This window comes from Acanthopagrus latus, chromosome 15 (genome assembly GCF_904848185.1).
Source record: "Acanthopagrus latus isolate v.2019 chromosome 15, fAcaLat1.1, whole genome shotgun sequence".
Taxonomy (NCBI): domain Eukaryota; kingdom Metazoa; phylum Chordata; class Actinopteri; order Spariformes; family Sparidae; genus Acanthopagrus; species Acanthopagrus latus.
Window position 1 is genome coordinate 13,732,645 of NC_051053.1, and position 141,230 is coordinate 13,873,874.

A 141,230-nucleotide genomic window follows, 5' to 3' on the forward strand; every position below is an offset into this window, starting at 1 on the left:
ATTCCACGGGGTTGACGCAAAACCTGCTGGCTTTATGATAACCCAACAATCCACAATACTATCTCCAGTCTGACAGCAAGTTATGCAGATGTGCGCCGCTCAGCAGTGTTCTGCTGCATTGAGCGCTCCCTTCAAAAGTGTTCAGCAAGCCGGTCACACTGGCAGCTTGTTGTGGATGAAATGCTGAGATGCCTTCCTCCAAGACGCTCTAAGCCTTATCACTCACCTGGCTGGCCTATAACAGCCTGTGATGGATAGCGCCAGATTGAACCTGCAGTCACCTATACAACCCGTGTCATTTAGAGAAAATAAGGGGGGATCTGCTTTCCCCCCAGCCTTAGATTACTTCTTAATACCAAGGCAAGTTGGGTGTTTGCTTCTCATATCCTTTCATAGTTAATCGAAGCATATCTGTCACTGTGCTCAACAGATGTATGAATGGGAAGACAATTCAACAGTCCACCAGCGAGTGTAACCCTCATCTGGAGGCAAGGCAAGACAGAAAGGTGAGATTGAAAATGTGAATGTCTGGCTAATGGCAGCGGAGGATTGTAGGAGATATAATACCAAATCTATAAAGGACAATTTCAGGCCCAAGACTCTGGAGAGTCGGGCGCTCAATCATGAAGTGATTCACTCAGATTGATCAAGGAGCGTCGTAATCACATGGGAATGTTACATGTGGCTTGGAGGGTGACTCGCCGAACTGTCAAGATATTCAAAGCTGGATTTAATGGATTTGAGGTGATGTGCTTGGAAATCATTTCAGAAGGTGCAAATAGAATCCTCAAAGCATTTCTTACCAGCATTTAGCAGCTGTCCAGTGAAATTAATGTTCAGAAGAGCGGAATTTGGAGGAATAAAGTTGCCATCAGGCGAACAGAGGGCCGGATTTTATTCTGTATTCTCAGAGCATAAATTCAAAGGGCCGGGCTCTCTGAAAGAGGAATCGCAAATCTACTAATGAACCGCGCCGTTGATAACAGTCATATTAAGCAGAAAGCCTAAATGCACTTACAGATAACAAGGCTTCTTTTATTGAAAGCGATTCCGGTTAAAAACTCACTGCTTCCTCGGAAATTGAAATAAATGCTGCAAATGTGACATGAAATATTCATAACGCTCCACTGTCGTCTAGCTCTTCCTGTTTGAAGATAAATGTGCAACAAAAAAAAACAAAACAAAAAAAACAAAATCCCACATAATTATTCACTTCTAATAGGTCCACAAAGATGGATCATTACAGCATCACCGGAAAGCAGATTCTTTTCATGTCGAGGTGTTGCATGAGCTGCTTTCTGGAGATTGTATTTATCAGAGTTCCCTATAACATCGCCTGGCGCAGCTGCAGACAGGTACAATGCACTTTGACTGTTTGCTTATTTTTCTTTCTTGTAAGCTCATAGAACATTTTCACCTCTGTCAAATTATTGTCTCACAAAGCTTTTAAAGCATTTCATAAGATTGCAGACAGATAGGGCCAGTGAGTTGGGCTCTCCGTGTATGGGAAATCATGAAAGTAAATCTGTGCCTTCAAAACTTTAGATTGAAGCTGGCACGGACGTGGTTTGATCTAAAGCTTCAATCAAATGGCATCTTTGTTCTGAACTTTGAAGAGCCACCAAGCTGCGAAAACATTCATATTAGGTCCCGGCATGTCCATGAAAGCAAAATGTTTTATATTTTGAATTGCAGTATGACATAATAATTTAATAAAACAGTAAGAGAGGACTTATTATCATTTCAGAAGACTCAGCGAGGCTTTACAAATTTCGCTCAGTGCATTAAAGGACATTGTCAACCAGCTTTTGGAGATCTTGGAAATGTTTATCCAGCTCCCTCAAGTGTGTGCGGTTAACTAATGAGGTTGCTTTCAATAAATGGCTTAAAAACAAATCAAAGATGTCAAAAAGAGAGGAATGTTTCAGCAATCCAAAATACTATATACTGATAAGATTACATCAGCCAGGGGAAGAAATTCTGTTAATACTCCTCCCCTTTCTGAATACCTACATTCAAATCTAAGACAGTAAGTATTCCAGCCTGAGGCCTCTTATGCCAAGTCTCAACAGTTGGCAACACTTCATAATAACCATCATTAATACATCATGAATGTATTTCTGTTGAAAGTATTACTGTAATATTACAGTAAATCATTGGCCAATAGTTGCTTTAAATTCACAGTAGTATTCAGTAATTATTTTTCAGTAATGCAGAGGAAAATCACAGTAATAGTGTTTCTTCAGTAACCTGACATCATTGTACGTTTATTTATTAGCATATTAGTCTGTTAGCATGTGAAACTACATGTAGGCTTGTTATGTATTAATCACTTTTATTGGCCATACATGAGCGGATTGTAAGATTTAGGCCTTAAATGTCTGTTTCTGTTGCCTATACAAGCCTGTGGACGATTTGTTGGAGTTGTTTAGTTGCTGGACTGTGGATTTTCCACAACAGCCCAAAGGATTCAACTTTAAGCACGTTCTCGAGTACCTCGTCTCAGTGCCTCTCTCTCTCTGCTCCTCTAACAGAGAGCGACAGTAGCTAACGTTAGTACCGGAGTCCGCCAGCTTCCAGAAGTTTTTGCAAAGCATTAGAATCCCATTAAACCCATTAAACCCAAGTAACACGGAGCTACAGATTAAGAAAAACTTGCTTGTAAAGTTGTCAGAACTTACATACCCAGATAGCATAATTTGATGGACCCAAAACTGAAAGCACCCATGTTAGATATTGAATAAAATATCAGATTTTCAACCATGACTGACACTGAATCAATACTGATTCACATATTATTCCAAGGGGGCCTGAGATGAACATTAGTTGATTTAATTTGAAATAATGCAACTGGATGCTACAATAAATTAGACATTTAAATGACATTTCTTTATGCAACACTGGAATATATTATCTTCAACATGTAAGTAAACTCATTAATACTTACATATGACAGTAGAATCAATGTTTACTAACACAATAACTTAAATGTACCAGGTACCATGTTTCTGCAACTATTCTTACGGTTCAAATATTTAAAGAGAAATATAATATCACAGTTTGTCTCGCAAATCAAATAGCGATTGAAATGCTTCTACAAATTAGAACACTAATCCAGTCACCTTGTGTTGCGGATATTATTTTCGTCCTCTCACAGTCTCTCTGCAGCTCTTCTTCCTCTCTCAATCACTGAAGGTCAGCTGCGATCCTCCGAGAGCAACAATTAAAAAGACAGACAACACACTTTGAAAATGCATTTGAAGAAATATATCAGTAAACATAGCAGACCTGAGGGAGGAAACGTAACGTTGACAGATATTCATATTTTTCTCACTGAATACACAGTTAACTTAGGTGATCTTTTATATATGTTCTTAATTTCCGAGTGCTTTTGGTAGATTATTACATCTCAAAGCAGGGACAGTTTACTCTGTATTTAAAAACTAGAAACCAGAAAGCAAATTCACATTAATGAATACAGTCACTATCAAGGTGTTCAGTTCTTCTTGCAACAAATCTGAGCACCAGTTTAACAAAAAAAATATAATTCTCCTATCCTTGATCTTTGTAGAGCTTAAAGGGGGCATTAAAAACATGTCATGCAAGCTCAGACAGAATGGCCTTTTTCATTGTCTGCCTTGTATTCGCACCTGAAGCAGACATTGGTGCTTGTGACTGCTTGAAGACGATTTTCTTTACATCATGTTGGAAGTCCAACCTTGACAGACAGGAGAGGCGCAAAGCAATTTCTGTGAAATCATCAATGTGCGAAGTGCTTGTGGACCAAAAAAAAAAAAAGAAAAAAGTATAATGTTGTTTCTCCTGAGTGCAGAGTGGCTGAAGAGAGGTCATCATGCCCATGACAATTTTAAAAAGTTTTTGAAGAATTCGCTTTTTTTAAAGGACTTGAAGTCAAACAACCCTGTTAACTTGTGTATGCTCTTTTGATAGACAATCTATTTATATCTCATTATTGAACATGTACATGTGGGTTTGAGCATTTTTATGATCTCTGTCTGTTTTCACGCAATTGCTCTGCAAAGCACTTTCAGTAGAAGCGCGGTAGTGAAACGAGATGAGGTTTTGTTTTTACAACCTAATATACAACCGCATTGCAACAGCTGATTTAACAACCATTTACAACCAGTAAATGATACGTAAGATAATGGCACTTAGTTCAAATGTTTTTGTGTTTGTGTTTTTCTTTGTTATTTTTTCTAACTATTAGAAGTAAATGGGTAAATGGACCAATTTAGCAAGACAATAACACAGGTATGAAATGTTAGAATCACATTTTTCTTTTCCATAGGATGGTGAGAGGCAATGAGAGCGTCGGGCGGTTGCAGAAGCTGAATATAGAATAGGCTTTTCTCCAAAAGCAACTTTTAGATGTTTTCCCCTTACATATAAAATATTTAGTGTTCTTTGTCATCTAAAACCAGAGAAGCTGCACACTTCAGAGTGAAAAAGTGCTTTATTTAAATTAAATGTGTCCCAGAGACCCTTAAATGGCTGTTCTCAGTCCTTGTTTCATCTGAAACATTTTGGCGGGAGAGCTGGGAGCAGACAAGTTGAGACAATGTTGATTAAATGTCACTATTTCAATACTGAAAACATGACCTTTATACTGTGTTGACTCGAGGCATTTTTCAACACACAACAACAACTGTGACGGCTGTAGAAATGATGATTTAACCTCAACAACAGAGCAACCTTTCAAAAACATTTCTTACATTCAATGGCTGGAACTTACTGAAGACAAATTAGTCAGCACAGTGACAGAAAATCACTGTCTTTTGGTCATTGCATCATGTCTGTGTGCACCGAGCACCTCTCAGTATCAACTTCTCATCCTCTGAGCTCGTATTCAATACTCATTCATCAAATCTGCTTCTAAAATACCTGATCGATCACCAGAAACAAAAACCTATTCCTCACAATCACGTACTTCAGTCTCATTTTACGTTTCTCAAAATCAAAAACACATTGCTTCATCCACAAACAGGGAAAGACATCACTGCTAAGATGCCATGGAAAACCGGGTGAAACACTTTTAAAAATAAACTTTGATTTTTGTGTTTTACATGAGACTAAAGCTCCATTTGGACTTGATTCATTTCTCAGGGGAGGTGGTGGTTAATTTTTTAAATCCTGTCCACAGCACATAATCATAACTGGGGAGATTCATTTTTCACTTCCCCTGCAATCATTGCAATCACGTCTACCTGTTGGCTTAATCTAATTCCATTCAGGGTAACTTCCTTCTATTTAAAAAAAGGATTTCTGAGTGTTTTTTTTTTTCCTCTGGGAAGAGCTGCCTCGTCCTTCTTCTTTTTATATTTGTTTAATCAGCTCACTGTGACATTTGACTTTTGTGTGAATATGGTGGAGGAGGAAAATGTTTTGACTAATCTGATAGAAGTATGTTACCACCAACATACAGGCCTATGTGGAAATGACACTGGAGAGTTTTGGTTAATCCTGCAACATGTCAATGTCAATTTCAAACCACAAGCCTGTCATTTCATGATGTGTGAAAAACTGAAATTGTCGGGGTGATAATAACATGGTAGTAGCATTGCTGCATGTAAACAAGTGTGGTTGGTGTGAGGTTGAGGAGGGAATACAAGAAAACATTAGAAAAAACACAGATCATTCAATTAGTCTATAATGGTGACATAGGGTTGCGTTGTAAAGCTGGCCTTCATTTTCTTAGGAGATTTCGTACCGAGTGGCAGACAGAATTGCATAATGATATTGACGTTTACAGGGAAACAATCAATGGTGCCATTATTCCACAGCCATTACACTGTGCAATCAGCACGATAAGAAAAAGCAGAAAAGTTTCCCGTTGCCAGTTTAACACTTAAAGTTTTAAAGTATGTCGTTTTGGGGAAGGACATTTAATCAGAAGAGAAAGATCTTCATTTTCTGTTTTTTTTTTTTTTCTGCCTCAACAAACTAATTAAACAAACTGTCGTTGTTTTCATGACTGAACAAACAAACTGACCTTAAAGGACCCTGCCACCTTTCCAGCGTCAAACAGTGTTCTGGGGACCTTATTTTCCCCTGAGAACAGCTTGTTTATTCAGTTATGGAAAAGATAAATATTTCTGAGTTTGTATTATCACCTCATTAAAATGGTAAATATTGAAATTCTTAGTTTGAATTTCTTCTCCAAAACAACAAACGGCCCCTTTAACTCTCGACCTAGCGGAGAATGTAATGCAGTGCTACAGTTAAGGCCAGTGAGGAGTAGAATAAGCTGGAACTTACTCATGTCACTCGCCAATTAGGTTTCAACATTTAACACTCCTTCACCAGGAGCCAGTCACTCCAGAGGTCACACTAAAAGTCTCGTTGTGAAACCGCAACCCGATGAAGCTTTCAACCTCCCTTTGTTGACCAGAGTTCCCCCTCCAAACTTCTCATTCTTTAATGTCAAATTACGGGGCTGGCCGATTGCTATAAATGAATAATGAATTTCATCACCTGCTGTAATATGAACGCATTTCATCTCAGTGCAGCCGTGTGCATTGTCCAGAGCAGGGCAGCAGCCTAATTACTTAGTTACAGCAGTGGGGAGACCGGGCTAATCTCTTATGGCTTTCTCCAGCAGATGTGTCGAATTAATGGCCTGTCTTTGAAGGAGTTTAGATGCATACTACTCTGGGAATTGTATTTCAAAGTAAAAGACCCAGCCTAGTTTCTGATGAGTAGACTGTAGGCAGTCTTAATCACGACTTTCTTCCATCCAATCACGCACAGAACTGGTCTTGTATAACTGCTGGAATATGAGCAGATCTAAAGCCAATTGTGAATGTTAATGACCTGGACAGAGTAGATAGGGGCGACAGATAACATCCCTGGTCAGAGTCATTACCTCAGTGGCCAACACACAGCAAGAAAAGCTGCTTGGGAAATTAGAAATATGTGAGAATTATCTCGTAAAATGGAAGAATAGTGAGGGTAAAGCGGTAACTCCTCTGAATGGAAGAACAGAAGGCACGTTAAAATGAGCTCTTCGTATTACAAGCGAGTACTATTGGTTAGGAGAGAAAAATCCCTTAATCATTAACCACTTGGATGCGCAAGCACAAGCCCTGATTTCCTTGAATGAATGAGTTTGGTTTGAGAGGAACTGTACAGTCGTAGAAATGGAGGAGTAAAGGCCGGCCGGAGAACCTTAATAGATCTGTGCCACCAGCTCCCCTACTGCTCTGAGAGAAGCCTGTCACGTAGCATGTACATGCATTTAGGCTTATTTACCTCGATCCTTCCGGCTGGCTGACAGTCACGTCTCACTGCTGGAGATGCGACGTCGTTGTCTGGCAACCCCTCGATCAAAGAGTTTCGCTGTGTGTCCAGCACCCTCGCAAAAGGGTGACAAAGAGACAAAGAGAAGCCACGCTGCAAAAGATAACAGGGAAAAAACAGAAACACAAACATCTGCATCCATTTGTCACGGCCTGCTCTTCTGTGCTCATACAATAACCTGGCCTTAAATTATTCATCATCATTTTGATCTGCCGGTCGATCGGCCCCGTGGCTCCACCGGATACATGCAGTCATTACTCCTCATCCTCAAACTGAAGATGAAGAAAAAATATGCTACGCCTCACATGACCTTTCAGTTTCTAAATTTTGGGAGGAAAATGGGATCAATGACATTAGAGGGTCCAGTCTGGCCTTTATTAATGGAGTTGAAAGTCTAGAAGCCACTATGGAGATTCTGTAGTCTCACGTACAATCTTGCTTGTTTATATTGTGATGCTTTTAGCCATTGAAAATATGGGCATATATAGGTATTACTTAAAAATGCTTACATCTAAAAGGTGCATTTATTTTAGTCTGTCACATTCAAAGTTTACCTGTGATATCATCTGACTTACAAAATCTGAAAAAATGGCGTTGATCATTCTGTGTCAGTGTCACTCGTTGACTCAAGTGAACATTTAATCAACTGTCTGTCTGTAAGTGTAAAACAACATCTCTTCAGCGGCCGAAAAGTAACATTTGAGCGTTTATAGAGCGCAGATTGGCTTTTATTTGAAACATTAATACACAGTACCAATAGAAATACAAAAAAGCACTTTTAAATCAAAACACATTTGAACATCCAAAAAAAGATAGAAGAAAAATCAGGAAACAGTCAAGTCCTCTTTAATTGCCTTCTGTGTTGTCGTCGTCATTTTTTTAAACTCTGCTCTTGATCGTCCCGCACAGCAAATCTTGACCCATTACTCTGGAATGGATCGCGCGTAGTCTAGTCTGCACTTTGGTGGTAGAGGGGGTGGTGTCAGGATTCGTCCAGTGACACCACATGTCGAGACATTGAGGTTTTCGCCTCCAAAGACAGCTGTGTGTGTGTGTTCTATACATTCTGTTGTTTAATTGACCTCTGGTCCAATACATTGCTTATTAAAATACAGAGGCTATAAAAAATACTTTTTCACTAGTTCAGCATTAATGACTCCTATACTTGTGTATATTCATAAATAATTTAATACATAGATAAATAGATATTCTGTGTGTGGATTATAAACTTTCATAAAAGCTTTTTTTTTTTTTTCAGTAGTACAGGAGTGACTATAAATGCCGAAAATGCTCGAGGGCTGCTGTCCGACCCTGATGTCCGGTAGACTGGGTGAAAGGCCAAGAGTTTACATGCGGATTGGCGCTGGTGTTCTCTTGTTCTCAGTCTTTAGCTCCGCTGGCACTCGTTCTTACTGCAGGTGGCCTGACGCTCAATCTGCCATGTGCCTTCCTCGTATGTGCAGTAGCAGATCGTGCACTCGTCAATCTTCACCTCTCGGCCAGCCGGGATAACGGCTGTGTCCGCGTAGCAGTTCGGCCCTGTACGGGAGAAAAAACAGTGAAGGTAGAGCAACAAAGAAAGCAGCCCTTATAATATGTTTGGAAATGGAATTTCACATTGGCTTTAAGTATTTTTAATGCGTTTCTTTTGTGTTGTCAGCACCGTGTCACGTTATCGAGGTCAGACTCTGAACGCTGAAAGTGCATGATTTGCTCTGTGCGTGTGATTTAATGTGCCGCTGGAACTGTGCTCCGGTCAAACTAAATTAAAAACTTGGTGATACCATAAGTCAGGTGATAAATTCTAAATTGTGTATAGATCAAGAGACCTGAAAAAATGTCCTTCTTGTTGGTGTTGGAGTAACTTCAAAGAAAAGAAAAAGAAATCTTATTGAGGTCGCCCTAGTTTGTATAATTTTTCTGCTACTAGACTCACCAAGGACACCATTCAATGTGTAAAAACACAATCAGAGGACTCAACACCCAATTCAAAGTCACATTCCTTTGTGTTGCTCAGGATCTATGAATTCACAGACATCCTTGGTCAGTCTGGAAACAGGTTCTGTTATTCTGCAAAGAGAAATTCATGCTTTAAATCAGGCAGCTGACAGTTAATATCAGCCCCATCAAGCAGGGACATTTTTAAGCAGACCTGCAGGCATTTCCAGCCGTTTTTGTGGAGTACAACTTTCTTTTTTAAAATCTTGGTCTCCATCTGTGATCATGGTGACTAAAATGTTTTAAGCCAAGTGATGATCTTCTTCAACCTTGACCAAGTGTTTTCTTGTGTGTAAACCTAACCAGAGACGAAGCACAGCATTTTGAAGAAACAAATTTGTACCTATAATTCGATCCCCTGCATTTATACGCTGCTGGAACACAGCAGTATAACATCATCCCAGCAGCTCTAAGTTCAAGGAGAATGGCCACTGTGTGGTCTATTTTACGGAGCACAAAGCTGCACCCAGGCTTAAGTTTTTGTTTTCTTGGATCCAATGTGCATTATGTTATTTTCTTGTATTGGGGTTTTCATAAAAGCTAAGTATGTTATAGTACTCTTGTGCTTTCAACTAAAATTATTTCATATATTTCACATTGTTATTTTGTCATTATTGTATGGCAGGATTTTCACAATGTTTCTATGCTAATTTAAGACTCAAGCTGAAGTAGGTCAATGCTCTCACAAGTGCTTAGATATTAATTTAGATTTACATGAGTATATATATATATATATTTTTATATATATATATGTATATATATATATATATATATATATATATATATATATATATATATATATATATATATATATATATATATGGGAATATGAGTGGAATTACCCAGCCACATATTTCAGCTTTCCACACAGACTGATGAAGGAAAACTCCTGTGTGCAAAAAAAAATACATTGTGGAACATTGTGGAGGCCAATGGGAAGCAAGCTAGTTTGAAAGTAGGACAGTACTTCAGTTATTGTTTTGCTACCACTTTAGTTTCCATATCTGTTGCAATGACCACATTTCCTTATGGAGTTTAGTGCAGCTAGTCATCCTGTTTCTGTAAAATAGTTTCATGACATCCCAGCGAACTTGAATGGAGTCAGTCAAAGAAGAGGAATGAACACAAGAGACCAAATGCGCTGCCCTTCATTTCATTTCTCTCAGTGGAAAATGGGCTCTCACATCTGGGCTTTCATTGACTGTTTCCCAAAATAGTGCTTTAAGCGGCACAGAAAAATAATGGATACACAGGCATAAAACTCTGTGAACACGGCTCTGCCGGTATCAGTGGCCATTTCTGACTGAATTTAATTCTGACTGAAACCAACGCTGCTCACGTTTAACATAATGACTTCTCACTGCGGTCCTTGTAAAGGTGGAATTTTCCATTTCTGATATTTCCCCCCAATCCAGCATGAATCATCAGTTGGCTTCGTGTCAGCTCAAAATAGCTTTTCCATTGGTCATCATTATCATGCTCTACAGACCACTAAGTGACCACTCATGGTTGATGTCGAGCAGTATTTCACTGTGGAAGACTGCGAAGAGATGCATCCTGGGATTAAAGTGATTTCAAAGAATTCTTCAGAATCCAGCTCACACAATTATCCCTTCCACTGTCTACTCCTGGGATTCCAACATTTAGGTTTCTTATTTAAAACTCGCAAATTGAATTCAATCTTGGATGTGCACATGAGAGGTCTTCGATGCTCATTTGTTTCACACTCCTTTGACTGGCTACGCCACAAGTAAAGCATCAGTCTTGCTGTAGGCTGCCTCCCCCCATAACTCCAAGGTTTGAATGCACAGAGTGGGAATTGTGCATAAAAAGCAAATTAAGCACTGTTACACACTGCTTTAATATAGTTCTGGAGTGCACCCCAAGGGACTGTTCTATTTTTTTTTTATCATTTTGCAGGAAATTGGATCTCGCTAATGGAAATTTTGATGTTAAAGGTATTTGTTAAGAACCGAGCCCTGTAAATGGCCCCGAGAAATGAAGTACCACTGGGGCCCGGCTTATTTCGATGCTCCCTTCAATCCGTCAAAATTGTGCGGACGAAAAAACTTGCCGAGCCCACAACACCAGGCATAAATGTCCTCCTTGTATCACCTAGAGCATTACCTTCTTTGGCACTAGGTGTGATGGGAATGCTTTTGTCGAGTGAAAGTACCTCTGTCCTCAACCAGTGGCTCGCAAAAAAGCACTCATAAATCATCCATTATCTCTAAAGCTGCACGGAAAAATATAAACACTGCAGGAATAGCTTCCACAACATCAGGTATAGCATAACAATGGCTATTTCCTTTAGACTAACAAGGTCTCGAGCCACTCTGTTGTATAATTAAGATGCTGATAAATGGGGAGTCTTTCAGCTGCAGCCCCGCCATTTCATTGGGCGCCGGCACCCGGGAGGAGCGTGCTGGCACATCAATCAATGTGAACAGTTTGCCGAGGCCTGTCAAAATGTCAACCCTAACACATTTATAAGTCTTCAGATGAACACGCACACACCCTATCTGAATAACAACTCATCCTGTGGCCCAGGCTGCTGTCGCTACTGATTCATCATCATTAGCGGCATTTAGAACACAGCGTCTCAAATAAAAGGCACATATGTCAAGGATATCCTTGGAGAGAGGAATGCGGAAAATAATTGTGTGTTTTACAAAATAAATCAAAAACGCTTCCTCCGGGAGCTGGGATTAAATCACAACCTGTCATACAGTCATTCACTGTTGCATGACACTCATTTGTGTTAATTAATGCATGGATTCTGCGCCGCTGTGCTCACTCATCCCTCTCACCCTATTATTCTGCCATTCACATAACACCCACCTTTTTGTAATCGCTTCATTAATATAGCATATCCCCGTCTCTCCATCACTCGTCGTCTATCTCTGCTCTCGCTCTGTGGCAGAGAGAGATTTTTTTTTTTTTTTTTATAGGCGCATCAGGCTTCACAAGAGCTTTTGAGCGACGCCCGTCGCAGCAGAGACAAATGGACTGTGCATGTGCGTGAACAGTTGGACCCAAACTGTCACTACAGCGCATCAGAAGTTGGCATGGGCGGCGCGGGAAAGAGTCTGCCATTAGCACCTGTGGCTTTTGGCTCCGTAGCAGCGGCAGATAATGGGCAGGGAAACGAGGACACATCCCAATCATCACACCCCTTAATTCTGAAATGTTAAAAACTTTCAGGGCTCCATTATATGGTAATGGAAGTCGAAGAATAGCAGGAATCACTCATCCTAATGCATTTCCTGAGTACATCTGCATTATAAATGCAGAATAAAACTGACCTTGATTTGTAAAGATAGGAACTGGGAGAAGTTCGCAGGGAGAGGCGAGGTTTTAACAACAATATTCGTCGTGTTTTTTCTTCAGGTGCTGTGTGGAGTGAACTCATGCTTTTAAATATGGACCCCTTCAGGCTGAAGCCACAGACAGAGAGTTTAATAAAAGTGCCACCTCATATTGAATATTTGTTTGCATACGTTGTCTCCAGCTACTGTGCCCACTGATGATCTGTGTGGCTGAGCAACCCAGCTGCACCACTGTCACGACCGATGTCCTTCACAGGGACAAGCCACAAAACCTTGCCAGCCTTCACAGCGGTGTGCAGTTGACTGACTTTACTAGGAGACCTTCATTTACTTCAGCCTCATAAACAGCATATTAAAGGTTTGACGCCAACGAAGAGGATATTTTTGTTTAGTTTTGGTGCCCTTCATTACTCTGTGGAAAAAACTGCTGATAAGAACACACATCGAAGTCGCATTAACATGGATTTTTAGTCAAGATATTATAGAAAATTAACACGTAACAGGCAGACCACTCAGTAACTCAGCAGTGGCCCACTCTCATTGTTAAGTCACAATGTGACAAACAATTACCTTCATTATAGTGACCTTTCACTAGTGTAATCATAACTCTGTGGGGCAATAATGGAAAATGGCCTCAAGATAATGAAATATTGCTGCATGATGAAATAATTAAACCAAGGGTTGAGAAAAAGATTTGCCATTTATCAAAAAAAAAACAAAAAAAAAAATGAAATCAATGCACACAAGTTGATTACATCATGGCCAACACACAAGTCATACTGATTTCATTATTGGTATTCATTATGTTTGTTGTGTATATTGATGTGACTTGCTATTTAAAAAACAGCATTAATTAAAATGCTAATGAATTGTTCTGTAATTCCTCCCTCCAAAACAGCGTTTGTTCCATCATACCTTAGTAACACAACAGGACGGTCAAGCTTTGGATTCCCTCACATGTAGAAGTGAAATGCACAGGACTGCAATTAGAGCTGTGTGTGTTTATCTGCTCTGACATCAGATCCCAAGTTCTGATGGATAGTGTAATAATGTAAAAATAGAAGTATCCCTTTTTGTAAAGTGTAAAAAAAGTCAAAACAAACAAAGAAATACTAAAATAACTATAAAAATACTTCTGAAAACACATCTGACAGCGGTTTCATGTTTAGAAATGTAAACTCTGGGCTTTATGGAGAATTTGAAATGTACAGACAGATGGCAAATGGTACATTAAGCCAAAGATGCATTGATATAAATAAAATACCAGTGGGGAACAATGAGCTAATACCCATGCTGATTGGTCGTTGTGCAAGGCTCATCCATCAACCAGAGTGGATCTTAGATGAGGCACCATCAGAGGATGACAGAAGACGAATATTACACAAGTGAGAGATGAACAGCCGAGCCGATCTCCATGAAATGTTCTTTTTCATCCGACTCCACACTGAGTCTTATTGAATCAAGTGTCTCCGTTGCCACTCCTGATCATCTTTGTGACCAGGTGGAACGAACACTTGTGACTGCTTATGTTTGTTATTACCAGGTGTCGTGTGGCGCACACAGCATGTAGGTGTTCTGAATTCAATGCATGCCGCCTTCAAATTGAGTGCCACCGAGTGGGTTTTATGACATTTTCGATCAAGTCTAAATTTTAATACATTTTCAAGCGTCATTACTTCTTCAGCACATTATTATATTGGGTGCTACATATCTTCATCGGATAAATTTAGCTAGTGACAGTCGTCTTTTCAGCCAACGAAATCCGAAGGCACCCGCTAGAAATGAGGAACCTGCTCTTGTTAACCTCTGCGTCAAATCAAAGAGCTACTGTTTCCAAGTTTTGTTGTGAATTTTTTGGTTGATTTGCCTCCGTTTTCACTGTAAAACTGGAAAGCTTGACAGGCGTAGCAACGCTAACTAAGGCTGGCAGGGCTTAGTGAACAGTAGTCAATTATAAAGCAGCATTCATTTTTGCGTGTATTGCCTGAGACTAGCTCTGCCTGCTACACTCCTCTAGTCTGAGCTGTCAGGATGAGATGGAGGCTGCTTCAAATGGCCAAGCCACACCATTTCACATGCAAATAAACAACTTCCCTTTCACTCGGCTATTTTTTTACGTGTTCCTTTAAAAAAAAAAAAAAACCTGCCACATCTTAAAAGGCCCTCTATGAATCATGCCTCTCTTAATTTAAATGAGTCTCTATCCCTCTTGGCAACCAGGCTACCATGTCTCGTGTTGCTCTATTTGAAGTGATTTTGGCTCAGGTTCAGACTGTTTATCACATCCCTCCCAGATTAGTGTTGACCCTAATGTCTGAGTCTTGAAGAGCACCACTTGTTTCCTCATGCGTTGCCAAGGCGATACCCTGCAAGAGCAAAGGACAAGGGGGAGGGAGCGTCGGCCGAGGTGCCGCGGAGAGAGGCTTCTCCTGCATTGATGTTTTTTTTTTTTTTTCCTTCAAAAGCAGATGCTGCGAGAGAGAAAACACTTGGCATTGAATTTACAGCAAACACTTCCATGTCTTTTCCACCTATATCAATTCTATTTCGAGCAGAAAAAAAAAAGAAAGAAAGAAACAGTTCTTTGAGAGAATCAATATTGTTTAACTGAACTTTGTGGCGGCGGGTGAATGATAGTCACAAACTTTACTGGGTATGAAACCATTTAATTGCAATGTGTTCCAGCGCTTTGAGATAATGAGTAAAAAATGATGAGAACCTGCCTCCATTCACAGCTGTTCTTTGATATTCATGAACAACTGTCTGGGGTGGATGTTCGCGATACCTCTCACTTTCATCTAGCTCCCCTGGCTCTTCCCCAAGTGTCTCCTCGCATACAGGCTGAATAACACATCTGAGACAGGGTGCTCTGCCATAAGCATTGATTTTGCATGCCTGAAAAGGCCAAGATAATGCCCCTGCATTTTTGATGAACTTATCAAACATTGAAATACTTCACTGTGATTTATATCAATAGTGAAAATGGTGCAGCGGAGAAGGGCTGTTAGCTGGGAAATGACAGTGAAGACAGCAGGGGTGACTTGTTGAATGAGAAACCAGATCAGAGTCCTCGATACAGATCTGATGTTTCAATCTTTCGCCTCATTTGTCCCATTTTCTCATATTATCTACTTTTTATGCGCACTCTTCAACCCTGCGTCAGTTTTCTTTCCCTTTTTAAACATCTGGATGAGTATTTAATCCTTTCCCATTAATGAGCTGAGCTTTGATGTGACACTTTGAATGCATCAGAGTTCCTGGGAGGCCTTAACATCTGTCTACACTTCAAACAACATCTGCAGGCAAGACAAACAACACCACCTGAGAGGGAACTCTCTGACGACCTCCAATAACCTTATTTTACACCGCCAGCACTTCATCTTGGAGCTACCACTGCGGCGCTGTCTCGTATTGAGCGCTGCATGATCAACAGCGGCGAGATGGGAGTTGACAATCAATGATCCTCATCTTTTAAACGGCAGCGTCTGTAATACCTGGCAAAGAAGCATCATGAATAAAAGACAAAGTGAAATCCGATGGCTAATCGTTTTGATATTGATACAAGCTGGAGGAAGATCAGTGGTGTCTTTAGAGTGATGTCTCATTTTACTTCTGTTTATGCCTGATTAATAGACCGTCCAGTTATTAACAAGGTATCCCCTATAGCTCATTTTTTAACATTGCTATGTTTATTTTACGGTGTCAAGTCTAGCGTGAAATGAACTGCAAATGCAAATGAAAGCATGCACCAATTAAGCCTTCAAAGCAACATGTTTTTTCTCTTTGCTGGCAGAGGCCTCCATTTTCTCCAGTGGGTGGAAGGTCATCAGTATTGTGCAGAGTTTGACACTCATAAAAATGTTTGGTGATTGTGGAGAGTGATTACACGATGACACTCCCACCACTTTTCATCAAATCAGAGCCAGAACCTCTCACCGTCCAAGAGGATGTTAAACATACTGATACAAAGAATCTCCTCTCTGCTCAATCAGCAGTGAGAGGGCTCCGACATTTGCAGTTATCCTGGATATCTGACAAACACCAGCAGGGGGGCTCGATATGAAGTGCGGAAGTCTTAGAACTGATTAGCAGATTTTTTTTTTCTCACCTGCTGCATCTTTAAAAACACTGTAGAATGACTGCTGCGCAAATGAGGCTTAAATGCTGCCAAAGGCTATTTCTGCCTCTTCATAAATACCACTGTGCCCCTGCAGATTACTCTAAAGGAGTGTGGGACCGATCTGACAGAGGATGCAGGATGATGTAGCGGCAGAATCCTAAATTTAGCGACGTGCCGTGCAGGTGTGTGTGTGTGTGATAGAAAATGAAACAACCAGCTTAAAGGGGCACTCCGGTGAGTGTTAGTATTTCATTTCCATACTTTTGGAGGATTCGATAAAGACAGAATGTTTTTCGAAAGAATGGCCAAACTCAAAGCAGCAGAGGACAACACATTCTGACTGTTAGTTCAATCATAGGTCAAGGTCCAACAATTACACAGCCTACAATTCCCAAAATGCAACTCGGCTGAGAGGAGAAGTAGGAGCTCTGTCTGGGGAAAAACTGTTTCGGTTGAGTAATCATTGCAAAAGAGCAACAACTGTATGAGAAATACCGGGTTGGTTGATATCAAATGTACAACCTGTGCAAAAAAAAACAAAAACAAATTAACTGCAACTCCCACAGTGCATTTCCACATGAAAAGAAAATTACAGTGATGTGAAACTGACAGTACAATCTGGTACTCAAATTAATTTACTTTTGCATTTGAGACCAATTAATTCACCAACCACTGCACCGTGTTTTGTTTACAAATTCAACAGTTAAGTGTTTTGAATTCTCCACAGTAATAGTGGGCCCACACGGTATTGTAGTATTCAGAGCAATCTTGGCAGAAAAAAGGCATTTCTCAGAAACAGAGATATAACAATTCAACCTGATGGCCACAGTATACACCTATAGCATTTTTTCCATCCATTCGTTTCCATGTCACCCTGCAGAGAAACCAACCAAAGAACGGACACGACTGGAAATATAACCTCCTTGGTGGAGGCAATTATTCATGTGAGTCCTGATTTTTCCATGTTGAGGAACAATGAGGATGCCATTCAAAGAAAACGTGTAAAAGGGAATTCACAGTGTGGTTACAGTACATCCAGAACCAGCAGGTACTCCCACTTCACAACCTTAATAAACACTCTCTGCCTGGTAAAAGCCCTCATGTTTCCAACTCGAACACGCCTCCAGATTGAAGCGCAGGTTTAGAAAAGCTTCTCCAGAGCCACAAAGACATTACACAACTGTTTGCAAAGGCTGAGTAGCACTCCACATGATGAGTAAACTGGTCTCAATGTGTCAAATCCATATAGTGTCCATTTACACACAGAATACAACCCACAGAAGGGAAAAGTAATCTGAGTATTTCTAATTCCGACAGCGTTAGTTGTGGTTTGGTGACTTGGCATCTTAGACATACTGAGCTCTGTTTATTGAATGGTAATGTGTGGTAATCTTATGGTAATAGGAACTGACACCATCTTAAAACTGAAAATCCTCATCGCCTGAACGAGCCCGTGGATTTTGGTGGGACTTTTGAATTAAAATACCCGCTTTCTTCAATCTGCTACGTCCCTGCACATGCTGTACTGTATCCACATCTGTGTCTCGTGACGCGCCTCAGAATGCAACCTTGCAAATCCACCGGGCATTTCACAGGGGAAAATATGGAGCACTGCCCAAAGTCTGCACAGAGCCCTCTCAGCATGATCAATATGTGCATATATAAAAAGTGGGTGAGCAGCAAAAAAAAAAAAAAAAAATGGTAACAAAGGGACCAACATGTATTTCCCAAGATTACAGCTGGCAAATATTAATTGAGTGTGGAGCGCTCCATGACTACCAATGTATTTTACGCATTATCTCTGGAGGTTGTGACAGGATTTTAATTTGAGTGTGACAATCTCTGATTGATAACTGATCACGTACATTCATTACATGCAAAAGCTTGGGTTTACAATGAATTCCGAGTCAGGAATGTTCCTAATGTGACATTCTGGATGTAATTATGATGAGCAATTAGTCATCTGCTGAATAAGGCAAATTCACTTCCTGATGTATGTTTTTCTCCTTTGTCTTTTTTCAGGATAAATCTCTCTGCAAGACAGTTGTTATTGTAATTTCACTTGCCCCAAATCTGTAATTAATAACTGTCTCGAGTTTACCCATCAATGTGGAAATGCTCAGTTTAACAAACAGCATTACAAACAAAGCATCTTGCTTGCAGTTTTACTCAAATGCGATATTAGCAGCACTGTCGTCTAATAAGCGGCTCATACAGACGGAAGCATTTTTATGTGCAACGTCCTGAGTACTTGTCTCTATCACAGGGATTTTTCTTCATGCAAAGTGCTTGCTCTTGTTTATAGCAGACAGCATGCGCCACTTTAAGATTCCAAGTCAGAGATACATATCGCAAGTCATCATTCTTTTTGCTGAAGGAAGCAATGTTGCTGACATTGCCACGTTGCATTAGAGTCACACCAAGAAAACAAGGGGACATAATCTAGGACATGCTGTCTGGAATCATCTGAAACAACTTCAGATAATCGACTCTGAGCCGCAGAATTCCTTCTCTTCAGACGGGCCAAAGCTCTCAAACCAACAGGATCATAAACTTAGAAACCCCTAGAAGCGTAAAAAGCAAACGGACCTCAAATCCCTGGACCAGACAGTAGAGATTTGGAAAATGCATCACAGCCTCCATCACTGAGTAATGAAATTAAGACTGAAAATAAGAAATGAGCAAAAAAAAAAAGGTTCAACCCACAAGTGATTAACCATGTTTTGTTGTTAAATCATTGACATAGATCTCATTATTTCTAGTTGCAGTCGTGTCATTTCTAGTCATTTCTCAAGCGTTAATTTAAAACATCAGCTGGTTCTTTGTCATTTATGACAGTAAATACAGAGTCTTTGGTTTTTGGACTGTTTGTTAGACAAAAAGCAATTTAAAGATGTCACGGGGGGAAACTGTGATGAGCATTTTATAGACTAAACCATCAATTATGAAAATAATTAATAAGGTGATTAACTGAAAATGAAAATAACTGTTAGCTGCAGCTCAACTTCAAACAAAAAAAAAAAATCTGATATGGCATGAGACTGCAAACACTGCAGTGCAGCATGCTGCGTGCTTTGCGTCAGCAGAATACGTGTCATGCTACCTTGCCCTCATAAATCCTGTTGAGGTGCCCTTGAGCAAAAACATTTGTCTAGTCCGCTCTAATGGAGCTAACCAGCAGCCACCACCAGTAGGAGGCTGGTTGCGCTGAGGGGAAGTGTTCACCACAGTGTTGTTGAAGGAGAACCACTCACCAGTCTTGCAGATGGGACAGCACTGATCCGGCTCGTACTCTGGGTCCACACACTCCGTCTGAGGGCAGGCTGCCACGGAGCACAACACCTCTCCGCTGGGCTCACATCGGCACTTCTCACATGGAGACACCTGGGCGGCAGAGCAGGAATAGTAATTAACACCACTATAACCAGTTCACAAACAGATATACCGACACACAGACAACAAAGAGTCTTCTCCAAATAATTAATTTCTTGCTATCTGGGTCCCTGGCTTTTTGTCTCGGTGTTTGTGTCTCTCCTTTTTCCACTGCTCTGTCTCTCTGCAGCTATCTCTCCAACACACACACACACAGACACACACACACACACATGAAAATACTCCTGGCTGTCTGGTTGGTTTAATACAATGTGCACTCATTGTCACAAAGCTGCATCTATAGGAGCGTCTCATCCTTCTCAACTTCATTGCCAATGAATGCCTCATTTTAGGGAGAGCTGAGTCGAGAATTGAACTTCACTATCCAATCAGTGGATATGGAAAAATCAATAGGAATGGGAAACAACAGAAAGATGCTTCCAATCATCTTGGCGCGTGAACACTAACGTTAGAAATGACTCGGTTATCCGAGCTTCTGTAATGTCTCGAAAAAGAACAAATATGGGACAAAGGCTGGAACCGAATACGGTTTGAATTACATCCAGCTCCTACATTTACTGTGAAAGGCTTCATTTAGCAGCTTGTATAAAGTCATACACCTTTCATCTTAACAAGGAGCAAAGGTTAATTCTGCCAGCATTGCTATAGATTGTAGAGGCTTGCGCCTCCGCATAGCACTCCACTGTGAAAAATGGAGCGAGGCAGCACTTAGTACAATGCCCCAGAACTTAGCAATCAAGCATAAAAACCTGCCTGTTGCTTAGTTTCAAAGCGCCCCCCTCCATACCGCATAGCACAAAGGCTGACGTACTGTATGCCGCTTGTGAGAGGTGAGCTTTCTGCAGATTTCCCTCAGCAGGAAATAGACATAGAGCTGTCGGCAACACCATGAGCCGGAAGAAGAAAATCTCATATTAGCCTTAACCTCCTGCTGTGACACTCCCCAACAAAGAGAGAGGCATTAGGAGCTGGAAAATGTAACTTCTTGACATAGACATTACACCGAGATTGTGGTGCAATCCTGAGTGGAGCCTTTCAAAGAAGTGTCAGAAGTTAAAAAAAATAAAAAAAATCGAAAATCCTGCTGGTTTTGTCTCTGCGTTTCTTCACAAGCACCGACATGCAGCTCTTTGTAAAAGTTGTAACATTACTATAACTGTAACAATATCATGTGTATCAGTAAACTGAATTTGGAAACACTCTGCTGAGCTGCACTGCTACATTCAGCCTGCGGTAATATTCAGGCTTTGTGTGAGAAAAGAGACAAGTGCTGACCTTTGCCATTATAAATCTGCCTGCCTGCTCGCTTGCATGCTGCGAGGCAAGGTAACTAGTTTTTTGTGTAGTACCTGTGATGAACTCCATTGAACAACAAGAGTGTTTCTGTCAGCACTTCTTTGTTTGAGCGTGTCAAAAATGAGTGAGTGCAGTTGACAGGCTCACCTTAAACTCTTCTAGAGAAGCGTAGATCTTGCCCCGAAACTCGCAGTAGTTCTTTTTCTCCTTGCACTGCGGGCAGCACTGGCTAGTGTCCACTTTAATGCAGCGAGGGTGAACCTTGGGACAGTCCGGCTTGGTGCACAGAGGGCCCTCGTCTGTGCAGAGGCAAGGGCACGTCGAAGGGCCCGGGGTGAATTGCTCGCCGATGGCGAACACAAAGCCGCTCTCGTCCATGCAGCCTTTCCCCCTGTAGTCTGGGTAGGCGTACTCGTCGATGGCGTCCAGGGACAGGGTTACGTCACTGGTGGGGCCCTCGTCTATTTGATTCAGGCTGTCCTGTTCGCTCCACAGCTCCTGGGACTTCCCGCCCTTAGATCCTCGTGTCTGGGAGTTGAGGTTCGTCCTGGCGCGGCTCACGGCAGTCCTGTTAGGACCCAAGGCATTGATTTCCTCCGGCTGCTGCTGCTGCTGAGCGCCGTATCTGAGCGGCTCCTCTGGGGCCGGCTTGTCCTGATGTTTGTCCTCCCTGGCTTGGGTCAACACCCTTTCCAGACGTTCTCGGCTCGCTGGTAAGGTCGCAATAGGATTACACTGTGCGCCGCTCATCAGGACCCCGAGAACAAAGAGAACTTCTGCTGTCATGGCAACGGAGTGCAGCATCTCTCCCCACCACCAGTGAGGTGGGAAAACACCTTGGCTCACATAACACACTTCACATCTCAGGTGTGAGCCAGTCCATCTGTAAAAAGAAAATTAAACTGGGGTTATGTGCTCCATATTTTGTCATTTTTTTTATCCCAGGTGTCTCATTCAGCCTCTGGAACAGTGTGAGAAATTCAGACGACTTCAGAGCACCACTCTGTCGTGTCAAACATCCTGCTGAGTGTGACGCAAGTCTGCAGGATCAGTGAATTGGATCATCAGTACAGGGAGTATTCATAGGGCCGTGTTAGGAAATCGATACTACTTCATACTGTAATACCACCCTGCATCAATCGGTCGCAGCGCTGACAGAGTAAGAGGAAAATAGCCAAAGAAGGGCCTGAATGTAACACTCTGAAGCTCCTGCTCCTCTTATGGAACAAAGAGTCAGGATCAATGTCTGCTTTATCTTAAATGAATCACAGTCATCTGTACAAAAGGAGAAATTGATTTGAAAATGGAACATAATTCCACTCTGGAAAGATGAAGTAGCCATATCAATTTCAAAATAAAGCCTGATCTGCTATATAGCTTTGCAAAGATCCATAGGGACATCAAAACTTTCTCTAAAAGAAGCATGCTAAATAACTCTTTGTTCTGTTTTAATCAAAAGTAAAAGCACATCACTTTCTTTAAAGTTTTCAGCAATGTGAGGAGTCAATACACGGCAGCTCCAGTCGAATGAAATCCCAGGATCAACTGCAGACGTTGCAGAGGCTGCACATTTTTCTTTTCTTTTTCTTTTTTTAAAAAAGCTATAGTCAATGTTTTTGTTTTGGTCTCTTGCTTAACTTGATTTACTGCAGCATGTTGAAATTCAAATGCCTGATAGGACGCTTTGCTGCGTTCGGTGGCCTACTTCCATTCATTTCCTCACCAAATGTTCGGTGTCACCGCTGAGCTCTGTTTAACGGGCTGCAGCCATGTTGACATTTATAGCTTATTTTGAAGGGAGGTGAGACTGAGCTCCATATTGACTCACTCAACAATTAACTGCAATGTCTTGTCTGCGCTTGTTTAGGAATACTTCACTGTATTGATTATTTTGTCAACCTCAATGAACACAGCTAATTTCCAGCAGAGTGATAAGGAGCCCTTAACACAGGAGGTGAAGAGAAACTAAGCATTAAATAAGCTGCGAGTAAATCCGTTTAGGTATGTGGTAAAACATAGCAGAGCAGAGATAATGCTGGGACAACTAGCCACATTAATTCTATCTGACTCCAACAATGAAGCCAAAGTCTCCCCATATGTTTTAAGTCTTGCGTTTTGATATTCATGAATTCTGATCTATTCAGAGGGAAAAAGGCTAAAATTGACTGCCGGCACGTCGGTGGTATTTGAGCTGTGTTTTAGCTGAATTGCTATGTTTGAGGCAGAATCCTTGGGAGCTGCTGTGGAACTGAGAGGAAGCAGAACGAGGTGCATACCGATAACGCTGCTGCAGCTGAGTGAGAGAGAGATGAGCCCAAGCCTCATTAGTAAAAGGACCTCATTTGGCTTTTCTCAGCCTCACCTCTCCACCTTAACAGCTGTTACTAGCTGTCACACAGTTACTGCTGCTGCTCTGTTCTCCATCAAGACGGAGCTCTGGGTGGCCCTCAGGCTGGTTGTCAACTGGGCACAAACTAGCCATGGCACCACAGTATTTACAGGATAAGGCTGGTGAAACATTTTTCTCACTGTCCACAAATGCCAATGGAATGACCAGCAACAACCCAATGCTACTTACAACAAGTAAATAAGTGTAGTCTATTTTAGGTTATAGCCTAAAACTGTGCCACAGTCCTCCACTGTTGCTCAACAAAGATTAAAAACACATCAGTGAGCTGTTGCGCTGCTGTTCCTTCACTTTGACGAGCATGAGCAATGTAGTTTATTCCGTCAGAGTGGTACTCCACTTGCCATATGCTAGGCCTGTATCAAGTAGTAGTGTAGCGGCTTGTGGACTCCATCTGTCTGTTGTAATGTAAAAGTTGCCGGTGTCTGTACATTTTCAGTTCACAGCAGATAGCTTTGCACAAAAGTAGTACATTTCTATCAAAATGTCACGTTAGCTTTGTGATTAATCGAAATGTTACTTTGAAGGACATAATGCGTTCAACATACGGCACAATATGTAAGAGCCGGCCACGTGTTGAACTTGTACTCCAAACATTGTGTATTCTGTTTATGCATGTAGCTACTCTTAGCTTGTTAGCTTAGTTACCCGTGCAGATAGCAGGATTTTTTTGTGTTAACAGGACCTCGGACCGCTGTGCACGAGCAATTCAGGCCCGGGGCGAGCTGGTTAGCATGCTTAATTCAGTAGGCATCTCTGCAATACAATACACAGATAATGTTGACTTTGCCTCAAAACTCTAATTTCTTCACATTCTGTTTTTTTGTTAATTAATGATTGAAACTAAAATTCTAACATATTGCACCTTTTAAGGCTATATCCCTCTACTTAGCACCAAAGGTTTATTAATTCAGCTGAATCCAGTCTTCAACAAATGCACTACTTCTTCCTGTTCGAGTAATTTTTGCTTAAAATTGCTTAAAGTGTGGTGGCTGTCTCCAGAAGACACAGAGCCTTCTTGAAAATAGAGACTAGTGTCTTTGTGACACTTTTTAAAGATTTAGGTCTTCGGCAGGAATGAATAGGCTCGGGGCAGAGTGGGACACAGCATAGAGAAATCTCAGAGTGCTGAGAGACAGACTTGTGCACACTGGTAGCTTTTGGTCTCCTCGTGACATTTGTGAAGAGTAAGACATATGTAGAATAAGTCCATCCACACACTTTAATATTTCGCCTCTACAACCTCATGCAGATTCTATGCATCAACTATCAATTAGAGTGTTATGTTCATGCCATCCTAATGCCATCCTACTGATCTCAGACATCTATCATAAATGTCTAATTAATTCTTAGGGTTACGTGGGCCAAATGTCATGAAATGTTAGCAGCTTGATTGAAACATAAAAGTCCATTATATACTACAGCGCTGACTGTTAAATAATGTTAAGATCCTACTCCTCAGGTTCAAGTGATGGTAAACTTTCTTACATTTATAGTGTTGCATATAAGCAATTTGGTGAAAGGTCATGGATTTATCTTTTGCCCCACAGCCCTGCAGAGAATTCACTTTTTTGCTTCACTGCTCTATCTTGAACGCTTGCAAAAGATATTCTGGCTGGAAAGAAAAAACAACTGCAAACTGACAAGAAGATTCAATACAGTGTCTGCACTCCTCTGCGGTGTAGGGTGGAGGCTTGTAGACTACTCTTCAGACAAATGTGAGAATTAAACTGAGTCTAATGAGCACATAATGTGTGATATACCGCATGCATGCTTCTGCAAAAGTCTCTTTAAGGATTGGGACCTGATGTAGCAACTCTCTGTTTTTACCGACATTGCTCGGGTCAAAGCGATGCAGCAGTCAGACTCATAAACTCAGCACCCGTGTGACCTGACATGGCCCGTGCTCAGTGCCTCACTAACTACTGGTTGCAGCCATCAGTCTGAGGTATACCAGGGTTAATACAGGCCAGCATCACTGAGTTCATTCACACTTCTGACAAATTTGAACACCCACTTTCAAGCAACAAATCAACTCTGTAAGTGGTAAAAACAGCTCTGCAATTTACACTTGTCAGCTCCAAATAATTATCTCTGGAAAACAAACACTTCTCAGCGCTGAAAAATGAGCTGTACATTTTGGTCTTAAAGAACTTTTCTTTTTTTTTAAACAAGAGCAAAGTAGTCATGTGGTTTTCCTGTTTCCACATCTGTTTGGCAACTGACAGGACTCTGCATGGTTCCAAACACTGGAGTCGTCCAAGTAATTATCAAGTGGCACAAAGTGCTGAAATGTCCGGCCAAAAATGGTCAGTCAAAAAAGAAACACGCATCGGAACAGTTCAAAATCTCAGTCAGACTCTTGTAGATTTTAACGCACTGTAGAGCGTTGGACGGAAACATTTTTAGGAACCTGGCAGAAAGCCTCTTGAGGTGAAACTTGCGTGATATCGGCAATAAAACAAAGACCTCCACTAAGCTTCTCTGTTGTGCTAAATTGTAATGTTATCTGGTTCCTGTAATTGATTTTTGATGAATAAATAACGATGCAATCAGAGGCTCTGAGAAATCATGCAGAGTGTGTGTGCACATGTGCGTGTGTGCACGCGTATGTAAAGTGGCAAACAAACTACACACCCCTGGAGTAAAATAAGGTCCTTAAATATACACATTATTAAAACATCTCTGCGCATATTATCAAATTTTAATGATCAAGCAGTACAAGAGTTTAAACGAGCTGAGTTTCTAATCCTCCACCATTTAGCCAGCCAGCACAGCCACGGTCGGGCAGCGCTGGGGTGCGATGTGAGAGTTGTCAGTTCAAACCTCGGGCCTGTCAGGTCGAACAGCGGGAAAACCTCAGCTGGAAACTCAACAGGAGAGGAAGTTTATTTCCATTGAATAAAATATTACATCATTGGAACTTGGTATCAGTGAGGAAAGTCATATTTAAACCTGTGATGATGTACCTGCTGCAGTGTGCATATTATACAGTCCCCTCTGTTTGAGGTCTGCAGGGCTTATACAGCCCAAAATACACATTTCACATTGTTATGGTACTTTAATATTTGCTATGAGACATTTTTATACATATAATTTTGAACTAATAATGTGTTTCAGAGATCTGCTGCTAAAGATAACAGGTTATTCAATAGATTTCTCATCTGTGTTTGTATTTCTGTCAGAGCTTTAGCTGCTGTTCCTAATAGTTCAGTAATGTCACTGTGTGGGATAACTGTATAGTTCCTTGTCTATGAATGGTCTTTTGATGCAAAGAGGAAGAATAAACTTTAAAATGCCTTAATGCTTAGCAAATAAAACCTGTCTAATCTGAGACGTTTCCTTCTTTGGTCCAACAACATCTGTCTACTGTCACTTCATTATTGTCACTTTCAAGCCCACTTTGTGGCAAATTCAAGTATTACCCCTTCAGTACCTTTCAACAAATATTCTACAAAACATACAAATGGATAAAAGCTGTTAATACTTTTACATCAATGTCAGCAGAACATATGGATCAACACTGCAGGGACCAGATCTTTGCCAGACACAATGTAGGGCACTCATTCATGTCTCGAACCAAAGCACCGGGGTTGGAAGAGTTACTTAAATATATACAGTTACTAATTTACTGTTAAAAAATGTAGTCAGTAATGAAATTATATCATTCTTCGTTTTAAAGTTGTCATCCTGTTCGCAATCCCTCTTTTGTACTGAATGAATCTGTAATCTATTTACATCTTTTTTCTGTAACTTCACCGGAATGCAGTTAGGTTTGTTTTGTCTTTGGTTATGTAATCCTGTTACATGTATTGTTATTGTTATATGTAAGCTTTCTAAGCACAAGACAGTGATTACATTTCCTGCTTATTTTCACCACTGTGTATTTTTACTGCCCTTAAAAGTAGAGCCTTGCCAATACATGATTACTGGTGTTGATGCAGATCAAAAAAAGATCTGATATCTGATGTACCGGCCAATATTGTTTTATATGTTTATACAGTGAAACACACATTTTTTCTGGTTACAAATGTGGCCATCAAACACTTGATAAAACACTTGATAAACAAAGATACGTATATGGTGGAGGCACAATGTTTTACAGTTAAATTAGAATGTTGATGTCAAAAATGACATTAGTGAACTGAAACAATACCTTTACTCAAAATTTTGTAATTAAACATTGCCGCAGGCATCTACTTCTGCTTTATGTTCTGTAAAAAATAGTAAAAAAAAAAAAAAAAACACATATCAGACAACATACACTGCAATGCCAATTAGGGATGTTAATGATTAATCGAGTCATCTCTGAGAATGTTGATGATAATGTATTGAATATGACTTTGTATTGAAAAATGTGTGTCAAATGATCAACCAATAATTAGTTGATAAGACAGACGGCTGTTGATTAAAGAACCTGCATAACATTTGCATCCCTAATACCAATATATCTATGATGAGCCAAAATCGACTAATAACATCGGCCAACCAACATATTGGTGGGGCGCTGTTAGAATAATTATCAGTCTGAATTACAACTGAGAGTCATATTTCTGGGGGAAAAGCCAAATAAACTGATTTTTGGGTATAAATTTAACCATAGTGTACGCTTTCCAGTATACAAGGCGAGGTAATCACATCATGCGTGAACACTCAATAGAATAAGACCTGACTTACATTAAAATGTCTCCCTTAAAAATATTCCACTTCTCTGGCTCCAAATCTCTACAGCTTGATTTCCTGCACACATTAAACAACAATTATCACACATTACACTAGATGCTACCTTGGAAAGGCGATGCAGTATGCAGCCGCAGAAAATTATAATTATCTGCCTTAAATGGCTTAAAATCCACAATAATACAACTGCATTTTGTTATTCTGCTCGCCTATTACCATCGCAAATTTAAATGCTGCCGTGCCTTGTGCCATTACTTTTGTTGACTAACTATGTTTCCACTTGCCACTGACATTTAAATGTTGCAGTGGCCTCCTGCAACACAGAGAATGAACTCACTATTAGCCTCGGTGCTTGCCAGCAAGACCGGGTTCGGTCATTATCGTCACTGTAGATATAAATCCCCCCGAGTCCAAAGGCCAAAGTTCTGTTTACAAGTCAGGCTATTGAACGTAGCCGGTTGACCACTGAGGTGCAGCAACAATGATTAATCAAGCAGGAACTCCACCTGGCTGTTAGTTCACGGTTCAATGATGCTCACCATCGCATTGATTTATGACTCATAAATTATTGTCGTTTTCATTACCCGGCGGAGCGAATACGTCTTGACACACGCAACCTGAGCTCGGGGTGAAATTTTTAGCCCCACCTTGACTAATAAGATACTGTTATTCATATAGATTGAATTGGCACGGCTTCAATAACACAAAGCATGGCGGTGAAGTTGCATTAAGGTTGACCTGCCTCTTGCTTTCCTTCTTTGATGCCACACAGGAAGGTTCCTTGCAGGGGGGGGTGGTGATAGCAGTTTCACACACAAAAAATGCTATAAATAGGGCCAAATGCACTGAGGCAGCTCTCTCATCTCCAGGAATTTTCCACAAGAGAGCTCAGATGTTTCTGTCTGTTTGTTTATTTCTAATTACCATGTGTCATTAATAAGTGTGAGCAGTATTTTAAAAAAAAAAATATTTGTAAAATCTGATCTGGCTGGTAAAACCTCACGTTGACAGGGGAGGGGAGAGAGAGTGACGCGCACAGATTCCTCCTTGTTTTGATTTGTGTTTACGGCCGGCGTCGTGCCCTGTTTAAGTCTGACACCGAGCCTCCAAAACAAGCAAACACATGCACATTCACATTGTCTTGGAGAATAAAGCTCCTGCGCTGTCCCTCTGTTAAATCAAACTGGATGTCATTGAGAGGAAAACCATCTCCTCGGGGCTAGAATTAACCCAGACAGACAATATGGCCTCACTGCTGTGTGCACTTCATTTATTGCACATTACAGATTCTCCTACTAACACTGCTCCGACGTCCCAACATGCCATCGATGGCACACGGGGAATGCAACAATTTACTTTGTGGTCTACTTCAATTTATGACGACGCAGATCATGGGGGATGAGATGTGAAATGTTTAGACAGGGGTGGCTAGTGGGCTTGGATCTGACAGGGCCGAGAAAGTATTGAATTAATGATGCCACATTTTAAAAACTCGTTTTCATACAGATAAACAGTGTGAAATGATGAAATCCAATTAGAGCAATAAGGGACACTAAGGCAGGAGGAGTATTAAGCCATCTGCCAGTGAGTAAAGATTGCTGCAGGGCTGCCTAATTGAATTTTATCCTCTGACTGTAAATCTTGTGAGTGACCCAAATCAGAGGAAAGTTTGCCTAAACGTGCGATGCAAAAACCAACGGCCCCTTGCACAACTGTCACATAATCTTAAGATTATGTGCAGGGGAACAAGGTGAGATTTTGCTCACACACACAGGCTGCTGGGGCGAGTGTGTGGCTGGAAATGTAATAAGAAGCAGAGTGTAAATCAGCTGGATGTTGGGATGACGATGACGGCAGGCAGCCTTTTTCATTTTTACTTTCTTCTGTGTCACACGCAGGGGTTGCAGAACTGCACAAATAAACACCAATATTTTCAGGAAATAATACACGCTCAAGACCCCACCATCTTTTCCACAACTATGCATTCAGCAAACGATAAACACAGTATTTTACATGTTTAGGCTGCCTACTCTGCTGTTCAAGGCTGTGTTGAGTAGATGTTGCATCCTGGAGTGTGTGTGCGAGCAGGCACGGTCTTTGTGCAGCCACTGAAATCCGTGTGATGCTTCTTAGAGCAGCCTCAGTCCCATTTACATCAGAATGCCCACACTCCTCACTCACACTGATACCTATGCAGCTTCTACAGGTGCATCATCCTTTTGCGCAGGCTGCATTAGAGCCCCCCTCCTCCTCCCAATCAGCCTAATTTGCATATAAAAGCTATTTGGTGATGGATGCAATTTAATTTTCATGAGGGTACGGTGGCTTTCCTTGTAACCCCGAGAGAGTAAAAAATAAAAGAAAAAAAAAAAAACCTCCCAGGAGCTGCAACCCAAGCACCAATTTTCAGCAGGACATTCTCAGCAAACTAAGTTGATGTGATTTTCGCCAAGCATCGGAGCAAATGAGAGCACCAACATGCATGAATCAAGCAAAAAGCAGCATCCTGCCACAGCAGCGTTGCTATAATTCACCTGTGATCCTCGGAGTCCGTCTGTATCCGTCAGCGCGCCGGGTTGAAACACAGCCTTTCGGACTGCTGGACAGCGGGAGAGCCACGACAGCAACAAATGATCAGCGGTGAGGAGATGGAAACTGACGCTCGTTAAGCCAGTCAAATGCACAGTTTCCCCGGAGGATGCTGCAGGTCATCAGCGCGCCGCGCTCAACTTTAATCGTCACAGTGAGTGAAAAAGCGCTCCGTCGATCCGCCGCTGCGAGTGCTGCTGCTGTCCCTGCTCCACACTGGCACTTTGTTTCTCACGGTGACAACAAAATAAATAAATAATTTAATGAACGGAGGGGGGGGGCACGCGCTCAGACGTCACGTTCGGCCGCGCGGCCACCAGGTGGAGCAGTTTAAAGTGGGAGAGGCAACAACGGGCAGTCAATTAGTGGGACCAGTGGACGCTCACAGGTCGGTTCATGAGGTCCACATGCGGCGGTGATTAACGACTTCACTTAATTATCTCCGATTAGAGAGTCGTTTCCGTGACACAGTTTGGTCAACGCGTAATTAGTTGCCTAATGAGAAAAGACTAAAGCACATTATACAAGGAGGGGAATTAAAACGTGTGGATAATTGTCAGTGTAATACCTGCACGGTGCACACCGGGAACCGTGCAGGGCCGCACACAGGAATTTAGAGACACTGCGGGTCACCAGCCCTGACACATACCCCCCCCACCGAGCATGTGACCAGATACACATACATTTACTGTTATCATTTTAAATATTCACGTCTTTTCTTCAGTTGGGCTAAGTATTCAATTACACTTTATATTTAATTGATGCTTTCATTCATGCAATTTGTGTTTACCTGTATACTGTAGTTGGTAACTGCTTACATTTAGCATAGCCCACCTATTGAGCACAAACCAGGATTTCAACATTGATAACCAATTAGAAAGAAAATAGCATTTTCAGTAATCTAAGATGTGGTTTACAACACCATCCTGTCACAAAGCACACATTTACATAAGTATTTTAGATAATTAGTTCATATGTAGGTTGAAAGAAAGACAATAGTGTGATATGTATTTCTTCAGAGTCATGTTGGCCTGGCAGATGAAATGTCGTGGTCGACACAAAGACTTCACTTCAACACATTACATTTTTCATATAAAAGTTCAGAAACATGGAACTGTAGAGTCCAGGACATTTGGAATGGGGGTACTTTTGTTCATTAATGTAAAATAAGGCATACAGCTTACTGTTGTAAAGCACATGGGCATGTAATCATAGCTTTTATTACGCAGAACCATAACTTGTGCAGCAAATTTCTCAAGTTGAAAAAAAAAGAAACACAACGTTTTAACCCTGAAAACAGCAGTGGCTGCGGTGGCTTAATACGGTAAGTGGATAACTGTGAGTCTGAAGGTTGGCAGTTTGCTTTAACTGTGAATGTTTAATTAATTTCTCTGACTAGCTGGTGAAAACAACGTCCACCTGTAAAAGTCTTTTCAATGGAAAAATGCTCACAGGTTACTAAAACTGGCATCACTTTTAATTCTGAAGAAATTTACTGATTGCACAGTGTAGCGGCTGAAAAGAAAAAATGTGACGGCATCCGTCTATAGATTGGTTCCCTTGGTGTTGCTTTTATGATATTAGGTCTGCCACCGGGCTCAGTTTTTCCCAGAAAAAATGATGGTAGAATTACAACCAGTTACAACCAGTGTTGCCAGATGAGAAATATTAAATGTACCAGAGGCTTAACGTTGTAGTATTTTGGGGTAAATGATCGTACCTGAGTCAAAGCCACAAGAACAAATAGCTGTAATTGTGTAGTTTAAAAGAACGTATAACTAAGATTAATACCTGAGTGCATTCAAAAACAACTCAACTTGGACCAACATTCCTTAGTGAGAAAGTTCAAGCTCCTCCTGTAAGTTGAGTGTTATGCTGTGGCAGAGATGACAGCCACGCTCACAAATCATGTTTATCATCAAAGCCCACGCCCAGCATGATTGGCTGAAAGGGGTCATATATTTTGCTATTCTGATCATGAATTAAAATAAGACAGCATAGACTAAAACCAGATGCCAACGTTTGTGACACAAAACGGTCAAATTATTGTACATTTCAGCATTTTTGGCTTCACTGATCGTACAGAGAGCAAACTACAAATATGGCAATTGTATGATAGAGTATAATGGTGTGACAATCGCAGCCAAAACTGGAAGAAGCATTGTTTTCCCCCAGCCACTATCTTCAGGTAGACGCAAAACAACTGGAATAACTGTAGTAAGTCTACACTGCAGAGGAAAAATAACCCCCCTGATGGAGGAGGTTAGAAAGGTGAAGAGTCAGAGCGATAGAAACGGAGACAAAACAAGAGCGAAGATACAGGCTTTTACTTGATGGAGAGCGCTGGTGTTGTGTGAAAGTCTGTTCCCTCGCAGACAGACAGACAGACAGATAGATAGACAGATAGATAGATAGATAGATAGATAGATAGATAGATAGATAGATAGATAGATAGATAGATAGATAGATAGATAGATACGGTGCAGTGTTTACAGTGAGAATAACTAAAAGCGCATTATTTGAGTGTTTTGGAGTCCATGTTGCTAACGTTGCCAACGCTATCACCACTGGGAAACACGGGGTTAAAAGGTTTGTCAAGTTTCATAGCAGATTAAAACACCCTGTATCTACTGTATATTGTATAAACAGTATCATATAGACAGTGGAAATCTACTGAAGGAATAGACCAGACAAAGTACAAAACCCAACGGGGCACCACAGACAGAATGGAACTATATTTTCAGTATTGCAGTGATTTTCCATCAGGGATTGAGTGACAAAGCTGCCTACCTAATTTGCCACCGTCTTTTAAGTTGTTATGCACCTAAAAAATATATATATATATTTATTTACTTATTTACCTCTAAATTGCTTTTTCAAAACTGCATGATGGCAGAAAGCTCCAAAAAGCCCCCTCGCTCCTGCCTGTGTCAGGTTGAAAAAGGAAATCATTAATATAGCATTAGAAGCTGGCAGTGAAACCATAACTGCCCTGGGCACACATCAGCATACATGCAGCACTGTTCTCTGCTGCTACACCTTCCCCCAGGTTCAAATGTCATTCTTCAAATGTCATTACATTTCTGCCCCCATTAACTATTGATTATCTCCACTTTTCGAGCCGTGCTGTGGAAATGGCCCACATGGCTCGCTACCCACACTCCATAGATCAGGCGGAACAGAAGTGCCCACCTCCTGGTTTTGACACGCAGGAGGGAGGGGGGGAAGTCAGACTCAGGAGCAGGGCTAAAGAGGGACAGAGCGGGACACAGAGCGGACGGACTGTACTGTACCCCACCTGCCCATTAGCCGTATGCTTGAGTGGACGACTGGAGGTTAAGTTGTTCTTTTTTTGGCACCCTTGAGAATTTTGCCACAACATGTGTTGAATATTTACTGTGAGGTCAGTCCGAGTTTGCATTTGCTTTCCAGCAGAGAGCAGGTGGAAAAGTTTGTTTGGGCAGCAGCTCTGTGCCCTCTGCCATCAACAAACTACCTCCATAATACAGCGGACTGTATTTTTGCAGACTTTTCTAAACGTCTGCTGATGGCGGCCAGTTCTACTCGCCATTGTTTTCTGTTTTTAAGTATTTCTGCTGTTTGTGCTTCACATGTACAGGCTGTGGGGTCTTTCTCTGGTGAAAAGCATCTTTTTGCAATGAGTCAGACTATGCTGGGTGTCTGCTCTTTGCTTTTCTTTATATATGAGAAAGACACAGGGGAATTATAACCTTATACCATTTTGGATTTGGATTTGCATCAATAAAATATTATAATTCCTATATTTAAAACACCAAGGACATTTGATCACATCTCATATTTTGAACAAAATAGCTTCAGTGCTCTCTGAACTGTCAGCTGTAATTTTAAGCTGAGGGGAAAGTTGTTGTTGCTTTATGTACAATTAAAGCTCATAACTCCACCCAGACTTAAAAAAGCATAAACCCTCGAAGCGGATGTATTCAGGGGTCAGAGTAATCAACAGAAACATAAAATATTTTCTACACCAGCAGAATTGTGACAAAAACAAGCAATCTGTATTCATAAAAAGTCCCATTTATTTCAAAGTCATTTCATCAACAAATATTACAAATTTGCATTGGTTGGGGGGCAGACCCATACCAGAAACACATGAATAAAACATTTATTACCATAGTTGCTCAGCGCCCATTTCAGACGCTGTAAGTTGAAGCATTCAGCTCATTTAGTTTAGAGAATAAACAAGAAACAAGCTAGCGTACAAAACAATAAATGAGTTGGTTAGGCCGCTCCCGCCTTACAGGATTACTGCGTAGAGTGAAATCCACGAGGATCCAATGTGGCTTTAGGATAATCCCATCAGAACTGCTACAGAGCAATGCTACTACAGGACACAGAAGCCTGTTAGCACTGATGAGAGCCTACAGTAGAGTGGAGCAGCCCTTGTTAAAAAAATACTTAACACACTGACTTCTATAGTACAAGACAAACATTTTAACAGCCTGCTGCCAACAAAGCACCACCTCTTATGTCACTAGTTTGAAATATCTAACCAAATCTGACTGTTAACTAGATACACAGATAGAAAACTAAGTCAATATTTGCAATATTTGAAAATACCTCTCCTGGAGTAAGACTTCATATAAAGCTCTGTAACATGAACCCATTTGAAAAATATATTTTTCTAGGGCACTAATTCAAGCCTGAGTTACCCACATTAATTGTTACATGTGCTCTTTAGATAATACTGAGTTAATATGCACCTCTGCTGCCTGTTTCAATTAATGAGGACATGTTTTGATACTGATCATCCTTTCAGCCTGTTTTCAATATTCTCCTGTTTTAAGGGAAACAAGTGCTATGCCGGCAAAAGTTGAACACTCTGGTGTAAGCTCTTTTTACGCCTGTATGCTCAATTTTAAATAATTTCTCATCATTTAATAATGTCTTACCAGTCAGCTACGCTGACTAGACTTGAAAGGCAGACATCAATAAGGAGCAAACTTCTGCCGCTCAGATTTTTTGACGCCGGAGGTTGGCATTTTTGCCGTATAAGGGGATAAACCCTGCGTTAGGCCGGAAGCGGCTGCTGGGTGGACAGCCAGGACGGGGAGACCTTTCATGCCAAGCAGGCTGGAAACGGGGATGGCGTAGTGTGGGTTTTGGATGGTTTGTAAGGTGGAGGGAGAGTGGACGTTAATGGTGGGGGCTGGGGTGGTGGCCGCCAGGACGGCCATAGAGGTAGCAGCAGTGGAGGCAGTGGGATTGGCCTGAGCGAAGCCCATGTTGAGGTCAACTGGGGTTGCTGAAGAAGCGGCCTGCATGGTGTATTTAGCCATCTCTAAGCTGCAAGTCGTGACGTTTGGAGAGGGAGTTGAGATGGTGAAGGGTTAAGAGGACAAAATGAAAAAAGGGGAGAATGGGTGAGACAAAGGAGATGGGAGGTGAGAGAAAGGAGAAAACATCAGAATCAAAGAAGGAATGTGTTAAAAAGCGGAGACAATAAGGATTTTAATGTAGTCTAGAGAATGGAGCAGTGAGATGGAACAAATCCAGCCTCACCCTGAGTACAATAACTCTGCCCTCATACAATAGCATGGTGTTTGGCTGTCTTATCACCAGGCAGCGATGTGAAGCCCTGCTGGATGTGGTTCTCCCTGTGTAATGTCTTACCTGGCGTTGATGAGGTACTGGGCCACACTGATGCTGGCCGGCGAGCCTGTGATCGTGACTTGGCGCATGGCAGAGCCATCAGTAGCGCTGGCAATTTTGATGTGAGCTCCAGAGACCTGGCGAATCTCATTGATCTTGCTGCCTTGTCTTCCAATTATGCAGCCAATAAACTAGAAGGGGGGAGAGTGGAAACATGTAAATAGCAAATCAGCTCATGTTCCCGTGCTTTCAAGAATTAGATTTCCAAATGGCACGTGCCATGGTGACAGCTGGACCACAGTCTTATCGTGGTTTTCTACAGAGGAAAACCCCCACTGAGTTATTGTAACAGCAGAAAATGTCTCCCTTAGCATTGTACTCATATACTATCGCACCGGCACTCGTAAGTGTAAGATCACATTAAATGTGAGTTGATGATACATTCAGTCTATCATTATATAGTATATCAGTGATATCAGTACATTATTCAGTAACATCATATTATTTTAATTGCACAGTATTCATTTCACTAGGGGTGAAAACATACAAAATATGTATGTAGCGTGAGATCATGGGAGTTGCTGTTTTTGTTATTAGGCAACCACCAATGCTGAGAAATGCTAACAGCATACATATAAAGCAATATACCAGGAAATGGCAGCCTTGCTGTTAGGAAAACAAGGCGGTATAAATGGGTTCTGAGAAGTTTTCAGAGCCGTTTACAGACTCAGTAGATCTGATAGAGAGTGAGGGACTGTACCAGAGGACCAGAGCCCCCAAGGTAAAAGCACAATCACCCTTGATTTTGTGGAGGGTGCTGGGGATAATTAAGAGGCCTTAGCCGGGTGATCTGAGTAGCCTCGATGTTCTATATAACATGTTTATTAGAGACAGAGCTGGACTGACTGTTTCTTTAAACCAGTCTTTATGCTAAGCTAGCTGGCTGTTGATGGTAGCTTCATATTTACTGTACAAACATGAGAATGGCACACAGATCTTTTCAGCTATCTCTACACAACTTACACCACTTTAGAAAGTTAAAACAATGTTCACATTTTATTTGAGGTGGTTTATGATTCTAATAAAAGATTAAATATGCATCCCTTATAAACTGCTTCAAATCCATAAAAACAGTATTCTATTGTTTATTTCTTGTAATATTCAGGCTGCGACAAGATAATACAACTACAATGGTGATTGCAGTTTATTTTAGCAATGGTTTATGTTAACCACAAATAGGACCAAAATAAATTACTTTCTGCAGCTAAGAAACTTGCAACACTTTTGTCCAAAAAAATCCTCATTATAGTTGTCCTCCTAGAGCGCGTTTAATGAAGTAAGAAGCAGGAGGATTAGCGGTGCGAGTTCTAGTGCTGGGAGAACACAAACAATGTGGCACTTACATCATTAGGTATTGCCAGCTCTTGTGAACTTGTGGGGGCAGATGCATCCAATCCTGCAAAGTAGGACAAGGAATGCTAACAACAGTATGGCACTAATGGCTTCCACTTTCATGGTATGACAAGTTGCCCTACTTTGTCTAGTTTATCTCTGGTACACTGCTAAATTAGGAATATGAAAATGGCAACTGGCAAAAAAAAATCTTTCTATACAGACACATATACTGAAAAACATATTCAGCACACATATTATGCACATATATTACATTGCTACTGCAAAATAAGAGATTATCATTAAAATGAGTATGTTTCTATCACACCAGTCATGTCTCTATCATCAAAATGTTGTAATATTTTGTCCTCAGTTAGTTTTGGCAGAGTGTATGAGTATGTGGGGATGGTTGAGGTCAGGGGTGGTCTGGCCAAGACGATGTTAGATTTGGAGGAGAAAATGTTGCAGAGGTGGAGGATGGGGTCAAGAGATTAGGATTTGTTTTTTGGGGGGGGGGGGGGGGAATTGGGCAAATGGAGCTGAAATGTTGGTAGGATATGAGAAATGGTGAGAAATGGTTAAATATTTACTGAGCTGCAAATATTTGTTGGCATTTTTCACATTTCCCTCTTAGAGAACTCTGCTGTTTTTCATTCTGTCTGCTTCAATCTGTCACAAACTCTTCTGCATGATTAATATTTCAGTGACTTACAATCAAGATTGTTGATAGTAAACTAGTGTGGTGGCTAAAACTTCCCTACCCTATTCACTATTCTTTTGTTTTCATCCCATGTTGTGCTACAAATAGATACGTAAACAACAATGCATGATATGTAGATCTCTGCGAAGCCAATTTCTACTAAACAAAAACCTGTGAGAGAGTCTGTAAACTCTGAGAGAATGGAGACATCCTTGATCTTCTCTGAAGTGACAGGGGTGTTTTGATGACGTGATTCGAAGAGGAGTGAAGACAGAGGGATAGATGGACTTCCCCGGGGAGCCGTGGGTACGTACCAGGGAAGGTAGGGTTGCTCTGCCCAAGGGAAGGGAGGGGGATATGCTGCATAGCCAACTGGTGAAGCTTGGTCAACTGCAGGGTAGGAAGGAAGTTAGAGCTAACCAATCAAACTGGATTATTTCAGAGGAGCTGACAACTACAAATACAGAGCCAATCTGAAGTTCACAAACATCACAGATGGTGTCAGTGTGAAGAGATTCATTTCCTTCAGAAAGCATGCTGGCTTCTCATGGCAGTCATCAGAAAATACAGTCACATCTCTGGCTACAAAGCTCCAACTCATCATTAAGATCTTAACTCTTCATTTCAATTACTGCATGCCTCTACTGTTTGTTAATGTTAGTAATGTCAACAGATCAGGGTTAGAGAAGTTTCATCTTTGCAGAGTAGGGTACACAGAGGGCGTAGTGGTGGCTTGGAAGGAGTGGGCAGGAGTAGGGCAGATGTCAGTCACTCAGATAAACATACTTACATCTTGATGTGCAAACGCATATTGCCCTGGGATTGCAAAGGCCTGAAAGGAGTAAGGGAAGAGCTGTGGTTATATATGACCGGGAGGTGCATACGTGTTCTCGCATGTCACTTGAAACTTGAATTTGTCACAGTGCATTTAGAGTAAAGTGTGCCGTGCACTGAGTGCTTTACTGAAAATCCATTCCCTTCCTCTTTTCCATAGTTCTAATGTGTATAGATTTGATGGAATTTCATCTAAATGTCATCTGCTGTTTTTCCCCCTCTTTGACCATGGCCAGAAATCCAATAACATAAACAGATGTCTGATAGGTCAGAGCAGACTGTGCCAAATCCAGGACAGCAACTCGCCAGCTCATAGAAATCATCAGCTTTAGTCACGACATCTTTCAGGTTTCACACTGGAGGGGAATTATTAATGTAAATGCCCTCTATTCATCTCTCTGACACATTAAAGCTTGGCTGAATACTTTCTAATATGATCATTACCCCATCATTCTGCTTACCGCATTTAAAATATGAAGAGCTTATTGCTGTATAATTACACAGATGTGTCCCTCTAGTGGTGAAAATACGCTTAATGATCAGTATGACTCTGTGATAAGCAGCCCATTCAATTGTTATGTTTTTTACAAAACGGCTACAGTCACAGCTGGATAATTCCCATACGGCTACTTACTTGTGCAGAGTGCTGTGGCGCTAATACTGCATGGGCTCCAGCAGGTATGGCCTTGGGACGGTAGGGAATAGTTGCTCCTTTTGGTGGAGACTGGAGACACAGTCATGCAAACCAAAAAGGGAGAGAGATTTATGTGCTGCTGCAGCTGAGAAAAGAACTCTTACCAGCACTGATGCGTTTTATATCCATTTTTATATCGCTTGCTGAATCCTTTTTTATATCCCATTCATCGGCAGAGAAAGTTACATGAAACCTCAGTCCAAAAAAAATCCATGATTCATCTGTGAATAGAACTGAAAATATAGGGAATATTTTGGAGGTTTTGACAATAGCCTGGATACTAAATAGGAATCCATTTTCCCTGTATGTTCAAGATTATATAAATAACTACAGAATAAGTAATAGAATATTAAACTTGAGTGACTCTCATCTGTCTATCCAGATATTTGCGCAACGGAGGGAAATAAACTGTAACGCGGGCCCTTTACAATAACAGTACCTGCCTGTTAACCTGACTCAGTTGTAACACATGATTAGCCAGTGGTGGTAGGATGCAATTGTACTGTGGTATGCTTGAGTAATCTCATCAAAGATGCCAAACATTTCATGGTTTAAGCTTCTCTAATGTGATGACCTGCAGTTTCGCCTTGTTTCGGTTTCGCCTTGTTTCGCCTGTATATATATATATATATATATATATATATATATATATATATATATATATATATATATATATATATATATATACAGTTAGCATCTGAAAACGATTGAAAAACTTAATGAATAACCAGCTAAAATAGCTGCTAAAAAGTATTTTTAAGTTCCTCTGTCAAGGCTTTGAGGGTATTCCAGACAACAAACAAAGCTGGGAAGACTGATATATACCATTATCAGAAAATGCAATAATATAATGAACATCATAGCGTGTCGTGCCACTGCTGTTGCACATCACATGAGGATGACCAACCACTAGAACTTGAACTCAAAGCTTTAGCCTTGCAGGGGTAAAAGACAAAAAAAAATGTCCTGAATGTGCTAAAAACCTTTTTACCACAACCTAAACAAATGTGACACTCGTGACGCCTAAATAGAGTTGCTGAATGTGAAGATCATCTGCTGTCTGACAGTGCTTACCTCCAGCATAACAGAGCAGATGTGTCTTACACACTGAGTGATGGCCTGTGGAGTGCCGGAGATTGTGACAGCCCTCTCCGTAGAGTCCGGCAGCATGTCTCCTGCCACCTGAACCTGAGCGCCTGTGGTCTTAACATCAGCAGACAACAGAAGAAACAAAGGCTATTTATTGCTGAAAAGGGTACACCATCACACAAATTGAAATGCTGTTTCAAGCACCCACAAATTACCCCGAACACATTTTGACATGCAGGGAGCAGCTGCAAGCCAAATAGCAAATGTGTGCTCCAATATTTGAAGAGGCGTACACAAATATTGTCCATTCAGAATGAGTATTCAGCCTGCACCGATCTTTACAGGCATAATCAGTGGGATTTTCATGAGCAGCAACCACAAAAAGATACACACATTTTAAGGCATAGAAAAACAAGACAAGTTTGCCTGGAGTGTTTAATACTTGAGGTGTCAGTGCACCAGGGAGGATGTTTTCCCTCCCTGTTTGGGTGCAAAAACACAACTTCCTGATAGAAAATAAAAAAAGAAAGGGACTCCTACCTCTCTGATCTCTTTGATTTTTGAGCCTCCTTTGCCAATCAGCGAGCCACACTGGCTCCCTGGGAAAACCAGGCGGAGTGTCACAGGTGGCTTGCTTGTCACGTTGCTGTTTGTCATTGCCGCGCTAATATCCTGAGGGAGAATTCAAAAATATGTTTTTTCCACACTCACTGTAAAAACATCAGCTTTACTTGACAAGTCTATTTATTTACTTATTTATTTGGCAGGACTAAGGAAAAGGTGCTTGCAAGTTCTTCAGACTTGAGACAAAATCTACAAAAAAAATCTTTCATACATTCTGGTGTGAAACAAAATGCATTTTGGTACAGTTTGTTGCATATTCATTCTGTTGTACCTCCTCAAACTTCTGTGCGATCATGGAGAAAGCTCTGAAGATGCCCTCTGTGGGCCCTGTGATGGTAACTATTCTCTCTGGGGACGATCCCTCTGATATGTTGATACGAGCGCCACTCTGGAAACAGAAATCCACAATTATTTTTCCTTCAATTTGTTGTAGCTCATCTGCCCCTGCACATAAATTGCACGCTTTCATGCTCACCTCCTCCCTCATTTTCTTAACTGTTTCTCCTTTCTGGAATCGTGATGGAAATCACAACAGAGAAGTTTGATTAGTTTCATAAAGAGAAGAAAACAAGACATTAAGAAAGAAAGCAATATGATTAAATACATGCTGATGGATTGTAAAATGCATCTACCTTTCCAATTATGCTGCCAACTTCCTGTGAATGAAAAGATAACAATGCTTGAGCAAGTGGCAAAAGCTTTTCACATTTAGAGCCGGATGTAATTATTTTAATATGCTTTAATCAGACCATTTAGGTTATTACAGCAAAAAACACCTTTTCCATATTATTACCTTTCCATGCATTAGCAGCCTCAGTGTCAGTGTAACATTCAGACTCCCATCTGAAGCCATTTCTTCCTTGTCAGACATTTTGTATTTTTCAGTCTTCAACGCAAACACTCTGCAAAAGGAAAGAAAGTGTTTAAGACAGTTTCTGCATATAACAAGAGTTCTGGTGTTTAAGTAGATTAGAAGTAGATTATCTGTTGAAATAAAACGATAATCTATAAGATCCAAATTCACTGAAACCATTGTCAAACTGGGCAGAGAGCATCATGGGTAATTTAAATTTTCAGATTCTTCTTCATCTTTTGTGATTGTCATCCCAATTAATGGAAACTATTTTTTCTTTATCTATTTATTAAAAACTGCAGCAGCTGCAGGAAATGTGTGATGCATCATTTCCTGTGTTCCTGTGAGACCGGACACATTGAAAGATTTCATGAACTGGGTGTTAGCTGCATCATCAGTGTTAAATCAGTATGAGACAGAGAAAAATCAGTCTTCTTCTCAGAAACGCCTTGGATCGTTACCTCAATTAAGAAGTAATCCGGAAAAAGCTCCAAAATTAGAACAATCATTTTTTGTGCTGCTAAAAGGAGCCACATTCCGTCTTTGAGATTTGAACTGGGGACTGACGCTCTCTGAAGAGTTGTGGACCATTGTATTTGTCTGTCTTCTGATGATGTAGTTGTGAGCGGGGGGAGATAAGCTTATCACTAGGTGCAATCTTCACATGGGACTGTGTCTTTCGTTCCGGCTAAATACAAGTTGTGTGACTCCCTTGGCTAAGATAAGACACAAAGGAAGCCAATTGTGCTGTGGAGGATCAAGTGATGTGTGTGTGACTGTCTCTTAATATCACACTGACACCACACAGTGTCGGCTCTGTGATGGCCGCGTATCCAATTCGTTGTATTTGCAGAACAAATAAAGAATGTGTTGTTGCCATGTACGATGGGCAGTTTATTGCAACCATGAAAGACAGACAGAGAGAAGGCGATGAAGGACCAAGGTCACCTTGTATGCAAGATCCCTGTGGTTCTGAGAAATGTTCCTACCATTTATTTTTAGTACCGGACTTGGCAAAGAGACATTGTGCACAGAAAACTCCTCAGTTGAAGAATCTGTAACAAGTAAACAAAATAATCTAAATTAAAAAAGGATTGTATTTTGGACTGACGAGTAAGCGGCCACATGTGAGACTTCGCCTAAAACCTTTGGCTTAATGCAAATGGTAGATTTACTTCCTGAGACCTCGGCGATAAAGCGTAGGAAACATGGCTGCACGCGATTGGTGAGCATGCATGAGGTATTCCCAGTTAATCCAGAGGTTATTTAATCCTACGCCAGGGTTTTAACAGTATGCATAATGACTGTGTCAAAGCAACGGTTCCACATTTTGGGGTTTGTCGCGTCTTTAATTTCTTGGGGAGAGTTAGATGATTAGATTAATATGAAGCACAGTAAATATGAAGTTGTAGCCAGCAGCCGGTTAGCTTTGCTTTGCGCAGACTGGAAACACATGTAGCTTGGCTCTGTTCAGAGGTAAAAGAATCTGCCTGACAACACCTTCAGAACTGAATAATTATCATGTTATGTCCTGTTTATTTAATCTGTTGAAAAACCAACATCTTTGAGGGTTATGTGCTGGACTATTTTTTTGGCTCTGACCAGCTGCCAAACCAGAAAGGCACTGCTCCCAGCAGACACAGTCTGGCACCTAAGCCCACTATTAAAACAGCATATTATGACACTTTACCAATTGAACAAATGAGATATAATGTTTAAATTAGTGACCTTCCAAAGGGCTGGTACATTGATTTTATTACCTTATGACTGAGCCAAGGTAGCTGCTTCCCCATGTTTCCAATCTCTATGCTAAGATAAGCTAACCAGTGCCAGGCTGCTTGGATACTCACACAAATCAATAAATAGAGAACTCTCTGACGCCATGCCACACCTAAACAAAGACCAGAAATGAGTGTGAGTTCAAGCACGCTAACACTGATGACAGCACAAGTGTCAATAATTATTAGCTGAAAGGCAGCCATATCCGCGAGATAACAAGCAAATAAAACATGGATTTTGAGGAGCTGAGACGAGTTTACAATACGATATTGTTCTGGTACATTCCAATGTTGATAATACCACTCTGAGCTGAACGGTTTGATCCAAACGATATCATGAATAACTGGAGGGTGTCCTACTATGCTAACAAGACACACAACTGTTCTGTCCTCTGTGTATCATTATAAAGTTACAGTGAACACATCAAATAAACAGCTACATCTCTGTCTAATCCTATAGGCTGGGATTTGTTTAGTTAATGCTAAGACCCTTTTGACCCATTTCTGTCACCTCCAGCACATCAGCGCCCACTCAAGACTTTGGAACAAAACACTGGTGCACAACAGCACCCACAGAGTATACATGATAAAACAGATAATCTACAGAAACCCAGCTCCCAGAGCACTGACAGGCAGAAGTGTGTTTCAGACAATAAAAAAACAGGGCATTAATCCTTGAGGGAAATGGAGAACAATGTCTAAGTGGATTGCTTTAAGGGTTTTATAATAAATAGTATTCCACATTTGAGGCTGAAACAAAGCAGTTTTTTAACAATGTAAAAGCTGTGATGAAAAGATGATTATATTTTGTAAGATTATCAGATACAAAACTGCGCGAGTTTAGGAACAATGCTCCTAAACAGACAATAAATCAATGATCCATACATTTTGAAACAAACACAAAAATAATGTATGTTTGTCATAGTGAAAGATTTCTACGAATCCATCTCTAATCACTTCTTAATATCTGAAGTACTATATATAACCATTACATCCCAGACTATAAGTATGCAGCCACACAGCCGGTATTCCTCCCTAATGTGATACTTTATTGTAGCTCAAACTATCTCTGAGGTGAAGTCTGCGATGAAATGCATTTACAACACAGCAGAGTACAGAAAAACAACCAGCTTCAAACTAACTGTCTAATGGGAGTCAGGAGTAGTGCATTAAAAAAAAGAACCCATTCCTGAGCTCTCTTTAAATGGACAGAGATTAAAAAAAGAAGTCCAAATTAGAAGTTCAATTTGAACTTTCTGTGTGGTTAAACCAACACTACTGTAGTATGCTGCATTGTTACCAAACTGAGCTGTGAACAATGTGACCCTTGAGTGCTCAGTGAGAGGCCTGTACTGCAACGAGAATGATTAGTATAAAGTACTGACCTTCTATTAAAAATACTTGCTCCTCTTCTTTATTTCTGGTGTCTCCTAAATGAACGGCCTTTTAGTTTGTAGTCCGTATCCAATGTTTGCCCCCTTTGTTGTCAGTTATCCACAGAGTGGACAGATGGTTCCCTATGCCCTCAGACCAGCTGGAGCGGAGGCTGGCTTTGCTATTAGTCCCTCAGCTTAGCCCAAGATAAGCCCCTACGCAGGGCAAGTGAACCCGCATCTCTTGCCTAATTCTCCCTGTCACAGCCACCAAAGAGGCGTTCCTCCGCACGGAGATCCACAAGCTGAGGAGGCCTGAGGGCAGGGCAAAGAGGCTCTTTGGCTGGACGTTGTCCAGCACAGATAGAGCAGGCTACAGTAACAGCCACCACGATGAAAAAAATCGAGAAAGTCTAGCCTTTTGCAGTCATCAGAAACACAGAGAGGCTCTGAAGAGAAGCTTTGTTAACCGATGTTGCTCTGAGGCTAACAACTCTGCATGACTGCTGTGTACTTCATTAGATTTTCAGAGAGCTTCCTGCTAGCAAAGGGCCGGATTTTCTCTAAAAATAAATCACCCTGTATGAAATCGGTGCTTTGTACAGGGAACCCGACTAATTGAGGGCTGAGGTGGACAATGTGGCGTTTGAGGTATTTAGTGATGTTAAGCACAATGTCTTCACGGGGTGCTTCTCCCCCCGACTGCCACTGCCCTCCCCCACACCAAGCCCTTTTGCCCTCGTAATGAGGCCATGGTGGATACAATACAGCCCTTCTGCACTGAAAAAAATGTATTCAGCTGAGCTTCAAAATTGTGAAGGAAATGAATCAGTGAAGCATAAGTGGCATATTTAATTACTATTCACTGCGTTGCACGGGGACAATGACGGCTGCTGTGAGCCTCATGGCCGCCTATCAGACATCTAAGCAGGCCACATTGCATTCACTTCTCAACTAGGATTTCAATGTTACGCTCACGTGGTACTTGTACAGTTAAAAAGATTGAAGGTCCTTGTGTGAGCACAAATATCAATGATCAATGCAATGATGAAGAAGTAGTATTTGCCATTCCTCACTTTTTAGGGACTTTTTCAGGGCTAAAACTAACTTGGGATAAAAAGTATGAAGGTCGATAAAAGTCCAGTGTAGTCTAGGAAAACGTGCACAACAGTATGATATTTTTGTTTGTTTGTTTGTTTCCAAACTGCTAACAAAATCAGAACCTCGACAACGCTATCAGTTCTGTCAAGGGCAAGGCGTCTAACAAAATGTATGACAGTTATTTCTCTCTGTTCCAAAACCATGAGATGATCAGGCATTTCATGCCAATCACTTGTGACTAATTTCCTCTCCTTCATGTACTGTGTGTGTCAATGAGATTAAAGAGTCTGGGATTTTATGTAATGGGATTACTGTGAAGCGATTACAGTCAGACTTGTTGGGTAAATCAGTTATAGGTGCTGAAAGGAAGTTGGATTCAAAATTAGGGAATAGCCTGAAAAATGAAAGGACAGGGGGTCATAGTTGAACTAATTTTACAAACTGGAATGGCTAGAGGATGATTACAATATACACAGTTCTTTCATCATTATTGATCTTTGGCTCTAACATACTCCGTAAGTCTAGAAGCCTGGCATAAAGTAATCATTACACTGGAACAAAGAGATTGAATCAATACTTTTTTGATAAGATTTTAAATGCCAACTGCTTTTAAATGACTTACTCATTTTTGTACAGCGTGTGTCGGTGAGGCTAAGAGTCAGATATCAAATGTAATGGGGTTGCTGTGGAGTGATAACTGAGATTTGTTGGGTGTGTGTCTGTTACAGTTACTCGAGATATCTTTGAAGGAAGAGTCACTTAGGAATAAATGGCTATAAAGGATAAATCCAATATTCATGGCTCTATTCATGTGGTTCTTTAATCAATATTTGCGCATAAAGGATAGGTCCACCCAAAAATAAAAGTTTTGTGGACAATGAAACTCAACAAGTACATAGTGACTGAATTTTCATTTTTGGGTCAATTTATCCATTTTTTGATCTATGATCACACGATATACAGTCATGGTCAAATGTTTACATCCACTGGTAAAGAACATGTATATCATGGCAGTCTTGCGTTCCTATTATATATGGTCCTATTTCTACATCGGTTATCTGTCTTTGATGAAATGGAACAGACAAACATTCATGAAGTTTGGTTCAATAATGAATTTATTAAAGGTCATCTGAAATGGGACCAAAGCTGCTGGGTCAAAAATATAAATATATTAATTCTAATATTTGGTTAATTGCTCCTTGGCCATTTTTACTTCAATTAGAAGTTTTTGATAGCTTCTGGTAGTCCTCTGGCTGAATTTTTAAACATCCCTTTTGACTTTGACATTGTAAAATCTAAATTCTAGCCTGATTTAGCTGTTCCCTTACCACTTTTGATGTGTGTTTGGGATCATTATCCCGTTGGAACACCCACTAGCACCCAAAACCCAATCTGCTGGTTGATGATTTTAGGTTTTCTTGAAGGATTTGGAAATAATCCTCCGTCTTCATTATTTCATTTACTTTATTTAGAGCACCAGATCCACTGGCAGCACAACAGCCTCACAGCATAACACTACCACCACATTGCTTGCTAGTAGCTCAGGGTTAAAGGCCTCACTTTCTCGCCTCCACACATATTGCTGGTCACTGTGGCTTAACAACTACAGTTTGGTTTTATCTAACCATGCAGTTTTCCTCCAGAAGGTTTTCTCTTTGTCCATGTGATCTGTAGCGAAAGGTGCCGTGTCTTTCTTGTGCCGCAGCCTGTCAGCCCATGGCGATGCAAAACACAATTAACTGTGGACACTGACACTTGTCTTCCAGCAGCTTCTAATTCATTGCGGATTTGCTTTTTTGTTTCATTTTTCTTTTTGGTTCCCCTCTTGATCATCATGACCAGTTTTCCCTCTGCAGTAAGTGATTTAGTTTTCTTCCTGACGGTGGCAGTGACACAGCTGTGCCATGCACTTGATACTTACAAACAGCTGTTTGCACAGTTGATCTCGGGACCTGTAACCGCATTGAAATGGCTCCTAGTGACTTTCCTGACTTTTTTCAAATCAATAATGCACTCGTTCAGATCAATATTGACCTCGTTCGACCCACTATAGTGTTTGTGGGTGTATCAAAAAAAGCCCTGTTAAAATGGGCCTAGAAAAGTCATCAGCTGTTATCAATCATAATCACTCAGAAGAATTCAAGAGGCCATGCTACACTTGAAGCAAACGTCATGATTTTTTTTTTTTTTGCATGACAATGTATTCTGTGTTCCTCTCATTCCATAATAGAAAAATGAGAGCTGTACAAATCATAGGAACTCAAGACTGCCATGATGTTCTCTAGCAGCTTTCTGTCCACACGTACTTGTCGTAGGAAATTTTAGGTGGAGGCATTTCCCATACAGGTATCTATACTGAAAACCTTACTAGCTTTAATACAGCTTTTACACAGAAACATAAACATATCGCTCAATAATATTCGAAGCTGATACATGATTCCAAAATGTCAGTGCTTTGTTGTTTGTTTGCTTGATGTATATCCAGAGCTGTTTTACAACCACCTACGCCTTCTTGTCACAAAATGACAAATATCCCGAAATACAGAATATAGATAATATGACATTTCCTGTATAAGAATCGTATATTTTGTATATCTTTTTTTTTTTTTCTCACACTTCTTGATTTGAATCCTGCAGCATCCTTTACCTGTGTGACTAACAATCATCATCAGTACAGCGAGCTCAATTAGCAAACAAGCTGAACATGTATGAACATATATCAGGATTTTTCTATTGGAAAGAATTCATAACTCCACTAGAATTATGTCTCTCCTTCAAACGTCTTACTTCTTTTTTTCTTCTTTTGTTTTTTTGCTAAGCTAGCTGTTGTTAGCACACACACACACACACACACACACACACACACACACACACACACACACAGCTGGCTCGCTATTCGGAGTAAAACGCTGTCAAGTTGCGGGAGGAGGAGACATTCAAACTTTAGCCGGTCACATGATGATTGTAAAGCAGCTATAACAACAGAGTTTCGACCACTAATCACCAATGTGCCTTTTGGTTTCTTGCTAGCAAAGACTGTGTGTGGGTTAATGACGTGTGGCGTGTCAACATGACAGCAGCAGGCTGTGGACACGTCCTGTAGGTAAACAGTCTGGAGTCGGTTCGCTCGCAGACTTCAGAGGGGGACGATCGGCTGCTGCTCACCGGACTTAGACCCCTGAGATATGACTCAATGAGTACAGGAGTAGTCGTGTGTGTCGAAACGCCTGAGACCATATGAGACAACAGCTCTGCAGCCGAGGGAGATCGATGGATTTCCAAAAACTCTGCACTTTTGAAACTTTCCAGCAGTTGTGGAGTCACTACGGTCATGGTGAAGACTTCAAGGACGTGATTGAGCGAGAGTTCACACGGATTAAAGGTAATGATCGGTGTCAAGTCAGGAGGAGCAGTGACAGGCCAGTCGTCGCTGTAAGCTGACTGTTTTTTTTTTGTTTTTTTTAAACAGGAACAACATATCTGGATCATGCAGCAACTACTCTGTACCCCGAGTCTCTGATCAGGGACTACTTCCAGGACATCTCAAGGAATGTGTATGGTGAGAGAAACCACGAGTGGTGTTTTTATGAGGTGTTTTTTTTTTTTTTTTATTTTTAAATTCAGCGAGCATTAACTTCATTATGTGTCCCAATAGGAAACCCTCACAGCCATAACCCCAGCAGCAGATTAACACATGACACCGTGGAGAGGGTCAGATGCAGGTAAAGCCTGTTCATGCTCCTCAGAAAGCCTATATAATGGGCCCATGTGACTCCTTTTGTATGGTACTTTGCTGCATCAAACGACTCAAATCGGAACATTTTCTTACAGGGTATTGCAGCATTTTAACGCCAGCCCCGAGGAGTACTCTGTGATTTTCACTTCTGGTTGTACAGCCGCTCTCAAATTAGTGGCTGAGAGCTTTCCCTGGAGGCCGCCGACCGAGAGCGAGGCAGGGAGTCACTTCTGCTACCTCACTGACAACCATACGTCTGTAGTTGGCATAAGAGGGCTGACTTCAGGCCGGGGGGTGGTTGCCCTGCCTGTCTGCCCCCAGGAGGTGGAGAAGAGGGCAAAGGATGAGGCTGGAGGAGGTGAAGATGTTATTTGCCAGACACCACACCTGTTCTGCTACCCAGCACAGAGCAACTTCTCAGGGAGGAAGTATCCCCTCAGCCATGTGAAAGGCATCCAGGCGAGACGTCTATACCCAGCATGTGACCACCACGGCCGCTGGTTCGTGCTGCTCGATGCAGCCGCTCATGTCAGCTGTTCCCCTCTAAACCTACAGGACTGCCCCGCTGATTTCATTCCCATCTCTTTCTACAAGATGTTTGGCTTCCCTACAGGTCTTGGGGCCCTTCTCGTCCGCACTGACGCAGCAGGCATACTAAAAAAGACTTATTTTGGAGGAGGCACAGCAGCAGCTTACCTTTCGGGAGAAGATTATTATGTGCATGCTGCAAACCTTTCTGACAGGTGAAGTACTTTACAAGCCTGCCAAATCCTAGATATTCTCTGAAAGCACACAGGCGCTCTATAGCTCCTGCAGCTTTATTCTAAGATGTTTTCTCTCTCTCTCTCTCCCTCTCCCTGGTCAAGATTTGAGGACGGTACTGTCTCTTTCTTGGACATCATTGCTGTGAATCACGGTTTTGAGGCTCTTAACAGGATCACAGGTGCTGTAACAGAGCGTGCTGATCCATCGCAAAGCAGAATACAAATGCGTATGCAAGTTGTTCACAGTGATAATCTGCTTAATATCAACAACACTTCCCTTTCTTCTTGCCTTCAGGGGGCATGCACAACATCCAACAGCACACGTTTGGCTTGGCACGCTACACTTATATGCTGCTGTCAAGTCTTTGCCATGGCAACGGGCGACCAGTGGCGCAGATATACACTCAAGGCCAGTTTGAGAGTCCGCGCACACAGGGAGCGATCCTAAACTTCAACCTCATGGATTCTCATGGACAGATAATCGGCTATTCTCAGGTGCATTGAATAAAGCAGATTTATATCTTTTTCACAACAGCTTAATTACTGCATGTTTATGCGTAGGCAGTGCTGCTGAATATTAAAACGATCCCTCTTTTGGCCTCAGGTGGACAGAATGGCCTGTCTGTATAATATACATGTGCGCACGGGTTGCTTCTGCAACACCGGGGCCTGTCAGTCCTTCCTCGGGATCAGCAATCAGCAGATGAGGAGAAACCTGCAGGTAAGAGATCAAGGAAGAGGAAAAACATTTCAGAGGCTGGTCAGGTAGAATAAAACACTGTCTGTTTCACTCTAAGGCCGGCCACGTCTGTGGAGACAGCGTGGATGTGGTGGACGCCCAGCCGACCGGATCTGTTCGCGTGTCCTTTGGCTACATGTCAACATTTGAAGACTGTCAAAAGTTCCTGAGCTTTGTTGCAGAGTGCTTTGTAGAGAAGCCAGTCACCGTGGACCATGTGAGACTAGAGAAGCTAAAAACAGCCACAGCAGCATCTCGGGGCATAAATGAGGACCCTCCAATCAAAATCGCTAATGGAGAAATATGTAAAGTTGATGACAAGGAGAAGCCTTCAGAAGCATCACTGACGGGATTGGGACTCAGAGAGACAAACAGCCACGGGGGGGCTTGTACTCTGACCAACATCTACATCTATCCCATCAAATCATGTGGCGCACATGAGGTTTGAGAATAACCCAAACAGTTCTTTCTTCCACTTATTTCTGTCTCTGTTTTCACCTGTCGTGTTCCCTCTCTCTGTCTTGATCTCTGCGCTGTTTCTTCATGCAGGTCCACAACTGGCCGGTGGGTCCGCTGGGTTTACTGTATGACAGAAGCTGGATGGTGGTGAATGGAAACGGAGTGTGCCTGAGTCAGAAGAGAGTGCAACGTTTATGCCTCATTCGCCCACAAGTCCACCTGGCCTCAGACAAATTGCTCCTGCAGGCACCAGGTCAGACAGTCTGTCAGCGGCTCGCTGAAAGCACACACACTGCTTAACCCAAAGAAGTTTCAATAAGTTGGAGTTATGTTTTTTTTCCATTGCCCTGCAGGGATGGATACCATTTCGGTTCCCCTGGAAAACAAAACTCAAACGCACACTAGCCATGAAGTGTGTCAGAGTAAAGTTTGCGGTGACAGGTGAGCCGACAGCGTTAAAGCATCCGAAAGTGCAAGCTGCAGGAAACACTGTGACACATATCATTTGTTCCATATTTTTCAGACGTGTCAGTGCATTCTCTCACTCACTTGTTTCTTGATGCCATCTCTCCACAGCGAGTGGCTTTATAAGGCCTCCTGCTCTCGAAATCAAATGAATTTCTCTGATACTTGCTATTTTTAATGAAAATAACAAACAAAAAAATGTGCCTGAGATGATATTAATCCCCTCAGATACCTGCATGACGAATCACAAGTTAAAAAGAGCTAGCCATCCAGTGATTCTTGAATTAGATGTCACACCAAATAGTCAGCAGCATCACACTGTGTAGATTTCCCTCGGGCCCTCCAGAACATAATCTTCCTCCCTCCTCCAGGGTGGAGACTGTCGACTGTGGGGATGAGGCTGCATCATGGCTCTCAGACTTCCTTGGACAGCCATGTCGCCTGATAAGACAAAGCCCTAATTTTACCCGAGACACGAAGAAGAGGCCTAGTGGAGGTACCTATGTGAGCATTTCACCTGTTCTGTGCTGTTTTGGAGCTATCTGTGTTACTGTAGTGCAAGGTCACATTGCCTGCTAATACTACAGTACCTGGTTGTTGCTGCTGTGACCTTGCATTTCCTCCTGGGTGTCACTGAGAAATGTAATCCTTCTCTGCCTTTGCCAGTTAATCGTATAAAAGCATTCATTTATTGCGCAAAACACAATGGTAAAGTCAGGCTAAGGTTTGGTGACGTGATAGATATCAGTCAAGTCAAACCAGAGGCTCCTTTTAAAAAAGAGTGCAAGTATCTCAACTGATTTCAAAAAGTAGAAATTACTACTTGAAATATCCCCATGTCAACACCTGTTGTAATTAACAGTGCATGACAGTTATTGGCTCTGCACCATATACATCTGTTTCAGTTTTCATGTTGGGGTTAGTTCTATTCAGCCTGGAAAAACATTTGTTTGGGAAAATAACCTTGATGTGGTCGTCAGGGAACCAGCTCGGGCTTCGACGCCACAAATTTTAAACAGAGAGCCGGTGTTACAGACTCCCAATGAGGAATTTGAAAGACGTGAGTAGAGGATCTAATGAAGAGGCACTATAGAGTTGAATTATGGGAAGTGTAGGCTCCAGTGTTTTTGGAGATTCAAACTAGAGGCTAAAATAAAAAAATATAATGCAACTTATGTGGTAAATGCTCATGTCTTCTGTAATGTGTAACACAAGCTTTCTAGTAAATATCGAGCCTAACCTGATAACACTATCAAGGCTAAACTCTCAGCCTGTAGAATACTCCCTCCAGAGGACAGAAACAGAAACAGGTAAACTGACCTCATATGCAAAGTGAGTGCAGTGCTCCGTCAAAACTACAGCTGTGTTACTATTTTGGTGGCAATGTTGTGGTGCTGTCGATAAATAACATTTATATTGTTATGAGGCTATGAATTGTCTGAGATTTTGGATATGGTTTTATCATGATATGGCATCAATGTTGTCTTTTCCTGGTTTTAAAGGCTGCAATTATATCATTTTATCAGACTTTTCTACTTGTTATAATACTCGCCTTTACCCACTTAGTTATTATATCCACATTACTGATGATAATCATAAATCTCATTGTGTAAATGTTTTGTGAAGGTACCAAAAGTCATCACTACAATATCGCTTCAGTGTCAATATTGAGGAAATGTTAAAATATGGTGATGATTGATTATGATGCTCTATACTATCATTTATTAAGTGCTTTTGTGGACAAAATATCGAGATATACATTGTGTATCGCCAAACATATATTGTGATATTATTTTAAGGCCATACTGCCTAGCAGTATTATTTTCAATGTTGATTTTGGCTTCCAACAATTATGAAATTAAGATAACAAGAGATCGCTATTTGCTCTGCATTCTGCTTTGCAATGATGCTCTTGTTTTTCCACTCCTCTCCTTTAAAGCGGTGTATTTGAAGCACAAACTCTCTCTCAGCCAGGCTGTGGCATGTTAAGTTCAGTTAAGTGTGGCCACCACTTGGATTTGATGTGTGTATAGCCGTGCTGTTTGGTACCGTTGCTTGTAGCAGCCAAAAAGGACGAGAGTTGCATTTCAGTAATCCTTTCTCATCATTGTATAAACCAAATAAAAACACCATTATAAAAGACATCACATACAAAATAACTCTTTATATTTATCAGATATTATATCACAATAGTTATAGTTATAAGACATTTTCATTGTTTGTTGAATTTTATTTAGAGTGTAAAGAGAGCCACCGTTAAGTGGCATTAAGTGTTTCTTTTTAAAGTTCAGAAGATCTTCCATTCAACTGATGAGCCTATCTGACTATTGTATCTATAAACAGTTTCTAGACAGGATCCCTACAATAATTACTGTATCACAATGTATTGCACATACGGAGATTTGACGAAAACAATCTCATAGCAACATCCATTAGGAAGCTTTTCTGCTTATCACACAGTCTTTCTCGGCAGATGGAGTATGCCCATTTGTCACTGAATTGTAGATCTGCAAATTTACATTTTCAGAGCATTTCAAGGACTTCTTGGCTAAGATTGATAGCCCTGATTGATATTGCCGTGTAACATCACATACACAGTGAAAGAAGATTTTATCCACATCCATCCCTGTTTTCATGCACTTGTAAGGGCACATTTTGATCAGATTATTCAAATAAACTTACTAAGGTCACAGTTATCCACCTCGTGCATTATAGCATGACCTCAGTTTTCATATATGCAGGTTGCTCAAACCAGTCTTTAGAATGTTTTCCTCAAATCTAACAAATCATTGGGGTAATACGGAGTCTTTTCCCTCTAGCTGCCACCGCCTCCACGTCCCTCTCCCTGGTGAATGAAGCTCAGTATCTCATGATCAACTGTGCCAGCGTGGAGCTCATTCAGAAACTAATGAGCAGCAGGTTTGAACACATGATGTGTTATTCAGAATATGTGTCGCTCTGGTGAAAAACATCAGGATGTGTAGACACCCGTGCATTTACATTACAGTGGGTGATTTACGTAGCGCGGCGAAATAACATGCAATTTCCACATTCCCTTTCTCAGGCAGGACGATTCCAACCGCGATCAGCTCCTTGACACACAGAATGTCATTAGCCGCTTCCGAGCCAATTTAGTCATCGCTGGAGTGGAACCATTTGAGGAGGATAATTGGTCACACTTGATTATTGGCAACACTCGATTCATGGTGAGCTGACACTTTGAGATAAATGACAAAATCTTCAAATGCATGGAAAGTGGATTTCTCTAAAGTGAATATGCTCCCTGTGTGATAATCGCAAAGGTCACAGGTCAGTGTGGAAGATGCCAGATGGTTGGAGTGGACCAGGAAACAGGGACCAAAACGAAAGAGCCGCTAATGTCCCTGATGGGCTACCGTACCGGGAAGGTCAGTCAAAAACAGTTACTGCTTGTTCATATACTGTAGTTACCATGTGTGAAGTGAAAAGACAAATCACTGTGCCTGTCATTGGATACATTTGTAGGTGACTTTTGGTGTGTACCTCACCCATCAGCGACCAGAGGGCTCCACCACAGGAAGCGTTCTGTCCACTGGATCAATCGTACAGCCACACAGTTCTTGAAATGTAACATCTTCTTCTTTATTTATTTTGGTGACACCTTTTTTGGCCTAACTGGTCATTGCTGCACTGTATGTGCAGCAGATCACGCTGTGGGGAGTTTCTGCAGATGCTGCTGTTTTCTTTGTGTGTGTAGCCCTCGATGCTTCTGTCCTCTCAAATGTCCTTTTCATACCAGAGCATTCAGATTTAATTCCATCCAAGTCTGTTTTGAAAGGAAATGAATAAAATTCTTGTGGATTTCTTCCCAGTGGTTAAGTTCTTGAATAAAATGTGAGCCAAAGAAAAAGTAGATGTGAAGTGTCAGATAAAAATATAATTTGTATGTATCACTGGTATTCAAGCCAAAACATGTCAGGCTTGATGCAATAATCACTGCTCATTATAACCTCCCAGACAGTGTCTCCTATGTTTATTCCCATGGAGGATTATATTTGCTATGTATTCCAAACACACCACCAATGATGCTGCTGCCACAAATCTCAAACATATTGGTGCCTGTAATAGAAAAACCTACCAGACACTGTTGGACATCAGATTTAATGCTAGAAAAAGTAATAATTTGATGTAAAGAGGATGGAAAATGGGCATTTCCTGAGAATCGGCTAGGTTTAATCACAGTGACATGTTTCTACATAAGGCATGTATTTGCTAAATTGATCTGTCAAGTTCTGTCAGTGCAGTTGCCTCCGTATATTGCTCACCTGTAATTATACAAAGAGCAGTAAGTGGTGGCTGCTGTGTGTGCCAAGGTTTTGCACTGGTTGTGACATATTTCCCAGTGTGTGTGTGTGCCCACATATCAAACTGTCTATAGAAATACATGTAAATCTATACATTACACCAGAAAGCTTAACTTAAAGTCCTTACTTGTGTAGGTAAGTGTTGTGATGTGCTGGATGACCAGATCTGGACTTAGGTGTTCCATGGTATTGATGGAGGGATGAACACCATTCTTCCACAAAATATTGCCTCATGTTACTTTCACAGCCCACACAGTAGAATATGATTCACATCATTTTTATTCCCATTAAACCCCTTCAGAGTGTCTGGTCTCCCCTTTAATATTTCACCCATCTCCTTTCAAGGAGCTCTGTGTAACAGTTTGCAGCAATTTGCATATATTGATCACTTTTTTATCGGCCATATGTGAGCAGATTTTAACATTATGTTGTGCCCCTCTCAGTGCCTGTGGGCGATTTTTTGAAGTTGTTTAATGCAAAAGGTTTGACTGTGCTTCTTCTCAGTGCCTCTCCCTGCTCTGCCAACAGAGAGCAACAGCAGCTGGCATTCAGAGAAGGAGTCCATTTACATTAACTAGTGACCGACTTGTTAAGTACACCGAGTTCCACAGAGCCCCTTTAATATTTTAACCAGTCTGTGCACTCTGACAATGATTGTTGATGGGAAGTGTGTGATTGTTTTAAATCCCTGATGTTTAACTTTCTAGTGAATGTTTTATTTATTAATTTTCTTCCTGGGTTTTTTGTTGTTGTTTTTTTATGTTTGAAACTAAATGAACCAAAGAATAGCCTTGCAATAAATTAGTAACAATCCAAGTTCAGCTTTTTTTCATGTATTTTTTCATTTTCTATCACACACACACACACACACACACACACACACACACACACACACACACACACATATATATATATATATATATATATATATATATATATATATATATATATATATATATATACAGGTGTATTATCAAGGCACAACGTCCCTGAAAATCAGAGGAGAGAGGTACAGGGGGAATGAGTAAACATGGTACCAGAACAATTGATGGAAGTCCAGTTTTTATATGTCCTCACTGATACACAGGAATAAATAATGAATTTGTCCTATGAAGAAGCAAAGAGTAACACGGTACCATTAGTGAAGCATATATTATATATTGTCACATGTAATATCAAAATAAAACACCTGATAAAGTGTATAGTCTTGGATCATAAAAAGGAAATAACTATACAACCTTTCTTAAGGTGGCGCCATGTGTTCCACGTATTGTTCATTGTCATAAGATACACAGTATTTGAAGCGGTGCCACCTTAATTGCTGGTATTTCCTCTTCCGCAGGAGTTAACTGAACTTTGATCACATTTTTGGTCAACTGCTCTCCAAGTGTGGATTACAAGCTGTTCTACTGAGTCAGGCGTCGGAGTATACTTTAAAGTTACTATTTTAATTGCATAAAACTGACACTGTGTGATGGGGAAAAGAGTCACTAAACAGGATGGTTCCTCCCCCGCTGTCCAGAGGAAGAGAGTCCAGGGGAAAGATGAGACACCGTGAGTTACCGCAACATGTGAAATTGTCCTGTTTGGGAACAGCTGGTGATTTTGCAGGTGTAATGAGTATATTATCTGAAAATGTTAAGTCTTATTAAGTTTCATTGTCACAATCATTTGATGTGACTGGCACGGCCCCAGAGGTTGCATAAACCTTTCTAATATGTGCTTCAGATTTTGGTCCTGTGCAGAAGATGAAGAAGTGTTGACTTTATTGTATTCTGTGTGTGGTTTAGCATGACGGCGGACAGCATTACCATAGCTGCCATCTTGTGTCGAATAGAACATTTCTTTGGGAGAGAAATAGGTCGTATAAAAGTGTTTTTCTAGTTCCCTCTGTGCTGCGATGCCCCTCAGTTGTGTTGACCTGAGTTCCTGAGTGTGTGATTGGTTGCTGGTGTGTTTGGTTGAGTGAGTGAGGGTTGGTTGTCCCGGGAGCTGATTGGTCCAGCCTCCAGACCACAAGTCTAAAGGCCAGCTCCTCTCAGGTCCTGCGGACTGGCTCTGGAGGCTGGATGCGCAGTATGTCTGTTTGAGAGCTAGATGTGTTTTTAAATCAAACCCTTGAAAATGGTGGTGGTGCTTGGGAGGTGCTCAGAGGGGAGTCTCATTTCCATGTTGGGTTAGGGTTTCCTTCAGCTCCATGTTCATAACAGACCCTCATTCCTTAAGTTAAGTTACTAAGTTCTGTATCTTAGGCAACTAACTGGAGGAGAGTGGCCCTGAAGACTCTGAAACTCAGAGACACATGTCCTTAACAACCCTGTAAGGTCACTGGCACACACAGTTTAAAAGCCGGCCGTCTCCCCTCCAGTCAGTTTGAACCGAAGGAGCCTCCGGGATGAGAGGTGAAATGTCATCAAGAAACGGAAACAAGTCCAGTTTCCTACGATACTGAACTTACATTGACCATGACCTGGATGACTGAGAACCTTCGTCAACATGTTACCAGGCGACCGCATGGGTAACCTCCTTTGACAGACCTTGAACGACCTAGTGAATGTTCTCGTTTGTAAATAGAAATATGTTTTCATGTATCCTAAGATGTATGAACCACATGGCAAAAGCATGTTATTAAAGACGTGGGTAACTGTCACTCTATAATATTGATTACTGTTGGAATATAGAGCTATTTAAGTTATTTTACTAACAATATATCACCTGCAGCAGCTTTCATTTTTAGATGTTGTAAAACTTTTACATTTGTAGTCATGGACTAGAAGTGTTCAGAGAGGAGAGTTCCAGCGTTTTAGTTGTAAACTTAAAAAGATATCAGTTATGTGAATTATTTGATAGAATAAAATGAGCAGACGCTTGTTCTGCAGTGTGGTTGTCTAGTAAAACAAAGGCTGCATTACATCACACTGCAGTTGTGCCCTCATTAAAAATCTGGTATGAGCTTTTGGACGTCTTCTCGGAAAGTTTCTTAAGTGAATAGTAAAAGTGTGAACTCTGGACAGATGAGGCGACAGTTTGATGGCTGCTGAAATGAACGACCTCCTATACGTTTCCCTGGAGCAGTGTGGAGGAATCGGTCTCCGACTAAAAGGGCTCTTCTGGCTGATTAGAGTGTTAATGGAGGGGGTGGGATGTATTGCCCATTAATTGCCAATAGTCTGAATAGCATCCTCTTTTCCGCTGTTGCCTCTAGGGAGTCAAGACTGACTTCAATGACAGCCGGCCTGCTTGATTAGATTGTTCAGTTCTTCTCTCCCATATTAATGTCTCCATATTAATGCTGCAACCACAGACTGGTGGTGACATGTGGGGAGCAGCTCTGTACGTGCCAATAGGCCTGAGTGTACATTCCCCTCGACATCTGTTGTTAAAATTGCCTTCATGTGGCTGCAGCCAGTTCTCCTCTGCACCTGTTAGAGCTGTTCAGTACATCTCCCAAAGATTCTTTACCAATGAATTTTATTAAGTTACCATACCGAATCACCACTGTCATTGGCAGCAGTAGCTTTGAGCAGTGAGCTCCCCTCACTGGTGACTGGGAGCACAGTTGGCTGCTCAGCTGTGATTCACAGTGCATTACCTCCCTGTGAAGAAACAGCGGATGCCACAGAAACACTCTGATAACTCTTCCATAAATGATAATCAGCTGGGCTATTAGCCTTATGTGCAGTGCTTGTATTGGCTGATTTTGTACTTAACACAACTCTTAATTTTACTGGAGAGATCTTTGGGGTGTAACACCTCATTAGCAGTGGCACTTAGGAATAGCAGAGTCATTTAGGAATAAACAATGAAGGGAAAATAAAAGGAAAAAGACAACAACAGACAAATGCTTACAAAGAAAAAGGAAATTCCACAAATGGCTAATAGAAAGCTATTACAAATGTGTAGATTGTGGACAATTTGATCAGTTCAAATAAAATACAGTACAAAATGTGACAGCTTGGACTAGCAATAGACAAAATATACTACTGAACTGAAGCCATATCAACAACGATGCTTTCACTTACTGAAGTACACAGTGTAATACATTTGAACACTGACCTCTTTTCCAAAAAAAAAAAAAAAGTGAACAAGCTACATCATCAGTAACTACAAATCTTTAAACTGAACTGAATGAAGTGACTCAAATCCCCAAAGTGATTTGTGATTGCCATGTTGAGCAGCTCACATTTGCTGAGTCATCCCAACCCTCCTCAGCTAAAACGGAGCAGAGCTGAAGTCAGATGTAAAGTAGCTGACCGCAGGCGGGAGTAAAACGTATCCAATGTTGCCGTAGTGTGGATTTTGTGATGTAACACTTACTCAGATTGGACAGATTGCACCGATCTGGCTCTGAAGAGGGGCGCTTCTCAGTCAGTTGTATTCTGTTCTTGTTGGCTTAGTTATAGAAATTAAAATACAACAAATATTTGAGTTACTTAGAGAGCACCTGGAGGCTTCTCCAGAGCAGCCAGAGGGTCATCTGCCTTTACTGACGTAGGTGAGATTGCGGTTAGATTCTGAGTGCTGTATCGTAAGCAACTGGACGTTTCACCTCTCATCCAAGAGGCTTCTTCAGTTCTAACTAACTGGAGGGGAGATGGCAGGCTTTCAAACTGTGTGTGCCAGTGTCCATACAGAGTTGTTGAGGACATGATCAAGGTGAGTCCAGGTGTGAATGGTTGTTAAGCTGTCTGGGGAGGAAACTCAGCACTGCACTGTAGGTGGGTGATGGCGTAGGACACCTCCTCTGTTCAAAGAGAGCCGTTCCAGTCCGACATAGATGGATTATTTTTCTCCTCTTTCAAACCATCTGTATTCTCTGGACAAAATGTTTACATTGTCGTGCTCAAAGGAATGATTTTTCTCCTTCAGATGTAGTAGACAGGGAGTCTTATCATGAAGAGATGGCCCTCCTGTGTTATTCAATTCATTTATGGAGCAGTTGTCTTGTCTCCCCAGTGTACAAATCTGTTTTGTCCTGGCTGTATTGCACAACATAAACTATATAACTCTGTTTATGCCTGAGTGTTTTGTCCTCAGGATGGACAAGTTTCTGCCTCAACGTGGGTTTGAAGTGAACCAGGATATGATGTTTATTGTAGATCCTCCCGAGTTTCTCAGATGTTCCAGCGATGAAATTGTTACCTTTTCTCGTCTGCTCTGGATCTTTTAGAGGTTTTGTTTGAAGGTTTTCTGTACACCTCAGTGTTGAGGTCAAGTAAGGCACAACTGTGGTCTAAAGTTGGTTGGTTGGGTGATTCGACATCATATGAAACCATTGTTTCCTCTTGGTTCAGTGTTATTTATTTCACATATCCAAGCACTTAGCCAGTATCCTAGCTCATTTTGTCAGTAAAACTCATCACCGCATCAAAAACGAAAAATGATTTTGCCAATAAGGGAAGAGAAAAGCCTGCAAACTCCCCTCCAGTTAGTTAGAACTGAAGAAGCCTCTTGGATGAGAGGTGAAAAGTCCAGTTACCTACAATACAGCAGTTAGAATTACCATGACCTGGATGACTGAGACCTTCATCAACATTATGGTTGATTGTCAAAAGTTACACTGTTTTTATCGCACTTTCTGTCTGTTCTCAGGTCCCGATGGTGGCTTAAAAGAGGCTTATTTGCCCTCTTTGTTATCTTGATTTTGGTGCCCGTCTCGCTCAGTATGCTCCCTGAATTAATCCAGCACTTTGTGTACTCTCACAGAAGTAAGTGAATTATATTTTTTCCTCTAAGTAATTTAAATCATCACTTACTCACAAGAAAAGGCCCCACCTCTCTGTTCCTGTTTTGCAGTCCGGCTGCCGTTCTTTGTTGACCTCAGCCGACCTGCTGATCATTCCCTTAATCACACCATCAACATGTACTTAACATCAGAGGAGGGAATCTCCCTTGGCGTATGGTGGGTAATACCCTTTTTGAGCATTGATACAAAAGGCTAAGATTTTTCTTTAATTATTCAATCATTAGTTGTCTCTCCACATGGGTGCATTGTGTTTCATCCCTTAAAGGCACACAGTCCCTGAGAGCCGTTGGAAAGAGGCTCAGGGGAAGGACTTGGCATGGTACCAGAACAGTTTAAACGATGGCAGCACAGTTTTCATATATCTTCATGGGAACACAGGCACAAGGTATCATAAATAATTCATTTGTATTATAGTTGGTTCCTGAAAAAGCCGAGTAAAGTACCATACAGCTAGACATATTTCTTTTTTCCTTTGTGTCTTTTTTTTTTATAAACATCGATTTATTGGCACATGTGTTGTGTTTTCATCATTCCAACAGGGCAGCCACTCATCGGGTGGGAGTGGCAAAAGTGAGTGATTACCAACACAAACATATTAATCTTTTGGAGATCTGATAAAGGTATGAAAGTCTCAATAGCCATTCTGATGACAAATAAGCATTATGTGTCAACAGGTATTGAGTGCACTTGGCTACCATGTGCTGGTGCCTGACTACAGAGGTTGGTGCAAATGAAGATTTATGACTCTTCATCCAAACATATTTTCCATCTCCATGCTTCTTGCCCTGTATTGATTGTAATACACAACCTTCTCACATTGATTTAATATCATATGCAGGCATATTATTACTCTTATGCATGATGAGTTGTTTGTTGTAAGGCAATGAAAAGAAAACGGTTCAACTTTAGGTCAGCATCTAGTGCAGCTTTCCCTTTGAATGGCTGCCACCTGGTGGCAGTGAAGAACAGCTTGGTGATCTGTCAGTGAGCAGCAGTTGATGTAAGAAACTGTGGCAGGGTTTGGAGACTCCACTGGTGAACCAACTGAAGCCGGTCTGACCACTGATGCCCTCTACTTGTACAAGTGGGTCAAAGCCCGGAGTGGAAACAGCCTCGTGGTCATCTGGGGACACTCTCTTGGCACTGGGTCAGTAAGGAAAGACTCAAAATCCACAGTATTGTATTCAAGTAACTCAACTTGTAGTTGCAGACTCTTTTGGATGTGACCTGCATATTTTGAAAAACTGAACTTGCCATTGCCTGCAACATTTACACCTTGTTCATGTGTAATTGATGTATCAGGGCAGTAACCCAAATCTGTTAGAATGAGCAGTGATGACCATCCTAATAGCTAAGTGCTAAAAGACAAAATGTATTATCTGAAATCAGCACAATGCAAAAAATGTTTTTAGAAAAAGAAATCATGACCAAAAGATGGTTAAGAACCCTAATTTTATCTAGCAGTGAAATGCAAACTCAAGTCAAAGTAGATTTTTTTTACTATCCTTCTGCTTGCTTCATAAATTATTTGATTAAGTAAAATACATTCCTGACAGAAATTGTTTCAGTCAGCCCACAGCTACATAAACCTGCCACCATCAGGAATAGTTAAGGAAGAAAGTGTAAATACATAAGTAAACAAACACAAACTGGGGAAAACGAAGCTGTCATTCTTCATTTCTCTGTACAGAGTCTCCACTAACGCAGCCGTAAAACTGATTGAGCAAGGTAGGTTTTGCTACCAGTGAATTTTGTCAAATAGGGATGAAAGAAAGTGACTCCAGGATCTCAGTGTGACGACTGGTTCCTCTTTTGTTCAGGAGAGGTTTTCGATGGAGTGATCCTGGAGGGCGCATTCAATAGTGCTCGACAGAAGATACCAGGTCATGCTTTTTCTTGGGTAAACTTACCGCTTTTATATTTAGTTTGTATATTTCCTGTAACTGCTGCCGCTACGTTATTCATAACCTTTCAATGTTTTTTTTAATAAGTATTACTGGAAATTTCCGGGCTGTGGGTACTTATTCCCAGAACCATGGGCAGAAAACAAGTGCGTCTTCCCTACTGAAGAGAAGTAAGTCTAATGAAACACTGACCTGCTTGCTAAACACAGTTAAATATTGAATTATGCATCAGTATATCAAACATTGATCAGCTGTTAGTATTGTTATTACCTGTAAAATGCAGTGAATGTATGTGTTTTTTTTATTGTTCTGCAGTCTGAAGAAAATGAAAAGCCCGATCCTTTTCCTTCATTCGGAGGACGATCACTTAGTCCCCATTCAAGTTGCTAAGCAGGTAAAACACACAGAAATCTATACTGTAACCTGAGCTGGTATTTTCTTCACAGCTAGAAGTGATTGAAGATGGGATACCTTGTTGAGAGTAGACTGAACTCTTTTCTTTTGCCCTTATAGATGCATGAGGTCGCAGCGAGTGCCCAGGATGCAGAGCGAGTCAAGCTGGTGTCATTCGACGGTTCGCTTGGGTACCTCCACAACGGCTTGTACAAAGACCCCAAACTGCCTGGCATCTTAAAGTGAGGAAACATTTCACTGATTATACTTCCAGTGATTGTACTCTGCCTCTGCAAGTCTGTCTGTTAAACAAGCTGTTTTATTTCTACAACATGTGTACCTCATCATGTCTCCTCTGCAGGAAGTTTGTGCTGTCGCTGCAACGTTGGAAAGACAAGTGAAGCAGAAAAAGCTGATTTCATTTGATCACACTGGAATCAAATGTTTTGTCCCTACTGCTGCATGAAGAGGTGATTCACTTTGAATCTCTGATTATTGTGAATCCATTTGTTATTTTATGAATTAAACTGAGTGGAAAACTGATTAAACTTTTTTTGTTTTTTGATCAGTCGCAAATAACGATTCCAACTGGAAATGCAATTTAGATGAAGCAGGAGGTGCCCTCTGCTGGGCGTTGCAGTGTGGTGATAATGCCCATCCATAATACTGGATAATGAGTTTAGTAATCCGAGGCTTAAAATGTCTAGGTGTCACTGACATTTCAGAATAATTCAAGGAGAACAGCTGGAAAATGTCTGTTCTCTGACCTTGCTGTCACAAATGTGTTTTTAGGGAAAAATGAATGAATTCTGAAATTGGGAGTTCTTTTAGTTTAAGGAGGATATAGTGCCTTCAGATAAATTCTGATAATCTCAATTCAAATGTTAATGCTGTTCAATCAAAATATGTTTTCCTGTGTCAAGCTGCATTGTTCTTCCTTGCACTTTGCTGCAAGAATATGTATTGGTCTCATTTGGAAAGAACTCTGGAGGAGATATCCACCTCTTCAGAATTCATGTAGCACCGCTTCAATTTCTTGTAAATTCACAGTGAACGGACTAAGATTATTTCAGGTACATGTTGCACCATTTAAATTTGCCTTGAAGAACATGTTCAACTGCTGAGGTTCTCCTTTGATCCTGAAGATTTATTAGGAAACCTGTGGTGACTAAAGAGTAGTCACACACTCTGCATTGCAAACATCCTTGTCCTCTAAACATAGCTGATTGTGTAAAATATCTAAAGCTGTACTTTCTTTCAAATAAAATAATAATCAGCTGTGTGCTTGCGGTGATTTCTCTCAATGTCAGGAACACTTGTGTGCATATTTCATCTTCACATGCAAGTATATGATGTAAAAAGTCTTTATTCACATTCTTTATTGAACCAAGACCCCTCTGTACAATATAATAGACTATTATAGAGAAGCTCTCTGTACTTTTTTTATAACTACAAATGAAATGTAATGAGTAACACACAATTCACCTTTTAACTAGACCTTCCAACTTCACTTTGTGCTCCATCTGTTCATTTATACACCTTAAACTCATATTGATTTTTGGTCTTTGGCAGATTCAGATCCCATTAGAATTTCAGATTCTGTTCCATACCACAATTTTATCTTTTTCAAAATCAATCAAAATCAAGGTATACACAACATCTCAGAAGTATTGTACTTTTTACTCCACTGCATTTGTCTGACAGCTGAAGTTAAGATGAGATAACAAGAGTTTATTGATTTCTCACAAGATAAATACACTCTATGCAGCAGCTTGGAGCACTGATTAACAGATTAAAAAAAGTAAAATAGAAATACAAAGAAGAATAATAGAAAAGGCTAAACACTACTCATAAAAAATAAGGATTTTTTTACTTTCCACATACAACATGTGACCAAGAAAGTTTCCAGAACACCACCATCTGAAAACCAGTTGTTCTCTCTCCACACACTTCCTGTCAAGTTAAAAAATATTGTATCTACAAATTTGATCATTTTGAATTTTTTTTAATAATCCTACTTCTCTAATTGAAACACTGAAAACGGTTGTTTTTCTGAACTCATGATGAGTTGTTCTCACAGGACAGTGATGCTGCAGGAAAAGAAAATGGGGAAATGTACAAACACAGAGGATGATTCAATTCAATTCAATTAAAAAAAAAGTTATTTGTCCCCGGGGGACAGTTGAAGGCAGGTGGAGTAATTGTACACAGACACAAACAAGTCCGAACATTAAATACACAAGTCAGCATGTTAGTTACACAGACACAAAACAAGTGTGCATTGTTGTAGATAAAACTCTGCAACAGTACGGTATATTAAATGGTTACGTTCAGCACAACCTACACAACCACAGCAGTAACACACACCATGCACATCAAAGATACACTGTGTAGTTTTGGGGATGAAATTTTAATCAGAAGAGAAAGTTCTTTATAGACAGATTCTCTTAATGTTTAAACAAACTAAATAAACTCTCCTCAATTGCATGACTGAACAAACACACTGTCCTTAAAGGTCAACACAGTTTCATACTGTTTTACTTTGTCTGTATCTGGCGGACCCTGCCACCTTTCCAGCTTCAAACGGTCTGAGAACAGCTTGTTCATTCACTTATGGAAAGAATATATATTTCTGAGTTTGAATTATTCAGGGGTGGCAGTAGCTCGGTAGGTAGAGCAGGTCAGCTAGTGACTGGAAGGTTGTTGGTTCAAATCCCAGCTCCCCCTGCATGTCAAAGTGTCCTTGAATAAGATACTGAACCCCAAATTGCTCCTGAAGGCCCTGTGATGAGCTGGCGACCTGTCCCAGGTGTACCCTGCCTTTGCCTGGAGACAGCTGGGATTGGCTCCTGCAACAAACCCTGTGACCCCTTGAAAAAGGGATAAAGTTGTTACCGATGATGAAGAAGTTAAAATTATTACCTCAGAAATATTAAAAGTTTGAGGTTTCTTTTCAAGACTACATACTTCCCCTTTAACACAATAACCATTTTACATACTGACATGTTCCTATTTAAACTTTTGAATGCAGAGGTTTTATTTGTCATGGAGTATTTTCACAGCGTGGTACTTTTAGCAACGGATCTGAATATTCGGCCACCACTGCTTGAAAGAGAAGTGACACTGGAGTTCCTTTGAGCTGCTGCTGTAGATGGAGCATTGTCTAAAACAAACAAGGCCCTTTATTATACGTGGCTGTTCTAGTTCTGATGAGTGAAATGTACCCAACTTTATGTATTGCTTACAAACTCAAACCTTCACATATTTGTTTTAGCAACGGGAGACGTGTATCGCATGTGTTTAATATACCCTAGTTATTCCTTAACTTTATACCTGTTGCATAAAGTTAACTGCACCATCCCTAGAGAAGTGTGAAAGTAGAAAACCATCTCAGCACATGAAATGAAAGGTTGAGGGTGTTGTGTGAATGCTTTAAACTAAACATCAATTCATGTAAAGTGACACATTGTTCAGACAGGTTGACTCAAAGTAGGAGGCCTCATCAGACAGTGAATAGACCTGTTTGAGGTCTACGTGGATCATGTTTCATGCACCAGCTCTGTCAAAGGTGAGCTGAAGCTCCGGTCTTGGCAGTCGGATGACGTGGCTGAAGGTTGCGGACGATGCGCCGACAGAGTTTCTTTAATCCCCGCTTCAACCATCGCTCTCCACGCTGACTGGACGCCGTGAACCATGTGACTCGATTCGGCCAATCCGGCGTGCGTGCGATTGGTTTTCGTGAAGCGCTTACGCCATATGCGTACGAAAGCATCCCTAAAAATTGCCTCTGTCATACAACCAGGAAGAAGGTGGGATAGCCGTACAAAGCTAACAGCCCCAATCTTTCTGCATACTTTCACCGACAATAATGGGCTCTTCTAGGTGGAAAGTGGCAGCGGCGGCCTTTCTCGCTATAGTTGGCTCTTTATTACCTGTCGACGCAGATGAACATGAACACACGGTAAGACAGCGTTTTGAGAGGCCGATTGAAAAGGGGGAGCCTTGAAAATAATGGACGTTTGTGCTCTGTGTAACCAGCTAGCTGTAGCTATAACGGCTAGCTTCATACAAGAAAACACAATTGCAGACGCGACGGAGTGCATGGCTTGGACTGTTGTTTTATTTATCGATGCTCGGGGAGCTAATAAACAGATAGACTTTGAATTGTGTAGCTAACTTGTCAACACTTATCGGCCTAAGTGCTTACGGCTAACGCTTGCTTGCTTGCTAGCGTGTTAGCACGTCTTCCACACTGGTCTTCACAAGCTTTCCTTGAGCACCGGCGGAAACTGCGCTCAAGTTAGACTAGCTAGCGTTAGTTAGTTGGTCATCTAAATTAAAAACTACTCGCACAATGGACATGTAAAGCTGCTAGCCTCGAGGCAATCAGGACAAACACGATTTCTACCAAGTGACGATGAGTGTTTTTTTTATCAGCCAGCTTTACATTATGCCGAAACACCGGTTCAGCGTCAGGGCCTCTCGGTATTTCTGCCCCCAGACGCCTTAATTACAACTGGTTGACAAGTTAATAAGAGCGATGGTAGTGTCTTTTTCACATAAGCTAGCTGGTCCATGCGTGGGGACTGTCAGGTTGTTGGAAACAGATGTGGAATTGAACGAAACATGGTTAACATGCAACACTTCTTATAGTGAGTCACTGACGCAGTGACAAGTGTGTTAGATTTTCATGTGTTTGCATGAATTTGGATGCGGCTACCACTTTTTTGTACTAATCAGTGATGATAACGTTACCTTAAATAATGCATATTTTAAAGTGTACTGTGTAAATTAAATATGTATGCCTGTTGTTATGAATGTGTGTAAGGGGGCATGCAATGAAACTTATTTATTGGTCACTGTAATTTTCTAGTAGAATAACAAATACCTGGGATATCAAACCAGTAGGACTTGCAGGACATGTGAAGCCCCCCTGCCCCCCCGACCTCATTGTAACAGAACTTGTTCTTACTTTGCAGTACACAGATAAGGAGGAGGTAGTTTTATGGATGAACACAGTGGGGCCTTACCACAACCGACAGGAGACATACAAGTATTTCTCTTTGCCCTTCTGTGCGGGCTCCAAGAAGACCATCAGTCATTACCATGAAACACTTGGAGAGGCTCTGCAGGGAGTGGAGCTCGAATTCAGCGGCTTGGACATCAAGTTCAAAGGTATTTGACCGTTGCACCGACTTTCACCTGTTGAGCATATATGAACTAATGAGAGCACATAGGTCTTGTATTCCCCTGTGCACCATTTTCCCATATCTAACTATAACAATGTGGTATTTATTACCTGTGCAGATGAAGTCATGCAGACAACATACTGTGAAATTGACCTGGACAAAGCCAAACGGGATGCCTTTGTCTATGCCATAAAGAATCACTACTGGTACCAAATGTACATAGACGACCTGCCCATCTGGGGTAAGTGATACTTGTATATCTTAATATATGTCTGTGTTGTGAGTTGTCCTACGATCTGGAGAATTGCATCAGTATTTTCTGTCTCTGTCCGTCTTCCGTTCTGTCTCAGTTATGAGTCGCTTTTGTTCTTGATGGCTCTTAAGCCTCATACAAAGGTGCGCAGTGACACTGGCATCTTGTGTGTCAGTGTGGTTATCTTGGAATCGGAGAAGTCAAACCAGTTCATATTCATAGGAGGGACTGTCCATTAATCGTTGGCCAAACTACTAGAGAAGTAACAATACACACAACCGTGTATCAGATGGCTTACTAAAAGGCGCTCAAGCCAGTACATGTGGTGATTAAAACAATTCAGCATGCTTTCTGGTCAGTATCTGTTGAACAGTGCAGCCCTGTTGATAAGCAGCTATCTTAGAATTCCGTGAATTGAAATGTAGTTACTTCAGAATGTAATTGTGATGCACTAAGTTCCGCACTGTTGAAGATGTATGAATATGTGACTTAAGCTTTATATCAGATAAAGCCTTGAACTTGGTGACATGCCAGCTTCCTACACTACTAACTAAAGAGAAGTTTTTGGATGCCAAATTTAATCATGGAATTCTCCAGCCTTGTTCAGTGCTGAGAAGCATATTTGTGAGCCACTGTCATGGCTGACTTCTTGAGGTTGTCGCTCTAACAAGTTATTAGTGTGAAAGCTCTCATACGTGGTAGTAGTTTGCACAACACTGCCACTCCTTCAGATGTGTTGGCAGCTGTTGTATGTGATGGGTGGAGCATTGACATTTACTGAGACAACTCTCCATGCTGAATTCTTTATACTTGACTTAATGACAATAAATAAATATAGACTTTGACCTCATATCCGGTTTGCCAGCGTGGTAACTGAAGCAGTGCACTTATCATGGCTGAGACAATGGCATGTGTGGTTTATGTTATTAGCTTAGAAACAGCACAGCTGTAGTTTATCTCTTTCTGACCACACACACCAGCACCACTTGCTACAGTTTCCTATATCAGATTCAGCTCACCTGCCCAAGTTTGGTCTATTAGAAAAAAAATGTTCCTGCTAAATTAATTTGTGAGCCCGAATAATGAAAATGTTTGTACAGTATGATACCCCTTTTACGTAAAGAGTTTCCAATTAATGATTGTGCTTTATTGTGACCTCATTTCTGCTTTAGTACATGTTTCCACAAGGGATAACAAACCATTCTATAGTTACATTACATTTGTCATGTAGCTATGCAGTGGTGAAACAGATAATAAATATACAGGTTTAGAATAACAGGCACCCAGTTTGGACTTGATTCAGAAGGACTGTTTTACCTCAAACTGATTTGCACAAAGTAAGTGATTATTTGTTTGCGGTGGCCAGCAGGGACAAACTTTGATAACAATTGAAACCTAAACACTGAATATAACAGATGAATACAGATGATGATGTTCCAATGTTAACAAGCAGTGTAGAAAGTGACCTTTATTTGGCATTTATGCTCCCTGATTATTAATGTTATTTAACCATATGGTGACCAAACAGTACAGGCAAATTCCTCTTTAGTTATTGTCCTCAACATATAGACATGAAGACACATGTTCTAGAGCAATGTTTTGATCCCTTCACTCATGTTTTATACTGTGAAGTTAAATTATGTGCTGCCAGTTGTAAGCTCCTTTGGAAATGATAACTGAATTTATTTCAGTTGTGAAATTTTGAAGCTACATATTTAATTAGTAATTGAAATAGGAATGTCAAATTTATTTTTGTAATGTTTTTTTTAAGGCATAGACTAAAGTGTTCATGCTGTGCGCCAATGTATAGGTCATGTATTAGTATTTAAAAGCTCAGTGTTTGCAGCTGTCAATCTGACCATTTCTGCAAACACCTGTTCCCTAATTCAATGCATGTCAATTTTCTTTTAAAGGCATTGTTGGTGAGGCTGATGAAAATGGAGAAGATCATTATCTGTGGACGTACAAGAAACTGGAGATTGGCTTCAATGGCAACAGAATTGTTGATGTAAATCTGACCAGTGAAGGCAAAGTCAGACTCGTGCCAAACACGAGAATCGCAATGTCATATTCGGTGAGTACTTAATTAATCTCAGGAACATGGGGCCCAGGATCATGTTAATGTGTTGATTAAGATAAGAATGTTAATAAACCCTTTCCTATTACAGGTGAAGTGGAAGAAGTCGGATGTGAAGTTTGAGGACAGATTCGACAAGTACCTCGATCCATCCTTCTTTCAGCATAGGGTGAGTTGAATAATATGTTTGTTTTCTGAGATTTATGCTTCATTATGCAGGCTAAGAGTGCTTGTGACTTGTTGTAACAGCACACGTGTGTGTTACTTGTCTGAAGGTACAAGTGAGCCCTCATGCAGTGGTAGCACAGTGTAATTGACCCACCTGTTAACTTTTGGCTGACTCTCTCACTCCTCCTGTCGTTGTGGCAGGAATCTAGCCTGGAATTTTCTGACAGGAACTTTGGCCGATTCAAATGTCTGAATTTTGAAATGCATAAGCTACTACAGCCAGTGGGTTAAAAAAAAGTATGTCTCATGCCCTGACTTGTACAGTGAGTCTGAGGCCACTGAGAGCAGGGATTTAAAAAGAGTGTTTGTCTAAGCAAGTTTTACTGAAATGTTTCTAAGTCACTACATCTTGTTTTATTTATGTTTTTAATATTTATTACATTCAAACGAATACAAGGTTACTTACAATAACAGTTGCTTTTTACTCTTTTAGATTCACTGGTTCTCCATCTTCAACTCCTTCATGATGGTCATTTTCCTGGTCGGTCTGGTGTCCATGATTCTGATGAGAACACTAAGAAAGGATTACGCCAGATACAGTAAAGAGGAGGAAATGGATGACATGGTAATTTTTGACACTATGGTTTGGTCTCGTGCACATTGGTATTTCTTGAATATGAGATAACATTTTTAGGATTTCCATTTTTGTTTGAGCAAGTTTTAGTGAATAGTAGGTGTCTTCACTCTTCTCACTTTTGTTTTTGTTTCAACTTCTGCTGGACTGTCCATAAAAGTAATAGACTGTGCCAAGAGTTTCTGATCCTGTGCAGCCTGTTTGACAAAATTCAGTCTAATTTTGCATTTTGTCACTGTACCATCAGGACCGAGACCTGGGAGATGAGTATGGCTGGAAGCAGGTTCACGGCGACGTGTTTCGGCCATCAAGCCATCCACTAATATTCTCCTCGCTCATCGGCTCCGGCTGCCAGATCTTCTCCGTCTCCCTCATCGTCATCATTGTTGCTATGGTTGAGGATCTGTACACAGAGTGAGTAATTGGTAGATATGATAATTTTGGATCAAGTTCCAAGTTAGTCTTATAGCTGTGTTTCTTTAACTCCACTTGGAATTCATCTTGTATCAAATACTTTGTTCTCCTCTTTAAAAAAAAGAAATGAAATGTCCTATTTCATAGGGAAAACTTTTATTTTGATTGTAGAATGTAGCGAAAATGTATGATTAGACATGAGTGTTGGAGATGTTAATGATTAATCAATTATGACATTTCAGCCATTTATTAGCCTTAGTATGCATTTTTTTTGGAATGAAATAGCTTAAACTTTGCATCCCTGATGAGTGTAGAAAAACACTGCAAGTGTGAAATACCAGTTTCAAGGAGAAGAAGCCCAGACACTGAGACTTCACATTACACATGTCATTTTTCTCTGCAGGAGAGGATCTATGCTGAGCACAGCCATTTTTGTGTACGCTGCCACCTCCCCAGTCAATGGCTACTTTGGGGGCAGCTTGTATGCAAAACAAGGAGGTATTGAAAATGCCTCACATTCTGTCCTTCCTGGATATGAAATCTTGGATTGATATTTCCTCTGAAAATGCCATTCTAACTTTCACACATTATTCTGTTTGATTTGTCTGAATAATACAGGCAGAAGATGGATTAAGCAGATGTTCATTGGGGCCTTTATGATCCCAGCTATGGTGTGTGGGACGGCCTTCTTCATTAACTTCATTGCTATCTACTACCACGCCTCTAGAGCCATCCCATTTGGCACCATGGTAGGTTTGACATCTCCCTAAAAACCACAGAGTTATGAAGAACATCTGAGTCCACAGCTTGAGTTTATCTATGCGCCTGTGCTCATGATTATAGAGTAATCAGTGGTTGAGTGTATAGACAGCTGATGTAATGAGAGTAGTGTAGAAAGTATTTAGACTGTATCCCACATCGTGTAAGTCTTTGAAAATGTATTCCGATATTTTTGGACAGAAGATTATTCTTTGGTTCGTCTGAAGAACATGAAAAACAGATCACATAACATTAAGCACTGGCTCCCAGAACTGGATGCAGATTTCAATTCTGTTGAGTTTATTTCTGCAAATAGTGCAGATGTTTCCAAACTAAACAGTAATTTCAAAGAAAAGCACAAACGCTTTCCACGGAAACTCTTCAGTCAATCGCAAACCGCTTTTTGTTGGCCCGACATACCATTTTAGTTTTCTGTGTCCGTCTGCACGACATATGTTAAATCATAAGTGTCAAGTAACCATCTTGAAATGAAACCATGTTGTAACTGCATCAAGCAAACTTGTTTCATCAAACAGCGATATTTTTTTTTTATTCTCAGCTGATCATAACCATGAGCCTCTATGTGTTCATTAGCTCTCTAATTTAATGAATACTAGTGTCTGCGGGCATTTGTAACTCTAGATTAGACGATGAGCATTAATTATAAAAATGTATAAATCAAGAGATCTAAAACCTTTTTATTAAATGTCTTCGAGCTGAATAAAACATTCCTGGTCACGGTCAGAGGACACTAGAGATAAATGTCTTGATGTCAGCTGTAAACCCAGATCACCAAATCAAATATGAATCATTTATGTCTCCCAAAGGTTGCTGTCTGCTGTATCTGCTTCTTCGTCATCCTGCCACTGAACCTCGTTGGGACAATTCTGGGTAGGAATCTGTCCGGGCAGCCAAACTTCCCCTGCCGAGTGAATGCTGTGCCGCGACCAATCCCAGAAAAGAAGTGGTAAGTGTGACCCAACAGGCACGCTATTCTCTGGCTTTACAATATGTTGAGGAATTTGCCTTGGTGACACTGGAGTCAAGTTGGAGACAGTTTGAATGTGCACATGGTACAAAAATGTTCTCCACATTTTTGTTGAAAGTAGCAGGTTACACGAAGAGCTCAAGAAACAGCTACTGTTAAGTAAAAAAATCAAAACAAAACAAATGAATGAGGTTGTCAGGGAGTCTGATCTGCTGCGAGAAAATAAGATGTTTTGAAAATACTAAGGCCCCACCCTTCAAAAGCTTCTGGGAAATGTAGTTCAGCTATTGGCGTCAGTACACTGTTCAAAATATTCTGTTAAACAGTCTGTTACACATATTTATATGTATAGTAGTACTGGGACAAACAATTACTGTCATAATCAAGTGATCTTATTTGCTAAATTAGTTTTTAGTAACTGTCAAATGGTTTATTAATTTAATAACTTTCCAAATAAACATAAACTTGTCACAATTAACCATACATTCAACCAACCATTATCATAAGTAATTTGCTGCTTTAATTTACCATTAATCCAAAAATATTTAATTAGTAATCACATGAATAAATGAAGATATTGGTGATTTTTATATGCTAAACTAATTGGATACATGAGATAGGTCAAAGTGTGTTGATGAAGTAAGCAGCTCTGCACTACGGCACAGTGATTAAACATAGCATAAGTTGTGTTCATGGCTGTGGAAGGAAGTGTAATGACTGACTGGTGGGCAGTGAGGAAGTCATAGTTAATGCATAAAATGAATGCTTAGTGTTGTAGGGCTGGTGTCTTGAGTGTTAGACATCAGGTCTGAAGTAGAAAATGGTTTTGCTGTCTGCACAAACTGAATGAAAAATGGCAAAGCAATAAACTGTGAGTGCATTAACATTTACAACCTTCTGCCAAGCACTCTGGCCAGCTGCCAACAGGAAATGGTAGATGTATCTTGAGGCTAATGTCAGACTTTGCTTGAGTTTCCCCAGTTGTGTCTACATTTACCTTTTTCCTTCTCTGAACACAATAAGTCACATATCTCTGCCCTGGAGGAGGAAATTTGATGTGGAACCTTGACAGTAAACAGTCATACTCATGTTGTTTGTTGTGCTCACTCAGGTTCATGGAGCCGGCTGTCATCGTCTGCCTCGGAGGAATCCTTCCATTTGGGTCCATTTTCATTGAGATGTAAGTCTGTGCTGTTGTACTGGGGATTTCTATGTGGTGAGAGGATTTTCCGGTGACATGTCGTCTCTCCTCTTCTTCAGGTACTTCATCTTCACATCTTTTTGGGCCTACAAAATCTACTATGTGTACGGCTTCATGATGCTGGTCCTGGTCATCCTGTGCATCGTGACCGTGTGCGTCACCATTGTGTGTACGTACTTCCTGCTCAACGCTGAGGACTACAGATGGTGAGTGTAGTCATGTTTTGCCATTGTAGGACACTGACTTTTGACCTCTTTTGTGGTAATCTCTTTAACAGAGTTCGTACGAAGTCTTTAAAGTTCAGAAGATGGTTAATTGTATCTGATATGTTAGGAATATGCTTGACTTCAAATACATTCCTTGAAAAATGCTTATGTATTAACGTAATCTGGTGTTTCATCTACACCAGCCGTTCTCAATTTTAAAAATGATGTAGCAGAAATTAAAATTTGAAAATCTTGTCACCCAAGCCTGAAATCACAACTCTGATTAGCACACAAGACTGAATATTAAGTATTTCCTTTAGAAACAGAGAATTCAAAACAGATAAATAAAGAATAATATGTGATTTAACTGACTCGTTTGATCAGTTCTGATTACTTTTTTTTTTTTAAATATAAAGAAGTAATCATAAATACTTTATGGGAATTTCAAACTTAATTAGAAAATTGAAAATATTTATTTATTGATTGATTGTAATGACCTTTTGCAGCCCTACTTCAGTACCTTCATTGCCCACCATAGGGCTGCAACCCACACTGTGGGAATCACTGAACCACACAATCACTCAGTCTTTTAATATTGGAATGGTCGCCATCCTGTTGATGTAATTGTTTGTTGTCTTCTGGCGTCAAAATTGGTGAGAATTTAATATTAATGATCAAAACACACTGTCAAAGTTGATATGAACAGCTGATAAAATGATTTTGTCCTGTGTTCAGCATTTCAGAATATTTAGAATGTGCTGTAAACGTACAGCGAGCTCCCTAAATCTCCAGCTGTTTTATTTTCTGCTGTTTTTTTAGGCAATGGACAAGCTTCCTCTCTGCTGCATCCACTGCTGTTTATGTTTACATGTACTCCTTTTACTATTACTTCTTCAAAACTAAGTAAGTCCTCATACCTCATTGAACACATGCCCTCATAAAATACAGCCCCAGAATGGGTAATAAAATGTCATAAAACTCCAATCTATTTTTCACATGTTGTCTCATCCTGTTGTGTTTCAGGATGTACGGTCTGTTCCAGACATCCTTCTACTTTGGCTACATGGCTGTGTTTAGCACTGCCCTAGGAATCATGTGTGGTGAGTCTGCTGTCCTTTTATTTAAATCAAATCTATATACAGTATGTCATATCTCTGGCTGAACTAGAGGAACTAACAAAGCTCTTTGGTCATTGAAATTCAGGTTTTATCAACTCCAAATTTGCAGTAATAAAGACTTTGAGTATACTTCCACAACTTCCTCAGTTAATTAGACTTTTAGTCACAGAACGAATGTGATCGAATCAATCAATGTGACTAATTGGCTTAAATGCAAAGGTTGGTTTTGGTGCAGAGTAGAGCGAGGCAATTGATTCTTCTTATCTTAAACCTCATTCAATGTGGTTAGCCTCTACAAGGTGAGACTAACTGCACGAATTTGTGATAAATGGCTTACTTGATTAATACTGCCTGGATTAGTGTGGATGGTTCATTAAGATTTATTCATGAGCATAAACAAGGATTTGTTCACAGAAGCAGTGTTACCAAAAAGTAAAAAGAATTTCACACCCCCGAGCTTCAAGTCCTGTTGCCAGACATCAGCAGATGGAAACACAACACATGTAGCAGTGTTAGTAGTCACAGGGAAAACAAAGACATTTGAAAATATTGACGCAGTTGCCAAAGTAACCATTGGTTTCACATGTTGATATTTTGCACAGCAGGTGTTGTTGCACAGAATGCACCTCTGGACAGTGACCTTCACACCTCTCAGTAAATTAGACAAAATAATGATGATAAAATGAGGAACAGAATATTGATATAGAATCAAGTTTAATTGTAGTTATCTTTATTTTAGTTGATTTCTCTGACACCTATATTAAAAAAGGGTACATGCATAGGATAAATATGAAGAATAATTTGTATATGATGATGTAAATAAAATTGGAGGAGTAACAAATCTTTTCCCTACACTTAGTTGTTGCATGAAGCCTGATGTCTTTTCAGGCAGCCTGCACATTTTTCCACTTCAGCTTTAAGTGCAGTTGAATACTTTTCCTCATCAGCTGCAGGCCCAACTCATTCTTCAGCTTGAAAGTAATAAGCCAAGGCTGCCACCTTAAAGCCATCTCTAATTTGCACTCACTTCTGAATGGTGCCTTCTGGGTTTGTTGGGTGTCTGACAGGTTATTTTGTGGAAGCAGAATGTGATTTATTTGATATAACTTCACCAGTAATCATTTTGTCCTGTGATAAATTGACCTGGAAAGTGAGAGTGTGATACCTGCAGCTGCTAAGAGAAACTCACAGAACACATTTATTTGTTCCAGGTGCCGTTGGATACATGGGAACAAGTGCCTTTGTGAGGAAGATCTACACAAATGTGAAAATTGACTAAGAAGCAAAGCAGCAACACAGGGATATTAAAGGATTTGCCTACGTGTATCCTGAAAGACGGCGGGCACAAGTCATTCTTTATTATTTTTTCTTTCTTGCAAAGAGATTGTGAGAATCTCACTTTGTACAATGTAGTTTTTCCATTTCCTGAATGAGTTTCAACGCCGCAACTCAAAGAGCAAATGTGCGGAAGAGATATCAAACACACAAGGTTCTGTTTTTATCAGTTGCTTTCAAACAAACGTTGGGGGCAAATGTTTAAGGCTGATATGGCTTCTGTTTTCCAACCCAGTCCCACCTGAGACCAGAGAACATAAATGTTTATCGATGGAATAGTGTAGCTCTCTTCAGTGAAGAGGCCTAAGTGTATTGAAAGCCTTTGTTCTATTGTGTCAGAATATTGGAGAGTTGGGTTTGTGCCCGTGTTTCCGATTTCTATTTTGTATTCTTGAAGTCACTCGTTACTACACCGTACAGTCTGTTCTGATTTATTTCCACTGCGCAAAGATATAAAAAAGAAAAAAAGCTGTCATCACTCCAGAATCATTCCCCCATTTTGACGATTAATTCCCTGTTACAGTAGCAATCCATCCAGTTGATGAGAGATTTTAGTCCTGCTGTAGTTTACTGTACAGACGAGAACAGAGGGACTGATCGACGGTTGAGGTACAGTTAGAACCGATTTTTAAATGGATGTTTGATGTGATCCCATTTCCCCGTTCTGCCGGGGTTTTCTTAATGTTTGGGTTTGAATGAAGTCTACTTGTAAAGATAATATATGGCTGGGGGGGAGTGTATATAACCTTAATAATGTACCTTTAGATGTAGATCCCAAATGTATTTTCGTTGTACAGATTTACTACAGGGTGTTTTTTTTTTTGTTTTTTTTAATGAATCATTCAGTTAAAAACAAAACAAAAAAGGAGATTTTGTTTTGTTACTTTTTTTTGGTGCTTGGGATGGGGCTGGTGGCGCTGTTACATCTTGCCTGAAATTGCATGAAATTTTCACCAAACCATCTGCTCATCAAATTCCACTTTAGTCAGCGCTGTCAGGTTTTTATTTCATTTTATTTTTCCAGATTCAAAATGTAAAAAAGGTACATTTTGATGACCCGTAGGCCTGCTTTTCTTATTTTGACTTCATATATTATTTAAAGCTTTAAAAGGCTCTTCATCTTCTGGTTAAGCCATTTCCCTCATGTTCTTTCTGTTGCCTAACCTGAAACATCATTTGTGAATGTCAGAAGGAATGAGGCGATTGCTTTGTTTCCACAAACATACTGTACAAAGTGAAGTTTATGTACACTTAAAAACTAGATGTTTTCATAACCACACACAGTGCTGCGGAGTGTTTCAAACGCTTTCCCCCCCATTTTGTGTAAATACAGTATGTACCCTACTTGTATGAGAAGTGGCAATGCCTTTTTTTTTCTAATTTCCAGTTCTCCCCCACTGAAGTTGATTTTGGCACCTCATGTTGTGTACCAATGTCTGATTAGACATTCTGAACCTGCATATTAACTTGCTGTAAAAAGAGAAAATAAACATGTTTATGTACAGGGGTTATTAAGTGTGGTCCTGATTTTGAGGGTAAATATTTAACTAAATTATTAGGTAAGCCCATACATGTGGATGTACTGTAGGTGTGGGTCACAGGACACTGTCTGTTTTATTTAGAGTTTCAAGGGGAAGGTAAGGTTAAATCAAGATAATCACACAGGAAAATTACAGCCATGAACAATAAAAGGAGTTTCAGGTAAGGCAGCAGGAACCTCTGCTCACACCACCATCTGGCACATTAATCAAAACAAAGAATTGGCATTTATAAAGAATATATTTATTAGAGTATTCAGATGTGTATGAGTAAATACAACTTATAAACTGTAAACTAAACGTACAATTATTTTTTGACTTGTCACTATTTTAGGTGAGAGTTGTGAACTTCTTCAGTTGACTTTTTCAAAGTACTCTTTGGATCCTTCTGGAGTTGGTTTGATCTGAAAAACACAGTTACACAATGAAAAACAAGTTTTCTACTGAGACTGTCCTACAAAACATTGATGTATGTAATGCACGTGAATTTCTTTGGTTTACATATCCTGAACACACACATTCTACTGATAGATCACAAACTAAACATTTTAAAACAGTGGGTAAAATTAAGTCTGACAGAAATAAATAGGAACACTTAAGTACTAGACGGACAAAGAAAAAGAAAGATACAGTGTCTGTGTATGACAAGAAGAAAGAAAGAACTCACTGTTGGGGACTCAGGGGTCCAGCTGGCCGGACACACCTCACCGTGCGTCTCAACAAACTGGAACGCCTTCACCAAACGAAGCGTCTCTTCTACACAACGGCCCACCGGCAGGTCGTTCACACTCATGTGCCTCACCACACCGTTTGGATCAATGAGGAACAGACCCCTGGAAGGACATTAATAGCATAAAGTTATCAGGCACCTTCATGAAGTTCTATATAACAACAAAAAATGTCAAGTTTGCTTAACGGAACAATAAGAAACTGATAATAAAATCATTATATATACAAAAATAAACACAAGCATCTCCAGGGTGAATTCTCTTCTCAGTGTGCTGCTGCTGGGACAAAACATTCCAAAATCAACCATCATTTTTATACACATATTTAAAGCGTGATCATCAATTGACACATGGTGTTGAGTAAGTGATGACTACACTGACACTGCAAGTTCAACAAATGTCACATATGGTCAACATCTTTATGCTTTACTTGGAGAACATCTGGATTGGACACAGAGCGAGTTGAGAAAAATACCCACATGTCTCTCTAAAATATTAACATTTTAAGATTACCAGTAGTTGGGTGATGACTCCTTTAGGGGCCTTATCATGCATTCTACAGGTTTGTGTTGTCTGTATTTGTAATATATTCTTCCTTAAGAGTTCACAGTGAGCCCACCTCAGTGCGATGCCCGGACCCTCCAGCAGCACCCCGTAGTCTCTAGAGATCTGCTTGTTGAGGTCGGAGAGTAAGGGGATGTGGATGTGGCCCAAACCTCCAGTCTGATAAAACACCATGAAACAATACCCATTAGATTAATGCTGACACAATTACTACTGCCCATAGCGTTAATAATAATGCTTTTATTAAAGTATATTACTCTCAATGTCACCAAAGGGTCCTTCACGGCCCTCATCAAAGGATGAATGAAAAAAACTCTAGTTGAACCTCGCACCTTTTGTCTGAGACTAAGATTAAATGAGGGACAGTACCTTGCGTGGGGTGTTGATCCACGCCAGGTGGGTGAAGTGAGAGTCCACAGACACACCCACCACCTCACAGTTGACGTCGTGGAACTCATTAGCCTTGTCGCTGAATGAGATGATCTCTGTTGGACACACAAAGGTGCTGCGATACCACAAACAGAGAGAGAAATAAAAGCCACTGTGAGTGAAGCATCAGAACACTGACGGGATGAGCACAAAGCACAGTGATGGGGAGAAACTTCTCCTGCTCGTCAGCAGAGGCTTACTCAGCCTATATTTAAATCACAGGAAGGGAAAGCCATCATGTTACTGAATCAGTCTTTCACATGTGTAAGAAATACTTACAAATCCAGCGGGTAGAAGAAGAGGACCAGGTATTTTCCCTTGAAATCAGCAAGGCTCATCTCCTTGAACTCCCCATTGAGGACAGCAGTGGCCTTAAAATCTGGAGCAGGTTGAGTGACAGCAGGGGCCCATCTGGAAGTGCCTGATACAGAGAAGTCACACAAGGTTTATTCCTTCATACTATTTGTAATGGTGTAGTGAAAAGTCTACATATCTCACACTATCTCACTTATGTCTAAAGCGAGGATAACATTATGGAAAATGTCTCTTTGTGCTTCGGCAAACCCTCCTTTTAAATATAAAAACATTCATCCATGAACTACATGTTCAGTATCTATCTTATTCAATGTCAGGAAATATTTACAAGGAAACAGAAATGCTTGAAAAATGGGGCAAGCAATCTATTTAAAATTCCTCTTTTTTAACAGCTTGACTCACTGTACAGTACTTAGACAAATAAACAATATCAATATTTATTGCACAATACTGGTAATAGAACCAGATCATATCAACTACCAATACAAACTATCACATTAAGTTAGAGAGGCCCAGTCCAAAACCCAAAGATATTCACTTTACAGATCAATCAATTATTATGACAGTTGCAGATTAATTTTTTAGGTCAATCGATTAATAATTTATGCTCTAGCCATTTTATCAGAATCCAACTGTAAAAGTCTCCGACTCTAGTTTTTTGTACACACTGGTAGAGAAGCAGGCTCTCTGAAGAGCAGGACCAGTGAGGGCTCTCGCAGCTCCAGATGCTCCATGCTGACAGGCTGCTACTTTCAACCCTCCTGCTGCAACCCTCGCCTGAAAAGACAAGACATCAAATCATCATGAATAATCCACTAATAAACTTAACTTCTAGGCTGTTTTTATTTAGCACTTCAACTAGCCATGTTTCGTGTCCCGCAACATGAAGCCTGACGTATAGTAAAAATATGTCAATGCAGTTTCAAAGCTTTGAGAAATAAATCCCAGTTCCATGTAAACAGTGGAACTCGTCCTCCATGAAGGGAAAATGTGTCCTCTGTTAATTTTGTGTAATTTCCTTTGCTGCTACAGAATCTAAATGGCAGGGTTTGTCCAGAAACATTATTGAATGCAAATGAAGTGTGGGATGATGCAATAGACAGTTTGATTCCAACAGGCTGAAAGAGACCACACCCCGTTCAAGAAATATCAGTTACATGCTAAACCCACATTTGTGAGACTGAAATGTTTAAATCCTATTTCACATGCTCAGTATTTGTGGGTAAAACCTACAGGAATGTCCTTGAAATGCAATATATTTCAAATTCAAAGGGACATCCACAACAGTTCTACAACTGCATTCAAATTTTTTTTGATACTGTGTTATGAATAATTATTTTGGAAGTAGCTTTGTTATTGATTACTATTAATTCATGTCCATGACATGTAGTTTCAGAGTTAGCTGGGAGAGGATCCCCCATGTGTCACTATGATTGTAATGCAGAGCCGTCTGCAGTTTTGTCATGCTAACATTAATCACCTTCAGGCAAGAAAAGTAATATCCTCTTATTTAAGACGGGTCAAAGAAAATACTCAGACTGATATCAAAGCAGGTGTTTTTCAGCTGCCAGGGGCAAAATACCCACTGTGACAGCACCAGTTGCTGTGAGGAAGAGGACTGAAGCACACTAGATCAAAGTGTCTAACACTGCACAACATGTTTTTCCTGCAGGTTAGATGTTGATACGTGGTTGCAAGGGAAATACAAAATAATCAGACATTTCTGTTGCACGTTTTTTGACGAGTAGTTCTTCTGGACAGATTAACTAGCGCAACAACTTCCTTCATTTAAATGACAAATCTTGTTAATGCTCAATACCTGTGGCCATTAACTTTGATTTCTAACTTTTCATTTTAAGCGCATCAGTTTACCAACTTTGTGTTTTGAATAGATTTTCACAGCAGACATTTTGTTTCGTCATAGCACAAAAAAAGCCCAAGTGTCATTAATAACATTAATAAGTGCTCTGTTCTATTCAAGCATCGACAAGTCAGGACAGTGAGCCATCATGCAAAATGCTTGAGCCTGCAACTGAAGCAGGGAAATGGAATTCAGCCATCGTTATGTGTATTAAATTACACCTGTGCTTGTATTGCTGTAATGTGGGAAAATGCCTGTGTTTAAGGTCCACTGTGTTGATAACTGTAGTCTTAACTCCCCCAGAGCTACTCCTTGTGTTTGTCTTATCAATATTACTCATGGCCTACAATGTGTGTGTGTGATTTTATTGATAGAAAGTGCTGAAGACAAAAACTGTAAAATTCCACAAATTGCTCATCCTGAAAATACTTAATGTTATGCTTTTACAGCGATGGAATGTAACTAAGTGCATTTACAACAGTAACATTTTGAGGTACTTAATATACCTTGATGTAGGCAAATCTTGTACTTTTTACCCACTACATTACTTTAACAACTTGAGTTACTAGTTACTTTGCAGGATACATGCTGCATCAAAGCCACATGAGTGCATGTTTAAATTATTTTATCGACAATCAATTTCAAAAAACAAAAAAAGACACTGCTTCCATTAACCAGAAAAATGCCCAACATCAGATCTGATATGTACAGGCCGATAATCGATCCACCCATAATATATATTATACAGTATATGTATGCATACATGTAAAAATACGAATAGTTTTCTTTTAATACTTAGGCTCATTTTGTTGCTATAAAATTACCTTTAATACTAAAGTACATTTGACATCAGATTTTTTATCTCTCCAGCACTATTTGTATAACTGAATTTTACCAAAGTAATATTTGAACGCTATCTTTACATTTATACTCAAGTATGACTTCTGGGCACTTTGCACAACACTGTGCTATTAGACTGTAGTTGTGTTTAGTTACATAGCATACACCTGCAGTTTCCCCCATAATAAAAACAAGATGCCTGCACACAAACCATGAAAACCTTTTTTCACAGCACACATTTTGACATGTTATAGCAGAAAAGGGCTCCACAGAGGCCGCGGGCCGCAGGTTTGTCACCAGCGTCAGTTGGTCGTCTGGTTCAAATGTGCGACACAGACGATGTGACAGCGCCTCAGTGCGCAGCGGACTTATTAATCAATACCTGCTACTGGCACGAGTTAATTACTCATTAATTAATTCTAAACTGAGGCAAATGAGCGCTGAGGGCACATGTAGTGTTGTGCTGGGAGAAGTTACACTTACAGAAGTCCTGAGCAGTCTTCCAATGGTGGCTGCCATTTTGGATTATGACAGAAGAGGGCGGTTTGAGCAGGTCACTACGTCATTTACCCACGTGCTCCACGCAAACCTTTTCACAGAAACATATCAATAAAATAAAATAAAATAACTCACCCGTATAATATAAGGTTAACTTGATTCTTCAATCACAAGACATCACCATTAAAAAGAAAAGACTGTTAAAGGTTCACAAAACAGGAAGCTATAATGCTGCCTTCAGGTGCCCCCGGGTGAGGAGGAAATTAATACATTACTCGTAATACTGAGGTCCGGAAAGCAGGAAACTTGTTCCATTTTTGTGCTTTCCAAGCAATGGAAAACGAATAGGCTGGTCTTCGTTCAATCTTTAGTTAAACGTTAAGAATAAAAGGTAGACACGACCCTGCTGTCTTTTCAGTTGTCTAAACAAAACCAAAAAAATGGATGCGACAGAGATATAATATCCGATATTTCCGATGTCCCCGAATGTAGCACAAATCCGCCCACAACTGACCACATGGCGGAAGGCGGAAGTATTTTCTAAATAGTATTTGACCTCAAAATCAGGAGATATCCATGCTGGTACAGTGTCTAATGCAGTCTTAATTTAACGTAGATGCACTCGTTGTTCTAATGGATCCTAATCTGCTGTATTGGAAAAGCCACGGACAGGTGAGTGTGCACAGCAGTGTTTCAACATGCAGGGCAGCATCAGTAATGAGGAAAGTTACAATGAAACTATGTTTACATCGTTGTTCCTGTGATATATTTTACTAGTGTTGAATTTAAGACTTACTTTTTTCCCCCCAGTCTTTCTACAGTCGACTAAAGATCTGGGTTAATCTCCTTGATCCAATCTCCCTGCTGTCCTCTGATGTAAGTGGCAGCCACCTCAGTGATCTTATACTGTGAGACAAGTAGAACATACCTGATGGTTAACTAATGATACTGCTCTCCTCAGGCCGAGATAGAGAAGGCCCGCACTCTACTTGAAAGTGGAGAGAAACAAAATGAAAAGGTCAGATTATGTTAAAGAATATAATCCTTACAGTGGTCAGTCAGCATCATGAACACATTTATTCATTTAAACCTGCTCTGTTTCCTCCTCTAGGATGATCATGCACAGAACCTCTCGCTCGTAAGTCTTGCAGAAAATAAAACACTACAGATAAAATCCTCTTTGAATTAATCCTAATTCACGTGATTCTCTGTTTAAGCATCCAGCACTGACTGCTATCGTTTAACCAACACGGTTTCACTGTTGTGGTTAATCAAGCCTCCATCTCTAGCTGAATGTGTCCAGATGTTTCATACTATGGCAGCTGTGGTGTCCAGATGCTTTTACTAGAAGGACTTCAATGTGTTGCCTTTTGATGAAAGTCTTGACGACTTCTTTGTGTTAACAGTCATCCGTCCATGCTGATTCTGGGGCTGTGCTTCCACTAGTTTTCCGCCCTCCGGGTACGGTCAGATGTTTTTCCAACCATTATTGAAATTGACTTAAAACACTTGATTTGAAAAAAGAGATGCTGACACTCTCATGTTTGTCATTTCCCTTTCAAGCATATATGCCAATATCAGTGCCTCTGGTACGTGTGTCTACCACATATAATGACACTTTGTTCCTGATTGTGTTTGTGAATCAAATGTTCATTTATTTAAATTGTTTTCCAGGTAGTTGGCAGCTTTTTGCCACATGTCACCGTCAGTCCTGCTGTCTTTTGGCAGGTAATAAAAGCATATTCATCATATTTTTCAAAATACAGCCCATATTGTTATAACACAATGTATATACATCATGAACAATGCATTTTTTTCAGTTATTGCTGCAGAGTTACAACGCTGGCTTCAATTATGCAAACAGGAATTCTTCATCTGAACAGGTAAGGTGTATATATAAAGATGACTAAACCACCACCCAGTATTGCTCTGATTTGCTGCTCTCCTTGATTCATACGACTTTAATGAGTCTGTAGTCATGAAACATCCTCCCTTTTTTTTCTGCTTGACTTTATCTTCTTTATCTCTCACCACCAGGGTAGAAAAACATCTTTGGTGCAGCTTCTGTCGATGGCTGGGGCGGTCTCCTTTGCCACATGTGCTGGGGTGTGTGTAACCTGATAATAACAGTTGTTGACTGTAATGTTTCAAGTAAAAGAAAAACGTTTCCTCTTCTAACATTTCTTTTCTTTTAAACTTCCTGCATCTGTTTCTTTCAGGCCCTTCCTCAAATTTTTATTTCCCGGCTTCGTATCAAAAGCGCACCAATTCAGATTATCTTAAGGACGATATTACCCATACCACTCTCAGGTAACTTCTTTATCCCTGAAACTGAATTACTGTACCATAATATGGTGTCATAAAATAGACATAACATTGTACATCATTATCTTAGTTTCCTTTTTTTCTATTTGATTTAATATAAAGTCAGCTGGTTGGATTCACTAACAACAGGTAGGACTGTTGACACTAACATTTTGTGTTATTCTTCCCAGCTGCTCTTGCCTTCTTCAATGTGTATACTGTCAGAAGTGAGGAATATGCAAACGGGATCCAAGTGTTTGATTCCAATGGAAATCCTGTTGGCTTCTCTAAAGCAGCAGGAGAAAAGGTGAAAAACAAAGGAGCCGGTAGACAAAAACAAGTCTTATTCAAAACTTTCAGTGTTTAATATTTTTTCATTTCTGTTCAGGCTGTGATGGAGACTGCACTGTCAAGAGCGGCACTATTTGGTGCAACTGCTGTTGTCCCTAATCTCCTGGTTTTGCTCTTCCAGAGGTCAGTCACTTTTAAATGTAGCTCTGTCTTTGTTGACAAAATGGCACCTGTCGGACCAACTATACCACATCGATCTCTCCTTCACAGATCAAGAGCTCTCCAGAGGTACTCTCGGCTGGTCGCTCCTCTCCGACAGATGAGTGCTGTGTTTGTTATGGGCTTGATGATACCGGTCTCATTCAGTCTCTATCCACAGCTGGGAATGGTAAGATTCAAGATCCTCCAGTGCTGTAATGTTTTCCTTAGGGAGAAATCAGCGGACGTTTATACATTTTTTTTTCTTTTACAGATAAAGAGGAAAAATTTAGAGAAGGAGCTGGGTGCTGGAGCACCTGACGGGCAGTTATACTACCATAGAGGACTCTGAAGAGCAGATATAAAATCAACCAAAATAAAGGTGTCAGACATTTATGTATTATGTTGCGGAGATGTCTGCTTAAGTTACCATGCTAACCAGCTAAACTGCAGTGGCTTTGTACCTCAAGATGTGATAGTTTGATACAAAACAACGCCAAACACTCCCACAGGCCCTCTCAGCTCCCAGCCTGGCCTCGGATCAATAACTGCACAGGTAACTGGGCTCACTAGCTAATGGAGGCTACAGTAGCAGCACTTCGTACCTACTCTGTTGATTCGCTGCCTCAGATCTGTTTGACCAATTCTTACATAGCGCACCTTCAGCATCATGCAGCTGAAAAAATGTCCGATGCATGTACCAGACTCAAAGATGATATTCTGCTTTTTCTCCCTGTTTCATGTAAATAAAACATATTTTAAATATTAAAACAATAAAACAAGCAAGACGCTCCTTTTTGATAGTAAATTTATTTAGTTGGAATATTAGCTGTATCTGTAGATATGAAATACTACATCGATTCATGAAAATACATTTAGTTTCCAAAGTTACATGAGCTTCTCTATGTATTGCACTCTGTGTCTTATCTGAAATACTGAGGCATAAAAACATCCTTTTGGCAAAGTGGTTGAAAATGTTCATAACTGTAAAACAACAGCGCTTAAAAAAAAAAAGGAACCTGAACAGTAAGACACACATGATGCAATATAAATCAATATGGATGATGAAAGCATCAATCATCATTTATCAGCTGCAGAGCTCTTTTTATAAAATAGTTTGAAAAAGCCTCATTACACAACACATTTGTTTGTATTACAGTTGTGTGCTGCACTAGAGTCGTTAGTAAAATACAAAATGTGACATTTAAAAAAGAAAATGTAAATAAACCAACATGTTGTGCAATGTTTCTATCAACTAACTCATTAATATTAATACGTGCTCTTTACATCTCAGCCATTTCAGCTGCTGTAGCTGCATTTGTGTCTATTTTTTTTCTGGGTGTGACTCTTCACAATGAGTACCCAATATTTCAAACTAGGGACATGATTTATGATGTTTTAAAAGTACAGCTTTTGCACTGTGTGGTGGGAGCTAGCATCTGGAAAGCACTTTCAGATTTACCATCTGACAAAATACCAGCGTATTTGTTTACATCTCACGATAGACAAATGCTGTAGTGCCTTTTGTCCATAACTTTGAATCCTAAAGGATAGGGTTAGCAATATCTTATCATTTTCTTTCTGTCGATAAAATCCCATAAAAAGACCGCAGTGGACAGAGTGTTAGTCTGATTTACACACTCGCCGACTCTCTGCTACTGTCTGTGGCACTTGAAGCCTGAAAATCATTGGTTCCTACTGAAGATGCAATTCTTGACTCACAAATATATTTTCCTTTTTTTAAGAAGGTAAAGTAACTTCCTCAAATGGGCACTGTCATTTTTTAAATTTTTTTTTTTTTACAAAAGTTACTCAGACAGGAGTAAATAGTGCATTTGCTGGGGACTATTTTCAGCTGTGGATTAATACACATTTGGTGTAGTGAGTTTTTGTGGCAGCAGAACTGAGTTGAAGGTGCTGTAAACGTCATTTTCTTATTAAGATAAATATTAAATAGCTTTATATTCCAACAATAATCCCTGTTATTGAGTGTTCGGTCAGTAACTCATGTTGCCCCTCTTCCCCCCTCACGCAGTAAAAGAGAAAAATGTTCTGGTATCCCTGCCCACTTAATCGCGCAAGTGTGGTGATGTAGCGAGGAGGGAGGGGATCACTAACGGACCTGAAGCAAGTGATGATGAGGACAATGCTTACAACAACAGTTTTAAATACTTCTCTATTCTCGAGGCACTTATTTCTAATGCTATTGGTTCTGACTGATGACAAAAAAAAGAAAAAAGGGTTCTCAAATATATATTTTTTAAGAGGGTGGAGTAACTTCCAAATGCTGTGTTCAGACAAAATGCAACACAAATTATTTTTGTGTCCCCTAGGTAATCCCTCAGGTACACAAATGACGCGTTGGAGGTAACTTGACTTGCATTTAAAAATTCAGAACCACGTGATCAGGCACCACTGTGCTATGTTTGTTTTGTTTTGTAATAAATATCCAGTGCAACACTGTAGCTCATTGATGTGCTTTTCTTTTTCTTTTAATAAAATGGAGCTTAAACGGAGCACAAAGAACTAAGATATATCAGGCTGTGGATACACAGACAATATTTCATTGCTGCCTTTTCATGGGATTGAAAAAAATAAAAACTGCCAAACATATCCTTTAATTCTATGATGTAAAACACCCTGGTATACACGATGCTTCATTGCACACATTAGCTCAACAGTGGACGATAAAATTTGATGCTAGAAACACTTTCCTACCTCATATGAAAATTGCTGTGAGAAAGTGTCTTGTGCACACTCTCATGGTAAAAGTGAGCGTGTGCACAAGTCTCTCAGAAAACAGCAATTACCCAAAGATCTGTCCGTGCAGCTGACATCCTGCAGTATTGAGTCTGACTGCAGGTTTATATCCGTAAGAGCTGCTCGGCAGCTGCCAAATGAAAGAGGAAGTTCTCTGTTGCCGGAGGGAAATGATGCTGCTTTAAACCTTCCAGTGTGATCTTAGAGTCTTCACACTCGTCAGACAGGGACACCAAGTTGGTCAGGATCTCTTTTGTCTTGAAGGATATGTCCTGTGAATTACGTCACGTTAGATTCAAAGCTACATTTCTTACAACAGTGGATTGAGGGACACATTTTGGAGAAGTCTCACCTTGATGACCTGACTATCTGACCGCTCAGTGTCCTCTGCAGACTGGACAATAAGGTGGCCGATGTCCTTGTGTAACTTCCCCATAGCCATGGCCTCTGTGGTGGGATACTGAACATCAGCTCTCAGGAATCAAAGCGCTCTTGGAAACATACTGCGTCGTCTGTGAACATACTGTACCTTTGGCGCTCTGGGATACTGTGATCACACTGTCTGGGAGGTTCACATACACATCAAACAAGTCCGATCTGTTGCTCACTTCCGGATCTACAAATCCCGCTATGTAACCTAGGGAGAAGACAAACATATTGGTACATAAATAATTCATCTCTTTACCATGAGATTAGTGATCAGAGTGCAGATGGTGGCAAATCACCAACCGTGAGGCAGTGAGGCAGGCTACTTTTAATTAGAGTAAATAACGCAGGAGGCAGCCTCACCCGGGCACTTCTTTAGATCCTCCAGTTCAGTGTCAGTCAGATGCACATACGGGTGCAGGATGGACCAGTCCTTCCTGTGCCATGCCAGCGTGGGCAGAACTCTAAGGATACACAGGTAAAGAGTGACCCACAGAGGACAAGAGTCTCCACTAGAGAAATAAAACAATTACAGTTTATAGCAGCATATTTTGAATTTTAGTCTCAATTCCACCTCGTAAACTCCAGCAACGCTTCAATCCGAGGGTGATGAACAACGATCCTCTTCTTCAGCATGACAGCGGTGTACAGGATGATGGTCTCCAAACCGAACTGAGACACCACATCTGAGGCAGAACAGAGGCACTGAAGTGAACTGGATGACCCACTTTCATCTCAGAAGGAATCCACACCGTGTTAGTATCATCTTCATCACTGCCGTCTGACAAAGGGTGACACCTTTGTTTGCATATGGAATTTTTTCAAACAACCTGCTTAATTGAAGGTTGCTTCAGTCTTCAAATGCTGCATGAAAACAAGACTTACTAATAAGCGTGTCCCAATATTTATGTTTTGTAGCCATGGTCTCATCAATATAGGGTCTTATATATGCCTGGAAATGATGTCACCATTCACAAACACTGTGCACACAGTTGTACAGAAGAAAATCACTGGAACACAACAGCACAACATGAATCACTCATCACTAATTGCTTTCTCTAATTCTAATGTGCTGTTTACTTTTAACTTATGTAAAATATTTTTAGGCACCAATTCAATAAAAATGCATTGCTTTTATTATCGTTATGAATGTTATTACAAATACACTTTGCCATGATGAAAGTGGGATTCTCCAAAGGGGGTCAAATTACAGATGAATGTTCCTCTGTGATGTCTCACCTTTGAGTGAACCAGCCAGGTATGCTTTCCGTACATCATAGTCCTTTATTAGAAATGAGCCGTTTTCATCACTCTGGCAAATTCCTTTGGTGAGAACGGTGACATAAGCCTCCATCATTTTCACCGGACTGCCATGTTTGATGTACATCCTGGATGATAGACAAAAACATACTGCTCAAATGGAGAAACGCTCTTAGCAGAAAAGAAAACAAACTGTGTCATCTCATCTGCACACCGTACCTGCAGAGTATTCTGCTAAGTGCAGCATACTTCTCAGGGTTGAAGTCTTTCGCTGTAACAACTATTGAAAAATGAGTCACCTTGAAGGAAAAACATGGAGATACAACTCAATGCAAATAGGAGACAGAAAGCATAGAAGTGCTGCACACTCATTGTTCCTCGTTCAAGATCACCATGACAGCAGGGTGTCCAGACTTTGTACCTTGCTCAGTGCGGTGGGCTCCTGCACCTCCACCGTGGTAATGTAGTACCAAGTACGACAGAACTGACCAAACACAAAGGTGTGGAAGTCCCGGCCGTCCTGTGTCAGACAGCACTTGCTGAGCAGGACTTGCCTCAGGTCTGAGCCCACAGAGGGATAGCACCACACCCACAGTGTGTCTCCATTCACATCTTTCTCTGGGCAGAAGACAAATAAAAAACTCATTTTATAAATTAATCTACACATAGACACAGATATTAGAAACTGTCATTGCTTGCTGGGACAAAATCTTTTATCACATGTGGGTCTGAGTTCTTGGATGCATTTAGGAACATATCCCTGACCAGCTCATTCACGCATACTGCATAATATACAGGAGCAGTGAGGGACATGGAGCCCTGCTGATCAGACACTTTTGGGTCACACTGGTGTCATGTGATTGTCCCGCACGTACAGAAAGTCTGAAACCTCTCTTGAAAACACGACCAAGAAACAAGAAACGACTTGTGAACTGAGACTCACCGATCAATCCGACGCTTAACATAAGCTGCGTTTCAGTCGCTGCCATATTCCATACCTGCAAGAGTTCACAACCACAAGTTAACTGGAGAGAAACAACCGAGCATCTTCCTCTGTGGACACTAATGTAACTGTGAAGTACCCTGAGAGCTCCGGCTGGGTCCAAATACCACAATGCGATGCTGGACAGATTTAATAAGACAGTAAATGTGTTCAAATGTGTTGTCAGTGGCTTGGGTGGGATTTCTGCTGTCAACAGACTTTCCTCCCTGTGCGAAACCTCTTCCTTCTTCCGGGACTGGAGGATTGTGCGCTGCTGACGACCAATCATAGCTGGCGATGGTTCAGCGCTGGTGGTGCGTTCACGGTTGCTGGAATTGTACATTTATCCAAACTTTTGTTTGAATTTCTGTGTGACCAGTTTTTAAAAATGAAATCAGAGGTTGAATTTTTATGTAATAATACTTGAATTATATGTTTTCAAGTTGCACTTAGTTTTGTAGCATTTTAAAATGACTTGTCAATCTTTTTTAATCTCTGAGAAAGATGGAAAAAAAGGAGTGCCTTCAGAATTGAATTACTTGATTTATATATTAATTAGACCCCAATTTTCATTTGAATCTATATTACAGTTTCTTTCACTTTTGTTGTTCTGTTTTATTGTTCAACTTGTAAACTATGGCTGCTTGGAATTAATATGAGGTGGGTGATATTTGGTGATGTTTGTATCAATTTTTCATAAATACATCTCCATAGTACATATTTGAGCCACATTATGCCTTCACTTCAATTACCAATCTAATATAAGTATAACAGCAGAGTAATGGTTGATGATTTTTATTTTAAATATATAAACAAATATATTTTAAAAGCTTCTTTATATTTATGATATCTATGGAGAGGAGTGTCAGTGTAAATTCACAGTCACAATGAGATAGTATGAAAATATTTCACTTTGATGTCACTTTGAATAATTTAAGCGACATAATTCAAATCTCTATTTGAATGTTTTAAAAGTTGTAAAGTGTTGTTCTTGCAATGCAGTGAAGCATCAAGCCCACAAAGTTTGATGTGGTTGATATTTTACGACGGATTATGAATGCGTCCTAAAGAGGAGCTCATACGGGACCTTCGTAGAAGTAGAGTTGCCAGGTTTGATTTTAAAACCCCGATTGTGGGTTTTACATCGCTGTTATCCAGTCCATAATTCGTTAGTAGAAATATTCATTTAAACATGTATTCTAATAAAGGTTTATCAGAAATGTTCCCATTATATACATATTCTACACTGTATTTATTTGTTACCTTTTTTCATTAACATCAATGATCATTTACCAGTACAAATAGTCTATGAAACTGAAATATGTGACAGCAAAATTAATAATTATAGGTAGAATACATGCAACCCTACAATACATGTGCATATTCAGGATTCTCCATCATACGAACTCAAGCAGATGCGACAGAGTTCCGGCTGTTGTTGGGTATTAAACGGTGTAACCACAACATACTTACAAGTGAATAATAACTTAGAGAGCAATACTTTAAAGTCTTTTTTTAGCAGGCAGGACCACCAACAGGAGAGTGGTGATACACACGTTCAATAAGGCACGTTAAGCAAAATAATGACAGAAACCATGTTCATATTTTGGTTGAGACAGATCTGAATGTCAGTCAACTCCTGGGAGGGACACTGTGATAGGGGGAAGCGCGTGACGCACCTGGCAACCCTAGCAGGGCCGCTCACGAGGTTCCTCCTTTCTCAGCCAGCACCGTCGTTGCGGGTGAGTGTGTGGCGTGGATGGACTGGTGAAATTTGTCAAAATTCACTCAAGTCAGCCAATTTGGAGTTCCAGTAGAACGCCATCAACATGCCGGCTTATTTTCAAAGGCCAGAAAATGCTCTCAAACGAGCGAACGGTGAGTAAAAACACAGCGATACGTCTCACAGATGTCACACATTCATGCTAACTAGCTAACCGTTGGCTGGCTTTAGCCTTCGTGTGCCTTGTCATCAATGCTGCGGCGCAGTTAGCTGGGCTAGCTGCTAGCTAGTAACCTAATAGCTGGAATGGCGGGGAAGCCATATCGCTACAGCTACTTTAGTATATAGCTAGCCGGCTAGGCCATTTTTGTGGTGCTGCTCATTGTGCAAAATCGGTGATATGGAAATGTAGCTTAGGTCGCTGTTAAATGACTGTGAACACTCGTGACAGCTAGCTTACAATGTACTTTAGCCACTGTCATGCTGTTAATGGTCCCTTTTTTACATTAGCGTTAAGGTAATGCTAATGTCACGTTCACCGAGCACCACGGGCCTAACAATGTAAGGCAGGGTTGACGTTAGCTAATCAAGGCATTATGATCTTTGGTGCTGGTGGTGCGAAATGCTAACGTTTTGGAGCGTTACGTTATTTTTGTGGTTACCGTAGACAAGTGATGGAGCTCACACCAGTCGGTTTTTCTGTGTTGATACAGAGTTCCTTGAGGTTGGCAAGAAGCAGCCAGCCTTGGATGTTTTGTACGATGTCATCAAGAGCAAGAAACATCGAACATGGCAGAAGATCCACGAGCCCATCATGCTCAAGTACCTGGAGCTCTGCGTGGATCTCCGCAAGAGCCACCTGGCCAAGGAGGGTCTCTACCAGTACAAGAACATCTGCCAGCAGGTGTGTGAGGAGAAATCTGTCAGGTAGCTAAAGAAACCAGAGTGTGATTTTTTTTCTTAGTTAACTTAATGTTTGTCTTTTGCTTTCAGGTGAACATCAAATCTCTGGAGGATGTGGTTAGGGCTTACCTGAAGCTGGCGGAGGAGAAGACTGAGACTGCCAAGGAGGAGTCCCAGCAGATGGTCCTGGACATCGAGGATCTGGACAACATCCAGACTCCTGAAAGGTGAGGATGCTTAAATGTCGGATGCAGAAGGGATGTCACTGTAAAGCTTTATTGCATGGCCTCCACATGTTGTTGATTTACCTTTAACATGTTACTGAATCTAAACTAATCTCATTGTGCAATAACAAACTTGACAAGCATCTTGATGTAGAAAGGTGATTATCATATACACAACGACGACAGTGACGCAGTCATTGACTTCATCATTTTGTAATTCCCAACATTAAACTATATGTATAAAAGTGAAAGCATACAAGTGAAGAATGAGAAACTATTGTTAAAATAGTGCAGAGGTTAAAATATAAAAATAAACTATAATATCTAAACATGAAAAACTTATTTAAATAATGCTGTGTAGGGTGGTGTAATGTAAATAAGGTAATTGAATATTATATTATACTGATGATGGCACAACCTAGAGTATAAGATGCTCGACACATTTCAGGTGGACTGATAACATCGAACTCATTGTGATTTTAGCGTGCTCCTGAGCGCTGTGAGTGGAGAGGACACTCAGGATCGTACTGATCGCCTGCTGCTCACTCCCTGGGTCAAGTTCTTGTGGGAGTCGTACCGTCAGTGCCTGGACCTGCTGCGAAACAACTCCAAGGTGGAGCGCCTGTACCATGACATTGCCCAGCAAGGTAGGGACACAAACTGAACACCATATTATGCAAACTCATACATCTGAATGAAGTGTGTTTTGTTTTGTTTTCCAAGGCTGCATAAGAGTTACTGTCAGCAAAACGTTTTAGGTTTAGGTTGTCTTCAAGTAGGTTAGATGTCAGTGTATGATAACATATGTCTAGAACATAACAGTGGTGCCATATTTGAAATGAGAAACACTGTCACTTCAGCCTGTACCATGGGAATTCATGTTTTAATAGGGCCCATTATAAAAAATTAAGTTTAAAATTTTAATGTCGTATGGCTTTTATCTTAACCTAACTTGATAGGATTAGACATGCATACATACTCATTGCTGTAAATAACATCTAATCATCTTTTCTGCAGCATTCAAGTTCTGCCTTCAGTACACCCGTAAAGCAGAATTCCGCAAACTGTGTGACAATCTGCGTATGCATCTGGGTCAGATCCAGCGCCACCACAACCAGAGCACTGCCATCAATCTGAACAACCCTGAGAGCCAGTCTATGCACCTGGAGACACGTCTCGTGCAGCTGGACAGCGCCATAAGCATGGAGCTCTGGCAGGTCAGTCGGTTTTAGTCTATAAACTCTTAATTAAAATGTGTAAAACATTTTTAGAAGTTCCTTAGAAAGTCTATAAATATGTATAGTATGATTTGTAAAAAAAAAAAATTCCTGTGTAATGAAATATGTGACATATGGTCAGAGTGAAGATATTGTTATTGAAGTTTGTTTTTTTTTCTTGTTATCCAGGAAGCATTCAAGGCTGTTGAAGACATCCATGGACTGTTTGCTCTTTCCAAGAAGCCTCCTAAACCCCAGCTGATGGCCAACTATTACAACAAGGTGTCTACTGTGTTCTGGAAATCTGGAAATGCTCTATTCCACGCCTGCACCCTCCACCGGCTCTATCATCTCTCAAGGGAGATGCGAAAGAATCTGACCCAAGATGAGATGCAGAGGTACCTTATTTATTATTTGTTGATAAATGCACAAGCTTTACTCTGGTTTAGGAGCAAGCTGTTAATATAACTTGCTTTCTGTCTTCAGGATGTCCACCAGAGTCCTCCTGGCAACACTGTCCATTCCCATCACCCCCGAGCGCACTGACATCGCTCGGCTGCTGGACATGGATGGCATCATTGTGGAAAAGCACCGCAGGCTGGCCACCCTCCTGGGCCTGCAGTCTCCACCAACCCGCCAGAGTCTCATCAATGACATGGTACATTATGCACATAGGAAAGAAGCCCTGTTAAGTGTTTTAGGTCTCTATCAGTTCCTCAAAATACTTTTCTATTGAAATAAGACATCCAAAACTTCATAGATATTAACTTAACAATGTTTTGACAATTGCATTCTAGGTGAGATTCAATCTGCTGCAGTATGTTGTTCCTGATATCAAAGAACTGTACAACTGGCTTGAGGTAGACTTTCATCCTCTGAAGCTGAGTGGAAGAGTGACCAAGGTAAACAGTCTGGCTTTTTAGTTTTTTTTTTCCATTCACCCTATGTTGAATTTATTTAATATGTTTATTAATCTTAGCTAGTCATTTCTTATCCCAACATATGGTTACAAACTTATTATTCTACTAGGTGTTGAACTGGGTGAGAGACCAGGCTGAGAAGGAGGCTGATCTGCAGCAGTATGTCCCTCATCTGCAGAGTAATACCATCCTGAGACTCCTGCAACAGGTAAGTCTCTTGTGTAGTTTTCAGTTCCCTGGAATGCTCTTCCAAATCACATTCACATTGTACTGATGGGACTCTCTAATTATTCTGTGTGGATTATATTAGGTTGCGCAGATCTATCAAAGCATCGAGTTCACTCGTCTAGCCTCCCTTGTTCCATTTGTGGATGCCTTCCAGCTGGAGCGCTCCATTGTGGATGCTGCCCGGCACTGTGATCTGCAGGTAAGGTCAAGATCAGGAAAGATTATGCAGTATTATACACTATCGATAGGCCAACAAAAGTATTTTTATGGCAATGTCAAGACTTAGAGTGTTTATCATGCTATATTTTTAACTTGTATAATATTTAATTTTTCACTTTAGGTCCGTATAGATCACACCTCTCGCACTCTGAGCTTTGGCTCTGACCTGAACTACTCGACCAAAGAGGACGCCCCTGTTGGTCCTTTCCTTCAGAACATGCCCTCAGAGCAGATAAGGAACCAGCTGACTGCAATGTCTGCTTCTTTGGCCAAAGCCATCTACATCATCAAGCCTGCTTCCATCCTGGTGAGTTCAGTCGTACCAAGCTCTCGTATGTTGTCACACCAGACCAGATCCACCTGATGAGTGACCAATATTAGTGTGTATTTTCACGTAGTATTAAACTCCTTTTATATGCAGTGTTTTTCAACTTTATTACAATGTCTTTTTCCCCTCTCAGCAAGAGCGCGAGGAGCAAAACCAACAGGCCATCGCTGCCTATCTCAAAAATGCCCGCAAAGATCACCAGCGCATCCTGGCTCGTAGACAAACCATTGAGGAGCGCAAGGAGCGCCTGGAGAGCCTCAACATTCAGCGTGAGAAGGAGGAGCTGGAGCAGCGTGAAGCTGAGATGCAGAAGGTCCGCAAGGCTGAAGAGGAGCGTCTGCGCCAGGAGGCCAAAGAGCGAGAGAAGGAGCGCATCATGCAGGAGCATGAGCAGATCAAGAAGAAGACAGTCCGTGAACGACTGGAGCAGATCAAGAAGACTGAACTGGGAGCTAAGGCCTTCAAGGATATTGATATTGAGGTAACTTGATTTGTTAGATTTAACTGTATATTGCAGAAATGTGTCATTGGGATATGAAGTTCAAAGGTGAGACTAACAAATGTCTTCTTACAGGACCTTGAGGAGCTGGATCCTGACTTCATCATGGCCAAACAGGTGGAGCAGCTGGAGAAGGAGAAGAAGGAACTTCAGGAGCGTCTGAAGAACCAGGAGAAGAAGGTAACTGAGTGATACATAAGTGAAAATCACCTTAGTCACCTGGATGTGAAATGAACACTAATATTTCCAATTTTTCTTTCGTGCCAGATCGACTACTTTGAGAGGGCAAAACGTCTCGAAGAGATTCCTCTTATCAAGAAGGCGTATGAGGAGCAGCGTATCAAGGACATGGAGCTGTGGGAACTCCAAGAGGAGGAGAGGGTATGTTTGGGGGAAAAAAACATTAATAAAAACAACCCTGATATACATAGATCAAGGACATTGAAAACTCCCAAGTGAGTATCTAGAATCTAAGAATTTTCTTTTGTCTTTGTCTTGCAGATCAGTAACATGAAAGTGGAACGGGAGAAGGCTCTGGAGCACAAGAAGCGCATGTCCAGGATGATGGAGGACAAAGAAAACTTCTTGTCCAAAATTACTGCTGCCCGTAGCTTCATTTATGAGGTGAGACTGTTATGATGCTGCACAGAGCCATTACTATAAATCGCCTACATAACTGTAGCAGTGGTTTAAAATGTGCTATTGTGTCTTTAAAGGAAAAACTGAAAACTTTCGAGGAGCGCTTGGTTGTGGAGAGGAAGAAGCGCCTGGAAGAAAGGAAGAAGCAGCGCAAAGAGGACCGGCGTAACACTTACTACCGTCAGAAAGAGGAAGAGGCTCAGCGTATCCACGAGGAGCAGCTAAAGAAAGGTAGTTAATTTTATAGCACGTGTACTGGGACACAGACAAACTCTGAGCCAATCAGCCACGATAAAGGACTTTAAGTGTGCTTATGCAACATAAAATGGAGGGAGTTGTGGTTGAAATAATGGCACCAGTAGTTAAAGTGGTATTATAGGGAGAGCCTTAGCTGTCGCCCAGCACAACATTTTCATTTTGTTGGGTGAGGTCAGGGAAAAAGGACATGACAACGTTTCAATGAGAACTTTTTTATATATATAAAATCATTGATGTTTTTCTCTCTGCGTCTGAACATGCCTCATGTTGTTTTCCTGCTTTTGAAACAGAGCGTGAGGAGCGTGAACGCCTGGAACAAGAGCAGCGAGAGGAGGAGGAGAGGGAGTACCAGGAGCGTCTGCGCAAGCTCGAGGAGCAGGAACGAAAGCAGCGTGCTCGCCAGCAGGAGATCGAAGAGCGAGAACGTCGTCGTGAGGAGGAGAGAAGGGGCCCTCCAGAGGAGAAAGCCAAAGTACAGTTCTTTTCATTTGTTTCTTTTTACTCATGGTCAGAGCTGACAATTGATTCTTAATTAGTTGAGGTTCCATGCAAATATGAAGGGATGGAATCACAGGATTTGTTTAAAAATTAAAGAATTTTTTATCATGTTACCCACAATAATTGTGATACCATGGTCCCTAGAATACAAAAAAAATGTTCTAAATGAGCTGAACTGTAGGCAGAGAAACAAAGTTCAAGTCTTTACCTGTCTGTTAGTATTGCAGGTTAGTGCCTGTCTATCACTGACATAATGCAAGACAATTTATCACAGTAGTTTGTCGTAAAATAATGTGATTCATTTGATTTGTGTAATATCAGATGAATGTGCGATAGAATAATTTAGTCATACAAGTTCCTGGACTTGAGCAGAGCAGAAGACTACAGGCTTAACCATTTAATGTTACAGTGCCTTTTCATGTAGCAGGTTTACAGACCGTACAGTGGCATCATGACAGAGTGTGTCTTGATCCGATTTTGTTTTGCTTCTACAGGATTGGGGTGAGAAGGAGGAGGGAGGATGGAGGAAGCGCACAGAGGAAGGGGGATCGGATTGGCGTCGTTCCATGCCTGAAAAGTATGTTTTGGAAACTTAATCCTACTTTTGTTAAACCAATATTAATTACTGATTTAGGCTACTCTAATTATGCTTGTGCTCCCCCCCCGCCTACAGGGATTGGAGGCAGGAGGGCCGTGAGGATGGAGAGGAGAAAGAGCCACCCTTCCGGCGGGGCGACGGTCTTCGCAGGGGTGGAGATGACAGAGGACCCCGGCGAGGCTTTGAAGATGACAGAGGTTCACGTCGTGGTGCTGATGATGACCGTCCTCCACGCAGAATGGACGATGACCGTCCTATACGTAGAGGCTTCGATGATGACCGCGGCCCAAGGCGTGGCTTTGATGATGACCGTGGTCCAAGACGTGGCTTTGATGATGACAGAGGTCCACGCAGAAACCTGGAAGACTTGAGGGGTCCAAGGCGTGTGGCTGATGATGATTGGGGCTCCAGAAGAGGAGATGATGACAGAGGTGGAAGGAGAGGCATGGATGACGACAGGCCACGTCGTGGTGGTGATGATGCCAAACCCTGGAAGCCTCTGGGCAGACCCGGTAAGCCTGTAGCCATTCAGCTGCTAATGACTGATGATGTCTTTTAATGTACGTGAAGAATCAGGGTGCTTCGCAGCTCTGTTGACATGTAATTTCGGGCAGGGATCATAAGCAAATACTTTTAATTAGAAGTTTCAACCTTGTCAGGTGGTTGGCGTGAGCGGGAGAAGGCCAGAGAGGAAAGCTGGGGTCCTCCCCGTGGCGGTGGCTCAGAAGACGGTGATGAGGGTGAAGGAGAGGAAAGATCTGGGGGCAGCTTCAGAGACCGTCGTCCACCGAGGTGATGCCAAAATTTCTGATGCATTTATCTTCAGAGTAATAACTGCAGAGGATGTCATAGTCTGTTTTTCACTGAATTGTCACAGTTCTGTTAATCGTTGTCATGTATATTCACAGAGAGGAGTCTAGCTGGAGGAGAGGAGGCACAGAGGAGTCAAGCTCCTGGAGGGACTCTCGCAGAGAAGACACTAGTGACCGTGGTGAACGCCGTGATAGAGACCGCAGGGATGACCGTGAACTCAGAGCTCCGAGAGATCAAGATGAAGGTGTGCAGAGCTGTTACATACTTACCAGAAATAAATGTAGGAGGCGTCACATGTCCTGTAGGACATATTTAGAAGCTGTAGAAAGCCTTCAGATTTGTTTTATTTAGCCTCACATCAAAACTTTTTTAGCTGTCCTCAAGCATACTGACACGGGCTCCATGAAATACAACACATCACATTTAAGTAGGTGTGAACATAATTTATCATGTGTCCAACACAAACATCAGGTAAATTATATAGAGGTGTTGCATTCAGCCAGCAGAGGGCGCTGCTGACCTGTCAAGTTGCTGCTACAGCAGGTGTCTTGGAAAGAGTCCCACAAACTTTTTAACTGGAGCCATACTATAAGTTGAATATGTTTATGGCTTTAACACGTCCTAATGAGTCTCTGTTTCCTCAGGAGGTTCTTGGCGTCGTGGAGGCGATGAGAAGAGGATGGAGCGGGAAAGGGAGCCACCCAGAGAGAGGGAAAGGGAGCGCGAGCGTGATGCTGACGGAGAAAAGGGTTGGCGTGGTGACAAAGATGCCGCTCGTCGCACCAAGAACGAGACAGATGATGATGGCTGGACCACTGTCCGCCGCTGAGCAGCAACCGCTACATCCAATTGGCCCGGTTAATGATTAATTGGTTTTGGAAAAAATAATAATATTCAATATCCCATCAGCCAGTTAGCCAGTGTTTCATTAATGGCTCCAAGTTCCTGATACTCATGTGCATTGTTCTTTTTTTGAATGAGACAGTAGATTTCCTGGGGATTTTGTGTCCCGTTATCTTTATCTTGACTTTCTACAGTTTTGAACCCGAGGCTTCTCACAAACTGAAACATCATAAACCGATTCACTTTAGTCACTTTGGCCTCATGCAAACCATCAGTGTAGACATGACTTCCCCCAGTGGTTAGGAGTGTTATTACATTACACTGTGTGACGTGAAACTGATTAAACTGAAAACAAACACACCCGCTCCAACTTTCAATGCAATCTCAGCGTATCACCAACTGCCTCTTTTTAAATTAATAACCTTTGCATAGATGTTATATTACAGCACTGATCCACAACTCTTGTATTGGCAATGACCAGGAATATGTCATCTGCTTCAGTGATCTCTGCTCCTCATCTTGTGTTTCAGATGCTTCTTAACCTGATATCGAACAAGTGGAAATAACATTTTGATGTGCATGCTTAGAGTATTCAATTGGCCTTTATTGATATTCTGTATGTGGTTCTATCTCGCTGCAGTCAACGGTATCCAACCTGGTTGCATGTGTACAGATAAAGCCTTTATTAATAAAGATGATTGCTCACCACCTACTCATTCATTTTGACTCATGCTGTCACCATTGAAGACTGCAGCACTCTTGTATAATTTAAGTCGTGTTAATATTTGTGACAAGATTTCCAACCAGGGGGACACAAGGGTAAATCTGATGGGGTGTGATATGTAAGCAGAAACAATTGAGTGACGCAGTTGTGCTGGAAATCCTTGAGAATGCTCGGAAAGCTTGGAAAATGATCTTGATTGTTTGTTTTAAATGATATCCAGCCAAGTGTATTTACAGACAGACATGTTATGAAACAAACTTTTTTTTTCTATTTTTAACTTGTTTGCTGCGGAAAGCTATCTCAAAATAGAAATGTGGTTGCTAGCACAATAACATCTGATTTAATATGTAGTGAAACAGTCCTTTAGATTATCTACTGTTCAGGTGCATGAATGTCATTTTACAAAACTAATGTGCTTGAACAGCTTGACAGTGCTCCTTGAAAGCACTTGATAAATGCTGACTTCAGAAAATGTGCAAGAACTGAGGAACTTGGATGTGAGACTTTGTGTGAATGTAACCGTTATTATAATTATCTGAGTAGAGAGGATGCTTTCTTTCAAAGGCCTGTTGGGTCATCTGACTGAAGATGTCAGTAGTTACCCTGATAGACTGTAAGCTCTTCATTTCGCCGAGGACCTTGTGGGTCTCTCTGCTCTCAGGGTGCCTCCGAAGCGCCTCGAAATCCCAGTTTTCGGACCGTTTTAATCACAGTACCAGTATGTGACCACTAGAGGTCGGTAAAGCTCCACGGAGAGGAGTGACGCTTCCCTCGGTGGAAAACTCGGATGAAGTAAAAACATGCTGGCAGTGGTCAGTCAGTGTGCAGTCAATTAACAGACCAGTAACAAGCTGTTAAAAGAAAACCTCAGACATGCTCGATTTCTTGGAAAAAGAAATACAAAATAATCTTCAACAACAGACGGCTTTGGATTTGGTTGGCCCCATTAAGTGCGACGTTCTTTGTATTATTATTAATAATGATAATAATAATTATATCAACAATAATAATAATAATAACATTGTCTCTCATGTTTAAGACACCGATATTTATTAGGTGACGTTACAAATATAAGGCGACACCTTGATGAAACTGACTGAGCGACCTCGAATGAAACATCTAAAGCCTCCAACCCCCCAGTCACTCCTCACACTGTTCATGTTAACAATGTAATCTGGACTGGATGTCAAACCGGCCGTATTATGTGTTGGACAGCTGTTGGTGCTCTGACAGCTTCAAGAACCCATTTTAGTCTGTAGTTTGTATTTTATTCCACAGACCCTTAACCCACCGCAACAAATAAATCCTCAAGCATACATGTACACAAGGCTCGTATAGATAAGACTAAAAGTAAGAGACGATGATAATAATAATAATAATAATAATAATAATAATAATTTCGCTCTTAGATTATTTTATGATATGGGTGATAATAACATAATTAAAAAAATATTTGAAAATTTCCATAAAAAATGTACGAAGAAAAAATAGAAGTGAAAATGTATTTAAGTAAATTAATTATTTTTTCCAAACACAAGAAACAGCATCCTTCAGTTTCGCCTCTGTTCATTTGATGGAGCCCCGTGAGTGTAATCCGTGTGTATCATGTGTTTATGAGGGGCCTCGGTGCGCGGCCGTGGCTGCAGCTGTGTGATCCACACAGGGCTGACAGGCTGCCGTCACAGGTAACCCCTCCAACACACACCTGAGCAGCCTGCGCTCAGGGACACTGACACACAGCGACTCGTCAGCGGGGAAGGTGGGTTTTTTCTTTCTTTTTTTTTTTTTTTGAAGGCTCTGTCAGTTTTCACGCAGTGTCCCGCACGGTTGACAAGAAAAGAAAAAATAATAAATAAAATAAAAGAGACGGATGGCCAGAGCTTGCTCATGTCTCCCAGTCGCCTCATCCAGAGGATGTGAAGAGTCGTCACTTCCAAACTCATCCTAACACAATCTGGAGAAAACTGAATAACGATACAACGAACAATTTTCTCTTCATGGATCCAGTTAGAAAAAAAAAACCAAAACAAAACAGGAAGAGAATAGAGAATTAAATGAAGGCCGACTGACCAATTAAGCTCGTGCTAAATATTATCCGCGCGCATGGCAACGAAAATAGACTTTAATGGAGCTGATTTGATGTTTGCGCAACCTTGTTGTGCGTAATTAAAAGCAATCACCGGCTGGACTCACACTTACACCCCCTTCCCAAAAAAAGAAAAAGAAAAAAAAAAAATCAGTTTGAACCTGTCATAGGCCGTAAATGCAAATAAGCAGGCTACCTTGAGCTTTTCTACTGGTCCAGATGAGTGTGTTAAATGTCCTGGAGACATGTGCGCGTATGTGTGTGTGTCTGTGTGTGAGTGCGCGCGCGCGTGCGGGGGGCTAGTCTCTGGACGAATCCGTTCCGTGTTGCGCGTCGAGTCCGCCTCTCCGCGCCCCTGCTTCCCATTGACGCACTTTTTAAGCGTCTTCCCCTTCTCCACCTTAAGGCGAGCAGCAGCGGCAGCGACCAATCACCATGCCATTACAGCCTTCAGAGGAAGCTGTTTATGGGACTGCAGCGCTAATTAGGCTCATGAACTAACAAATCTGCCTGCACGAACACGGCGAGGAAAACGATCACATCCATGGATTAGTCTGGGAGTAGCCGAGCACTTTTTATTTTGGCTTCCTCGACACTGCCGCCTTTTCCCAACTTATTTACTGCGCAGAAACTTTGCCCCTTTTCTTGGGTGTGGAGTATTTTCCAAGCGAGAGCGCCTCCGACAACTTTAACTTAAACTGGGGAATCTGGACTATCAGACCATGTTTCAACCGACACCCAAGAGGTGTTTTACTATAGAGTCTTTAGTGGCGAAGGATAATCCTGTACCGGCGTCCCGCACCGAGGAGCCCATCAGGCCAGCGGCTCTCAGCTATGCAAACTCCGGCCAGATGAACCCCTTTCTCAACGGCTTTCACTCCGGCGGCAGGGGCGTCTACTCTAACCCGGACTTGGTGTTCGCCGAGGCGGTCTCTCATCAGCAAAACTCCGCCGTCCCGGTGCATCCGGTGGCCCCGCCGCACGCTCTGGCCGCTCACCCGCTTTCATCCTCACACAGTCCGCACCCTCTTTTTGCCAGCCAGCAAAGAGACCCATCAACTTTCTACCCCTGGTTATTACACAGATATAGGTACTTGGGTCACAGATTTCAAGGTAAGTTATCACCGTGCTTCCTCTGGCTCACTTTTACGCACGAAACGTGCCGAGCGGCACGAGAGTGGCGACTGTAATTTTCTCCCTGACCATCAGCGCAGACAGCAGATGTAGATGGAATTAAAAATATGCGAAGCTGTAGCAGCGCAGGTTTTATTTATTTATTTATTTATTTTTTGTCTTCTTTATATTCTCCGGACACAACAGAAATTTATTTAAAGGATTATTTCTCTAAAATGACCCTGACGTTTAATTAATTTGGTCATTAAGAAGAAACAAACAGAATAATTGTCGCCTCGGCGGGTGTAGCTGCCTGCTGCTTCCAGCGTCTATTCAAGGCTAAAAAAAAAAAAAAAAGACTACAAGTAATGTTGACATGTTTGTACACTGCCGGTCCTGCAGGTTACATATAGCACATGATATATGGCCTGCGTAAAACGAAACTAATGGATGTCGCTGCTCTGCAGGTTAAGCTCAGGCTGCTTTCAGATAAGAAATGTTGTTTTTAAAGGGAAAGAATGAAACAATATTGATGATTATTTCACGAGACTATTGCTATTTTTTAAAGGCTGACAGAAGTCAAATTTGGGGTCATTTTAATTGTATTATTACTTTATTATTAAGTGGACTTTACCTGCGTGATGTTTAGACCAGATAATTCGATCATTATTTTTATTTACTTTTTTACTTTTGGTTGTAAATTTTATGATGTTTATACTCGACATTATTTGTTCATTTCGGACAAATTAAAGCAAAATGATCCTTTTCTAAATGTGGATGAATGCTAAATTAATTTCTAAAGTGCTCGTTTGCTGCTGTGTATTTAAACGTCTTCACGCTGCTTCCATTTCACCTGTGATTTTGTTTACAAAGGACGTTTTTGAGCTAATTTAATTAGGCCCGGGATTATATCCCTCTGCTTTGTGTTGACTCCTTCTTGTCTTCCTGCGGTGGTCTCTCTTACGTTAGACAAACCAACAATAAGATGACATTTAAAATACACACGTGTTTCTCTTCTGCGCTGATGTCCAGCCTCTCCTCACACGTTCATCATCCTGCTGTATTTCCAGTCTGCCCTCTGTGGACTATTGTCCCACAGCTGTGCGCAGGCCCTGCTGTTTGCATTACAAATGTTATTATGTTGTGAATTTAAGGAGGGAAAAAAAAGAAAGAAAAAAAAAAGAAAAAAAAAAAGAGGTAATGACAGACCCTCGTTCTCTGCTCGTTCCCAGGCAATGAAACGAGTCCGGAGAGCTTCCTTTTGCACAACGCGCTGGCCAGAAAGCCCAAAAGAATCCGGACAGCTTTTTCACCTTCGCAACTCCTGCGGCTCGAACACGCGTTCGAGAAAAACCATTACGTGGTGGGAGCAGAAAGAAAACAGCTCGCCCACAGCCTTAGCCTCACAGAAACTCAGGTAAGAGACACGACATTTCCCCGATCACCGTTCAGCCTGACGCGCCGTCGTTTTTTGGGGGGCAGCGCGCTGGTTTTATTTTGAAATGTTTACACTGTTTGCTGCTGTGTGGCACCAGGCCTGCTCTCACGTCACAGTCTCCTTCTCTGATGTCATTATAAAGACGGTATTTCTCCCACGATGAAGGCTGCTGTCGTGGAATATAAGCGATATATATATTTTTTGTTTTGTTTGTTTCTGTTTTTTTCTTCTGCATCGTGGCACGTGCGTCACGGCGCCCCTTTAAAACCAGGCCGCTGTGATAAAATAAATGTACGTTCACGCGTGACAATACAGACGAGACGCGTCGTTAGGAAAACAGTCATTTTAAATAAATCAGCCGGGCAAATTGTTTTCTACACGGCGGAGTCCATAAACGCCTGTTGTCAATCGGAGACAGAGGCTTTCTGTTGGATCGAATCCACTGTCATTGTATAGGCCTAACCTCATTTTAGGAGGGGTTGGATTACTTTGTTTTGGGGGGAGAATGTTGCCTTTCAAAATGGAGGGCAAATTAACCAGTTAACCATTTTATGGGATAGGCGATACAAAGAGCGCGGCGGGTTCAGTGAATTCCCCCCCTGCCATATTTAAGATGCTGTTTGAGCCCATCAGCCGCTGTCTTTTGTCCGCGGTGTCTCCTTTGGACGGCGGGGCCTTTGGAGGAACTGAAGGGAGAAATGAACCGTCACCTACTTCAATTAGCCCACTGAGGGCTTATTAAATGCACCTCAGTTGCCATTTAAGCGCTTAAAAAAAAGGGGGCCGCGGAGTGACAAAGCAGGAGCAGAACAATTTATCGATTTAGATGTCGTTAATTCCCCCACGGCACCGTTTAAACAGGGCTCAGTCGATTCAGGGGAGCGTGTGGAAATACATGTTAGATGTGTGGCGTGCGTGCCTTTTTTTTCTCCTGCAAAAACAAAATTCTTTTATCGTTCACATGTCGGCCTGGAAATATTTTAGAGTAATGGGGGGGGAGAGAAAAAAAAATAGTCTGACCTACTTTGGATGAAGCGTCAAAAGTTTTCCCAGACAAAATGTTTGTGAGAGTATAAATAAAAACACGTTTGGTGTATTCGCGTCCTGGCATTTACGTTGTTTACACTTTTTGTTTAAATCCTGGGGGCTTATTATGGGATGTAACGACTGCTTACTTGTACCGTTTTATTTTGAAAAGTTGTCTGACCTTCATTGGGCTGGGTTCACTCGCTGTGCGTTAAATGATTATTATTCAGTGGAGGAACAATTATGAATCTATGAGTTTGTCACTTTAATAGCATAGATGAGCGCTCCTCTGAGATTATAACTCATCTGTGCTAATTCTGCCGGCTGTTTTGCTCTATGCTCACCGGCTGCAAGTCACAGTTTTACCTTTTTATTTCCACTGCGCCGCTGCCTGCCTGTATTCAGCCCTGCCATCCAAACAATGCGTCCTTTTTACGCGTGCTTTTACGCACCGGCCAATCGCGCTTTATCTCGTGACACTGATCCTGAGCTTTTTGTGTTTTCTCTCTCTCTCCCCCCCTCCTCAGGTAAAAGTGTGGTTTCAGAACCGGAGGACGAAGTTCAAGCGACAGAAGTTGGAGGAGGAGGGCTCCGAGTCTCAGCAGAAGAAGAAAGGATCGCATCACATAAACCGGTGGAGACTGGCGACCAAACAGTCGAGCCCAGAGGAAATTGATGTCACTTCGGACGATTAAAAAAAAAAACCAACAACAACAAAACAAACTATATCAGCGTCTGACTGAAGGAGGACTTGGATAAATGATGCCGTGTAGAGACAGTGAGAGGGTTTAAAGCCAATAACATTTCAGATCTGCGGAGATCGGCAGCTGAGGGTGAGAGGAACCCGGCTGGTGGCACTGCTGTCACCGCGCTGGGTCTGTCAGTCCAAATGGCCCAGGAAGATGCGACTGACAGTGTCTCAGTCCACCTACCTGAACCCTTCCACGCACCGACCACCACCACCGCCACCACTACAATCTCCTATCTACAACCACCTAATTTTACTCCAATTCATATTGGACGTTTGCACTTCAGAGGGTTTTTTTTTTTTAAAAGGAAAAAAAACACACACACACACAAAACAAAACGTTTCCACTCAAGATACCAAAACACCAAACTGCTTTTGTAAAACTTGAATTGCATGGTACAGATTTTTTTTTTTTCTTGGTTGTTGTTTTTAATTTGACGAGTTTTTTTTTTCTCAAACCAAGACGAAGAAGAAGAAGAAAAGAAAAAAATCCATTTTGTTTTTAACTCTATTTTCAAACTGAGAGATGTCGTGCTTCTTCCTTTTTACAAAGTGTGCAGTCTTTAATTAATGATTCTCGTGTAAAAGTGATTGTGAAAACATATGAAGTAGCGGTGCTGCGTTATAGTGTTTTTTTTTTTTAAAGAAAACAAGAAGAAAAAAAATTCGACTTCATAAAAAAGATTTTTAAAAAAAAACCAACAACTTTCTAAAAAGTCAATCAGACCACAGATTTAAAGGGAAGGCATCAGGACATTCCTTTAACCTAAAGCTTTACCAATGTGTCGCTGTGGCCCCACGCAGCCTTCTGTCAGGACTTTGACCCTCCAGTGAAAGTTGCCACGAAGGACTAAATGCAAGAATTGAGAGAGAGATTGAAAGAGAGAGAGAAAATAAAAACCTTCAAGCACTGAGCGTATTCCATGTACAGAAATGCTAAAAGTTAATGTTTCTGTTAAACCCTCTTTTACAGAATGTAAATAATTTTTGTGTTTGTGTTAAGTTTGCTACAATTTTAACACAAAGTATACTTCCAAGAAGTATGTAATTGTCAATATTTTGTCAATAAAGTTTTATCAATATGTTGCGCGCAGTAAAAGTACAGACTTTTTGATTACAGAGCGGCTGAATGGAGGCCTTTTTAAAATTCTTCTTCTGTGCCACCGAACAGAACAGTTTGGACTGAGTGCGCAGGAAGGTTTGGACAGTTTAATTTAAAAACACATACAGAGAAGAAGAAAAAAAGAGAGAAAAAAAATCTGCAGCCTGTAATTTGTTGTCCTCGGCTCTGCATTTGTTTCTCAGTCTGATATAGACGGCATTAGTTTTATTTTTTTTTCTGAGGGGCTGCAGCGTCTGCTCCGCTCCGGCTACAAAGAGTCCCTACAAGCTTTTGTGAAAGTGCAAATCAGTTTAGGCAATTATCATGCGAGTAATATGAGGGGGGAAAGGGGATGCATTGCCCAGTGGTCCACTTTAATCTCTTAATCCACGGATCCAAGGGGGCTTGGTTGGACATAATTTAGTACAATCTGACTACCCCTCACGACGCGATAAGGGAAGGTTGCAATGTGCCGCAAAATGGGATCTTTGTTTAAAATCTTGTCTTGTGGGCTCCGTCGTGCTGCAAGCTGCTGCAACATCGCAGGGCTTCTTTAGGAGCCTGTAGGCGAAAACTAGAAAGATGCTATTTAGAGCAGGAAATGATTCCCTATTTACACACAAACAAACCAACAGCACAACAATGAGCACTGCGTTTAAAAAAAAAAAAAAAAATCAGACACATTTTAACTGGATTATGATTTTTTTTTTTGAATGCATAACAAGCACCAGCTCCAGTGTTTTCTGGTGCGAGGTTGCATGCGTTTGTTTAATTGTTTCATGAAGTAAAAAAAAAAGAAGAAAAAAAAAGAGTTGTTTTTGTGGTTTGGGTTGGAGGAGGAGGAGGAGGGGCTCTTCATGGTATATAGGGAATTCTTAATCGGCCCATAGATTATAACGGCAATAAAAATCTTTAGAGAATACCATTAGCTTTGAGAAAAAAAAGCAAAAAAAAAAAAAAAAAAAGCAAAAAAAAAAAAAAAAACCTTAAAGCTTTATTACAAACCCAGCTTTGAAATAGGGGGGATTAGAGGACTGAAAGGGTCCCACAATAGTTAGAAGAAAAGGTTTCATGCTAATGAGGTTAATGCCCTTTGTATCTCCGGACTCCACAACTTCATTACTCCTATCTCGGGCAACACCGAGCGGCTCAGAGCTTCACAATCCACTCGAGCTTTTCCCTACCCTGCCTCTAAAGAAGGATTTGATAGCAGTCCTGTTCAAACTAGATAATTATATCTTTTCAAGTTGGAATTAAGATAAAGAAAGTGCAGTGGAGGCGGTGAGCCTTGATCCGCCGCAAACAAATTTGGCGCACTCTCCCCCCCTCTGTGCGCCTGTATGGACACACAGGAGACAGGACAGGCTTCTCATTAGAGCCCTGCACGCTCTGATCCATCCGGACGCGTCTGATTTTAACCTGGACGTATTTGTCGCGTTTTTTTTTAAATTATTATTATTTTCACATTTTTTTTTGTTTTGAATGTTGCTGTGTGTGAAATTGTCTTTTTTTTTTTGTTTTTTTTTTTGAGATTTTCAGCATCCACATTTACCAAAGTTAGAGCTAAACTGCTAAATATAATGGCAAATGACTTTTATTCTGAAGGCACGCGTTTAGAAAAACCAAAACTAAAATAATACGTTTTTTTTCGAAATTAATAGTAGTGATGATAATTATAAAATAGCGCGCGTGAGGTGCAGTATTTACATCGTTGTGTTTTTTTTTTCCCCAACGCGTCGTTCTTTCTCAGATCTCGGCGCTTATTAAAAGGCGATCACGCGTAATTTGAGGACTGAGGTCACATGAACATAATTGGTTTGGACATAACTCAAACAATGTGTGTACGTGCGCGATGTGAAGTGGGCCCTCGCAGTATCACGTCCCTCTCCCACACGCTCGTGCTGTGCGTTACGGGCCAGCTGTGGGGACCTTTGCTGACCCGCTTATCTAAACTTAAGCTGCTCCGCTCCGCTCCGTCCGAGGGGCCAAACTCTCCACAAAGCACCGCAGCTCCTCAACAGTTTCATCGCTGCTGAAATATTCACGACCGAGCCGGGTTTGGACATTTTGGACCTGAGCCCCCCTCCCCTCCCCTCGCCTCCCCTCCGCTGCATGAAACATTTAGTCTGCAACGTGAAATGATTATCCGTCATTGAAAAGAGTAGTCGGTCCTATCAAGTGACCCCACTGACCCAAAACCTCTAATCTGCAATTAGTAGGTATAATTACGTCCGCTGACACCACTAATGTGAATGGCGGCGGAGGGGGGAGATTGGCGGAGGACGGGCTTCGTATTAGTGCAGAAAGTCAATAATTGATCTGTTAAGTTCGGAGAAGTGGTTTTTTCAAAGGATGGCTTTGGGTAGTTTGTCAACATGTTGTCCGAGGATGCAGCTCTGCCCGGGCCTCCCAGCAGCAGGCTCGTGGGGTGGCACCTGCAGGCCGACCCCGCCACTGAAAAGAAAAAAAAAAAAAGACGTCAGGACTAACTTGATCTGTCCTGTTTCACAAATTGCCTCTGAAACTGATCCTTGAAACGAGAGAATGAAGCCTACACAACTCCCTTGGCCTTGACATAAGGTGCAGCGATAAATATACAAGACTAATGAGCAATTACCATACAATCACCCTTCAAATAGCTTACATAATAATAAATTAAACATCGGAGCCTCGGATTCAGTTTCTGTCTTTATTATTAATAACGAGGGAGGGGCGTTCGCAGCCATGATGTGCGCTGATGATTATGTTTTCCAAACGCAGCAATTTTCCAACTCGCCATCGGGTACAGTCAGCACTTATTGACTCGGACTGACTTCCTGCCGGCGTGAACGCCACTGCGCGAAAATCCTTTTAATTACATGTTCGTGTTCATTGTCACAGGTTTGAATTTACGTCTCATTTAGATTTCGACGGAGATGTGGCGTTTAAATGTACGATTACGCACGCAGGGACGCTCCCACAGCGCCCTTAAAGGCACCATATAGCGGCCTGCTGCATTCACTGACATTACCCTTTCATGTAAAAGCCTAAACTCTTGCTTAACTGAGGCAGACAATAGATTCTACTGTCTAAAATAAAGTAAAATCATGTTTTTAAGTGAAAAAGGTGACAAACGATGATGTGTAAAGTTACATTGAATGCAGTTAATTTTCCTGTTCATGTTATGTTTAGCCTGCTAAATGTCCCCCCTTTCTTTTATTTATTTATTTATTTTTTTAATTCACTTCATGACAGTAAATGAACTGAGAGCAGAGTTACAGCATGTAGACACACACACACACTAAGAGCCTGGCACCAAAATGTGATTGGTAATAGATGAACGGAGCCAAGAGCCACATTACAAGTAGGTTTTGGTGCTCCACTGGTCGTGTTCTCTGAGGTCACCACGCAGACAACATGCGACCAAGACATGTCGCAGACCTACAAGTGACAAATTGCCATTTCACGATGAAATATTAATCGAGAGCTGCGATTCAGAAACACTAAACTTTTTCCACCTGCACAGACGCCTCTTTCTCCTTCTGTCAGGCTTCTTCTTCTTCTTGGCCTCCGTCCCACAATGTCCTGTGCTGTCGGCAGACACCTCCAGCATCTGCCTGAGCCGAGCCCGCTCCAGCATTTAACAACGTTGCACAGGCACAGCTCAGTACAGGGAAGCCTCAGACAGTTTAAGGCCTTTATTAGCTGTTTTTTTCCTTTTACTATTTTCATTGGCTGCAACAGTGAACTTATTTTCAATGCATTAATGTTCCTATGAATTGCTGCTGCCGGCCCAAAGATTCCTTTGGTTTATTTTCTTTAACGATAGGGGGAGTTTAGGTTGTAATTTGATGCAGTTTCATTTGCATATAAGTGTTTCCCACATATCCACCAGCTCTGAGTGGAGCAATTGTCGACCCCGCGTCCGCAGAAGTTCCAACCTCCAAACATTTTATAGGCCGTATCTGCAACCAGCATTCCCCTCAGTGCACTAATGTGTAACACATGGCGGACTGTACACCTGATAAAATACCTCAGGGGCCCTGCAGTTTGGAAAATCCTCAATTCGCTCCCTAAATAAAACAAACAATGGCCTCACTAAATATATCACATGTGCCTGCTGAACTATTTTGTGTCTCTTGACCTGCGAGTCCCCTCCCACATCATCAGCACTGATCCCGTCTGCCAGTGCCATGGCACAACAAGCAGGTACTTCTGAAAATAATACCACAGGTTTTAGAAGCTCTTATTTTTACCTGCTGCGGGCGAAACAGGTTGTAGGAGTTTGATGGAGCTGCCTTTGCGTATGGCTCTGCTAAAACCCACATGAAGGCCACATATTTTTCGCCCGACGTTTTGATCACATCCAATGAAATTAGCTCACATCTGAAACGGGAGTGTTGGTCCACTTCTCGCCTGCTGTTTCATCTCTGCAAATGTGGCAGCAATTAGAGCTGAAATGTAATATAGCTGCTCGTGCGTGGGTTATTGAATAGACAGGTGAAATTGTGGGCACCTGTTCTTCTGTCCTCGCTCTGCACCCGTCTGAGCTTTGCTGTGTCTCCCCCTCTTGGTAGCTGGGAGGGAGGAAAAAAAAAATCTGCCCCCCACAAAAAAACATGAAATATCAAGTTACTGCTGGCCGAGTCTGACGGCAGTTGAGTGCTTAGTGTCTGGAAAGTGAGGCGGCATAAAATACTAGTGGTGGACTTCTTGGACAGGGGCTTCTGTGCACTTGGAAAAGTGGATGGCGCATCGCTTTTCCTTATACTCTTTCTCCGTGAGAGTCAACTGAGCCTGTGACACATATTTAAAATGCAATTTTAGATCTTTGGGGTATTCACTGAGGGCTCTGAAATAGACTGGTGTCGACTAAGTGAAACGTAAAACTAAAACAAACCCCTCACTAGAAATCCTATACATTTATAGCATAACATATATAACATATTCTTGCTATGTTGTTATTGGAGTGCTTGTGATAAGACATGCACTTGATTTAGCAGAAAATGCATCTGGTTTAGTACAAACATTTTTGTTCTGGTGTAACTTGTTACAAATTACCTCGACAACAGCTTGAAAATTTGAGTCCCATATTAAAAAGTTAAGACATTTAAAGGGGAAATATGCACCATACTGACCACCATTTAAAGGCATACTCAAACTCAAAAAGCTAATAGGCCACATGTCGCTGGAGTAACCGCTAACTGCAGCTAACAGCAGCTAACAGCAGCTGCAGATAGTTAGCTCAGTTAGCCATGCAGCTAGCAGTCCGGACTGGGAGCTCAGAGCTTCAGGGAAGTGTTTGTCGTCACACTGCTAGCACAGGAGCTTTAGACTGGGATGGGACAGGGCTAGCTGGATTTGCACGGCACACATAACTTGAAACTTAATATGAAGATGGTAAAATGTTTATACTGTCATCCCCTCACACACTCTGTTGATCATTTTAGTAAAGCATTGAATGTTTTCGGCCAAAGTTCTTCCATCTTACACCTTCAAAGCAGCACTAAACCTGCACAATGGATCGCCTGCATAAAAACATATATTTGATTATATTTGACAAAATTACCATAAGACTTTAAAATACAAATCTGACTGTGAAACAATTGCAACAATCAGTTAAGGAGCAATGAGACTGGGCTATTCTGAAATTTTTAAAAAAAAAGTTTTTGTGTTGATCTATGCATTAGGAAATAAAGCACATTTATAATTCACTGTTAAGACTGAAAAGAAAATCAAGGGCAGCTATTTAAAAAAAAACTTGCAAAACATTTTTTAAAGTATTGTTTAATGCTTTGAATTAACATCTAATTTTTAATTTGGATAACAAAATGTTTCCCTGTATCAACTTGAGGATGACACTGACCAGAACATTTTATCCTTTGTGAAACCTAATTTACAACAGACAGAGTTCATAACACACAAGCAGAGATTTCTTTCTTTTCTTTCTTTTCTTTTTTTTTTTTTTAAATTTATGGTAATTCATGAAGTTTCAGCCTCTCCGCAGCTTCATGCAGCGTCTTCACGAACGCTGAACCAACTTTTATGCCGACTCTCATTAGCTTTTCATGCAACACTCAAGTTATTTGTGGCGTCGAAGCGAAGCCGTGCCAATTCTCTGGTCAGTGCTGTCATAATACCCTCCTCCCCCCAGCACAACAGACACTTGAAGTCTCTTTCAACATGACTAATGTTCACAAACAATATTTCCTGTGGGGGTTGCGTGTGTGCTTCTCTTGTATGTGTGCATGTGCATTTGTGGGTAGTCAGTGGGTATCCCCGCATTCTCTGCTCTTCCTAGTGGAAAAACGCTGCCCGACAAAACAGTTTGCGGGTTTGTTTCAAGAAATGGGATGTCCCGGGCTGCGGCGACTAAACACTTTGATTGTATGTTCAGCACAAACACCTAACTAAAGACGCGGTTTGTCTCATGGGCCTGTGGAGGAGAAGCACAAGTTGGACACAAAACATGGAAGTAATATACGGAATATGAGGGTGGGAAGAAGTAAGAGATGGTTTATGTTTGTTACGTCTCTCCTTAAGCGGCAGATGTTCTCGAAATTCCCTGTCATAAAAAGAGTGCAGCCATGTGTTCAAAATGTGTTACGAGGGGAAAAATACAGTGTGCCGATGTGTCTGACATCCAAACGCTGACATGTTAAAGCCATATACAAAGAGAAGGAGAGGCGTTTAGCTGTTGGTTTTTTGCACAGGGTTTCAGTAGGCCTGCTCACAGAGTTGGAGCATTGCTTGACAGGCGGCGTAAATGATTGGTGGTAGTAATTCAGGTTGTGACATCTATTATGGGCCAGTGAAAACCTTAACACCTCCACTGAGAAACTAACCCAAATTATACTTGCTAATCATTCACTCTCATTCACACACAGTGTTCTTCGTCCACACTGCAGAGCTTAGCCATTGAAGGGGAGGGATGCTAACACTGTCTAACGATCTGGAGTGGAGTTTTTCCGAGAGCCGCCTCCTAATTAATAACAAGCATAACTTCTTGCTGAGGGTTTATGTAAGCTTAAGGTGAAATAATTACTCCTCCGGCTGCAGTGGTGGTGGCGGCGGCGGCAGCAGCTTCTCGCACACCGAGAGACTTTGAAGTTGGACCAGCGATGGTTGGGAGCTCTCCAACATTGACGGTTGTGCAGCACTCCATTATGCATTAGCAGCAAGTGAGAAGCACTCTGCTTCACCTGACTCTATAACTGGTGGTAATGCTCGCTGGCTAAAGTGCTGCCTACCACATAATTGCATGCAGTGTGAACATATGAACTCTACATGCAGTGTAACCCAGAGGAGTGACTGGCAGGTGACTTTGATGTCATGTGATGTGTGATGATCGGCGCCAGTGTACATCGCCCTCTCAGACTGATGATCCTGTGCTCACAAACAGCATTAAGAGGAAACAGGCGCAACGCTGAGTGTGGAAGATACAAACGAGGTAATGGTAATATAAGTCTTTTCAAGTCCAATTATTGCAGGAGCCAACGCCACTGCACATGGCCGTGTTGCGGCTTTTGTCGCCCCCCCCCACGGGGCAGCGCTATGTGTTTATAGGCGAGGTATAATGGCAGCAGGGTGCGTAAGTGCTGGAGGTTATTTTGTATTTGGAGGTGAGGACATGGCAAATCAGACCACTTCACACATGAAAGGCAGTAGTAGGTCCATTTAATTCTCTGTGCCTCTCTTACCCTGGATCTCGCTGTCCTTTTAGGGGGACTCCAGAGGCTAGTTAAAAGGTGTCTGATTCTCACCATGAATCTAATTAGATCTCTGACTGGGGTCTTAACATCTCCTTTGAAAAAAAAAAAAAAAAAAGAAAAAGGAAAAAAAAGAAAGAAAAGAAATGCATGGTGGAATAAGGTGTTAAAGCCCCTACCCCTCGCCTCCACTGCACCTTGGCCCAAGCCGTCCCCTGCTCACTCCTTTTCTGGAGAAAAACAAAGTCCTGCAAGCTAATGAAGTTTGTAATTAAGGAGATTCTGTCAGGCTGAATGAGTAATTAGGACGTGGTTTCTCAGGGGTGTTAATGGTGGTCAGGCTGGGGCACAGGCTGCATGTATGGCTAAAGAGAGCACCCTTTCATACCTCACCAGGAAATGAAAGGGAAAGAGGAGGGCTCTGCTTTCACTTGGTTCAGCACTCGTTATTTAATAAAATGTATGTTTATGATTTATAGCGTAATTTAACATGAAAAGAACAAAACAAATGCTACTAGAGGGACAACTGCAGAAGATGTCTTCCTTACTTATAGCTTCCAGATTATTGTGTTTACACGTCTATAGGAAACACTACTGCAGCTGTTAGCCTGCTAATTTGCAATAGATTTCTGATGTGTTGTGAAATCAGATATAATTTGAGGGAAATGGCTGCGGGACAGGACCACGCTCTGTTCTCGGTGAAGACATCTCCGTTCTAATTATCACATTTACTTCAGATTGGTTGACTGTGCTGCTGATAAAGAAAGTTCACCTGGCCTCAATTAACTATATTTATCTCAGATTATCCCTCCATGAGATTTCTGCTCTGGCAAAAAGATTAGCATTATTAAGAGTCGCATATGCAGGATGAATACATTTTCAGACAAAGTGACATCTCTTAAGGATGAGAAATTAAATCAATGAAATGGGAATCAAAAGGAAGTAGCTGCGTGTTCCTGGGATTCTCCGGCAGCGCACGTTTTTTTTTTTTTTCTTCTTCCTCTTCTGCTGTAATATCACAGTTTACATCCACTGATATGCTCTTTTCATCCGGACAACAAATTGAAAATTAAATTTGATAATTGTTAAACTCTTATCTAAAGTTATCTAGAATATCAAATTTGCCCACCAAAACATGACAAGGACAGTGGTGAGATTTACTTAAATTTGCTGTTTGGATTCACAGTGATCTGGTACATATGAAACTGTACAGCTGGCGTGTTCAAACACTAATATGTAAAGCATTATTACATCTGAAGCAGGGACGCCCACACAACAGATAGGAGCAGATTAGCGTGTTTACAAACCGATGTCTTCGACAGATACAGTAGAAAAAGCCTCTCCAGAGATGGATGTCTTTGATCGGGGGTTAACCTCTACATTCTCTCAAATCATTTACACTGTTTAGACTGGGAAGTGTCCTGCTGCGAGGCACAACACCTGGGCTTTGAACCCATGACCTCACATCAGAGTGCTCCGCTGAAGCCACTGCTGCCTCCCGGTCAGCTGGAGGATCAGCGTGGACAGACAGGCCCAAAACTCTTCATTTCCTGTTTCGCCTGCAACAAACCCTTTCCAAAACTGCAGAAAAAAAAGGCTACCTGTGTTTCAGGTAATACAATCAACATAACCAAGCTATGACCTTTGTGAGGACAAGTCATGTTATCACTGCAAATTGACGAAAAAATAGTTTCGGGAAAAAAATGGCTCGAGGGAAAATGGAACATGGAGGGGATTTTAGTAATATTCAACTTACATTTTGATGTGGTCATTCCAGATATTTTTCTCTTTGCTTAAAAAGTGATACTGTTCTTCAAAGTGATTGCTTTTTATTGCCACTTCATGGTTTTTTTTTTATTTTTATGATCGTTCGCACAAACAAAAACTGACAAGACAGCCCTGAGCTGTGGACTCATTAGAGGTTAAGTAGAACAGGTGTTTGTCAGCTCCGGGCAGACCTACGTGGAATAGGCCTTTTCATGTCGGTTACTTCCTCACACATTAGTCTTCGGCCAAATTGCTCTGAGTGGAGGCTTTGCCCAGCCCATCCTTCATCGTCCAAACCTGACCCCTCTCCCCTGCACGCTGCAGGCAGGGCTGGAGATAAAAAAGCTGAAAAACGGCTCTAGGAATCCTAAATATTAGTGGTTGTAAATCAGCCCCCAGTGGCCTATGAATAGCAATTATCTTTTTCGCACTAATAAATCCCCCAAGTCACAGATAAGATGGTTTCCCTTCCTAACCTGCAGTAAAAAACAGCTAAGTATTGAGCAAGCAAAAATGGGAGGGGTGCAGCAAATAAATGAGGGCTCTTTAGCGGTGGATTACACTCAGTCATAAGAGGAAATATGTAGTCTTTTGTGCCGGCGGTGCGCAGTATATCATGTGAGAGGGAAACGGGACATGATCACAGGACTTTGGGAATTCAGATGATATCAAGAGGCGAGCTAGAGCTCTTATCGGCCTTATCAATACCTGCTAAACATGATTCACTTCAGTGCGCGGTGACTTTCGGCTGGTGGAAGTGCGGGGATTTCTTGAAAATGTCACCGGAGGGGTGGGAGTGGAGGCAATGTGGTGAATGATGGCGAGGTTATATTGATCTGATAGGAACATTCTTTGATTTTTATCTATAACAGGTCAGCACGGACACAAGGTTTAGCTTTTGTGGAGCGCCACTCTCAACCCGATTAAACTGACCTATAATCCTTCAACCAGAAACACAAACTAACTTCCTCGTCTCCTCTGCTTGGTGTTACCACTGAGAATGAGTTCACTGTACCTCTGCACTCCACTGGGATTTGCACGACTTAATGGTCATCATCTATATAGGAGAAAAACACAGCAATCAGCAGCTGTGGGGCTTTTTTTTTCCCTCTATAAGGTGACTGAACCCTTATTCCATGTAAAGACTTAAGTTAACCTCATTAAGCCCGCTCTCACACTAGATACATAATTATCCCTGAGAGGATAGCCAGCGCTAATACAAATTAGAAAGATAATTAAGCTACTGAGACTGGCCATTGCATCTCCCAGAGCATTGGACCCATAGAACCATTATGGTGAATTAGAGCCTTTGTTTACAGCCACAACAGGAGCCTTTTACCAGTGGCCATGTTTGTCAGAAGTCCCATATAACCTGAGCTCAAGTCATCTAATTTAGCCACTTGTGATACTTCAGTTTGGGAACATACGTCGCTCAGGTGTTTTAGTTATACCGGATGAAGACACACAACATAATGTGAATTCCTATTCTGTCCGGTGTCATGCAGGACGCCCCTACCTTGCTGAAAGCCAAGAACCTTGAGTCAGTTTGAGAGAAAGGGCCTTTGGGCGCTCATAAAAATTCAATCTAAATGACAATTCACCTCTATAGTGTGCAATGCATCTGGTCTTCTCTGTAACAAGACCGTTTAGTGCCCCGAAAAGTCTTACAGCCACTTCAAAGATGCCTGAAATGCCTCCTCGAGCTAGGAGAAACATTTCTCTCGTTCCCTTTGCAAACGCTCAGTCAAACAGGAACAATAAATCTGGCTGATTTCTACATTCCTCTTTAGATCATATGATACCTGAGTAAAAACTCAAACTGCTCCAGTCTGTGCACAACAAACATACATGTGTGCAGCTCGGTCTGCTCTCTGCAGCGTCATGATTAGATCAGGGCTGGACTTTTGGGGGGAAAATATGTCAAGAGAAAAAGATAAGTACACACAGCTGGATGCATTTTAGAGTGCAATTCCCCTTTGTCATAGGAAGAGCACACACTGTGTAAGGCCTAAATCAAAACCCTGTTGCATTTGAGTGCACCATAGCAATTGTGGGGGAAAATTGTTGCACAGGCTTCAGCTGTGCTTAAAAAAAAAAAAAAAATGCAGCAATACAGCTTGTGATGTTGAAAAAGTTTTGGCCATGTAAAGAGGCGAGCTTTCTTTTTTCCTCGCCTTCATGGTGAGGGGAGTACGAAAGAGAGGAGCACGCTGCTGGTTGTGTGCCAGCTCTGCCTCCTGTGGTTTCACGCATAACAACCTTGCATGTGCACAGCTCTGAGTAAAGCATTGATTTAAGAGGGTACTTCTTCTTTCCACAGCTTTAGCAAAACAAGCCCCTATGTTTGGATAGACCCAGTAAGCAGCTCACTGACCTGAGCAATGGGTCAGATTAAGTTAGACCCCCCTACCCCAACCTCCACCTCCACCCTCCCTGCCTCCCCTTCTCCCTGCTGGCCCAGTGCAGAATGAGGAAAGGGAAAGTGCTCTTCAGGGCAGGCGGGCCTGCCAGCCAGGTCAGGGGAGTTGCTCAGGAAAACAGGAAACTGACAAGAGAGACAAATGACACGTCTCACCCAACCACGGGCGTTTAAGCATCTCGCTACAAAGGTCGATCATCCATAATTGCTGTGAGAGTAACACTTAAAAGAGTCTTTAAATGAGATTTAATTTGAAAATCAAGCAGTTTTTCTCAGGCGGTTGCCAAAGCTCCGTCTATCCTCCATAATTTTCCACTGTCTACCACTGAGTTAGGTAACCGCTTTGCTCAGAGCGATCCCCATCCAGGTAAATCCGTCACCAGTAGAGGATAATAACCTTTAAAGGAGCTCTTCCAGTTTGTCCTAAACATAGCAAACAGTACGTCTTAATCCACAATTAAAAGAAACATTAACTTTGAGTGTTTTCCTGCTAAACCACAAAGAAAACATTGGGACGTGGCAACAGTCAGGAGCGATATTATCTATTGACCCTGCTGAGTGACTGTTCACAATAAGTTAGTTATATATTTTCCCTGGCCAGGCTGGAGGGAGGATTGTATGTGTGTGTGTGTGTAAGTAAAAGGGGAGGTGAGTTCAGAGTAGAGAAGCTGCTTTTGGCCAAAGGCGAAGATAAGCGAAGGGGAGTGGAGGTGGTGGTGGGACACAATGGCCTGAGCCAGGCAATCAGTGAGCGATCTGGGGCGGTGTTTAGTGGTGCTGTAAGATCTGCTAAACTAGCCCTAATTTCCCCTGTTGTAGGAGATGTGTGAGTTGAGGTGGAAAGGGGCAGGAGGAGGGGAGGCCTTTGGTCTGTCAGAGTGGAGTTAATCTGAACCTGGGGCAGCACGTTCACTTTTGATGGAGGCCAGAGATAGGACGCCGAGGCGGAGGAGGAGGAGGGCTGGGAGGATGAAAGATCACCCACACCTGCGAGGGGCTGCCGAAAGTTACAACTCACTCAAAGAGGCCTTTCTACCGCTGCTCCATTTGTCAAGGATGATGGGGGCAATCGCAGCGAGAGCTTCGCTCCATTTTCTGTTTTCACTGGTGGCTCATCATACGCACTCACCGCCACAGGATAAAGATTACATTGATTTGTCTTTTTACCAGTAAATCTCTTCCAAATGCAAACAAATTGCATTTTTTGTGGGGGGGGGGGGAGTACATATGTCTGTCTGTGTAGCAGCTGTAAATTAAGTCAGGGCGAGTTCTGCACGCCTCATGTGTTGCGCAGCCATTACACTATGAGAACTGAATAAATGTAACACACCCCAAGAAAAAACAAAAAGCAAATCAGATTTTGTTTTTCTCCACAACTTGATTCACCGTGGCCTCTTTTGTTGGTTTCGAGAGGTGTCTGCGTACGAAATCCCCCATAATCCTCTTGGAGAGAAATGTGAAGCGCCACCCCTTGAGGTTTGCCCTCTTTGGCCCTGCGTCTTCCTTTCATGCACTATGAGATTCATCGGTGCCATCAAGAGCTTTTCTTTTAACTTATAAAGCCAGAATGATTAGAGCTCCTCCTCTCTTTCTTTGCACCATAAAACACTGAGATCCAGAGCGGGCAGCTCCGTCTCCACAAACCATAAACAATAATTCACTGCAGCAAGAATTTCATCAGCTTTAAAATTAGGATAAAGATGTCTAAATCAATAATTGTGTCAAAGTTAGAAACACTCATTTCTTGGGGTGTATTAGACCAGCATCTAGAGTCTGTTCTTTATCAAAGTCAGTAACAAGCCAGTTTTTAATGCGTTATGGGTCGTCACGCTGTATGTGGTGAGTGGTTGCAAGTGCAGGTTCCCAATAAATATGGGAGGCGAGCATTAATCCTCCTCCTCTGCCTGTTTCATCTGGCCTTTTTGCTCTTTGCCAGGGTAATGCTCTCCCCTCAGCTGGCAGCTCAGACTGCGCCGGGAGCACAGCACATCTGGATCCGAGGCTGAGGGAGGGATAGAGTATGTGAGTGAGTGAGTGTGTGTGTGTGTGTGTGTGTGTGTGTGTTACAGACAGAGAGCTTGTATTTGTGTGTGTGTGTTGGGCAGGTGGGCAGCACTGCATGTATGGGCATAGCCTCTGAACTATGAGGAAAATGCCCTCTGTGTCCCAACATGATGGGGTGAATTCCCAGGCAGGGGTAGCTGCTCATAAACAAAAACACATGGAGGAGCAAAGAATCATAAAGATTCTGTTTCCGCTGGCCCGGAGTCCCACTGAGACTCAACCTAAGTCAAAGAATGGGTGTATTCTGCGAGACAGCAAATCTGTAAATTATTATCCAGACAAGAGGAATAAGTATCGCTCTTCTAGAAAACGAGGCAAGCTCCCTGTTGGGAATGAAACTGATTGTGTTCTACATGCGTATATTTTAAATGAGTCATGTTAATCGCGCGCTGATGTGAACATATTGAGATGCTTTACAAGGGGAACATGCTTGCTGACATTCCTGCTAGACGCATTACCTTTCAGGATCTGTGACGCTGCAAGTGCTTCCTCTCCTCGAGACCACCAGACTCATATGCAGAATAATTTTGTGCAGTGCGGTTTGGATTTCCATACTTTTGGATTTCACTTGCAAATAAATTTCCATCTGTTTGTCTGTGCTTTGTAACGCCGATGACGAAGAGTTTGAGGGCGATGCGGACGTGTGGTGAGCAATACCGAAAATTCAAGTTCTGTCTCCCAGCCATTCTAATGAGTCTCTGTTCAAATATAGACAGGAGAATTGCTCGTGCCATATATAAATAAAGCGTAATCATTGTGTTTGATGAGTGAGCTTAAAGGAGGCCTGAGGCCTGTATGTGCACATCGTGGCTTCAGGATATTGCGCGAGAAAATGTAGGACAGAATTTCTGGCAAAGCTAACAGGTCAGGGACTATCCACTTTATAATGTCAGAGTGTTGTGAGAAACACGTGAACCAGCAGCTCATAGATCACATTTCGTGCTCAGGGCCAGCTCAGATTGAACGTCGGGAGCATCTGAACATGACCAAAAAGGTTAGCGAAGGGATCTGTCGTAACCCCTTAACGCTATAGCCGTGAAAGTAGGAGCGCTTATTGCCCTGCAGTTTAACAGCATGTGGCCAACAGCAGTCGTACACAAAGGAGTCTTGCAGTGAAAAATAATGGGCACATCTTCACACCCTCTGCTCCTTTACACCTGCAAGTTTTCAGTTGTAAACTGGATGAAGTGGTGATCTTGGCAAGGAACAACACTCAAAAGTTCCATACTGAATCACCTGTGAGAGCCAGCTCCTTTCTTCTGTCAATGTTTTTGAAAGAGGCACCGTTTCATAGTGATTTTGAGCAGCTAACTGGTGATGCTGGGTGTGAGAAAGTGTTGCTGGGATATTTCGCCACATGGAGGGCAGACCAATTGTGTGTTCAGCACCGTCTCCACAGGGATTAGTGGTGCCATTAAGTGGCGATGAGTTGTGGTGGGAGGCCACATCCCCTGCTCCCTCATTAAATCGCCAGCAGCTGCCCTTTATCACAGCTCTGCTCTGCCACCATACTGTACCATCAGCACCCTCACAGCACCCGCAGTGCCAGTCTAGGACCCTTGACCTTTATGAAATCTCTTCTGGTAGCTTTCAGAAAGTTTAATTGCAGGCTATTGTGAAGATCACAGTGAGTTTTTCTTACAGTCAGTGCGCGCACACACCCCCTTTGGCGTATTTTTTTTTTTTTTATGTAAAAATGTACACTGAAGGAACAAAACATTACATTTACTGCATGTTTAGATCACAAAGGATGTGAGTTGAGTCAGAGAAGGACTGATAAAGGTCATATTGATAATATTTATGTAGACAAATCATTTGAAATAAATAAATAAATCCACCCAGCTGGTAGAAAGGTCAATAAAAGTTTGCTTAAAAAGATTATAACGACTGTAAATTAATGATTCAGTGATTTAATTAATTAATGTTTGTCGGGTCCAAAGATAGTTTATCTCTGTGTAAGAATTCTAACAAGGTTTGTCTACCAATAGTTTAATGCGGTTGGTATCACGTTTAATCCATGTTTCATCAGTAACAAGAGTCTTGGTAATTTCTGGGGGGTTAAAAACAAACAAAGAGGCTTTCTACAGTAAGCACCCACCATACTAGGGTTAGCAATGCTAAAGGTTAGCTAGCATTAGCGACGTTTGACGTTTCAGCAACCATTATGTTAGGTAGTGATGTTAACATTAGCTAGAGTTAGTGATGTTAGTGTTGGCTGGCTACAGCGTTAGCCACAAACTGCCAACCGCTTGAGGGGGCAGATGATTCAAACACAACCAGTGCAGAAACAAGAATGAACGATGGGCGGAGATGGAACGGCACATTTAGTGGCTGAATGTTATCAATAACACCTTCATAGCTGGGAAACCCAAAATATAGATCATGTATAGTGTATAATGTATGCAATTTTGCTATTCTCTATTTTTCCAGCTACACATAATTTATTTAGAGACATGTTACCTCGTGGTGGATCGTGACTAACTACTCAGCAGGTGAACACGAGGGCTGGGATTGATTTTGTTCTCGATCATCACGGCAAAAGCTTTTCCAAAAACAGCCTTCGCTCTCACAGACACGGTGCTCTCACAAGCTCTTTAATCCATTAAAATGTTAACCCACCATCTTCTGTTTTAAGTGTGGATGATGGAAAAAAAACAAAACAAAACAAATAGTGTGTGTAATATGCAAATATATCAAAAGGGATCCATAAATATTTCTGGCATCTCAACGGCTTTTGAACTGAGGACACAAAGGTGTGTTCAAACATTACCCAGAATGCCGCGCCTGAGGCTGTGGCCGCGGGGCAGAGATGGGTTGCTCCGCAGACAGAGGGGGGAAATAGTGGGTGGGACAGACAGTAATGACAAAGCTCTACACGTCTTCGCGAAAAACGCCCACTTTTTTGTGAAGTTTGTCATTTCCTTAAGGCATAATTCATCTGTGGGAGCACCGGGCCTCCGTTTCACGTCTGAGATGAATTGGATTTGACTCATTGTGAACATTACGAAACCACCTACATACACATACTATCTTTATTTACAAAAGCGGTTCAGCATTTCCACTGTGATTCTTAATAAGCACCGTAAAAAAGGGAAAAGTAGGTAGTAAGTCCGAGGCACTTTAGTTTCAGAGTTACAGAGTACAGCAGCGCTGCCCCGGTCCTGGCCCCTGAGGCGACGGAGCTGAGGTGAGGTCTCAGAAATACAATCATACACACATGGATTTGGGAAATTAGAGTTCACATAAATGTAAGCATTTACAGGTGGTAAATATCCTGTTGGATTTCACGAATGTAAGAGCTTAAGCATTACACCCACAGGCTATGGAGCAGTGGAGACGAGCACACACGCACAGACACACACATTTACGCTGGAAGTGATTTTGTTTTCAATATTAAGCAATTCACTTGTATAATTCTTTCACACCTTTGGGTGGATAATCTACTACATCTTGAAACAAGCACAATTTCACTGACACACCGTATGAAAACACAACTATAATACGCAATCTATGGCAATCAGCACCTCAACTGGTGGATAAATAACTGAAATCGCTAACCTATGTCAATTTCTCATATCTACACCATGGAATATGAGTCTAATTTCAAGGTAATTAAGATGATCTCTTTCCTATTTATTTTTTCAATTTATGTGCCTTTTCAGTAATATCTTTTTCCATACATCACCCCTGAAAATAGTTAAATCAAATTTGTATCCCTTGAATTGGGTATATCACTAACCTGATTGCATCTGCAAATCCACCTATTTTCTGGGGTTTGACTTTAGTCATGCTTTGTGTAATTACATGGCCGAGGACATTCGAGACAACAGAATTACATCGATGCTGGCTGGAGTAATCGTTCATTCACAGTGTTAAAGTTTCCCCTGCTGCCTGAAGTTTACGACTTTTTCATTGTGGCGGAACAGAGATTGTAAAGATGACTGCTGCCACTCAGCCCATCCAATTTGTTATTGAGTGCGTTGCCATTACCTGGAGAGCTGCTGTAGTTAAAAGAGAATAACAGCCATAATGGAGATCTCTATCCAATGTTACATATCTGATCGGGGGGCTTTAAAGATCAAACAGTCCGCCAAACATTTGGCATTCCTCACGGAGTTTCTTTTGATGTGGTGGACCGCCTCTCTTCAAAGGTGCTGTCTTCATACCACCGTGAAGATGTAAACATTATTACTGTTAATCCATTTGGTCATATTCTGTTCGCTTTCAGAGCAGAGGCCATATTCATTTTATGCAGAAATGCCCAAGGAGAGGCTTCAGATCATTCATAACATTGTTTAAAAAAATGAAAATGTATAAAAGGTGAAGGAATCACAAGGTGTGGCTGCACAGATAAATGCCTTTTGCTTCACCGGAGCTTTAATAGCAGTTTCGGACAACAACAAAATAAAAAAAAAAAAAGGAAGAAAGTTTTGTAACAGCTCACTTGCAATACCAATGAAATAAATATTTTCTAATCTGACTAAATCTTGATGATGGAAAATATTTTTTATATACTACAAAGGGCAGGTTAGAAACCTTTGCAGCCACTTTTCAAATATGCCTTTCTTCACTTTTCACAAATGAAAATAAATGAACAAAAATAGCAATAACGTCTGTTAGTAGAGAAAATAGGTGTTATCTTTGACTTGGCTTGCGTCACCTTGATTCTGTTCAGATGGAAGCAGCTATTATCTGGCAAATGATGTCTGAAATGTCGAGAATATTAATGATGACTGTAACGCATGCCCAATCACTTCCCCGGAAAAATTATAGAGGATTATTTCTGAAAGGCAGAAAAACATGCCGCTTATTAAATCATTTCTCTCCCCCCTCCTTCTTCATGCTTTTCATGGGTGGTCAACAGTAATCAGTTTACCGTCTGGTTCTTTCAGGGTGTTAAGACATCCACTTTTCATTTGCACAAACAGTATGATAGTTTCAAGCACCCATTAAAATTAATCCCCCTTAAAGTTTTGTGCAGTCCCTCTAGAAAATAAAAAAACAAACCACCCACTTTTAATCTGAAACCTATGGTGGTTTTTTTTTTGTGAAAAAGGATTTACCCATAATTCTCATTGCCTGCATCCCTTCCCCCCACTTGCAGAAAACACATCTGCACCCCTTTTGCTTGCGCGCATGCAGACACACACACACACACACACACACACACACACACACACACACACACACACACACACACACACACACACACACACACGCTGACGCACACACAGACACACACTGTATAATTTATAAAGCCTAAGCTCTTTCAATACTCCAAAATGCCAGATAAACTTTTCTCATTTGCTCCTAATTTGGTCACGCAAGATAATGCCAACATCTGAAGGCTTTTTAAACTGCTTTTTAAAATGCATTCCTGAAAGGAGCTGGCACTGGCACCTCTGCACCTTGTCAGCTCCAATAATTATTTCCAATCCGGAGCTAGCCCTTAATGTGCTGATTAATCCAGCCCTCTCCTTGCTGTGAGATGCATTCAGCTCCATTAATTTTTCAAAAAGGCCTCACTCTCTTTTGCTGGGAGCCCTGCAGATGTCAGGGCTGTGGCAGAGAAAGCCATTAGAAGTTAACACCTCCCACTCCCCAGAGACTGGCATGGACTTTCCCCTCCCTCATTCTAATGCCAAGCAGCCGTATTAAGGACGTCAGCTGCCAAGCCTGGCATTCCCTGAACTTGGACATCACCATCTAAGCACCATCCCCCCCCCCAGAAAAAAGAAAACAGCCTTAATAAGACTGGTTTCAAAAACCAACATAATGAGAAACAAAGCTATGGCCTGCTCAGTCTCTTAACAAGCAGTGTCAACATCTTCGCTTCCGCTTCTTGGGAATATTTAGCGAAAAATTCTCCTGTCGTGTGTCACTTTTCTTATCCGGACGCTCGGCTCAGAGATTCCCAGCCAGGTTTCAGTTCAGCCTCTGTGAAAATGTCCTTTAGAACAACTCGCTCACCAGTGTGTTCCAATTCAAAGCGATTTGAAATCTGTGCTCCAACCTCCTCTCACTCCAGAGCTTTGTGCGGCTCCCCCCTTATGCAGACTGGTTACAAGCTGTCTCAATTGAGGAAATCCCCCCCTTCAACCAGCTTTTATCTGCCGATAGGTAGGTGAATGGTGGAAATTAGGATTCCTGGAGAGACTTTGGATGGAGAGAATAGAAACAAAGACTTCCCCATGTCGGGAACCGATGTCTCTTTTTCCACTGCTTTTCCCTTTCATCCCAAGGGCTCCTGTCAGACAGAGGGAAGGAGAACGAGAGCACATATAATACCTTTTAAGAGCCTGCCAGTTCTCTCCCATGCGATAAGCTCTGCTCGAATCACAATGGAGTTTCAGGACCCTGCAGTCACCCCACTGTAGGCCTGAGAACACACTCCAGCATACACATCAACACTGATATGCATGTCGCATGGAAATATAGCACAGAAGCTAATTAGACATAACATGTTGGATCCCACATACGCTCAAATCTCGATTTTCTAGCGCTGGTTTCTTCTGAATCATCTTTAGGGTCTGGCAGTAGCACTTTAAATCAATAGCAAATATTTAAAGCAAAGAAGCATTTTAAATATTCAGCGTTAGTGGGACAATCATCTGTTTACACCACAATGCTTAGATTGCCAATATGGAAGTGTATAGCTCCGCTCAACGGTGGAGATACTATGTATACAGTACCTCGTATACAATCCCCAATGCAAAGTATTCAAAAATCTGTATAAACAGAGGCAGTGTCAAAATCCCAGCCCTTTTGAATGTTAATGAAACGGAGGTGTTAGGATGTCAGAAATCTGTCCAATAATGATAACAGTACAACTCCTGTTTACACTGAGCACGCTTCAGCTCCCAAAACCCAAAGTGCAGCCTCATTTACGTGCTAATGTGGGGAGGCAGATAAAGGATGGAGGAGCGATCACATGCCCTGTCAGAGAGTCACCCTTTGAACCATCCCTCATGCCGGTGAAGAGGGGGGAAATTAAAGAGCCTCAGCAGGTTTACCACCTTTCAAACACAACTCACACTCCACTCAAGTCCTCACATTTGTGACAGTGAGAAAAATAACTGTGTGTTACCGCTGTACACACACACACACACACACACACACACACAGGCTTTCAGGGCAGAAGTTCACTGTCGCGCTTCCGTACAGAAGATATTCTCTGACAATTAATCCAAATGATTGTTTGCATGGCACAGAATTAGGCTGCAGTTGATGTAATGTACATGACAGAGCCAAACACAGCGATACTTTGTGTGAGCCGTTCACTAAATTTGCTCTGGTATCATGTAGGCTCAGAGATTGTTGGACAGTTTGACTTCCCAGCCAGCTAATTTAAACTTTCTGCTCACCTTAAAGAAACTGAAATGACCGGTTACACAAGAAAAATTGTAAAAACAGGTGAAATCGTTTCTACACCCTAACCAAGTTTTTTAACTTGTGCCTAAACCTGACCAGACCATAAGCACAGCATTTTCATTAAACGGAAAATCTGTTAACAAAGAATAAAAATGTAAGAAAAAAAAAGTAACACAATAAACAGTAAAGAAACGTAAAGTTTCAACATGCAATTTGCAGAAAGGAACGTTGCCGACATTAGTTCTGATGATTGGGTTGTGTAAAACACAGATTAAGTTCAGGAGCAGACCTTTATCTAGCTGCCATACTGAATATTTTTATGTTAAGAATGGGTCAAATGATGACATGTAATGTAAAAGGTCACAGTCATAGTCAACCCACAGATGATTACTTCTCTGCAGTTCCTCTTGGGTCTATGGAGCAAATCATTATAGCTACTTCAGCTGTTTTAGTTTTATAGCCTGCATCTTTACTGTTTCATACTTAGTCCCATGGCTCTCATCCACATAATTTTCAGAAGTAGCAGGGAATTAATCTAAGCAAAAAGGACTGTACACAGAGAAACAATCAGCTGCTGAGTTTGTAGAAACTTAAACAGGACTATAAGGAGAGTAAACTCCACATTAATGCTAATGTTGCTCTGCTGAGTTGCCCCCGAGTCATTGTTGACATAATACTGAGTAAGCCCTGAATCTCTCTTTTTTTGTAGTTTCCAATGTATTATTATATTTGATTTTACTGTCACAAGAAGGCAAGTGGTGTGAACTCATACATAATATATCAAAGAAGTGAAAAACTTCACCAGGAGTGGATTCTGTAAAAGGAGTCTAAAATTGTCCACCACAGAGAACAATATAATTAACAAAGAGAAGGGAACAACACGTAAACTCCCAAGACTTCCTTAGTTGTGGTACTGGAAGTAATGTTCCCTCTTAAATTAAATATTTACTTCAGCACAAACATAATTGTCGACTATTCCTGTGTCAATGTTTCATCTTCTGACCTTTATGATGACGTTTGTCTTGTTTTGAGGTCAGAGAGATGAAACATTAACACTATGATGCCAAAATGTTTTGGCCATTACAGGAAAGAACTGTGAATTAAACACTCTGTGACGCTGTCTGGATTGTTCCAGTTGAGTAAACCCCACCCATCTGGTGCTCCAGGATGGTTCAAACGAATGAACTACTTGCTGACACTTTATGACCTCGCTCTGTTTGGGGTTAAAATGAGGTAACAGAGGACTGATGGAGCATGTGCGTGATCCCAGCTGCGCTGCCTTCTGGAGGAGTAGCTCTCTCTCACTGTCAGAGCAGGAAGTGAATGCACCAAATCCTCGTGTAGCGTTTAGGTGTGCAGAAGTCTTGAACAAATAGGCCTGGATGTTCTCCATCACCCTGCGCCCCAGCCCTCCTGCCTCAGCCGTCCCTGCTAATGAGAGCAGCCAGCTAGGCCACATTAGCGGTGCTGCGTTAACTGTTCCCACATGCTGCTGAAATCTAAAGTAATGCACCTGTAATTTTTCCTTTGATTGTTAATATTTTACATGCGGGTTTAAGGTCGATGTTACTGAGTCTAAAGGGGCTTGTGCGGTCACAGTTTGATACCTCTGTTCGGTTTTCATTCACACCTGCTTACAGTTTTACAGACACCGACTGCTCTAACTTATATGTGGTTGTGTAATGTGTTCACATAATTCATAATAACTCCCACATGAAAGCACACAGAGCAACCCATTTCAAGGCGAAATAACTTTCCGTCTGTCGGATTTTGTTCATGTGAAAACAAGAGTGAAAATACATGACTGATTAAACATGTCTGTTACAATTATTACATTTTATTTTCAACCAACTGTGCATGTTACGAAACAGTGTGGTTTTGGTAACACGGCTACTTTCCTTTCCTTCCCACGCCGTAAGATGAAGTTCTGATTTGTAAGATATTGGTTCCTTTTTCCAGTAATTCCTGGAAACGGATCAGTCTCCAAGCGGCATAGATGTTGAATAAAATTTCAGCGTAATTATTCAGGGGAGATTTGGACCAGTGGAACATTTAGGCCTTTATCCCATGTATTATGCAGGGAATTAACAGCTAGAGAGCTATCTGCATTTGGCAAGAGGAACTAAGTAAACACCCCAAATGGATGAACCAGACAACCTAGAAACACACCAAATGCAATCATTAAACTTTCCTGCATTTTCATTAACTTCTGGGAGCTCTGTTGCTGCTCAGGTTCAGTGTTGTTCCTGTGGGATCCTGTCAGTGGTGATGTTAATCCAGCACACATAGTATTGATGTTATGATGCATATAACAATAACTTCAATATGAAAAAAAAAGCAAAGGTACAATGACTTTGCTTTCCCTCTTTCTTTCCTTTTATTTGCAGATATTTTGGCCGCAACAACAAAATGAACCCCCAATGGCTGGAGTTCAGAGAGGGGGCAGGCCAGATTGCAAAAGAATTGCTTTGAGTGGTGGATCGGCATTGCAGGAATTTTTTAATTTCCTGTTACTCAATAATTCTGTTCTAGTTAGGTCCTTGGACAACATCCTGCACTGTACCTTGTCTGATCAGCTCAATCCATTGGACAGATGCAGGGGAAACATGCTTTAATCCTTTATCATTGGTCCACGACATGGTGGCCCTGCGTGACTGGCCTGGCAGGTAGAGTACTGGGTGTAGCAACTTGGGAGGCAGTCGGACAATGCGGTCAGGCTCAGTGATGTCACACGCTGGGGACATAGCCCCCCCCCCACCCCCCATCTGCTGTACAAGTGATTATTTTATCCTCCAGGCTTTTTATGAGCTCATGGTGATAAACGGGAACCATTCTGCCGTCTTTTACAGGGGAATAAAGAAAACAGTCAGATGAGAAGCAGAACGAAGTGAGCCGTAAGTGCTTTACAGTGGGGGCGTCGACTTCCAGGCCTCCGGGGCCGTGGAGCTGGTTTTCTGCTGAGGATCTTCCTCTCCTTAACCTCCACCCCGCCGCCCTCCCCACCGCGTACTCGTCACGGCTGTTCAGGGTCAAATAAATCACCTGCCACCACAGGTGCTGACCTGTTGTTTATTAGTAAATGTCTAAAGGACAAGCTTTGAGAGGGGGTGGAGCTGGAGAGAGGTAGTCAAGGGGTTAAAGCACTAGTCTTAGGTCTTAAGGTTGATTTAGCAGCCCCTCTGGGAGGCTGCTGTACTACCCTGAAGAAATGAATGCCAATAAAGCTTGCAGTGACTGATGTTTGAGAGCGTCTTAATTGTCTTGTTAAAAAGAAAGACTGTGGTATGTAGGGGGAAAATGTGCTCTTGGTGATGTGAGTTTTCATAGCAAAAACAAATACACATTAAGGTGTTACAAAGACACTTTAGCTGAAAAATGCTTCTGTCAAACAACTTTTGTATTGAATCACAATGGTGGAAGAAAACTTGTGTGTTTGTACTGTGAAGAAAACTGTCATATGTTAAACTCAAATGATAATATGGATAGAACTCTAAAGGTTAAGAAGTCTCTCCCTCTGGGTTTAGGATTGCCAGTGGTGAAGGAATATTTCCGTATTCAGTATTACAACACTTAAAAAATAACCCACAACAAATAAAAGTCCCGCATTGAAAATGTTACTTTAGTAAAACGAGCTAAAGTGCTGAAAGTTAAATTGCTGTGACTGTTATACTATTATACATTGTATTAACATATTAGTATTACTGGTGCATTAACATAAAAGCAGGATATCACTGGTGTTGGTTGAGGTGGAGCTCATTCTGATTTATGTTCTATAGATCTAATGATTGTTTTTATCATCGATTAATCTGCTGATCATTTGCTTGATTAAATGATTGTTTGGCTTGTAAATATTAATCATAAAAGAATAAAAGACAACTGTTATGATAATTCAAAGGATGCTGGAACTATAACTTTAATATATGAAATATAAAAAATAACTCCTAATTGACTAATTCATAAATATATGCTGATGAGCAGTTCAATTTATAACATCAGAACAAAACATCAGACCTTCATATGTTTTATAAGCAAAAAACTTGATTTGTTAAGCAACTAAAGCTGTCAGATAACTGTAGTGAGGTGGCAAGTACAACATTTCTGTATGAAATGTTGTGAGGTAGAAGGAGAAAGTGTCATAGCGAGGAAACATTCAAGCAAGTAGCTCAAATTTGTACTTCAGTAAATTACTTGAGTAAATGTACTTAGTTACCTTCCACTATTTAGGATTACCTATTAAAACCCAGCAGATAAACCCAAACCTCTGTGCTTTTTAAGAAAAACTTCGGCAATACCTTGTTTTTATTAGGCAGTAATATTTTGTGTATGAAACCAGTTCACACCATTTATACACGTCACGCATTTAAATAGCGGGATTATTAGATGAGAATCCTGACTGTCAGCACTGACAGACACAGATGAGAACGTGCAAAATTACTTCCATCATTGCTTCATAACTGAAACAATGAAGGAGTATGCTATAACCTTTGAGACAAGCCAGGATTGACAGCTGAGCCCGATCTTCAGCTATCTAATAAATTACACTATTGTCTCTTCACTCTTGACTTAGCCTCTTGAAGCATGTGAGTTTGAAAAGGGACCAAAGCACTGGAGGCCTTAGCATAACACTCGCGCTGCCGCCATCCAACAATGACTGGCACCTTGCACCAAAGCTAAGTCAACCTTAAAATTTTTAAATTAAAATAATGATTGTCTAAACATTTATACACTCGGTTTCTGTGTACATACGCCTTTGTCTAGACAGTGCATTGCCATAAAGCTGGCAAAACAACATTAGCCTGTGAGAGCGGCGCAAAATATCGGTATCAAATGATGTCATCTGCCCATGTAATGTAAAGCTAAGATTGAGCTCGATCAATTAGGATTTGCAGTGGAGCAGAAAATAGCTTATGACAGAGCTAAGGTGGAGGAATGTATGAGGAAAAATAAACTTTTGCTCTGACACACACTTGCTACCTTTGCAGATTGACAATGTAGCCTCACAGTACTAATGTCCTAACTGTGCAAAATATAACAAAAATTCCTCTTTATATTTGTTAAGCTGAGATGATGTATGCAGCGTCTTGCAAAAAATGTCTAAGGCTTGACAGCTGTGCATGTGAATTTTGTAGGGATTTGCATCTCTTAATTGCTGAATTGTATCAGTCCCTGCTTGTTCAAAATGACTGTGTGCTGTTATCAGAGCATGCTGAGGTTTGACTACAGGAGAGCCCCCAGTTTCCTCCTGACCTTCCATTCATCTCGACCCTGGACAAGCTTGCAACTCCACACAGAAATACTCAATGAAATGGCCATTTACTGGCAAGAGTTTGAAAACGGAAAGTGATTTAATTGATTAAGCAGTCCATATATATAATTTATTTGGGTGGTTGTCATATATATGATAACCCCTAAGAACTGTGTTTTTCATTTACAGTATTGTCTCCTCCATGAAGTATAAAAACCCAGCTCTAAGTGTGAATCGGTTAGAATTCTGAATTCTGAAAACTCATAGATAGAAGTTGCCTTGTCATTTTTTTTTAGCTGTGCACCTGAGTCCTGAGTTAATTCCTGTTTTACAACGTTGAAAACAAGAAGGGCAAAATTTGTAAAAAAGATAAAAATATGTTAGTGTCTTCTTGTGTTAGTTTTAAAATTTACGGTGTCTCTGTACATACCAAAGCGAGGGAACATTGGCTGAAAAATGTGTAAATTACGACCTTCTGTAAGTTGAGGGTTGAGACAGAGGCATAGTTGAGGCTCCATAATCTGCAGGCAAAATCTTTAACTGTCACATCAGTGAACCTGTAAAGTCAATCTTTTCATAGCCTGTAATTTGTAGCAGATATTATCAGTATGGATATCAGTACGTCAGAATGAGTTGAATGATGACTCAATTAAAATGACTTATTACCTGCTCAATTTGGCTTATCACCTTGATCTGCTTTGAAAAGCACCGTTTTGAACAGAAAACTTCCTCTCGGTAAGCAAGTCTGTACAGCGGGTCATTCCCAGTGACAGCCAAAATCATGTTCGTTATTGTGCAAGAGGTTGAGAGTCGACGCTTGATGGGCAGGTGTAATAAGCCAGGGAGCTGAGATGTCACCCATGGGTGCAGCCTAGGGCAAATAAGGCCTAGCGAGCCTCTAAAGATTCCTATGCTATAATGTAACTCTTTGTTCAAGTTGTACTGCAGAAATGGAGAATATGTTCATGCTTGATGTGTTCTTGTAATATCGGGGTAATGAGCGTCAAAAAGCAATGGCCATTCCAAATACCTTTTGGCAACATGCTTCAGTTCAGTGTCAAAACCATAATCCAAACGCAGGTGTAGCTGTAATTGTTTCACTTAAGACTATGTGATTTATGTCAGTTGTGAGCTTTGAAGTGCTAGAAGCATAAATATTCCTTATTAGTCATTTCCAAGCCATCTTTTTTTCAAGAGATGTTATATGAACACCTGTCTGTCAGAAGAACAGGATGAGGTGGACTGTCTGTACTCTGTCACAAGTGTTGGGGTCGTTACTAAACAAAGAAATGTATTACACATTACTCGTTACTAAAATGCTGCCTGCTGAAAATAATATGGAACGCTATTAGTGTAAGTAACATAACTTGTACAGTACCTAACTACTATGAACAGCAGTTGAAGGCAGCCTGTTTTTCATGATGTGTCAAACACTGCAGTGTGAAT

General features: G+C 41.2%; 10 protein-coding genes across 14 annotated transcripts; 6 read left to right on the forward strand and 4 right to left on the reverse strand.

The window, feature by feature from the left end:
- Positions 1-8,038: 8,038 nt before the first annotated feature.
- vwc2 (von Willebrand factor C domain containing 2) lies at positions 8,039-31,357 on the reverse strand. Its single transcript, XM_037124992.1, has 4 exons — positions 31,075-31,357; positions 21,601-22,336; positions 20,019-20,148; positions 8,039-8,856 (listed from the first exon to the last, which is right to left on the reverse strand). Exons 2-4 carry the CDS (start codon positions 22,255-22,257, stop codon positions 8,705-8,707), a joined length of 939 nt encoding a protein of 312 aa, XP_036980887.1. The 5' UTR covers positions 22,258-22,336; positions 31,075-31,357; the 3' UTR covers positions 8,039-8,704.
- A 3,833-nt stretch (positions 31,358-35,190) lies between these two features.
- Positions 35,191-46,341, reverse strand: zgc:110045 (uncharacterized protein LOC664755 homolog). Of its 3 annotated transcripts, none has more exons than XM_037124005.1 (14): positions 46,110-46,341; positions 44,797-44,837; positions 42,887-42,995; positions 42,726-42,749; positions 42,569-42,601; positions 42,365-42,481; positions 42,010-42,141; positions 41,455-41,583; positions 40,321-40,410; positions 39,643-39,684; positions 39,167-39,242; positions 38,164-38,216; positions 36,782-36,951; positions 35,191-35,529 (listed from the first exon to the last, which is right to left on the reverse strand). In XM_037124005.1, the coding sequence occupies exons 3-14, from the start codon at positions 42,962-42,964 to the stop codon at positions 35,493-35,495; spliced, it is 981 nt and encodes a 326-aa protein (XP_036979900.1). In that variant the 5' UTR covers positions 42,965-42,995; positions 44,797-44,837; positions 46,110-46,341; the 3' UTR covers positions 35,191-35,492. The 3 variants fall into 3 exon arrangements, with proteins under 3 accessions (XP_036979900.1, XP_036979898.1, XP_036979899.1); XM_037124003.1 differs by having other exon boundaries at positions 35,191-36,454; XM_037124004.1 differs by lacking the exon at positions 44,797-44,837 and having other exon boundaries at positions 35,191-36,454.
- Positions 46,342-50,087: 3,746 nt separating this feature from the next.
- On the forward strand, positions 50,088-57,248 carry mocos (molybdenum cofactor sulfurase). 2 transcript variants are annotated; one of them, XM_037124792.1, is made up of 15 exons: positions 50,099-50,580; positions 50,668-50,757; positions 50,854-50,920; positions 51,030-51,677; positions 51,801-51,877; positions 51,994-52,193; positions 52,303-52,419; positions 52,496-52,879; positions 52,987-53,149; positions 53,250-53,337; positions 53,733-53,857; positions 56,181-56,280; positions 56,426-56,567; positions 56,664-56,768; positions 56,866-57,248. In XM_037124792.1, exons 1-15 carry the CDS (start codon positions 50,436-50,438, stop codon positions 56,962-56,964), a joined length of 2,550 nt encoding a protein of 849 aa, XP_036980687.1. In that variant the 5' UTR covers positions 50,099-50,435; the 3' UTR covers positions 56,965-57,248. The 2 variants fall into 2 exon arrangements, 1 of the variants encoding a protein (XP_036980687.1); XR_005079467.1 differs by lacking the exons at positions 56,664-56,768; positions 56,866-57,248 and having other exon boundaries at positions 50,088-50,580; positions 53,733-53,865.
- A 1,795-nt stretch (positions 57,249-59,043) lies between these two features.
- On the forward strand, positions 59,044-67,029 carry LOC119034120 (lysophosphatidylserine lipase ABHD12-like). Its single transcript, XM_037124857.1, has 13 exons — positions 59,044-59,258; positions 63,297-63,412; positions 63,501-63,606; positions 63,716-63,835; positions 63,990-64,020; positions 64,125-64,170; positions 64,468-64,597; positions 65,141-65,178; positions 65,271-65,350; positions 65,442-65,524; positions 65,670-65,748; positions 65,868-65,989; positions 66,109-67,029. The coding sequence occupies exons 1-13, from the start codon at positions 59,179-59,181 to the stop codon at positions 66,146-66,148; spliced, it is 1,071 nt and encodes a 356-aa protein (XP_036980752.1). The 5' UTR covers positions 59,044-59,178; the 3' UTR covers positions 66,149-67,029.
- A 2,398-nt stretch (positions 67,030-69,427) lies between these two features.
- Positions 69,428-81,596, forward strand: tm9sf3 (transmembrane 9 superfamily member 3). Its single transcript, XM_037123242.1, has 15 exons — positions 69,428-69,708; positions 70,727-70,922; positions 71,055-71,177; positions 73,103-73,263; positions 73,358-73,435; positions 73,928-74,059; positions 74,316-74,482; positions 74,886-74,980; positions 75,101-75,231; positions 76,069-76,208; positions 77,341-77,409; positions 77,490-77,636; positions 78,456-78,539; positions 78,660-78,736; positions 79,966-81,596. The coding sequence occupies exons 1-15, from the start codon at positions 69,616-69,618 to the stop codon at positions 80,031-80,033; spliced, it is 1,761 nt and encodes a 586-aa protein (XP_036979137.1). The 5' UTR covers positions 69,428-69,615; the 3' UTR covers positions 80,034-81,596.
- A 253-nt stretch (positions 81,597-81,849) lies between these two features.
- prdx3 (peroxiredoxin 3) lies at positions 81,850-86,959 on the reverse strand. The gene is made up of 7 exons (XM_037123245.1): positions 86,848-86,959; positions 84,332-84,440; positions 83,628-83,769; positions 83,289-83,424; positions 82,975-83,078; positions 82,295-82,460; positions 81,850-82,031 (listed from the first exon to the last, which is right to left on the reverse strand). The coding sequence occupies exons 1-7, from the start codon at positions 86,881-86,883 to the stop codon at positions 81,981-81,983; spliced, it is 744 nt and encodes a 247-aa protein (XP_036979140.1). The 5' UTR covers positions 86,884-86,959; the 3' UTR covers positions 81,850-81,980.
- Positions 86,960-87,344: 385 nt separating this feature from the next.
- On the forward strand, positions 87,345-90,451 carry sfxn4 (sideroflexin 4). The gene is made up of 14 exons (XM_037123244.1): positions 87,345-87,534; positions 87,673-87,738; positions 87,824-87,880; positions 87,974-88,000; positions 88,269-88,323; positions 88,426-88,451; positions 88,537-88,590; positions 88,683-88,745; positions 88,900-88,968; positions 89,082-89,172; positions 89,358-89,473; positions 89,555-89,640; positions 89,728-89,845; positions 89,930-90,451. Exons 1-14 carry the CDS (start codon positions 87,496-87,498, stop codon positions 90,005-90,007), a joined length of 945 nt encoding a protein of 314 aa, XP_036979139.1. The 5' UTR covers positions 87,345-87,495; the 3' UTR covers positions 90,008-90,451.
- Positions 90,452-91,444: 993 nt separating this feature from the next.
- On the reverse strand, positions 91,445-95,331 carry dennd10 (DENN domain containing 10). The gene is made up of 10 exons (XM_037123243.1): positions 95,184-95,331; positions 95,045-95,099; positions 94,523-94,719; positions 94,321-94,400; positions 94,081-94,229; positions 93,416-93,527; positions 93,205-93,305; positions 92,945-93,052; positions 92,768-92,862; positions 91,445-92,687 (listed from the first exon to the last, which is right to left on the reverse strand). The coding sequence occupies exons 2-10, from the start codon at positions 95,088-95,090 to the stop codon at positions 92,520-92,522; spliced, it is 1,056 nt and encodes a 351-aa protein (XP_036979138.1). The 5' UTR covers positions 95,091-95,099; positions 95,184-95,331; the 3' UTR covers positions 91,445-92,519.
- A 1,444-nt stretch (positions 95,332-96,775) lies between these two features.
- On the forward strand, positions 96,776-105,705 carry eif3s10 (eukaryotic translation initiation factor 3, subunit 10 (theta)). Its single transcript, XM_037124213.1, has 22 exons — positions 96,776-96,961; positions 97,520-97,710; positions 97,800-97,936; positions 98,417-98,580; positions 98,951-99,150; positions 99,340-99,548; positions 99,637-99,808; positions 99,948-100,052; positions 100,180-100,278; positions 100,381-100,497; positions 100,639-100,824; positions 100,979-101,326; positions 101,420-101,524; positions 101,612-101,725; positions 101,846-101,968; positions 102,061-102,214; positions 102,532-102,713; positions 103,234-103,316; positions 103,413-103,849; positions 103,997-104,129; positions 104,246-104,394; positions 104,795-105,705. The coding sequence occupies exons 1-22, from the start codon at positions 96,913-96,915 to the stop codon at positions 104,977-104,979; spliced, it is 3,642 nt and encodes a 1,213-aa protein (XP_036980108.1). The 5' UTR covers positions 96,776-96,912; the 3' UTR covers positions 104,980-105,705.
- Positions 105,706-107,253: 1,548 nt separating this feature from the next.
- On the forward strand, positions 107,254-113,210 carry emx2 (empty spiracles homeobox 2). Of its 2 annotated transcripts, XM_037125007.1 has the most exons (3): positions 107,750-108,916; positions 110,149-110,333; positions 111,908-113,210. In XM_037125007.1, exons 1-3 carry the CDS (start codon positions 108,526-108,528, stop codon positions 112,073-112,075), a joined length of 744 nt encoding a protein of 247 aa, XP_036980902.1. In that variant the 5' UTR covers positions 107,750-108,525; the 3' UTR covers positions 112,076-113,210. The 2 variants fall into 2 exon arrangements, with proteins under 2 accessions (XP_036980903.1, XP_036980902.1); XM_037125008.1 differs by lacking the exon at positions 110,149-110,333 and having other exon boundaries at positions 107,254-108,916.
- The last annotated feature ends 28,020 nt before the right edge of the window (positions 113,211-141,230 follow it).

Excerpts from the sequence above, each read along its gene's own strand:
- vwc2 (XM_037124992.1), bottom strand. The coding sequence starts at position 22,257 with ATGCTGCACTCCGTTGCCATGACAGCAGAAGTTCTCTTTGTTCTCGGG. Across the intron at positions 20,149-21,600 it reads CTTCTCTAGAAGAGTTTAAG|GTGTCTCCATGTGAGAAGTG; the intron begins GTGAGCCTGTCA and ends TCTGCCGCCCAG. Across the intron at positions 8,857-20,018 it reads CTGTCCCATCTGCAAGACTG|GGCCGAACTGCTACGCGGAC; the intron begins GTGAGTGGTTCT and ends TCTCCCGTACAG.
- emx2 (XM_037125007.1), top strand. The coding sequence starts at position 108,526 with ATGTTTCAACCGACACCCAAGAGGTGTTTTACTATAGAGTCTTTAGTG. Across the intron at positions 108,917-110,148 it reads CTTGGGTCACAGATTTCAAG|GCAATGAAACGAGTCCGGAG; the intron begins GTAAGTTATCAC and ends GCTCGTTCCCAG. Across the intron at positions 110,334-111,907 it reads TTAGCCTCACAGAAACTCAG|GTAAAAGTGTGGTTTCAGAA; the intron begins GTAAGAGACACG and ends CCCCCTCCTCAG.
- eif3s10 (XM_037124213.1), top strand. The coding sequence starts at position 96,913 with ATGCCGGCTTATTTTCAAAGGCCAGAAAATGCTCTCAAACGAGCGAAC. Across the intron at positions 100,053-100,179 it reads TGAGTGGAAGAGTGACCAAG|GTGTTGAACTGGGTGAGAGA; the intron begins GTAAACAGTCTG and ends TTATTCTACTAG. Across the intron at positions 101,726-101,845 it reads AACTCCAAGAGGAGGAGAGG|ATCAGTAACATGAAAGTGGA; the intron begins GTATGTTTGGGG and ends TTTGTCTTGCAG.
- tm9sf3 (XM_037123242.1), top strand. The coding sequence starts at position 69,616 with ATGGGCTCTTCTAGGTGGAAAGTGGCAGCGGCGGCCTTTCTCGCTATA. Across the intron at positions 71,178-73,102 it reads AGACGACCTGCCCATCTGGG|GCATTGTTGGTGAGGCTGAT; the intron begins GTAAGTGATACT and ends TTTCTTTTAAAG. Across the intron at positions 73,436-73,927 it reads CATCCTTCTTTCAGCATAGG|ATTCACTGGTTCTCCATCTT; the intron begins GTGAGTTGAATA and ends TTACTCTTTTAG.
- dennd10 (XM_037123243.1), bottom strand. The coding sequence starts at position 95,090 with ATGGCAGCGACTGAAACGCAGCTTATGTTAAGCGTCGGATTGATCG. Across the intron at positions 94,401-94,522 it reads AGCCCACCGCACTGAGCAAG|GTGACTCATTTTTCAATAGT; the intron begins GTACAAAGTCTG and ends TTTTCCTTCAAG. Across the intron at positions 93,306-93,415 it reads GCGTTGCTGGAGTTTACGAG|AGTTCTGCCCACGCTGGCAT; the intron begins GTGGAATTGAGA and ends GTGTATCCTTAG.
- sfxn4 (XM_037123244.1), top strand. The coding sequence starts at position 87,496 with ATGGATCCTAATCTGCTGTATTGGAAAAGCCACGGACAG. Across the intron at positions 89,474-89,554 it reads CTAAAGCAGCAGGAGAAAAG|GCTGTGATGGAGACTGCACT; the intron begins GTGAAAAACAAA and ends ATTTCTGTTCAG. Across the intron at positions 89,846-89,929 it reads TCTATCCACAGCTGGGAATG|ATAAAGAGGAAAAATTTAGA; the intron begins GTAAGATTCAAG and ends TTTCTTTTACAG.
- LOC119034120 (XM_037124857.1), top strand. The coding sequence starts at position 59,179 with ATGGGGAAAAGAGTCACTAAACAGGATGGTTCCTCCCCCGCTGTCCAG. Across the intron at positions 63,413-63,500 it reads CTTTGTGTACTCTCACAGAA|TCCGGCTGCCGTTCTTTGTT; the intron begins GTAAGTGAATTA and ends CCTGTTTTGCAG. Across the intron at positions 65,179-65,270 it reads CGTAAAACTGATTGAGCAAG|GAGAGGTTTTCGATGGAGTG; the intron begins GTAGGTTTTGCT and ends TCTTTTGTTCAG.
- zgc:110045 (XM_037124004.1), bottom strand. The coding sequence starts at position 42,964 with ATGTCTGACAAGGAAGAAATGGCTTCAGATGGGAGTCTGAATGTTACA. Across the intron at positions 42,602-42,725 it reads TTGGCAGCATAATTGGAAAG|AAAGGAGAAACAGTTAAGAA; the intron begins GTAGATGCATTT and ends TCACGATTCCAG. Across the intron at positions 42,142-42,364 it reads TCGCACAGAAGTTTGAGGAG|GATATTAGCGCGGCAATGAC; the intron begins GTACAACAGAAT and ends ATTCTCCCTCAG.
- mocos (XM_037124792.1), top strand. The coding sequence starts at position 50,436 with ATGAGACAACAGCTCTGCAGCCGAGGGAGATCGATGGATTTCCAAAAA. Across the intron at positions 51,678-51,800 it reads GCTGCAAACCTTTCTGACAG|ATTTGAGGACGGTACTGTCT; the intron begins GTGAAGTACTTT and ends TCCCTGGTCAAG. Across the intron at positions 53,858-56,180 it reads GAAGAAGAGGCCTAGTGGAG|CTGCCACCGCCTCCACGTCC; the intron begins GTACCTATGTGA and ends TTTTCCCTCTAG.
- prdx3 (XM_037123245.1), bottom strand. The coding sequence starts at position 86,883 with ATGGCAGCCACCATTGGAAGACTGCTCAGGACTTCT. Across the intron at positions 84,441-86,847 it reads GAAGACTGCTCAGGACTTCT|GCGAGGGTTGCAGCAGGAGG; the intron begins GTAAGTGTAACT and ends TTGTCTTTTCAG. Across the intron at positions 82,032-82,294 it reads GGACCCCTGAGTCCCCAACA|ATCAAACCAACTCCAGAAGG; the intron begins GTGAGTTCTTTC and ends TGTGTTTTTCAG.